Source organism: Phalacrocorax aristotelis, chromosome 13, assembly GCF_949628215.1.
Source record: "Phalacrocorax aristotelis chromosome 13, bGulAri2.1, whole genome shotgun sequence".
Lineage (NCBI taxonomy): Eukaryota > Metazoa > Chordata > Aves > Suliformes > Phalacrocoracidae > Phalacrocorax > Phalacrocorax aristotelis.
Genome location: NC_134288.1, coordinates 11217969 through 11362147, shown reverse-complemented (window position 1 = coordinate 11362147; position 144179 = coordinate 11217969). Strand labels below are relative to the sequence as shown.

At 45.7% G+C, this 144179-nt stretch overlaps 2 protein-coding genes across 5 annotated transcripts in view; both read right to left on the bottom strand.

Annotated features, from left to right (window-relative positions):
• CHRNA4 (cholinergic receptor nicotinic alpha 4 subunit) overlaps positions 1 to 12684 on the bottom strand; it is a 22855-nt gene extending 10171 nt beyond the window's left edge. Inside the window, exons 1-4 of one of the 4 annotated variants that reach the window (XM_075109188.1) lie at positions 11976 to 12672; positions 10566 to 10717; positions 7116 to 7160; positions 6913 to 7022 (exon numbers count right to left, since the gene is read on the bottom strand). In XM_075109188.1, the coding sequence (XP_074965289.1) occupies positions 6913 to 7022; positions 7116 to 7160; positions 10566 to 10717; positions 11976 to 12036 (368 nt within the window). In that variant the 5' untranslated portion in view covers positions 12037 to 12672. Of the gene's footprint in view, positions 1 to 6912; positions 7161 to 10565; positions 10718 to 11975 lie in introns of all 4 variants that reach the window. The other 3 variants (XM_075109187.1, XM_075109189.1, XM_075109186.1) reach the window with 3 other exon arrangements.
• Positions 12685 to 58789: 46105 nt separating this feature from the next.
• KCNQ2 (potassium voltage-gated channel subfamily Q member 2) lies at positions 58790 to 136296 on the bottom strand. Its single transcript, XM_075108701.1, has 18 exons — positions 136001 to 136296; positions 111776 to 111866; positions 110371 to 110497; positions 109021 to 109196; positions 107738 to 107863; positions 105306 to 105416; positions 104518 to 104613; positions 103722 to 103816; positions 100340 to 100369; positions 95775 to 95843; positions 93781 to 93810; positions 88070 to 88123; positions 80559 to 80782; positions 80031 to 80139; positions 79364 to 79495; positions 76318 to 76425; positions 70441 to 70564; positions 58790 to 69692 (listed from the first exon to the last, which is right to left on the bottom strand). Exons 1-18 carry the CDS (start codon positions 136294 to 136296, stop codon positions 68973 to 68975), a joined length of 2718 nt encoding a protein of 905 aa, XP_074964802.1. The 3' UTR covers positions 58790 to 68972.
• Between the last annotated feature and the right edge of the window lie 7883 nt (positions 136297 to 144179).

The following is a 144179-nucleotide window of genomic DNA, read 5'->3' as shown; positions in this document are numbered from 1 at the left end:
CATTGTACCATCCACCCAACTCCTTTCTTATCTCTTCTTTCTTCGATCTAATTTACACCCCAGGACCACTTTTCTTGGATGAAAACCATCTTTCTTTTTTTTTTCCTCCTGGATTTTGCCTGCACTGTAAAGCCAGACTAAGACATGAAATATGCACAGCAAGTAACAGTCCAGTGTTTGCTGTTCTCAGTGGTTTCCTTTCTAAATCTCAATAGGAATTTGGAATCCAATTCTGCATTTAATGAGATCTCTGAGGCATGGTTAAATTGTTCATTAATGGAACAATATGTTTATAATTGGACTCATATTACAGAAAAGGGTAATGAGCGTCCATTAGTGTTTCCCTTCCTATGTAGAATAATGTGTAAGTGGCTGGGTAAACAACACAGGTGTGTGCTTTTCCTTTTGAAAACTATTGGAAAAGGGCATGAAATTCTTGCTAAAAATTAATCTAGGAACAATAATAATTCACAAAATTGTGCTTCATCCCCAGAAATGTCTTCTCTGGCGATTTTGCAGTCACCACACGCCTCTGTCCTGCAAGCGTAGCTGTAACCAGTGTGATCCTGCAGATCTTGTGTGTCAATTATTTCCATAAATGATCTGCTTCTTTGATGAGAAAGATATTTTTTAATTGCTTGCCTAACAAACCCAGCCTCATCCTGGGTCCTTTTCAGCTCACGTATTATTACAAATAACACTGGTACTGCCTTCCAAGCTGGATTTTGCCTGCAGTGTCATGGCAGGAGTGAAACCAGCAGCAGAATAGCTTCTTGCATTTGAGAGTCAGTTAATGACTCTGAGGAGCCATAAAACACCCTGGGATCCTCCTGCTTCTCCCTCACCAACCTAATAGGGCTGTGGAGTAATTCCTGACTTTACTGGGCATGTTCGAACTTCTCATTGCAGTTCTATGTAGAGATATCAGAGCAATTTGTACGCAGGGTAAATTAGCTGTGCTGTTGTACATAGACTGTATCCAAGCCAGATATGTTGTGCAAAATATTCACAGTTTTCTTGACCCTTCATGTATACATATATTTTTACCTCCTTCCCCGAGATTACCACCCACACTGGACCTTATTATGATTATGATTATGATTATGGTAAGCATAATCATATGCTTACCAGATTGGAAGCTATGCTTGCTGGCATCCTGCCGGTGTGGGGTGAACCTAGAGAAATGCCTTACTTCCATTCTGATCCTCTTGACATGAGGGAGGGAGCAAACAAGCTCACCGGGTGTCGATGGCCTTCCAAAGCCTTTCCCCAATCTCCTCCAAGGGATGAAGTTGAGACAACCAACTGCAATTGAAGTCTGCAGTTATGAGATTGGGGAAACCCTGCTTTCTTGTGGAAACCTTTGTTGTGGGAAAACCCATTCTTGGCCCAGTTGTGCTGGGAGCCCTGACTGCATAACATGAATATTTCCTTAGGCAGGAAGGTGGGAGATCCGATATAGTGGGATGGAGAAAATCTGCAGTCATGCCTTTGTAGTGATAGCACATTTTCATCTCATTCAGTCTAGACCACTGTGTTGTGACAGTTGTCATGAAACACCATGTGGAAGAAGGAGCAAGCACAAGGTAAACAACACAACAAGGACTTGAGAATTGAGACAGTCAGGCTCTCCTGGTTACTCTGACCTGACAGCTCTAAAAACCTGTCAGTAATAAAGTACTGGAGCTCTTATATTCTCACATCAAATACAACAGTGCACACCAGTAAAGAGAGAAGACAGTCACTTATTCCTTTGCCAACGGAAATAGTACTGCTGTGTTCTGCAGCCTTTGATTCCTCATTTTGAGAATAAAGGCAGCTCTCCTAAAATCTTCTAAGCTTATAAGGGTTCAAGAATGGCATTGTTTTACTGGCAGCCATCCACCATATTTCATTAAAAGCTCTGCTGATGGAGATTTTTTTTTCTGCCAGTTTCTATTTTCCCTGCAGTTGGGAGATTCAGCATTTCGCAAAATTAAATGTTTTCAGAATGCATGTAAATGAGGCACACATTTATTTTAATTTCTGATGATACAACTTAAATCCAAACAGTGTTTTAAAAGCCTGAAAATTAGCTATATACATATATGGAAATAGCAAGAATGTCCTCATTTAACGCATTTTTCATGGAACCGCAGCAACCAAGACAAACTGGTGTTTCAAGACCCCTTTAGAGAATGAACCCTGCACCCTTTCTGTAGACATTAAAGAGATGCTTCTGTAACGTTTGGATTAAAATATTCTCCAAAGGGAAATCAGATAATATTTTGTTTAACTATTGTTTTGTGGTACTAAAACAACTACAACTTCATGAGCTGGAAGGGTCCTCTGGAGACTGTTAAGTCCAAACTCCATGCTCAAAGCAGAGTGAGCAACGAGAGGACCAGGAACTTGTCCAGCTGGGTTTGAAAAATCTCCAAGATCTTGGCAACTTGGGTACAAAACATATATGCACATCTTGGGTACATAGTTGGAGATGTCAGTGTGCTGACGTGTGCTTCTGTAGATCCCATCCCAGCGTTTGCTTGCTTCAGATGTTTAGAAATCATTGGTAACCAAAATTTTGATCATTAGTAAAATAAGCATCTGCCTCAGAAATGGTTGTGCTACACTGATGAAATAAGCACAAGTTCCCCAAAAGGCTCTAACAGCACTAAATTTGCACATTTTCCTTCGACTTTTCCCTTTGCCAAGCATCCTCATCAACATTTTGTAGGCAAAACTCTAGCTCTGTCCTTAGCAGAGCAGTAGAAGTCGTCCTTGGATACTAACCCAACAACAGCCCATGATAGAGATCCCTCTTATAAATTTATTTCTATCAATTCCTGTATTACTGGATAGAGCTTGGCAGCAAACCTCAAAGGCATCTAGAGATATAATTCCTCTCCAGAAACAAAGTCATTTAAACTCCCAGGAGAATCAGGAAAGCTTAAGTGTGAAGTAGCAATTAAGGGCCTATAATAAGTACGATCTGGTGCAAAATGACACGGTGTGTGCAAGCACACACTCAAACACAAAGAAAAATGTTGAGAATGTTTCCAGTACTTTAAAGGTTAGACTAGGGCATCTTTTGGTATTTCCCTTTCAAACAGCTCTGGGATGAGTCAGGAAACCAGTATTACTCCGTAAGTCTCCCTGGATGCCAACATCGCAGCATAGTACAAAAGAACTCTTTGCTTTCCCCTGATTTTCAAAAGCCGCCTGCCAGATGATCTTCTAACCCAGTCCAGTAATCCTTTGTGTCCGTATTGCCACTGGCTGAATTCCTCAATGTATTTCCTGCTCCTAATTACAGAAATTTGTATTTGAATTCCCTTCATGTATGACATTGTCTTTTATTTTTTTGTTTTGTGACTATGGAGGCTAAGGCAGAGATTTCTTTTTGGAACAGCTAACACCAGAAAATATTGACAAAGAAGAAAATTTTGAAGTCTGAATATTCCCAGTAATTTCTTCCCAGGTTTTACAATCATCAGGATAGAGAAAAAAAAAATGCTATCATGAATATATTGTTGAAAACTAGCCCAGAAAGCTCACATTTCAAGTTCCCTGTCCATCCATTAGGTGCAAGGACATGGTCTGGCATGCCTCTGGGCAGCCTTTAGCAGCTGGAGCATCTGGCTGCAAACCTGCAGTTTCAGGGTTTCTCCTCTGGAGTTTCGATGTTGCACAGGGTCCAAATGGCTCAACACAGTGGTGGAGAAGAAAAATTTAAAAAGAATAAAATTGAAACACAGCCCCAAGGACTTATTCCCTGATTAGACAAAAAAAATATTAGATTTTAAATATACAAAGGAAAATTAAAAATGCTTAAAGTCCATTCATGAATGGGAAAATAACTCAATGCAGAGGATCAGATAATTCATTTATAAATGATTTGGTGGTGTCTGAAGAGCCTTTACAGCCTCAGATAAGGAACAGCTGGTCTTGTTGGCAGAGAAGAGGCTTTGTCGCTTCATTATTAACTCATATTCCTCTGTTATACATATGTTTTCTCACATCTAGTAGAAACTATTTACAGAGTCTTGGAACTTATCTCATCAAGCCTGAAAATTCAACAGCATATTAATTTCCTTGTAGGATATTAATTTGGTTTTAGATTCCTTATGAATATTGACAACTACATATACTCTGTAGACCAAACCAGCTGAGTTTACTGATTTAATTTGGGCCATTAGAGTGGATAAATGGAAGTTTTTGACAATAATGAGCTTAGATATGAGAATAACCTGACAACAAGGGGTTACATTTCCTTAAAGATGTAAACCTCAAATAAATTTAAATTTCAGCATTTCTGGAAATACCCCAAGATGAAAACAATTGAGGCATTTGTATAATCTCCTGTCCAGAAAGTCTTTTTTCCAAAGGATTCCACCCCAAACAGAAATACCATACTTCTGCCAGACCATGTGGTAAGCAATAAATAACTCACATTAAAAAGCCTGAATAGTGCAAAAGGCCAGTGTGGCCACTCTCTCTCCTCCACCAAGGTCTCTGCACGCAATTCCGTTGCTCTTAGGAACCCAGAATTCTGTGCGTGTACTTTAAATTCCGTCTAGACTATATATATATATATCATATATATGTAAAATATGAGATGGAGTCCTTGTTGCAACTGTGACTAGTTACTATCTTTACGTCTGTCTTTCTGAAATTTTTCTAGCTGAGATGCCCACAAGGAGAAACACTGCCTGGATATGCAGCTGATGAGCTGCTACGCAGAAAAGCCTCATCCTAGTGTCCCATCATGCTACAGGTTTTGCCTTGCATGTGTTGCATTTGGCCTGCCTTGCCCTGCAACCCCTAAAAAATATGAAACCTGACTGTTAGAGCAGTGCAGCTGAGATATTGACTGTGGCTTCAGACGTGTTTGATAGGAAGCTAGGTAGAAGAGAGAAGTATATCCCAGGGCAGAAAAAAGTTTACGTAAGACTGTATGAAAGAGCATGGGCAAATATAGATGTGAAGAGCTATAGAATTAATGGAAAACCATTACTGACCGGCTAATGGTTGGCGCCTACATCCATGTTTAATTCATGGATAAAGTAACCAATTAAAAATGCATTATAGACTCATGACAACCAACAGAGGAATGCATGATTATTAAGAGTAAGTATGGATAAAGGGAGAAAAGTAGCTTGGACTTAGGTGGCTGGTGCACCAGATCTCGCTGCATCAGAGCAGGTCACCAGTACAGTTAGGCTTGCTGTCTGGCATACCTCCCTGCAAGTCAGACTGAGTCAGGTAATAAGGTGGGCAAGGCTGAAAGACTTGCACCTCAGAAGAGGATAAAGAGGACATTCTGGAATAGCTTCTGTGGCCAGCAGATAGGCAGCTGCTCCCTGGAGTCCCTGTCGCTGCTCAGGTGATAGCGGCAGTGAACTAGGACAGCAGGGCAGAGGGGCAGAGCATGCAAGGGGCAGAAGCCAAAGGCTACCCAGCTCAGAGGTCTGGGCGCCCACTGACCTCTGGGGGCTGCGTTCAACGTGAAGTCCCAAAATGTCTAGAGCACAAAAGGATACCGAGGCCTCCTTCTTGAGTGCTAGGGCCCCCCTTGCATGGACCATGCTCATCAACGGTAGTGAGTATGGTGAGCCAAGGAGCAGATGCAGAGATGACACGTCAGGCTCTATGTACCAGTAGCTCCAGCAAATGGTTTGAACCGTAAAGGTCCCATAGACAGTGGAGATTTGTGTAATGCTATTTCCTTTGGCACAGTGGTCCACCAGAACAACAACCAGAACCTCCAAAAATAATATTGTCGTTAATTTAGCAATGAGAAGGACAAGGACAATAATTTTTTTCCAGTGGAAGCTGTGAACACCTTTCTTGGCTGCAATGTGAGGCACTTGTAATATAATATTAATGCTCAGAGTGTGTCTCTGTAGGATAGGAAGGTCCAAGTGCCTATGAATTAGTGATTTCTATTGGCCTAATCTCTAAAAGGTGCTATGTGAGGATGCAGTGATTTCCAAGAGGTTTGCAATCACTCCACACCACTGAGGATCAGAGACAAGCTAACGGCAAAGATAACAATTTCCGTAGTCTCCAAAGCTCACAATCCCCTGGCCAGATTCCTCCTTCAGCCTTTTTTTTTTTTAAAACAAAAACAAAATCATATCAAACTAGAACCAGGCAACTGTTCATTAAAAATGAGCCTGGCTTCTGCTGTGAGTGTTTTCTCTAAGTGTTAGCCACATACAAAGATAGTTTTGTTTGATGCTTGCAGCAAGTGTTTTCTCTGGAGCCTGTGCTGGGGAGGGAGACGGGGATATCCTACACACTGGGAGACTGGAGAGCTCTGGTATGATAAGCTGAGGCAAAAACAGTCTTGGTGCTTGGACAGTCTTTCTAAGAATATCAACTGGCTCCAAAGGAAAGAAAGAAAACAACCACCTGCTCCATAGAAAGTGTCCATACAAGAGACAGATTTCAAGCATTTGGGATCAGGAACAAATGCTTCTTTAAGAATAATTCTAGAATGGTATTAGGCTGACCAGAAACCTGACATGTTTCAGCATGTTTCCTTATTTAAGGCCATCCTCAGTAATTGGCTTTTCCAGTTGATGGTGATGAAATTAGGGGAGAGCTCCTTCGTGAAAATAAATTGAAGAGGACTGAAAGCTCAAATCCAGCTTAATTGTGTACCTGACGTGAAGAGAAAACAATACCTGGCGTCACCCAACAAAACTCACTGTCCAGAGAAAGGATTACTAGGAGAACAAAGCCCTTGTGATGAATGTTAATCATGTCATTTAAGGCACGTCTGGAACAGATGTTATGAGTATCTGCTCGGAACTCATCCACAGAGAACAGAATAAGGAGGAATAATTGCAAGAAGCACCTTAATACCATGGGCAGAGAAAATTTGCAAGGATGTGTTTGCCCTTTGACCACGGTGTTCACACTCACTTGTTGTAGAGGACAATATCTGGCCTCCATATGAGCTCAGAGGGGATTCGGATGGATGTGACATTTTCGTATTCTTGGGGGTCCCAGCGTAGCTTGTAGTCATGCCACTCCTGCCAAAAAAATGAGGCGGTTACAAAGCTGGAAGAGTTCAGACGGAAAAACTGAAAAGAAACATGGAAAAGCACATATTTTGGTGCACCCACCTGCTTCACCCACACGTTTGTGGTCATCATTTGATTTTTCTCGTCCTGAAATGCAAGATCAAATATTGGTTACAGAAGCAGATGAAACGGCCCAAGGAACTCATGAAGTTTCTCTTAATTGTACTTCATTTCTGTAATTATAAATCACCTCTGCAATAAATGTAAGTTCCATCCTGGAAATAAAAAACCAGATGTTTATGTCATTTAACATGGGACAGGGCACAGCTGCCTGATACCGCTGAACAGCTGAGCCTGCACCTAAGCAATCTTGTGAGCAGACGGACTTGAATTTGTTGGGATTTTCCTCAGTGCTGATGGATTCAGCCTAAGACGATGGGGCCAGGCAGAGGAAAAAGTCCACAGCTTGGCTTTGACCTGAGCACTGAAGGAAGGGGGGTGACAGGTATATATCTCTGTACTCACACGTTGTGTGTGGATTACAATGCTCAACTTCATCTGCAAGTAGAGTTTAGTATTTTGTGAAGCATTATCCATGAGCACAGTTCTGGAAACATGAAGCTCAGCAGTCTTTCTCCGTTTACCAAATACATGAACTTAGAGCACTATGGACTGGATTTTCTGAATAAACCCAAGGTATTTTGCTGACATGTAACCCTTGGCCAGCCTGGTGTGTACCATGCTGTCTGTTGGTAGACTTTTCCCCATATCTAAGTACAAATAGTATGGAAAGGTAGAACTATATATATATACACACACTTTTAAATAATGTAAGGCAGATATAAACGCTGGCAGTACCGTAGTAGAATTAATAACTGCTTGCTGCTTGCCTTGCATGCTTGTTACAACCTTTATGTAAATAACTAAGATGAATTATGTGGGGCAAAGCCTAGTGCTGGTTTGATTTAAGTGTCACACCAGAGCTCAGAGCTTATGTGTGTGTTTGTTTCTTTTCTCTCTCTCTTTGGCTGGCATCAAAACAAGCTCAATTGACAAGGCTCATTTGGAAGCAAACTGCTCGTCATTAACCTTGTTCTTTTGGCAGTTCAGGATTAATTCTGATCATTAAAAGCCAGGACATTCTGAGGGGGGGCTGCGCCTCCCCCTTGCTGAGCCTCCTCACTGCTGTTTTGGCACCAAGTATAAAACCTGATCGGAGATATGCTCGTTGGGGGTCAGGGACCAGAAGCACATGGAGGAAGGAAGAATACAAAAAACTTTCAAATGAGCAACAAAGAAAGGGAAAATACCCAGCTACTTCCTTGGGTGCCAATGGGAGATGAGGAATGCCACTGGAGTAGGCTGGCATGCCCTGGACTGGACCAATCCTTGAGCATCTGCTTCTCTTACCACTTTGCAATCCAGCCATCTGAGGGTCTCCACCGCAGTCCCTGCACTGGGGATCCCAGTCTTGCAGGCGCTACCCTTTACTGGAATTTTCCTCCCTGGCTGGGTACAGACCCTTGGTGGAAACTCCTGCCCATCACTGCACCTGAGGGCTCTGTCATCCTCCTCACCCAAGCCAAGCATGACTCTAGCCCCGTGGGTTTATCTCATAGCATGTTTGCAATGTGCTAATGACTGACTGCCTCCTCCGCCTGCATGGCTGACTTCTGCAAGGAGCCAGCCCAGAGGACAGCGGGTGATTCTGCAGCCGATGGTGATGTTGCACTGCCTGGCCTCTTTTCTCAGGGTGAAGGCAGCACACAAGGTCCTGCAGAGACACAGGCTTAGGAGTCCAAATGTGTTTCTCAGTGGCTGTTCCTAGACACGTGCTTGATCCCTCACCACTCTTTTATGGGCTCAGAAAACCCTCAGCACACCAGGGTGAGGTAAGGACATGCAGGGATGTCAAGTTCCACATTGATTTTTGTTCCCCCACCCCCAGCTTTTGTCAGCAGAGGCTGGGGTTTGAATATGGCTCTGATTTCTCTTTCAGACTTCTTGTCATTGGGAGCTAAACATTGGGCCTAACACCTGCAGCAGGGTCTACACTAAAACAGAGTCACTGTCAGGAAAGAGAAGAGATAGGTGAAGTGCTGCAGTGGTGGCAGGGGGTATCAGTCCCCCACCACACAGACTGGGGCAGGAGGCGATGAGAGCTCTCCTCCAGCTGTACCCACCAGCCCCGGCACAGAACTGCCTGCTAGCTGCACTTCTAACCACTGACATGATTTTAAGAAGATTAATTCTCCTTAAGTAAACTGGGAAAAGCACTATGAAGCAGGTGTATTGATCCTCCCTCTTCCACAATTCAGCAGCTGCATAATGGAAAGTCTCTCTCATGCCTCCAGTCACTAATGTCTCATCTTTAGTCTTATCAATTATTCAGATGAGAACCGTACAACTTCAACATTAGCAACTGCAAACAGCCCTGGATCCCTCAGGCTGAATTAAGAGAGAGGAGGGGAATGGAAGACCATTTATGTGCTGCAAAGCTGGAAGCTGATGGCTTGTGCACAAGGAGATGCAACTAGTGTCTTTGCCAACCTCCCGCACCACCTCGGCTCTGTTTCCTCCACATCTCAAAACTTGTATCTCAAAATATAAAATGTGGGGTGTCATCCGTTACGACTGGCCCACATCAGTAATGTCTTTAAGTTGCATTACGCTCTCCATTATCACCCCTTTTACTCTGCCACACAAACACAGTAAAAAGTGACAGGGAGCCTCCAAAAGCAAGGCTGATCCTTGTTCAAGAGATGCGCAGCTACACAAACACCGCTGTCCTGGGAAGTGTTGCGTGCAAACAGGGACTGGAGAAAGAAGCATGTGGGACCAGGATCTGCACAAGCTAGAAAGCCTCTGTGTGTGCTTAACATCTGCAGCCCTGCAGGGATCTCCTTTGGATTTAACACTTGACCCCAACACACTGTAATAAAGTAATCCTTTAAATACCATTTCAGTGTGCATCATTCTGGAGTGCAAACCACTCCATTTTGTACATAGCGTATGCAGTTTGCACACGTGTAACTTCTATTTGAGCAAACATTCAGAAACAGTTTTCTCTTTAATATCTGCCAGATTAACTAAAAAACCTCAAAACTTTCATTTGCAGAAAGCTGTTCAGGCAAGCTATCTTCCGGAGGTGCGTAAGCCACTGTTCCTACTAGCCTGTGTAAATTAGTGCTAATAATTATGGCTCAAATTCCAAATCAGCTATTTGGTTTTTTCCTTAGCCAGGACTCTCTGGCATTTATACCAGTTGCTCCATTGCTCTGCTGTGATCAGTCCCATGGGTTTTGATAAGGAATTTGGGATTTTGCCTACAGTAAATGGAGAATAAAGGATCCACTTTGATGACCAGCTACTCACATGAGTCATCCCTCGTTCCAGCAATGCTGTCTGCGTGGTAAGTCTTCCCTGATGAGAGCAAAGTCTTCCCAACCCAACCCTGGATCAGCCAGTAAAACCCACATGCACCAGGAGCCTCCCCCTGAGCCCCGATCTGGTTAATCTTGGCCACTTGTTGCACAAACGGGTTGCACTTACAACGTCGATGAGCTGGGCAATGGACAAGCCGAAGCGGACGAGGACCACATCGGAAATGTTGGCGACGGGGCGGGACCACTTGTTATAACCAGAGAAGAGTTTCTTCAGGAGACGCTCCTCTGCATGAGCTCGGGTTTCCACATGACCGAAGGCTGTGGGGAAGGCATGGGCACATCAGCATGAAACACGTGCAGCTCCAAGTGCCAGCACAGCTGGAGCCTTCTCTGGCAGGGATCCCCAGGCTAAACCCAGCAACAGGCAAGTAGGGACATATGGGAGGGTGATGCCACCCTAGTGACTTGCCTCCCCGCTCCCCCAGGTATTGCCATGTATTTCTCCATCTATTCACCCACCGCGGCCAGTTCCCAGTGTAGGGTTTCTATTGCAGAGCAGGATTGGTCTGCAGAAAGTGGGGGCATCAGCAGAACCATTTGAAAAACACTGCATGGGCCATTCTCCCCTTAATCTGGTTTAATTTTTATGGCCACTTCACAGCAAGTTTCTAGCACTGAAGTCTGCGAGCAGGAAAGAGGGATGCTAGAAGGGAAAAAACAAAAAGGAAAAAGCAGCCTTTTGCTGGGAGATAGGGATTTTGGATCAGATTTACACATAAAAACTGGCATCAAATGCATCAGAAAAAAAAGGCAGACTGAAATTCAGCTCTTCAAGCTAAACTTTATAGCTGGTCTTTCACAAAAATGATGGGGGAAGGAAGAGGATATGGGAGTCCACGAATTAGATAAAAGAGTGCAGCTTCCCTCAAAAATGACTTCAAAAGTTGGTGGCTGCAAGGAGCAGCCCTGACCCTGCATGTACACTACAGGAACCATTGGAGGTGCCTGTTGGTTATCAAAAATTAAAGCCACCTTTCTTCCAGGGGGCTTCCGGGGGAGCTGCGCTCCTGTGCGAGCTGCACGCAGATGCATCCTCCGCCACGGGCGGCGGGGAGAGGGAGCCGGGGGCTCTCCCCACATCTCTTGTGGAATATGGCTCCTACTTAGTCTTTAGCTGCCCTGGATTATACAAAGGGAAGCATTAGCTGAGCGCTGGCTGCACTCTCCCCAGCCGGAGCTGTAGCCCGGAGACACATTAACACACTTTACCCAGAGAAGAAAAACCAGGCAAGAAGCAGGATGCTGAGCCCCTGCCTGTATTCTCCCTCCTGTCCCCTTCCCCACCGCGGCTTTAACCCTTTCCCCATCAAATCAGGCAAGGAGCAGAAAATAAAAGCAAAGCATTGCTTAGCAGAGGCTGGTTTTTAGGGGACCTGCAGTGATGGGGCAGGAGGATGCAGGAGTGGGTGAAATTCCCTGTTAACAGGGTCCGGTCTTTACAGCATGCCTTTGAGAGGGATAAGGGAGAAAAGAGCAAAAGAGTGGAGCAGGGGTAGTAAAGGTTTCTCAAACTTACCAGGGAAGACGCTGGCACACAGCAGGAGGAGGAGGTTTCCTTTAGACACGAGAAATCCCATTGTGGAGCAGAGCTCAGGCTCTAGTACACAGAGTCTCCCATCAGGGCAACTTTTCCCCTCTGAGTCTCTGGATCCTCCAGCTTCATTCCCCTAAACTCCTTTCTCTCTCTCCCTTTCACCTGCTTCTGGGAAGGGATAATAGCTGAGTGGTTGGTTGTTTTTACTTTTCTCTTCTGACTGATTTCCAGCTCTTCCTCCTAGAAGGATGCTCTTCCCTGGGACACCAATGCACATACACTTGCAAGAGATCCGTAAGGGCTGCAGAAAGCTCCTGTAAAGAGACATGAAATGCACAGCCTCCCTGAGCTCTCCCGCTTGCTCCTCTCCCCTTCCTACGGGGCGGTTTGGCTGCTCTGTTTATTTGCTGCTGCTGCTGCTGCTGTTTTCACCCTTCCCCCAGCCCTTTGGGCAGCCTTTGCTCAGATTTTGCTGCTGATGGGCCACTGATTCCCACGCCAGCCCTTGGTGGAGCAGAGAGGGAGCACAGTATGTTTGTATATTTAATGTAGTTAGACCTGCCCACCTCCTGCTTAGGAGGAGGAGAGAATCTGTGCGCTCCAGCAAACAGGCTGCAGGGAGGAAAACTTTTAGCATGGGAAATAAAGGGGGGAGATCCAGACCCCAACTGCAGCCAGAGGTGGTGGATATGGGGCCATCTGTGATCTTTATAGCACCTGAAGCCCAAACAGTTCTTAATTAACCAAAGCTGTCTGTTTAATCTTGTCCAAGTGCCTTTCAAAATCACTCCTGTAGACTAGCAGGGTAATTAGCCTGGGAGGTATTTCTGGCCTGTGCATGTATGTTTGTTGTCAACAGTTATTGGGCTGATGAACCCACCCATGAGAACAGGGCTCTGCTGTGCTTGGTGCTGCAAACACATAGTACAAATACAACTATTAGTCTCTTCCCATAGGCAATATGCAAATCAAAGGTGAGATTGAGACAAGAGGTTACTTGAATGTATCTATATACTTGAACGTACCTTAAATATACCACAAATAACCCTGTTGAAGTTTTTGTGGAGGAAAGAATAATTCCTTGTGTTAGCAAGGAATTATCCCTCTAGCCCTTCATCTCGCATCCCTGATTCCTCACATGGGAGACATGGAGTAGAGCCCTCTCTGTTTCATTTTAAAACTAGCTTTGATATTAACAGAATTACTTCCACACGGATATCAAATGGATTTCATTTTCAGGCAAGGGTAATTTTGCCAGCTGCAAAATTAATCAAAGTCTGTTCTAATAATACTAGCTACATATTTTATGTATAATAATTTCCCTACTCCCAAAGCATCTCAAACATCTTCCCATAAAATAGATTGCTGGCTGAAAATGGAGACAATTAAAGCCACAAGAGAAATTAGGTCTGTAGTGAGAGTATAAATAACATCAGTGTAGTACAAACTCGCCTTGTCTTGTCTTTCTTGTCTCATCTCTTCCTCAACAGTTGTCAGGCTTTTGAATGACAAACCTCGCCATATTTTCCACTGGGTGTCTGGACTCCTGTATGGTTTCCCTGCCTTGCTTTCAGTGTGCTGACCCTCATTGCAGCACCTGAGCACCTGTGACATGCTATAAAAATCTGTAATGCTCGTTCCGAGGAACCATCCAGCATTAATTTAAGAAACAGCAGATGTGAGATCAAATTAACTTAAAGCTGAAGTGCAGGTTACATCCTGAGAGTCAGGTCCTGTGCAGCGCTGAGCACCTCCCCTCCCCACAGCCAGCAATAGGGTAGCAGAGGGGCAATCATTCCTCATCAGGGTAAAACCAGCACCCCTCAGGTTGCATACTGCAACCACATATTCCCAAACATCCATGCAGGAACCAGAAAAAAAGCTCTTTAAACCCCTTTCCTCTATGAAATCTGGAGGGAAGGGGGCTGCACCGCAGTTTGCACGCTCCTCTGCTCCTCACTGGGTCTAGCGCTGCTCCATTCGTACTCAGCAGCGATAAACAGGGAATCCTGGGTTTTAGCCCACCTAGTTCCAGCAACAAGCACCAGATAAAACAAATCTTACAAATTCCCAAAGGCTTAGGGTGGGAATTAGAATTTCTAAAGGCCATTTTTCAAGGAGGCTGGTACACTGCACAGGTCACACACTGGGCGACCAAACCCAAGGGATCCAAGATCAGCTATTCCTGTTTGAAAACCTTGGCCATAAATAATACAGGTATCCTTGACTACAGACCCTCCTGCACAGAGCTGATTCAAATCCCACGGACAAACCCCATCCATCTTCACCTTGCCTCAGTTTCTGTGCTGGCGAGCAAGGGAGCTGGCAAGCAAATACTGCCTTTGGATTAACCCTATAAATAATTTTGATTAAAAAAGGATTTCCTTCTTTTGGAAATTAATCATAAATCATCATCTCCTATAAGTGAAAGGTTTATCCCTCACCTCCCTGGCCCTGTTTTTATATGATGTGGGGAATGAGCATATTTTACACAGGTTTCTGTGCCTTGAAGTGACCTTGTTAAATCTCACTGCCAGTTTCTTTCTGCATCATTGGGCCATAACAAAATTTCCATCAGCTCCTGTGTGTATTTGGAAGGCAATGTCTTCCACTGGTACATGTGCAAGGCACTCAGTCTGAATGGGACAAAAGATGTCATTTAAAGGTTGTAATGAATTTTTATGGTGGGATAAAGCTGCGACTCTGGCCTGATTCTCAGGCATCCAGCTCTGAGTCTTCTCATTATTATCTTCCTTTGGCTGAAAAATACATAGATAGTTTGGATAATCCAGATGTTCACAAAAACTGAATGCAAACATCCCAGCTATTGAAGATTGTGGACCAAACGAAACAGAACTAAGGCAGTGTTTCCCCCAAGGTTTTCAATGAAATCTCAGACTTGTCCTTGATGTAAGGACAAGCCAGTAACAAGCTCGGGCTCAAGTGTTTTGGGGCAGTTAGTAGAATTCCATGATTTTGCAAGGACATGGTAACTCTTGAATCCACTGCCTTGCATTCTGCACTTTGGCATATATTTTCCCCATTTTAGCCCTTTCTAGTTCAATATGGAAAAAATTCAACTGCTCAAGGAGACAGAGGCACTAACAGGGAATCCTAGGACTGAATGTTTTCTCTCAGTTTGCCCTCTTTCTCCATGGTCTTGTCTTGGATGTTACTGCCAGCTCTCTAGGGCAAGCCCTTGGCCTCTGTTTATTTTGTAAAATGTCATTTGCATGTTTGAATCTACAGGAGTCAGACATAATAATGACAATATCTCCTGACTAGTGCCCTGTTTGGGCTTGACATGGGGGAAAAAGCCAGTTAATGGAATGCTTGAGAAACACCATCTTTGCATTCAGAGGTGATCTGATTTTTTTTTTTCTTGTCTCCGTTCCTGTGATAAAGATTTCTCTCTCCTGTTCCTAATGGCTTTGTCATCAACAGAGACTTCAGGTGGATCAAAAGCAGTAGGAAGAAAACCAACATTGAAGGAGGACATATCTCCTTTCAGTGAAATGTGCACTGAAATGAGCAGAGCAGAGCAGAGCACAGGGATGTGCAAGGCTGTTTCTCAGAAAAGCAGGCTCATTCTGCCTCTGGGGAAATCTGCAAGGTACTGCTGGCCTCACAAGAGTGATTCTGATTTATTCATATTTATTTCAGATTGTCTGTGAAGTGACAGAAGACTTTGAAAGACATTTTTAACTAAATCAAATGTTTTTACTGTGTAAGAGACTTTTGGCCATGCAAGAAAGCTGAGACACCTGCATGGAGTAAAAACAACAGAGAAAGAGCAAGTGTAGTAATGATTATTTCCAAAGCAGTAGATATGGTTATGATGGCCACGCTCCTCCCAGGCTTCTTTCTTTCTTGGAAGTTGGCTGTGGATTGGATGGGTTTCCCACCATAAAATACTACTGTAGCCTCTTATTATTTCTTGGAGCATCCTCATGGCAATGATCAGGCTCTGGGGGCAAAGGCAATGTCATGGCTTTACAACAACTACAGCATCCGCAGCAGGAAACCAGCTTTCCACTGGTGATGAGCAATGCATCTGACATGAGATGCTCCAAAGCTGCATCACCCACGTGATTCCTTTCTAGACTAGTTTCCATCACAAAGTGTACACAGTGAGCAGACAAAACCAGCAGCCCCTTGCCTGGCAGCCCAGTCCCAGGTACTTGGGGCCACAGCAGGCACATGTCCTCCAGCCAGGGCACCACAATCCAGAACCAGGGCAGCCCCCATGGTTCCCGCCCTGCAGAGATGCTCAATGGGGCATGGAGCAGATAATATATACGTTTCACAGCAGGGTGATATTGCTAACGCAACATCTCTCCTTCCTCTCTGTGAGTTGATTAAGATTTGAATCAAAGCACAAGAGCCCTACTGCATTAACCTATTGTGTTGCCTTGAAATCTTCATGCATTACTCAGCTAGGAGTTAAGGCAGCCCAGCACCCTGCAGGATTAGCTCCATAATGAAGCTCTGTGGAGCATCCAGTTATATTTACTTCTGGACAGGCTGTGCTGATGGAGAGCAGGGGGAATTCTTTCACCACCCCTGTCTCCTGCCTGCTTCCCACCTCTCTCTTCTCCAAAGCTGTGTAACATGGTGACGATCTTTTTCTCCAACCGTTGACTCACGGTGTCAACAAAATGTACTGATCCAGACATTTCTTCTTCTCTGCACTTCTCCTCTTCCTGTTCCTCACTGAGACATATCTTGGGAATTTCTGAATAAGTTTCATTATTAATAAAGCAACAAGAGGATTTGTGATTCTAGCTGTGCTAAAACAAAGCAACAAACCAAGTGACCCAATCATTGAAAACAGAATGGAAGCAAAGCAGCAAGTCATGGCTTCATTAAGGCTTTCAGCTCTATGACTGTTGAAGACCTCACGTTACAAATCAGATGAACCTCTACATCTTATTTGTAAATGTCAGGCTTCGTTGTAAAGAGCCTGTAAAGAGCAAGGCAGCTTTAGCTTCTCTTGAGATCCAAGAAGACAGATTTTTAAATTTGAGAACAGAAGCCTGCCTCTCCAGACAAGATCGTTCTCCAAGGATAGCTTTGGTTTCACTGCTCAGCTTTGTAGATCTAAATTAGGCTCTTGTCCTTCCTCACCAGAGGGCAAATGCTGCCCAATTTATTTGCTAAAGAAATCTGGAGTTGACTGATTGAGAAATCATTTTCCTTTTCTCTCCATAATCAGAACCTGCTACAGGTCACATCTTCCCAACCAGTACAAACCTGTCTGAGGACACTCCATGCTACAAGCAAAGCAGGGCTTGATCAGACCCACAGTGTAATTAGCCAGATGAGGTGGCTGAATAAGTTACAACCTCCCCCAAGCTTCTGGCCTGATGTATTAATGCAAAGTGAAATAAATCTGCTGAACACATGACTATGAATGTCAGGGGCTCAGTGGTGCACATACCGTCTGTCCAGCTGGACAACAGGAGCTGAGAGCTTCTCTGCCCACCTCCGGTTGAATTGGTGGAGCTCAGAGGTCCCACCCTTATTTGAAGCCCTTGGTCTCAGTGCATGTACAAAATCTAGAACAACACCCGTGCCAGGCATCAGCACCATGAGCAGAGGAGCATAGATAGCAGAGCAGAGCAATCCAGGTCTACTGATGTCTACTTCAAGTGCTCTCACCAAGGCTGCTCTGAGGGCAAGGATGAGAATTGCCAGAGGTAGACCCTGCTCCAGGCTTTGTCTTTGTGACTTCAGGCTTCAGTTTCATGCCCACATCAGTGTGAATGTGATCTGCGTCCTCTGTGCAAAAATCAGCATTTAAAAATGCAGTCAGTGCTAAAAACTTGGTCATAAATATTGTGCTTGGCAACAAGCTTTGGCCATAAATATTTCCTTGGTTAACCAATAGGAAATGATAGCTCTTAAATCTCAATTATAGTTGAGTAGTAACTGGCTCACGCTCCTTGGCACTGGGGTCCTGCCTTGCTTGTGTGGGAAATAAGGGCAGCTTTCCCACAGCTTCTGAAGAAACCCCAAAATGCTGATTTCTGGTGATTCCCAGATTTCAACACCATTTTGTCCTTCTTGAGTTTGGTAGAGCTAGGATGAAAAAAAAAATATATATATACATACACACATACATATACTTCCGTAAGCTCTGTCCAAAATCTTGCTGCAGTAGATGTTGTAATGACGGTTCTGTTCCAGCTTCTTATTTTTCCATCAGTCTCCTCATTAGTGGCTGGATTCATTCATACATAGCTGACAGACAGTCTTAGGATGTGAATTTTCAGAAGTACTGTCCAACAGGGGAGGAAAGATCTTTTTAGGAAATCTATGGAATCGGGAGTTGTTGAGTTGCTACCGTCCTGTCTGATAGACTGGGTATAATCAAGCCAGTTGAGATGACCTTTGGTACCTACTACAAAGTCTGTGTTCAAGGTTAAAAAAAATTTTAAAAAAGAGGGTTCAGAGCATCATCTTTTTATGGCTGCCAGACAAGCTGAGGCCACACTCACTATACTGGCTTTTGATCTGGGTGCTGCCTCTCTCCAATGTGCACCTGGGGAGGTGGACAGCGGGCCATCTAAAAGCTCCAGAAAAAAGATGCCATAATAGACTGAATTAGCGTCAAAGTTCCTTTCTCCCTTCACAAGCCCCAGCAAATCTCTTTTGAGCGACAGATAAGAAAGTCTTTTGATAACTGGGAAGGTAGCACCTGGTTTGTCTGTGTCCATCTCCCACGTTACTGGTACCTTCAGGCTCACATTTCTTTCTGCTCATTAAGACACATGCTTCTATTATTTTCCTGCTGACTGGCCTAACATGAAAAGAAACATCAGCCATCTGTTACTCCCACAGTTTTCTGGATCACAAAGGTTTTCTTGATTAAGGAGGAAGTTTTTCAAAAAGGCACCCATTTCTCACTGATTTCCAAAAACTATACTATCTTCCTCTAAAATTACAGCTTCTTTGCCTGCTTTCAAAGCAGAAGTCCTGCATAGTAATAACCCACCGGCCTTTACTTGGGTCCAGATTCATGTACAGCATGTCTATTTGCACAGTAACTACGTACTGCTCAATCTGAGGAGGGGAACACAAACACTTGATTTCAAGTGCCTGAATATCTTTGGAGGTCTGGACCATGCCCATCAAAGTATTGTCTCCAAACCACAGCAGTCTCTTGCTACTGAAGAACACTGTTATTTTTTGCAAAAATATTTTACTGCCACTTTACTATAATGTCCTGCCACTCTAAATATCCAAAAGAGTAGGGATATTTATACCTGTGATGTTTCTTATTTTGCCAGTGAAGATGATTGGGCTGGCATGACTACAATAAGTCCTCTCCCATCATGATGACTGTAGAGCTTGGAATTAGCTTGAAGATACTTTGATGTATTTTATTCCGGATTCAATTCTTCTTCATTTGGCATAGACTAACATCCCATATGGCCTATTGTTGGACCCTGTACCAGCTGAAGGGAAAGCATCTTTGATTGACACTTGAAAATACCAAGTTGTGCCTTTGGGCTGGCTCAGGCTGAAAATGCTTTTGGCAAATGGAAACAGTCATGTCATTTTTATTTCACCGTTCTACAGGAAGAAGACATTTTCTACACTGAGCAATATACATAGAAGTCTATTCTCTAAGGAGAAAAAATATTCTTCTTCTGATCTCCTGTAGCATATTTCCAACTGGAAACAGGTTTCAGATCAGACGTTTAGCTCTGAATGGAACTTGGGGGAGATAGAAATCCATTCCCAGCTCTGGCCTCCAGGTTCAAAAATCAAATGGCCTCCTTCCTTTACAGAACAAAACCCTTAGCCTGAATAATCCCCTGCTCCATGAGCTTGAAACCCTCACGTGGGACACCCACACCTAAGGTACCTCCTCTCATCTGTGATGATGGAAATTAAACCAAACTTTTGACAATGAGCTGGTGGTAGAAATTTGGAGAAATGGGCAGTGGCATATTTCTTCTTGTATACCATCTCCAGAAACAGTGGCATGTTTCTACTTACTTTCTTTTAAGTCCTCAGGACTATCCAGACCATCAGGAGTAAAAGTTCATCCATTCTTTCAGATTTTGGCTTTATGGTCAAGGGTGAAAATGGAAAAGGACCCTCCAGACTATTTCACACAAAAATAGGTATAGATAAATGAGCAGCAAATTAAAAAAACCCACCTTTGTTAGTGGCAAGGCTTGTGCTAACATTTTTCTAATAATCGTGATGAAAGCATTTTAGTGCAGTCAGAGAGGAGTTGGCTAATCTGTGGGCTGCAGCAAGAAGTAAAATTTGTGTAAAAGAAGAAAAGGCATAGGCAAATTAACACTGCTGCCTGTCCAGAAAGTGCTCACAATAAAGTGACTTCTCAAACATTCTCAGTCATGATCTTGTTACTGGCAGGGGAACCAAATCAGGCCCTTGGAAGAGAATAACACTGAAATCACAGATTATGTCCATTTTGTGCCATGAAAATTTTGGTGGATGCAGAGCTGCTCCCGTGTGGGAGCAGCTGAGTTTGATCCTATGGCCTAGGAATATATAGCATATAACAAACACATAAACTTCTTGAGCAGCACAGTTTTTAAATGGAAATCAGACAGACAGCTCCACACAGAACAGTAAAAATCAATCAAAAATAATCTTTTACAAAAATGCAATGCTGCCAGGACCTAAGGGCCATTTTGCTCTCTGTATTCAGACTTCTCCAGCAGAAGAGGTTCCTGTGGTGCGTCCTCTCTGCTGAAAAGAGATTTCTCATTTTGTCCTTAATGAAGACTCAAATCATTGAGCTGAGCTTTGCTTTGTGCAAGGAAAAAAGTGCTGACCACTTAACACAGAAACAAAAGAGCCCACATCCATGAGTCATACTCCAACAAGTAAGAGGTTTTCATAAAAATCACAGGATTAAAACATGAATATGAGGTTCTTTTCAATCCTCTTTTGTCCCATTTTGCAGAGAGCATACACTTCCCTTCTTGACCAAGAGTTTTTACAGCTATAAGAAAGAATTAAAACCCAGAGCTTCTTAGATGTTTATTTAACTTCAGTAGCTGATGCTGTTGAGGAGACGTTGCAAGACCTGCAATATAACCCTGAGACCTGGCAGTCCCAGCTCTCAACCCTTTACCCAGCATCAGTGTTCAGCCCTCTGCCAGTGCCATTGCTGCATCATTTCAGGGGAGAAGCAAGCTTAGAAAGCCAAATCTCTAGCCACATTTCATCATGGCTTGTTCTACTCTGGAAAATGGGTTTGCTGGAACTGTGGAAAACTAGATTTGAAAACCCGTGTGCATTTTATGTTGCTGGGGTTTGCTATTTTTTATTTTCTTCTCCCACGAGTGAAGGAGCTTTGGAAATCATGAAAGTGCTTCACTGAGGGATATTTGCTTCAAAGGACCGTGCCTGTGATCAGACCCAGCCATTGTTTGCTCCTCGATTCAAAGGAGGCAAAACAAATGTATAAATTATGCAGGCAAAAATCAATGAGGCTTCTGAGCAGGGATTCACTGAAACTGGTTTTGAAGGCAGAGAGCCGCTCAGCTCTGGTACAGCCAGTGACTCATAAATACTGATAACAACAGCCCTGCAGTTTATTAAAAATCAAGTCAGGTCCCATGCAGAAGTGATGTTATTCTAATACCACAATCGTTTCACTAAGGTGTAAATTGCTAGGTTGCAAGGAATGATGTTGCCTGAGGCAAGCTATCAGTTTTGTGGAGGGGGCAGGAGATCATTTGTGAAAGAGACAGCACAAGAGCAGGCAAGGAGCTGACAGTCTGAATATATCCATCAGGATCCCAACTGTAGCAACTAAAGCTTCAGTCAAAGACAATCATTGCTAGGATACAAGCAAATCTGTCCAGAGCCATAGCAACAACTTATTACAAGCAATTCCCCAAACATTCGAGGGGATGGTTCACCTTGTTCAGCACCTCAACTTCTTGGTGTTTATCCAAGATATAAACAACTTTACCCAAATAATCTAGCTGGCATCCATGAAAAATCGATTAAAGGGGAAAGCAGACATCTGCAGAAATGGTCCCTGCAAAGACTTCTGTGAGATCCAAGGGCATTATCAGTGCTGGTCCCAAGGCAGGAGCTCAGAGCCACACACATCCTCTCCTTTATGCACATCAAGTTGTGCAGCCCTGGCAAGGCTCTCCTTGCCCCTCAGATGCCATAGCTGTCTTTGGTGGAGACTTTAGCCCCATATAGGGAAACACTGCACCAAAAATGTAAATTTATACCCCATTTCTAGATAAACCGTTGGGTGTTTAATGCAGCCAAGGCTTAGAGATGGCCCTTGTCTGGCTCTGGGCCCTTGGCCAGCTAGGGACATCCTTCACAGGGTAGGTGACAGTAGGGCCTGTCCCACCACATCCTCCTGCATGGCAGTGCTGGACACAGTAAAGATACCCATGCAGCTGGCAGGATAAGAGTTCATAAATGCCAAGGCCCTAGTACAGTAAAAGCACATCAGAGGCAGAGCCAGAAGAAATCAATCAAAGAAAAAGATGTTTTCATAGAAACCCTCCCATTTTGCCACCTTGAAAGAGCCAGAGAAGGCTTCTAATGCCATTTTGACCTGCCTTTTTGAGTGCTGCTGTTCACTGCCTCCTGTCTTCGTTTGCTGCTGTTAAAGTTCCCATCAGACCAGCACTGAGCTGCACCTGATAAGGGAGCACAGAGCAGTGTGTCCACCATGGGACAATACCTGTGTGTCAAGGGGTTCAGCTGCCACTGAAAAGGTGTTTGCGCTTAACAAGGATGATCCTTATGCCAAGGGCTAACCACGCCAGAGCAACGTTGTGCTTTGGGCATCAGCTGTCAGCAGGGATGGATGTCAGGATTTGTGGGAATCCCAAGCTCTGTTGCCCCTGTGTTGTGGTCCAGGGTGCAGCCACGTGTTGTGCTTAGACTGACTTGGCAAGATACTGACTCCTGCCAGGGTGGCTTAGATATCTTCATACCAAGCCAGAACAGGACAATATGTGCCCAGACATTTACCCGCCTCCATACCTGTACAGTGAGCCCTGACCAAAGGTGAACCTGGGAGGAAATCAGGCACATGGTGTTTCATGCCAAGGTAAGGGAACAGCACACTTCTGAAGACCTTCATCCAAAGGCTTTGGGGCAGGAACCACAGCAGTAAACAAGGTCAGGAACAGAGGCTGTGGGAATAGGAACAGGGTTACAAACACTTGCCTAGGTTTATTTGCCCAGGAAGGCTTCACATAGGTGGTGTGTTATCCACAGGACTCTCTCTAGCTCCTTTGTAAGCTCCCAGGCTGAGTTCTTTTAAAAACAGCTTTTAAAATATAATTCAATGATGTAAACAGTAGGGGAGTTCAGGGAGAAAGATGACTACTGGAGAAATCAGCTTTAACTCAGAGAGGCTGTGAAGGCTCTGAGACGCAGAGATCCATCCCAGCTGTGTGCAGCAGCAACACTGGCCCATCAGAGCAAGACACATGACCTGGCCTTGGGATAGTGGGAGCTTTGCTGGGCGCCTCCCACCTAGCTCCAGGCACTGATTCCATTATCAGACCATTCAATGGTGTTTTTAGTTGATTTTTTCCCCCAAGACTCTCAGGTACTCATTAATCATATAGTGACAGGTAACATTGTCATTGCTGTGCTGGGGCTTGACTAATTGCGGCACATTGAAGCTATGGAAAGGCTAATTTCCATGTGTGAAAGCCAAATGAAGGATCAGGGAAATGCCCCATGTTTGGTGGTGGTGGAGGATGTGAGAAAACATTGCCAGGGACTGGTGCCCAGAAAAGCTGAGATGCTGGTTGGGCCATAGCGTTTGGGGAATAGTGCTCCATAGGGAACGTTTCCAATGTCAATCTGCAAACGAAAGGGGCATTTCTGGGTCAGGTGCTGCCTGGAGGTGTCTTGGAGTTTGGAGCAAGGGAATAACCCCCTACCCATGGGATCTGTGCTCAGGGTGGCACAGCCACCCATGGACTTTCTTAATAAGGCTCAACGCAGTGCTTGACTCTGACTTTATCCCCTCCTTGGATAGGGAGGAACCAGTTACAGGGGAACTGCTCACATCTAAAAAGGCCAAGTTGCCGTACAGAGCAATGCTTTCCAGGGCAAAGACCTCCAAGTGCTGTATAAATCAGAAAAAAGAATCATGGGCTGAGCACAGACAGTCCCTGAGACACATCCTCCAAGGCATGGGGGCTTACTGAGAGCCTACACTTGGGAAAGCCAGGCCTGACAGCATCTCTTGGGGAAGCTGGGATGCTGCTGCTATCAAATCACCATCCAAAAATCAGAAATGGGCCAGCTTCAGTCCTAGGGCACTTAATTCCTGGCAAAATAAGACCCAGCACCAAGCAGGTCAATGATTTCCATGAAGATCCATGTTTTTAGGCTGTGGTCTGCACCCAGATGGTTCTGGCCATGCTCTCCTCACAGCTCACACTGCTCGAAGCAGCTTGATTTTCCTGCATTCCCCAGGCTTGGCACTTGCCCCCCACCTCTGACAGGACAGTCCCTTTCTATTGGGCCCCTGTTTTAATTTACCACCTCCCTTTCCTGGATCTGCTCTCCCAGTGAAGGACGCTGCATGTGAGGATGCTGCCTGTGAAGGATGCCATTTGTGAATGCAGCTGAGAGCTGGCCTTTAGGGGAGGAAAAAAATGACAATGAGAAAAGTCTGAATTAGTGAAGTGTGCACAAGGGAGGCGTTGTAAGCCTAATTAGAGGTAATTAGAAGACCTCCAAAGCAATCCACCAAAGACCTGCTGAATATTTATTGCCCTGTTATGCAGCTATTCTCCAAAAGACTGGCAGTTTTGGGGGGAAGGCAGTGATATATGTACTTTTAAAGAAATTATTTTCCAGAATTGCAGTGTGCTGCGGCACTTATGATTATTTTTTTTTTTTATTTTACAGGGAAGGAGAATGACTTTTCTTGGGATATATATGAAAGTTGAGCTAACCTTAATAAAAAGAAGTGGTTCACCTGCTATTTCTACAGTACTTTGGAAATACATTGAGGAATCAAGGTGTTATTTGTACCCTGGGCTGCATGTGGTATTCTGGGCTGGTTCAGGGAAGCCACTGGTTGTATCAGTCTCTCAGGAGAAGGGAAAAGTTTCTGGAGCCAGAATGTGCAAGTCAAACAGTGATACACATCACACAGTCACAGCAGCTGCAGATTTAATGATGCTCACATGTTTGGGATATGGGCCCTGAAACCATTAGAAGAGACAAGGCAAGGCTGAGTTGCTGGGTTTTAGTCTGGGCTTCCAAGGTAGGGTTTTGAAGGACTTTAGTGATACCTGTCTGAGCAAATGCTACGCATGAATAAAACTTTCTGAGCCCAACGTTCATGAGACTTGCTTGTGAATTGCCTTTCCTTTAAAACTACACATTGTGGAGCCAAAAAACCCATCCTATTTTTATGTCAATTTTAATGTAAATTTGTAAATCTGATATTTGTAGCTAAATTCAAAAAGAGGTTAAGAAATTGCAAGCAAATCAAACATGAAAACAAATCTAACCATCATCTTTAAAGTCTCACAATTTTAATCTTTTATCAGGATTTTGGAGGAATTGACACATGGGTTTGGAGAAAAGGCACTACACACAAGTCATCTCCCTCTCACCCAGCATCACACGTTGTCCCCAGTAAAGGCAGTACCGGCCTCATCTGCACTGGAAACCAGCACCCACGTTCCCGCATGAGAGACTGAACAACCAACACAGTCTCCATGTAAAGAAACAGCCATTGACCCTTACACAAGCACCTGTCCTTCCAGGGACATGAGGGGAAAAGCTTATGCACACTCGTGGTTACATAACCTGCAAATCAAGCCTCCTTTCAACATGCGTCTCTGGAAGACACACGAGATAAATATAGAGAAGGCAGTATCTCAGCTAATTAAGCTCTCACAAAGGTGAACTGCTGAAAGTTTAATTAGCTGAAGCACAGCTCGCCAATGTTTCTACTGCAAGGGTGTTTAAATCAAAGTCAGCTTCAGCTGGATCTAATTTGTAATGTACAGGAATCCAGAGGGGTGACTAGCCTTTCACCTTCTGCTGGAAACAGCACATAATCAGAAGCATAGGGAACATAGGGACATCATCAGGGCTCCTCTAGGTAATGCGTTACTTTTATTTTTTTTTTTGTTAAAATTATTCATCTGTTATTTAAGTGAACATTGCACATGTCTTTACTGAAGAAGCTAAGCTCAAAAATCCTATTGCTCATTTCATTTTGAGTTTCAGTTCTCGTTTAGTAGGAAAATGCTTACAGGGGCAGCAGAGGGTCATGGGGTATTGGGCGACTCTTTAAGAGTGAATCTCATGAGAGGGCACCCAGCTGAAGGTCACCTGAGCTACTGGTTTGCTTCCTCACAGCCTGAGCTTCTCTTAATGGCATTTTAAACAGAAGATTAATTGGAGTTTTCCAAGAAAGGTAGAAATTTGAGGCAGGGGAGAAGGGCTGTAAGTAATCCCTCCTGACTGTACCTTTCACCTTGTAACCACAGTCAGAGCTGCTGATCCAAGCCAAGGCTCTTCCCAAAGCTGGAGCAGCACTGTTTGCTCTACATTAGCAGTGTGGTGCAGGTACTTCCGCATGCAATAGGGAAACTTCATAAATCAATATGAGTGTTATTTTTAATTAAATCTTGAAACCATCACCTTTTCTAAGCTAAGGTGAAAGTACTAGACATCAGTTGAAGAGTCTCCAGAGCTTGAGAGCAGAAGTGTTCAAATGCACATGGAAAAGAAATAAATACATAGCAACTATTAAAATTTCCAAATTAGGTTCTTTATTTGCTGTGTCAAAAAACATAAATCTTCCTTTGAGAGTGAAGTATAGACTGTGACCAAAATTTCTGGAAGCTCACGAACTTTTTTCCCTCCCCTTAAAGAGGGAAAGTTCTCTGCTGGCTGCCACCAGCTCTGCTTTCCCCCTCTATGGTCAAGTCACGTACCCTTGCTGCAAAAGCATTGCCTCCATCTGAGACCCACACATTTACAGGGAAATAAGAGCTTGGAGAGTTTCAAACAGGTTTATAACCATTTCTCCAAATTTGGCCTCTTTTTGCCTCTCCAGTACAACCCACTGTGATGCTTCCGTTCTGGCACCGTGGTGCCTCTTTCTCTGTCGCCGCTTGTCCCACAAGGCTCTGAGCCAGACGATGGGAAGCTCAGCAGGAGCAGCCAAGGAGAAGGGAAGGGCAGAGACCATCATCAGGCTTCTTGAGCCAAAACCTGCTAAACAGGACGTCCATGGTTCAACATCAATTATCATTTTCTATGGATGGAAAACCAGTATTTTGCTAGTTATTCTTCTATGAACAAACAGACTCCTTAGCTGGGCAGACAGTGGCTATATAAATGGATCAATTTAAATATACAGCAGTAAAAACATCTCTTCCCTCCCTTCTTTCTTAGATTTAAAATCAAAAGGGTATCTGAGCTGTTCTGGTCTACCCATATGCAAGCTCTTACCCCACAGTAAGTGAGAGTTAATTGGAAATGGTTTGCCATGGATGATTTAAAAATATTTTTTCTAAAAGCAAACCTTGTGAGTCTGGGGCTGTCCTAGACTCAGGTAATTATAATAATGTTTCTCTCCTCTAATTTAATCTTATCCACAGCCCTTTGATTCCACAGTAGCATCTTCCCACCAGTATCAACAAACAATCAGTGTTTCTGGTGAAACTTCTTTATGCTTCTTTTACTTTAAAATGAACAGAAGGTATGGCCTCCTAAAAAAAAAAAAAAAATCAAAAAAAGGAGACAAACAGAATATGCTGGTAGGAAGGAATTACAGAGTGCCTGGAAAAGAACAATTAATATCCTCTGTGAAGCTGAGTTAGAGCCACAAAATTCATTTGTATCCTAACAGGATTTTCCTTTGTAAAGGAAAACATGAAATATAAATCAGCGATTGACATTTCTCCTTGGGGAATAAGAGAGAAAGAGTGACACATGACAGATGGCAGGAAAGTGACAGTACATTTTGCAGAGATGCTCAAATCATTTGTTGACAAGGAGAGTTTAAAAGCTTGAACAAAATGAGATATTTCTGCTCATGCATTTAGTCAGCTAGTGCTTAACTGGTTTTGTGATGAAGGCAGAAAAATGCTATTTAAAGTTTATGAAGACCTGAAAAAAATAGCTCATGGAGGATCATTTTCTTTAAAGTCCAAGTTGTGAAAAAACGATAATGCATTGGCATAACATTTTCTCCAGGATAAGACTTGAAAGCCAGCACAGGAAATAGGTTAAATAAACATAATTTTACTGTCATAAGAAATTATAGATTTGCATTTTCCCTAAAGATCTTTTATTTTTAAGCAGGCAGTAGAAACTCTTTAAAGCCTGACTTTAAAAACCCCATATATTTATGTATGGGATGTATGTGTATGTATATTTATTTATATATATAAAAACCATATCTATTTGTTTATATTTAAATATATTTTCTTTATTTTCACTCACCGAGAAGGACACTAGAGCCTGAGCAATGAGGAACAGTGAGAGGAAACTTCGAAAGGTACCAAGTGGGATATGGGCAAATGAAGTGGAACCAAGCTTCAGAGTCCAGTCCACCTCTTCTAGAGAGGTTTCTCAGGAGTCCAAGAAGACAATACAACTCCTGCATTTGTATGTGCGAACCAGCTTTGAAGATACTTGCAAAGCCCAGTCTGACTAGAACTAGTCTGAATCATCCCAGGCTGGTTTCCTGTTAGAAGAGAAGAACGCATGTCATTGACTTCAAAAGCTGCGTGAAATTGTTCCTTGCACGCTAATGGACAATTCCTATTTAGTGCTGGTTACATGTTCCTACCACAGCCATGGTAAAGCTGAGCTGACCAGTACCAAGAGAACATTTTATGTCCAGAAACTGTCTTAGGAGATAACAAATATGATCAGGCAATTACAAGTGGTGGTTTGTAACAGTCTGTGATGTCAGCAGTCAAGTGAAACCCAACAAATCGTTATGTGTGCCTCCAGCCCATGGGGACATATGTTATCCCATATGATTAGCTTCTCTGTGGACTCAGAGCATGCATCCGGTCAGATAAGAAAACCTCCCAGTTTAATCCAGTGCCACCATTTGCAGTCACTTTATGGATGATCTACGTATCTTAGGGATAAGTCGTCTTCTGCATGCAACAGTTGCCTCCAAGGACCGCTCAAACTAGCAAGCCAGCCCTCCTACAGCATTTGCTGGCAACAACCTGCTATGACCATGTGTAAGAGCACCATCTGGTGACTCTTCCCACAACAAGAGTATCTCTCTTCTTGCAACCAGTAAGCAATAAGTGGAAATGGAGCCTCCAAAACCAAACGCTGCTTGCAGTTATGCACCATCCATCTGGCCAGGCAGGAACAGGGGATTCCCTGACAGATTCCTACTGGTGCAGCTGAGAACAGAGCCTGCTCCTCTTGGTTTTAAAAAGCGGAAAGTCCTGTACATATAAAAATAACCAAAACCACTGCTACTACCTGCCTCAAGTTGTATCAAGAGTCTTGTCACATCCACCACCCCACTTAGGTTCATCTCCTAGCTGCCGTGTCTTTTCCAGGGCCGTTAGAATCTAGGGCAAAGTTCCCTCTCTTTAACTGTGCCAGCAACAGATGTTCCTTGCCGCATGAACTCTAGCTAATTTTTGCCCCCCTTTCTCCTTTCAGGAGTTTGTTGCATTATTTACTGGATGCCATGGGGAACACTGGACTTTGTCATTTCCCTTCTGCTCCATTCTCCAGAAGCTTGAAAATGCATTTTACTGATTTTGCCTATTCTGAAAACATGGGGTTCTTTTGGTTCTGCCAGTAAAGACCCTTGCAGGCTCCACTATTGCATGAAGAGAAAAAATGAAGTGAGTTTGTTTTGAGCAGGACTCTGGGGTATTTTTGTGTGTTTATTCAGGAGCTTTGATTCCTGCAAGCTCTGCATGAACCGGACCATAAGCAGATGGTTTCAGCAGAGCTGATCTTGCCTTAGGGTAGGTGAATGGACTAAGAAGTCTTCCAAGGTCTGGAAGTTCGTATCTCCCTCTCTGTTCCAGGGACACAGCCACACAGCAGGTGCTTCCCAGGAGTTTCCTTTCAAATGTAGACATCATAAGCCCCTTCTTCCCTGAGCATCTTCCCAGCCAACAACTCCGACTGCCTTCACAACATCCTCCCCCCAGCAGGGAGGCTCTTCCACCCCTTTCAGTCATCTTATATCCCATTGGATGGATACAAGGCAGCAATATTTCAGCCTGATGACAGGGAAAAGGGCTTCTAACAAAACCTGTCAGCTATCGAGGATAACCCCTGCTATCATGCCTAGCCTTTCCCTATCCTGAATACACATCATTGCACACTAACTGGACCTCAGATAAAAATCAAGCTTAGCAACCAATAAGAAAGCATAAACTCTTGCTAGCAAATCATGGCATAATGGTGGAGCAATTGCTTACTCCTCTTGATGACAAAGTCAGCTACAAGCCACTGATCCAAGTGAAACCTTTGCCCCAAAACTGTGCAGACAAAAAGGTGGGGAAGCCAGGATAAGAGCTCAGCAATTCTTGACTTCTGGCTGTATTCAGACACACTTTGGAAAGCACCCCAGTGTAACACATATTTGGGGGGAATGAATTATAAGAAAGACAAGTGAAAAATGACCTGTGCTGTATTATGCTAATGTTTCAGTTCTTTCCAGAAGCCTGGGATGCTGTGATGGCTGTAAGGAGGCTTCATTTCTTGATAATTCTTAAATCTGTCTGAGATCTGTCAGGGTCGATTTTTGGCACTGGAAGCCCATTTTACCCACCCAGCTTATTTGGTAGGGGTACAAAACAGAAATAAACTCATTGCTTTGTTCTTTTCTTCCCTAACAGAAGTCTCAGCAATTTATTTAGATAAAGTTGGATGAGGTAACCCATGCCAGCCCTCACTTAGGGAAAGGTATTGAACAAACCAATAGGAGTAAAAGGTGTTATTCATCACCCTCACACTTGCTATGAGGCATTACATTTTATTTTTGCTGGAGTCTTGGCTTTAAATCATGCTTCCATTATCTGTTTGCTGTGACTTAGCAAGGAAAAAAATTTTTAAGCCCAGCCCAAATATTCAATAGGACTTGGGCAGCAATAGCTAAAACTAGGTGCTAAAACCAGCTAACCACACTTGTGGCTAATCTCCTTCTACATTTCAGCACACACAGTACTTGCAAAACATCTAACAGCTTAACCCACAGTTTGTCACAGCCCAGGCCTTAAATTTCAGTCAGTCACCAGCAATAGATTAAGGCTTTGATGGATTGGTTGATCTGTTCCACAAGTTCAGCACTAAAACCAGCAGGTGATGGATGGAAACTGGTTCATCTGCTCCTTTCCTCATGAAATTTAAAATTGCAAATGACCAAGAACAGACTCCAAAAAGAATATTTTTCAGCTTTCAGCAGAGGTCATGTGCTCTCTCCACGTAGAAGAGAAAAATCATACATCTAGGTACTTTGAAATACAATGTGCTGTGAGCTAAAAGTACTCAGACAGGACAGGGACAGTGGGACGTGCACATGGAGACCAGCAATGGGTGCTTTCTCACTTGACAGCTGTATGACCAACCTACTCGACTTGTGCAGCATGACGCAAATTTCAAACCTAACACTTAAACAATAATGACAATAATTAACAGGAATAGTTGACAGCCTCTGCCTGAATACACTCATATCCACACTTAGTCCGGAGTGGATTTGAAGTCTTGAGAAATGTGGGACCTTCCTCATAAGAGGATCATCTCTGCGCAGGATCTGCTGCAGAGCACAGCTGAAGGTTAATGCTCCACCTCTTTAGAGAGAAAACAGGAGACTGGAAAGACTTTAGTTGTTGAACTTATGCAAACTCTGAGGTCTGGCTTAATAGGGTTAACCAAGCTTCATATGTTTATGGTGATGTGCATGGAGAGAATGCATTTTTTAGGGTTCTTAACCATAATACCTGCTTGGTTGGGATTATCAAGCAGCAGAGAACTGTGATTTCTGTATGTTGCGAGTATTCAGAAATCCTGGAGCATTTCAGAGGAAGGGCCACACTCAGATGTGAGCTGCTCGTTCAGGCTGAGCTGAAGAAGATTCCTAATTCTTCCCCTGTTGTATCCCAGTTAAGTGGTATGTTGGCTCAGTCTTTAGCAGAGGAACTTGCTGAGGCCAGAGGGTCAGTGCAGCAGGGACATAACCTTGCCTTGCAGGAATGGGCCATTTTAAACAGTTCATCAGCCATTCCCTCACATGCAACAACAGCATAGCAATGAGTTGCTTCCACCATTTCCTCTCCTTTAAAATACTGTATTTTTATTCCAGGGACTGCCTTACTTCCAACCTCATAAAAGAAATTTCAGCTCAGGCTGTGAGATGAAGCATCTTCCCAGAAAGTATTGGGATCACCCCAGGAAGGGACCACGTATCCTTTAAATTGTCTTTTGGGCTGGCACACCTACTACTTACCCTCCACATGACAACGATGTTAGCTGAAATCTCCTAGGATGGCTCTCAGTACTAAGACATGGCTTTCTAAGTAAGCACTGAAGTCTGGACAGGTCTTCTCGTGTGTGCGTTTGACAGAATGCATGAAATTTAACTGGAATTTCAGTTTGCTTGATGTAAGCCTTCTGTACATACAAAGTACATTGCTCTGACTACACCTAGTCACAGACACAGAGAAGTCAGGGGTAGCCATGGTGAGATCCTGAGGGGGCTCCTCCAGCCCTGCCCCAGGAGCTGCTAGGGGGCTGCAGTGGGGTTTTACTAGTGCTCTGTTCAGCAGTGCTAAGGACAGGGCACAAAAGATGAGCAGAGGCAGAAAAATTGCAATAACACACAGCCTACAGGTTAGGAGAAAGCCATGCCTACAGCAGGGAGAGGTTTCCCCAGCATCCATACGGTTTCAGAGAACATCCATGAAATATCCAGACTGCTAATTCCTCAGTGGCAGAGGTAAGAAAGAAACAATCAACTTATTCTATTCATTTTGCTAATCCAGAAGAAAAATTACAATTTTACAATTGAAGTGCTGCTCACAGGAAAACACCAGCTACCTCTCCAGGACCAGGTGAACTTGTCCTGCATAATGCAAAAGGGCAGATACATACTGAGCTCCTATAGGAAGGCACCTAACGAGCATGGTTTAATATAAACCAGGTAACTGTGGAAGGGAATGGTTGCTGCTAGGGAAGAGCTGTCTTTATAAGCAAGGGAGAATGTTGGCTGAAAGCTTAAATATCTTAGCATAGATTCATTTCCTTTTACTCAGTATATTAGGAGTCAGGCAGAAGATCAAGCTAAGCTTCCTATTAGACCTTGCTCTATTCTCCTTCTCTTAACTTTTCAGTTAAGAAAAGAAAAAAGAGAAAGGATAAGACTGGAGAATGGTAATTTCATGGGGAACAGCAGCTTAGAGGGCATGAAGTGAAGACAGGAAAAAGCTGAAAATATGAAGAGTAACATTGCAGATCTTACGCTTTCTGAGTGCCTAGTTGATATCACCTAGTCAGAGGAGTCTGCCTTTTCTTTTCCGCAAGCTTTTCTCCCTAAAACCTGTCTTCCCAAAATTTTTCTGTTTTTTACAAATGAAATGAGGAGAAAGCTGATTCACAGAGCTGCAGCGGTGTCTTTTCTGGAGGGGTCAGTACAACCTGAAGCCCTGTAGGAGGGACAGACACCAAGGAGAAAGCACTTGAGTTTCTAGGGATGGACTGCATGAAAGAAAATAGGTCATACCTCAAAGAAATGCTTGAATTTACAGCAGGAAAGAACAAACTGTGAACCCCTGTGCTTGTGGCTCAGCATGAAGTTGAAATTGGGGGGGTTGCTAACAGAAATGGAAAATTACCATTGCTTTTGCTGCATCTCATCAAGGTGACAAGCATCAGCCTGCTTTTCAGCAGCACCATCAAAGGAATAAAGTCGGGAGCATCTCTCAGCATGGACAGCCTGCTGCTCGCTCTGCATGTGTTTACTGCAGGGATAATGACTCCTTGTCAGGACTAATTCTGTAACGGGAGTGACAACCATTTAGGGACTGAGTGGTGTCATTAGATGTGGCTTGCACACTCTCCCAGCTACTTTTGCTTGCAAACTATGCCATGTTGTCTTTCAAGATGTGTGGGAGTGGATGGGGGAAGGAGGGAGTGCAGTGGGTTATCTGTTCCCAAACCTTTCTAACAGTGTTTGGGCAGCGGCAAGTTACTGCAGGCTTAAAGATTCACTCGGGGAGGCATGGAGAAGAGAAGCATGTGCATGGAGAATGAGGAAGCCACCCCAAATCTACTCTTCATTACAATGCACGGGTCCCTGATCTCCCCCATGTTGCCCTGAGCATCTGCACATGTCAATGAACAGGCAACTGCTCTTGGTAGGAAATTAGCTCTTTTTCTGCACAGCAACACTTACGATTTCTCACACACACAGAGGACTACTGGATCCCTGTTTCCATATCACTCTCGTGTTACTTTTTTAGATTTAACAGTACAAATTTGTCCAGGGTTTCCCTCCTGGAATGGCAGAGGAGGGCACTGTTAAACCCATTGCAAATATACTTTTTGATGATAGCTAAAAAAGAATTGGTATTCTGAAGTAAGTTGTCCCCTGGTCAAATATTCATCACTTATCATTATTCACCTTGGAAAATAAAGGCTGTGGCAGCTCTCAGATACTCACGCCTTAGCGGTTGGCAAGATTTTTTTCTTAACAAGGGCTTGACTTTGATCAAGGGCAAAAAAAAAAAAAATGGAAGCAGAGCAAGCTGCTGTTCCAGCTGGAAATGCAGTTGTGCTTTTCATTTTTTTGGGTCTGGTCTCTGGCTCTTACCCTGAAGCAGCATACCCGTGTGGGATTTGCTGGAACAACAGTCTTTCCATGTCATCTGGACTGGCTGAACTTTGCACACGTCATCTTGTCAGTGGGATACAAGGCTTGCTCTTCCTTCAGACAGAGAGAAACCAGTATAATGGAAGAAGCAGAAAGGGTAAAACCCAGCCAAATCCTGAAGCAGCCTGAGCAGGACCCCCTTGGCTTTGTCTGAAGCAACGCTCACCACAGGTCAGCATCTCCTTCTCTAATGCTGCTGCGTGACCAGCAAAAATCCACTTGGTCACAGCAGTTGGAGAGCTGGCTGTGTCCTGACCACAGGTTTCAGACAGCATCAATGCCCAATTGAGTCTTTGCCGTCTATTGGGCGGCTAATTTGTTCTGATGACAAACGAAGATGTTTCTCCCTCTCCCCCCGTAGTTAGCCGTTCCTTAAAATAACCTTTTTTTTTTTCCCACAGTCATGCTCAAAAATGGCTAAAATGAGTTGAAATGACTGAATTGATTTGGGGAAGAAGGTTAATCACATTTAATTGTATGACACGTTTGAGTCTTGCTGCAGTGATATGGTCTTATGAATCATATTCTCACAGGATATGAAAGAGTTGCACCAGCTTTATATAACAACAGGCATTTGGACAATAAATCTCCCATATATTTTACCTGGATGGCTCTACAGATTCCTGCAAACACTGTGCCTGCTGATTTTTTTACATTTTGGGGGGACATTTGGATTCACTTGCACATAAAATTAGTGTGGCTGATGTCAACAGGAGCTATTCTTAGCAGAGAGCAGGCAGGCTAGGATTTTAAATACCTACACATATGTTAGATGGAATTCATGTCAATAAAATATTTCAACCTAGTCTTGGCAAAAAAACCAAAAAGCAGCAACAAATTATTGTTTTTTTAGTTGTTAGATGAAAGTTAGAGTTATACAGTGCTGAAGGTAAAGGGTGGAAGAGAGAGTTGCTGGGCTATCTCAGCAGACCCAAGTTCTCACTCTGCAATAACAACTTATGGTGCTGACATGCTGTGGACAGAAACCTGAGGGCAAGTCAGCCCTGTGAGGAGAAGGATGCATCCGAGGGATGTGAAGTGTGAGGTCCACGTTACTGCGAGTGCTGACATGTGTGATGGATGGGCAAGAAGTTCAAGTAAGTGTAATGATGGATTATGAAATCTGTCTTGACTGTGGGAAGAAGAATTGCCCAGGTGCTGAAAGGAGAAACATCCAGGGTGCTGCAGGGAATGAAACCTTTTATTTTTGTCACTGGAGCCACGCCAAAAGACTGTGTTTAGGATCTGCATGTCAGAGAGACTCTTCTTTGTCCAATTTCTTTTCTGTCTCCTGGGTGGTGATTGATTTACTGACCTTGAGCCTATTGCCTTGCCTTGTGAACAGTGCACAGACTTCCCTGTTCCCCACTCTTTGCACAGGCTCTTACCTTTAAGATATCTTTTCATACATAATCCAGGAATCTCATTTTAATTCAGTACAAAATAACAAGTGAGGGAGAAACACCTCCATTTATTTATGTCTCAAGAGATGAAAGGCAGGGTTTTGCTGTCCTAGGCAATGTGAAAACAGGTAGGGAAAAAGTCTTCTTTATAAAATAAATGTGTCACTTCTGAGGGCAAAGGGGGCTCAGTTGCCCTAAAGGGTTTTCTTCCAGCTGTGCTGTGAATCCCAGGGAAGGATGGCATCTTGCTGTACCCCTGCTTTGGGCAGAGATGGTGTTTTGGAAGATGAAGGGGCTGTGGATTTCCCTAGGGAAAAGGGAAGAAGGTGGGAATTAAACTTTGGCCTCTGCATCCCAATGCATAGCCCTGAAACAGCAGGTCATTAAAAATAGCTGTTACCCTGGTTGTACCTACAGACCAGGTTGGGCTTGGCATCAAAGGGAGATCAGCCCCATCCAGATGTACCTGTTGGGCTCTTTCTGCTGAAACTCTGGGTCCTCTCACCCCCCACAACACAGCCTTTTACTTGTTTGGTCTTAATCATTTTGCAATCTCACTTTCTGTCTCCCCTCCCCCCTCCTCCATTCCCTTTCTTTTCTTTCCATCTTTCCCAGCATTTGACCCCCTCTCTCATCTCCCTTTCCCTCTCCCCATCTCAAATTGTCCTTCCTTTCATTTCCCGATCACTCTAAATCCTTTCTGACGTCTGAGCTTTTGTTCTGCTTTCTCCTCGCCCCTGCTGGGACCTACACTGCCTTTTCTCTATACGTGCATGTCTATACAAATTCAGTGTCTGACAAAGCATAGAAAAATGCCCCTCTGAGACCCGTTTTCCTTCTGCAGAACAGACTGTCCTTTATGGCAAAATAATGACTCAGCACTGCCAGGGGAGAAGGGCCATATTTACTTCTCAAGCGAAAAAGGGATGCAGATGAGCTGCCCTAGCTTTGGACTGAATCTGTGCCTAGAAGATGATCTGATGCTAGCAGATGAAAACAGCAGTGAGGCAGGGAGATGAGAAGGAGGAGAAACGATCCAATAACATAAAATGAACATTCAGCTTTGTTTCCCTCTGCCCGCATGGACCACAGGCTGGACGACAAGCAGCCCCTCTATTCCTCTTCCCACTACACGCATGCAAAGAAATTCCATGGGGCTGGCCCATTCCATTTGTGTAACTGTAATCACATTACAGGGAAAAAAAAATTGGGGCATTTGAGCTTTCAGCCAAGCGGTTCTTGAATGGTCACTTGTCACCTTGATGCCAGCATCCTTTATCAGTCACTCTATGCCATGGAATTCTACCTTGAAGACCACCATCTACATCTTTCAACATTGCCCACTTGAACTGGCTGGCAGTTTCTCTCTGACACACAGCATTTTATTTTAAGCAAGAAGAGTCATGAAATAGTTATCCTTTCTTGGGGAAACTAGAAATTGAAGTATGCAACATTTTTGCATTTCTCTTCCTCCCCCAAGTGTCTGAACTGCCCCCTTCACTCTCTTTGGGATCAGAGATCTGGTCAGGAGTGACGAGCAGTGGTAGGTGCATCCTCACTTTACAGATACTGGGTTTTCTTCGTGGTACAAAGGCATGGGAGTCTCTGCTGGTGATTCTCCTGGTGACACAAAAACCCTCTCAGCTCCTGCCCGTCCCCACAAATTCACCCTGCCCATCTCTGTGTCCCCATATGCCTTGCTGGCCCTGTTGGGTTTCCCCAGCATCAGTTCTGGAGACAAAGATGAGCTGATAATTGCACACTTTCTCCATGGTTTTCTTCTCTTATGCTATAAGAAGTAGAAAAACACCCCGTTGTCATGAATTTGACAATCACTGAACCATCTACTCATTATCTGTTGTGCAACTTCTGTGCCCTTGGCATCCTTTAAAGACAGATTGCCCTTATCTGTCACCAGTGGCAAAAGTGGAAAAGCCCTACCAGAGTTTCCTGGTAGCCATGTATGGGGATGTACTGGGAACAAGCTGATTTCACCCACACAAGATAATAATAAGGCTATGGGAGGAGGTGATTAGTGGAACAGATTCAAAAGGCGCCCTGCTGAGTCTAATCTGTCTGTTGTCATTCTGATGATGCTGTTAGGTCTAAACAGCCAGAGAGTGAGCTAGCCATGAATTTCCATGGGGTTTATGTCAATCTTCTGACTTTTCATTTTAATAGTGGGGTTTTTTATTTATTTAACGTATAGCATTGGGCCTGGCTTGGGTTGTGGATAATCTCCGCTTAGAGCTTTTTGATCCATTTTCCAAAAAGATTATTTTAATCTCTTGCTCCCTTCCCCCAGCCCTTTTCACCACACTAGAGGATAATTATTTATCCTCTTGGCTCACCTCACTTTTACGAGGCCACCATTTAATACTTGCCAGATGCTAGAAGCAGAGGAATCGGGGGTCAGCTTTTGTGCAAGAGATGCAGTATGGCACAGTAGCAATGATTTGAGACATCAGGAGAAAAGAACTAAACCACAATTTAAGTAAAATACTGCAAAACACAGTTTTCTTGGTTGTTTGTATCCTGAGCCAGGCAGAGGCCAGGCTGACCCTGGCACAGTTTTGAGCAGTCCCTGGGATGCTCTGGTGTGCTGTGACAAGTTGTTCTGCCAAGCAAGCAGAGCACAAGCAAAGAGGCAAACCCCTCAGCAGAGCCAGGCAGGTCCACAGCACCCAACACTGCCGCCACTCCCTAAATTTTGCCTGCAAAGAAAGGCAGCATCTTAGATCTTCTGCCTCTTCAGCTGCTCAGTTTTAACAGCACTGAGTTTGTCCTGGAAGAAATTACCATATTCATATGCAAAAGCCCTAAACTGTCCCAGAATGACAGTCTGTTTTTTCCTTTAAAGGCTGCTTTAAAGCCACACACTGGAAATGGCTCGGTTTGGTGTTCAAGCTGAGGATGAGGGTGAACGGCACAATCTCAATCCACATAGAGCTGGAAAGTTTGTATAGGGTGATAAAGGGAATTGGAAACTTCTCATCAAAAATATGATTCAGAATATTTTATTTTCCCTTTCTCCTCCTGCTGCTTTTGTCTTTAGCAATCCTCCTCTTCCTACTCGCCCAGTCTTGGAGGGTAATTTGTCTCTTCATGGCTTGTGGAGGCTACTTGAAAAGCTTCAATTAGTGAAGAAAGGTTCTGGCCCTGTATTTGCAGCACTTCCATTTCTTGGTTTTTCTGAACCTCTGTCTTCACGGGGATAACATACTAATCTTAATTAGGAAGTGGAAGAGGAAAAGAGGGGCTTTTTAGTCTGCATTATTCAACTTTGATCTGACTCATTCCCTTTCATTCTGGAAGAAAATAATTTCAAAGTCTTCCAGGAGCCTTAGTCTAATGGCATTGACCAAAGCCACTGTCAGTCTTGCTGGAGAAGAGAAAAATGCACCAATATTGGCAATTTCTCAGACAGTGTAATAATGCCTTTCTTAGCAGCTAGCTCTGATTAGACATATTTTTAAATTTAAGGGCATACGATTTTCCCTGGTGGTTCTCATTTAAGATACTACAATGCATTTCATCTTATATTTTGATTAGCTTTTACCAGTGAAAGAGAAAGATTCATGGTCTCTTACTTTAGGTTTCAGATGTGGTTATTAAACACATTTAAATATGCTGAATATTTTTAAGAAAAGTCAGGCATGTTATCCTCAAAAAGGAGTAGACACTCTACATTCAAACTTCCTTCCTTCTGGCCTAGCGTTGATACGTTGAGTGGATTTACTTACAAGGTGGAGTGAGCTAGGCGGTCCCATCCTGCCCACTAATATTTGCTTAACAAGTATCACAAACACAACCAGCTTGTGAGGGTTTTTTTGGAGAAGGGTTTTCTGCCATCTTTTCTGGAAGGTGTTGTTTGCTTTAGACTCATAATGTAGTTATGGGGGATAGCGGTGCATTGGTTGGTACCCCTGGAGATGTCACTTCTGTAAAGGAAATGCACGTAATAGAACCAGTGATCACATCTGCACTGAGTTAAGCTATACTACATATCCTCACAGTCTCTCTCATTATTTTGTTTTTAAGTGTAAAAGGTACGATGGAAAGGTACTGGCAGATGTGTCGGGTTTTGGTGCTCACACTCGTGCCTCACTGCTTCAGCTGTCGTATCGATGCCCTCCTCTCCAGGCTGTGTAGAGCCTTCAGCAATAGTACATTATCACCATCCTCTTTCTGGGCATCAGCAATCAAACAGTAATAGACTCATACAAAGTGTTTCCGCTCAGATTACTGCTTTCTTCCTCCTTTTTTGATAACGGGAGTTGTCAATACAAAGTGCACGCTGACCTGGGAATTGGGCTCAGCGCGGAATTTCGCCACAAAGTTACTGTCAGAGAAGGGGGAGGTTTGGTGAAGTTTTGGTTTACTTACTCGAAATTAAATACCTGTTTACTGCAAGATGGAAAATGCAGGTTTTGGTAATATGTGAAATATGGACCTTCATCTGAGGTTTAATAGTTAAAACAAACAAAGAAATACCCTGCACAGAGAATACACTCTCCCTTGTCATGTTCTTCTTGTTGAGCAGCCCAGACAGTTTCTCAGTGGGATCTCCCACCACCTTTATTTAAAACAATAATTACAAAGATAAAAAAGTGTATAGGATTTTCAAAAGCAGGCAATCCTCCCCAGGAAAAGCTCCCATTCAGTGCTAACAATTCCTCTCGATTTCAGTAGAGGAAGACCTGGGGCAACTCTAAGCATGTATGAAGGTCTTCACCCTGCCTCCAGGAAAGAAAAAGGTTTCACAGCTGGCTAAAATTCCTCAGCCCCTCAGCTGTCTTCTTCCTTTCACAGACTCACTAACGTCTCCTCCCTTCACATGCCAGAGAGCTGGTTTTTGGTAAATAACCCAAGCCACGGTGTCAATGATCTCTGTCTGGCAACTTGTTGGATCGTCCTTTCACAGGATCATGGGAAATAGGGCAGGGGAAGGGAGGTCACTTTGCCACCTCACTGCCCTTCTTCTTGATTACAAGTAATTCAGCATTATAAATATAAACACATGTAATAAGCAGATTAGAGTGAGGAAACCAGCTTCCCAGGCTGCCCAAAATGTGGAATATCTCATAGCTTCAACCCTAAACTTTCCATCCTGGCATAAACAGCCAAACAACATCCTTCAGGGACAGGCCAGTACTAATTTCTGACCTAGGGATGCTTGGGCAGTTACAGAGGCTGGGAAGGAGGCCAGGATCAGCCATCTGAAGGGTTAGCCAAAGATCCTATTTACAGGACTGTTCTGATAGCAAATGAAACATGAACCCTGCCTGGTTGGGGCCTAAGGCAGAGCCTGCCCAGAAGGGGCTGTGCAAAAGTCTGACCCCCCTGGACATTGTCAGAGAGACCTAAGATGTGCGGTGTCATCTCCTGCGCCTTCAGTGCCTGCTGAGCGATGCTGTACTATCAGTGCCGTGTCCGTGCAGCCATGTATGAATAAAAAACCTCATGAATACATTCATTCTACCTGTAGAGCTTGATCTGATTTGTCTGACATCCTGAGAAACTAGTCAGCTATGTATAATACAAAGCTTCTATTGGTGCTGCAAAGGACCTAGGTTACACAAATCCATTATCTCTTTCAAAAGTAGTCTGAGATTTACTTTCTTTTTTTATTATAACAAGATCCAACAAGAGGAGAGATAGGAATAATCCTCAGATTGTGGTGAATTTTAGATTAGTTCCTGTAATACAGGAAAATTAAATACATTTCTAACTATAGCAGGAGTGATTTTATATTTAGGAAAGGGCAGCAGGGAGTGATTCTAAATGTAGCCCGGCTGAAGATAGACAATTTGGCAATAAATAGATTTCCAAGTTGTAATGAGGAGGAAATAATTGGTAAAGGGAAGTGTTTGTCCTTGCGGAGTTGCCTCCAGAAAGGAGAACCTGTGTGTTAGCACACACAGTGCTGTCACACTGGAGCACATGAACAGAGCAGCAGCGCCTGGGAAAAGCTCGCAGCACATTCAAGAACTTGAACTGCCCCAAATTTATGTTGGGGTGGAGAAGAGGCAAACCTGTGATGCAAAAAAGAAGAATATTTTCTCCATTTCACTTCACAACCTAAATATAGCTCAAGGCAGGTTGCTCCTGGTTCTGGAAGGACTCTAGAGCTCACTCCGGTATTTAACTTCAGTGCAACTTTTGGGGTAAGGAGCCCTGCTCACTGTGGCGGCGACAGATGCCGTTGCTCAGTGTTACTCCTTGCTCCAAGCATTGAGCAAATGTCTATTTTTTTTTTTAATGGGATGAGTCTTTCTCATACTGAATGAGGCACATCCAAACCAGGTTTATATCTGTATTTCAGCACTCTAATCCAGCCCTTTCCTTCGTATCCCTTCAGGATAGGATGTTCTCCCTCTACTCTGCCTCCCTAAATGCCTCATTACCTTCTCATTGTATTCTGCTGTCTTAGCTGGCTTCCAATTTTCTTGAAGTATCATTCTGATCACCTCAACTTCTCCAACCCCTTTCTGCATCATGCCTGGTACAGGTAGGGCCAGATCATCAAAGGGATACAAATCAGTGTCATTCCAGTGAGTACAGTGACATTCAGCTGCTTTTTGACAATCCGTGGATGTGACTGAAAGATCTTGCTGGAACCAAACGAGGTTTTGATACACCTCAGACTGTGCATGGTAGGGTAACTCAGAGCCTGTGAAGTGGGAATAGCAGTTGGACACAAATAAAAATTTTTTTTTACTTTGTTTTGTTTGCTTAAGATGAAAGAATGAACCCAAATCCTTTTCAATATTTTTTTCCCTCACGTTATAACTCCCCTTCCCACAATGATTTTTCCTCCAAGGTGACCTTCACTACAAAATACCAATTAAGAGGATTCCAGTTAATTGTTTCATGCAAACCCTTATCAGCTAAATGAGCCAATCCACTGAATGGCTTTTTCTTCCCTTTTGCTTTTCCTTACTATGGGTTGGTCAGTACTTAGGGATGGTGTTGATAAGCTAATAGCTGATTAGGACTCTAATCACGTGCCATCTGGAATGAAAAGAAAATGCCAGGGAGAAGTGAAATGCAGATATAATATTTCTGAAGGAGAAAGCTGCTGCAGTGCTTGCAGTGTGCCTTGTGGAGGTGGCTGAGTGTGCGATGGCAGGGACTGCCAGGTGAAGCCGTCCCAGCGATAGGGACGGGGGCAGTCCCTTTGATGCTTTTGGCTGGGGCAGATCTCGCTTCCCCTCTCAATGGGCTCCGGCTGCACGCACAGGGAAGGCAGAGCTGATTTTGCTGCACGAAACTGTTGCCACTTCTCTTTGAAGTGTTCAGTGAACATAATCTTGTTTTTCCAGACTCTTATCTACCCCTTATAAACTAAGGATTGGCAAATATTTCAACCCTGCTTGGGAAGGTGTGAGAAGAAGATTAATACATCTGTCTTTCAGCACTAACATGGCTCCTGTCTCACTCTTCCAAGACGGGGTTTGGGTCTTTGTGCTATAAAACTCTTCCCAGCTCAGTGAGTCCTGTAAGCTGTGAACATCTGAAAGTCTGACCTCCACCAGCTCGTCACAGGCTTCCTTTGGGCTAACTTGAATGATTAGGATCCAAGTGCTGTGCCCTGAACGCAACAAGCACACCCCATCACCCCATCCTCTTTCCTGTTGCTTGCGATGGTGTGATGGAATCAGGCATCTCAGATGTGCAGCCCAAATCCACAAAGTAATTTCTCCCCAGCAAGGCTCTGCTGTCTGTGACCTGGGGTTCAACAGGAAAACCCTACAGTTACAGTGTGGAACCCCAGGTTACAAAGGTGGCATGCCAAAAAAAAAGACATAGTCTGGACAAAGTCCTGTGAGCTCCTTTTCTCAGAGCACAGAGCAAACCACAGCTCAGCAATTTGGCCCCCCCGGGGAGAAAAGCTGCAGCCTCCCCCTCTCCCACAGCGGTGTGCCCAGCTAAAACACCGGGAGCAGGTGCTCCTTACTTCTAAGAGGAGAGAAGGCTGCTCTGGGGTCTGGACAGAGTGCTACAAGGCAGGTACCTTGCCCTTGGACCTGGTTACAAGGTGGACATGATTTTTACTTTTTCATGGTCTATGACACTGTAAAAACAGCTGTGCATTAAAAAACTCAGCCTTTTTGTTTTTTTAGCATATGTTTAAGGGAAGACCTACGAGATGGTGGCAGCATCCAGGTGTCTGAGGTGGGGCACTGTAGGTGGGAGGGATGGAGAGACACCAGCTGCAGCTGGAGCCCAGTGACAGCAGAGCCCCATTTGGGGAGCTGCTGCTGATGGGCGCTGTCAGTGATGAGAGGCTTGATCAGGGTGATCAGCATCGCTGCTCCAAACAGAGGGAGAAACAGGCACAAAGACCTGGGAGCTGTTGTGAGCTGCCTGCCTGCAACAGATAACTGTTCTGCTAGATTGGTCTGCATGACCAGACAAGGATTAAAGGATAAGCATAGAGGTTTTGTATGCAGGTGACTTAATGCACGTTCAGAAACAGAGAAAGCCGTGATCTCAGCCAGTGGGTTTTTTGTTTGGTTGTTGGTTTTTTTTGTGGGGCTTTTTCATATTTTCCACTCAAATAACTATTTGGACAGCTTACCCAAGCAACTCTGCTTCATACTTCCTCTGCCCTCTCCCACCCACCCAGATGATCTCAGTTTCTCACAGCCTGAAGGGTGGATGAAGAAAACCTGCCATTTTCATTTTACAGGGAACCAAGGGACAAAGAAGCAAAGCGATTGATCAAGATTCATCTGTGGCAAAGCAGAGTCCCCAGCCCTGAATCCTACCTTGCGGGTTATTCTTGCTCTGTATGCCTTTAATAAGAACAGTTTTAGACCTAGAAATCAGGCTACATTCATGCTCAATGCAGCATGAAATCCTCCAGCCTATACTACATCTCTGGAGAACTGAGTTGCTTGTATGCAAGATCTGGCTTTCAGTTCTGGCTCCTGATTTTAATTTCCTATCATATACAGGTGCTTGGCTCGGGAGCCTGCATTGCTGCTGCTCCTGAATGCTAATTCTAAGCAAGCTGTATGGAAGAGCTATTGTAAATGTGATAAGGAAGCACTGGGAGCTAGTATCAGAGTCTCAGCTGATTCTAAACTGATACTGCTCACTTGTTTAAGTGGAAAATTAGCTGGAAAAAAATCATTATAATATGGTAGACATTTTCTTCAGGCTTTTCTGAAGGCTGCTGTTTCCTGATGCATTCAAATAAGGTCTGTATTCCCTATGCCCTTGTAATACAGAATGACTGTCTGTCAAAAAGTACATGACTATCTGCTATCTATTCTCTGGTCTATTGTAATTAAGGACCAGGAATGTTTATGGGATTTGGGCCCTTGCATTTAATGAGTGTTGGACTTATGCCTCCATTTTAATGAATGTGGGACCAGTTATTATTAATGTAAGACTTTGGTTGCACATGACTGCTTACAGAGTTAACAAAGATGGATTCCTTACCCAGAATAGATTACAAGCCCAGGTCCTTCAGCCACTGATTCTGAGGTGTTCTTGGTGAGTAATCATTGCAGAAAATCATGAGCTGCTGCAGGGTGACAGAAATCTGAAGAACAGCACGAGCTGCCCTTGCTGAGGATGCTCTTGTGGTGGGAAATGAGTAAGAGACCAATGACATTTTCTTACTTTGGATTAAAGTTGGGCTGGAGTTTAGAATACAAAAAACAGCAGATGGTTCTTGGGCAGCACCAATCATTTTGAACTCTGATGAGCCAATTTGTTCCAGGTATCAGGATACCAAGGTCTTGTCACTTTGCTGTGTGCACTCCCCATCCATCCCACTCACCAGTGTGTCTGTGTCTGTATTCAGAGACACAAGCTCAGTCCCTTGTTTGTCACAGCCTTCCTTCTTCTTGTGTCCCTTCTGCCCTTCATCTGCCCTAAGGTATATAATGTATAGATCTGTACCTTCATGCACCTCCAACTGCAAAATAGATAGTGCTATTTCTTGCTTACTTAGACAGTTTTCAGGCAAATCACATCTATTATGTATCTGTGCATCTTTTTGCACAGTGGTGCATGATGTCAGTTAAGGGTTCTTGGATGCGGAATAATACAAATACTAACCAAGTGAGAAAAATACGAGAAAATAGGACAGTGTGAAGGGCAGGGATAAAACCTGTGAGGTCAGAGATTTCAGGCAATGGCTGGCCTGATCAAGGGTTGGCAATAGTCCTGCTTCAAGCTGAAGGTTGGATTAGAGACATCCAGAAGCCCTTTCCAGCCAACACTGCTATAATTTGGTGATTATTAATAAAGTAAGCACACACTTATTTTTTCTAGATTTAAAACGTAGCAATATGGTGAATAAACCCATGTCTCCTGAGATTCATGTCTGAAGTGCATTGGAAGAAATAACCTTGGTGTTAAATCTGTTTTAAGGTGGCAGCTCTGCAGCCTGACACCTGAAGGTACTGTTTAAATGGTCTGAAGAGAGGCGATGGAGGAATGGATGGATGCGTGCGCCAGAAAGCTCACAAGGGACAAGCTTATAGATGGAGTCTAGACAGTCTCGTCTTTTAATTTAAAAATTAAGTCTAGGATTCTGAGTTAACAGAAGGGGTTGCAACATTGCATTTTAGGCTGAGAAATGAGGATTTAAGACACCTGAGACATTTTCAGTGTCTTTTGGTCAGCTGTAATGCTGTGGATGCTGCGTCAATCCCAGCAGCCAGTGGCTGAAGAGTTGAAATGTCAGTGCCTTGGTAATTTTGGACATTTTAGGGTTAGATATTATCAAGGTAGGGTTGTGGGTTTTTTTGGTCAAAAGCTTTTTTCTTTTTCTACCCACAGGGCATGAATTTTGGCTTTTCACTCAGTTCCTTGGGATTCCTGCTAAGACCAGATCCGTCAGCTGTGATGCTGCGAAAGGACTTGAATGCAATCACTTGTGGTGTGACAAAATAATAGTATGGTCATTATCATAGTCTGAAATCACACCATATTGTGGTTCTCAGGACATTAAAAGTATCTCCTTACCCTGGCTATCTAGCTGAATTATACTAGTTGTGTCCAGATGCCATCATACTGTATCAATTGTGCTGTTGCAAAAAGTACTAAATTAAACCTCCCAAACCACTGCTTACTGCCCACTGACTCTCTCCTACCTCCGTATTCAGTGCTTATCACCCTGTAAAAGGGAACAGCACTGACTTTTCCCATAATCCTGACACCTGACAAAACTTCTGCTTTTGCATTATTTGCCTTATCTTGTTTTGTAGAGCAGAAAAGGGAAGGACTGAGGGAAGACCCCTGGTTTGTTTCCATAATCCTAGCCTCCACATTGGCATGGACTGGTCCAGGGTCCCAGCTCATATGATCACGTTAGATTGACTTAATGGGAGAGGCTTAAGCAAACATGTCTCACCATCTGAAGGGGTAAAAGCCTCTATTCTACTCCGCTCATTTGGTGAGCTTCAACTTGTCATGCCATAACTTGATTTCATTTGACTTTGTGCTTACGTGATTTGGCAGAAAAACTGAAAAGGGAGAGTACAGCACTTGCGTATGGGTCTATGCCATTTAGATAACTGAGTGCTGCCTCTGTTTTGATAATAACAGACACCACCACATCATCAGCAGAGAGTCAACGTTTTGTCTACTCTTCTGCTGTTCAGCTGCAGGTTTCCCCTGCAGAGCCCTCAGGCTGCCCAGGAAGGCTGTGAAGTCCCATCCTTGGAGTCATCCAGAAATTGATTGCAAAAGGACCTGAGCAACCTGGTCTGACTTCAAAGCTAGGTCTAATATCATAGTCCTCCCTGCCTGGGGAGGGGGTGTTGGAGCAGGAGGCACCCAGAGGTTTCCTCCAGCTTCAGCAACTCTGCATGGTGCTGCATGGGGGAAATGAGCTGTGTTTTCCTCAGAGGGAAAAAAAAGACTTGTTTCATCACTTCAGTGGTTACAAAGACAGGGCCCATATAAATTACAATGTCAGGAAAAGTTACCAAAGCATTAAATTCCTTCTTCACCCTGAATATATTGGAACTGATTCATTTTCATGAGAAATGTGATCATGTTTGGCATTAAGCCCTTTCAGTGCGAATTGAAAAAGATGTGAACATCCAGGTGCAAAAGTTGGGGGGTTTCCCCAATTATTTTTTTAATATGTGAGTTTCTGTGCAGGTTTGTAGTAACAGGGGTACCTGGTAGCTACGACGGGTTATTGCAGTAAACATCCTTGCAAAAGAGTGATGAAATATGATTTAACTTTCCATCTTGCAAATCTGTCATCATACTATGAGCAAACACGGTAGGCTCTGTGCAATCAAATCCTTATTTTCACATATAACCTGGATTCTGCTTCCAAGCAAATGGTGGTGTATATAAACCTGGAGATAGGCTGTCCCTTTGGAATCTTCATACTCCAGGATTTTCCCACACTGAACTGTGTGTGACTCCATATTTTTCTGGCTTTAACCTAAACTTCCAAAACTAATGAGAGTTTTCTGCATAAATATATTTATGTAAGCTGGTAGTAACACCCACCCTCCCTAACACATCACTAATTTGATTAGAATTCCAACTTAAAAAAAAATGTTGGAAGAACCTGATATGAAGAAGACCCAATACATCATCTTTCATTTCCACTTCACTCTCACAGTGCTCTGTTTTCAAGCAAAGCGGACTATGTCTTTCTGATCATCTTCACTATATCTTATTCTTACCGCAGGATATAATGCTTTGTAGAAGTTAATTCATGCTGAATAACCAGCTGTTCTTACACACCTTTGAGAAAACAAAATGGTTTGATTACACCTCCCCAGCCACAAAACTGGAAAGAAAAAAAGATATTAGGAATATGAAGCGTGCCAGAAATGGTCCCTTTCCCCAGCCACTGGTTTATGAGGACTGGGCTTTTCCTGTTGGGATGGAACTTGGCAGTGCCAAGGAGGGCAGCAGTGTTCTTCTACTGAGGTATTTCAAGAACTGCATGTCTTGGGGACACAGGCAAAGCTGCCAGAGACAACCTGGTGTCTCAAATGATTCTGTAAAATTATAGAGTCAATATAGCTGCAGAGGGGGTGGCAAAAGAGTTTAGGAAATGAAAACTCATTTCAAATGCAAATACCAAGGCAACAGTTTGCATTAAAAATTAGCAGCTCTGAATGTCAGGGAAAGAGTTTTACAGGCTTCATCTGCCTCATTTCAGGCAAGGTGTCCAAATGTGGGCAGGCTGCTATTTCCAGAAATCTGGGGAAAAGTTGTCTGGAAAGGGTCTCTAATGATTTCTGAGTGACCTGGGTAGCTCTGACCTCCCATGGGAGACCTTTGCGGGGAGGACAGGGGGTCCCAAAGAAGGACTGCAGCTGCAAAAGTAGACAGAGGATGGCCCAAGCTTATGCAGACAGTAATGACTGAGACAGTATGATTTGAGAACTGGCTACAGACTTGCTGAAAAGCAGGAGCAGAAAAGTAGATGTCTGGCAATGCCAAAAGACTGCAGTTTGAAAAACAGCAGGACAAGCACCAGGGATGGGCCAGGATTCATGTTGCTTTTGAAGAGGAAGGGCCAAGGATCTTGTCTCAGCCTGTGACCTGACACTCCTCCCTCACGTGCTGTAAAATCTCTTCTGCTCTCATTTCTTTTTTTTTTCTTTTTTTTGCAACAGAATTTCAGGTTAAAAAGAAAAATAAACACAGCTTCCAAATGAAACAGAAGCTGATGTTATCTCAACAGTTTCAGCTGTCACTTGCCAAGTTCTGCTCTGGCACAAACGGGTCTCTTCCATCTGGTGTGTATTTCCAGCTCTCTAAATTGAAGTTCTGTCCATGTGATCCATTTTCTGTAAGAGAAAACTTCATGGGCCATTTCTAGCAGCTCCCTCTGTCACTCTGTCCCTCTGTTTCTTGGCTGTGCAGGAGATAATGGGTTTTCTTCTGCCAGCATGGGCCAGCAGCATAGGCTGCTGCATAGCAGCTGTGCCGAGCACATGGGCTGGGACCCCACAGATGGTCCCCGGGTGCCACTTTAAAAAACTATAACCCCAAGTGGAACAGCATCTCCAGCACACAGAGAAACTATGAGATGCAAGATGCTTGGTTCCTCCAAGACACTGTGCTCAGATGTGGAGAATGGGCTTTAAACCTTTCAACAATGCTACCCAATTTCTGTTTCTTTTAGTTTTGTACCTTGGCCACCATTACAGTTAATAATAGCTGTAAGTGCTCTTATTGCATACATATTTACCCACACACATTCCTTTACAGAAAGGCAAACTTTTAGAGAACTCTTCTTTAAAAAAGAAATCTTCTATTGAAGAAAGACTGGAGGCATTGATAACATTTTTTTTAAATTGTCCAATTAAAAACAAACTGTCCAAGAGCTAACAATCAAAGCAGATGTTAGCTCAAAATCTAAACCAATTATTTTTAAAATCTGCTCTTGATTGACTTATGCTAATGCACTATTTTATTATAATGAGAAATTGTAGCCTGTGCTCTGGTTTAACAGTCTAATTACAGAGATAACACTTGTTTTGTGTGCTCATGATAAGCACAGACTTTTAATTCGCTCAGCAAGTAGTAGCGTGACAGAGATCGGCCAAGTCTCTGCATCTGCAGATCAACAGAGGGCACAAAACTGGAGCTCTCAACATCTGAAGAAGCTATCAGTTTCTCTATGTCTTGTCTACATGGGGCATTAATGAGAGTGTCTCCAGCAAAGTATTTCTTTCAGTGGTTGTCCCTGTGTCGACCCCAAGGAACGCTTGCTCGACTGTGCATACAGCTGGTGGCTGGGATTACTAGGAATAACAGATATTTAGGCTATTCATTTATTTTCTATGCCCCCCTTTACTGCTCCAGAGAGGGAGATACACTGGAGATGGTACCCTTCGGAGGTGAAGAGCAGGCTGTGATGGTGTTCTATTGGCTTTTGATTTTTGAACAGGGAACTCATTAAATGCTTTTAAAAATCCTTGCAAAGAAAGCAGCTTCTTTTAACAACTCCCAGCCAACAGGAAAATTTCTGTGCCTAGGAGGGAGAGGTCTCGAATCAGTTTCGAGGTTTCTTTGCAAGCCTTCTGGCTGTCTGCCCACCTGTCCGTGAAAAACAAAGCTTGTTTTTTTTCTTCTACTTTGCCAGCATTGCTAAAGATACTTTAGCCAAAGGCAAGAGAACAGAACCTCTTTTTTCCTCTGTAGAAATTGCTCTTTTTTTGGTTGGTTTTTTTGCTTAGCACAAATAATGCCTTGCACAAAAATGAAAACTAGAGTGCAAGGACTCACAAAAACAAGAATTATCAGAAATTGTATACCAATCTCATCAGCCACCACATGTATGAGATGCCTGGAGTTTCTCTGACTACACATTAATACAATGTCCATAGCCAGAAAGGTTTTAAGATTTTTTCCAGAACCACGTGAGCAAAAGTCTGTGCATTGCCTTCCGTAGACTGTGGCTGTATCTGATGCCTTCACTGTAGGAGCCCACAAACTGTGTTTATTCTCAGTCATGGTCACTAGTCACCAGTGCGTGCACATGTCTTGCGATGCTCTCCATGTACCACTAACTACGAATGTTAACTCAGCGGGATGTGAACGGTGCTTCGGAGCATCTTTGTCTCTGTCCCAAGGGCACATATGGCATTGAATATAGTGTCTCGGGGCAAAGCCCAGCTGTGTGGCTCTTGAGAAGGATGCTGGGCATCCCGCATGATTCAGATGAGGAATGCATCTGGGCAGGGGTAACGGGGGACCCCATCAGCTCTTACAAATGCGAGCAGCTCCAATAGAGGTGCACCCATTGGCCAGCAGGCAACGGAGAACCATCTTCAGACAAAACTAGCGATCTGAACTCTTTGCCCAAAGGGCTGAACAGGACAAAGAAAGCAGTGCATGCCCTCTGGAATAAGTCTTTCTTCAGATTACAGAGGCAAGTTCTGCTGCTTGTGTTGCCCTCCTCCTAATCAGCTGCCCTGCCTTTCTGCTCTGGAGCAGCTGGAGAAAATTGCCAGGCTATAATCAAGATATTTTTCAAGTGACTCTGACTGTTAAATAAATGTGAAGGTCATGGGCCTGTTTTTTCCCCTCCTTTTTCTAAAATCCATTTTTATACAGATCGATATCTGTGAAGATTGAAGGAGAAAACAGACTTTGGGAAGCAATCTTACCTTCTTGGAAGCAGGGCAAGAACATGATGCTCCCCAGCTCCTTTATTAAGGAACAGGATTTATCATTGCAGGCCAAGTTTGGCTTCTCTTTTATTCTTCAGCTGGCTCCTTCCTTTCAGTGTCTCTCATTTCTTCCCAGTGCAGCAAGAGGGTGAGTGGCAGATAAAGCTCAGCACCTGGCACATCCGTTCCCCTACATTTCAAAGGAATTCTCTCCTTGCATGGTACGGGACTGAGCTTTCATCCCACCAGCTGTAACAGGTGGTTTCTGGTTACTGGAATCTTGGGAATGAAAGGAATGGGAAAGGTTCTTACTTTGTTTATTTCCCTCCCTGCCTCATTTACCTGATATGATTGAGGTGGAGTTCTGACATTCAGCCGGTTTGATCGAAGTTCCCATTCACAGGCAACGTGGTGAAGAGCCTATTTAAGATTTACTCTTAAAAAAACCTCCATAATGAGGCAGATAAAATTCCCAAATGCTGCTGAACTTTATGTTAGTGATCCAGTGCTTGGCTCTTTTCCCCGCTTCCCCAAGAAAAGCCTCAGCTGCTGGGCAGCAGTAGGAGCCTTCCCCATGTCCTTGTGCTGTTCCTGTGCCTCAGTGCAAGTGCACAGGGTGCTCTGCTGTCAGTCTGAGAGGTGGGGAAAAGGGATGGCTGAAGAGCTCATATTTCTGCAGAACCAATGGTATTTACTCCCACCTTTGCAGAACTCCAACCCGTTAAAACAGCTTCTCTTGCATTGTGGATAAAACCACCTTGCCCACTTTGCACCCTAGAAACCTGCAGAAATTTGATTCGCAAAAAACCTACTTCTATTCCTCTCTCAGCCATCCCATTTCTGTATCAAACACCCTATCAATATCTATCACATAGCATCTCCTTCAAGGACCAGCTTCAGCCTCCCAACCCTCTCTCCATTAGGAAGAGACGAAGTAAATCAGCTCTCCGGCTGGTCCCGAAGGCTTCCACACAGTAGTGGAAGATGAATTGCACCGTTGCCTTTTATGACTAATGCAGAGTAATCATACTAAGGCTTTACAATGTGCCATATATCTTCAAAGAGCTGTATGGTATGTCCATTAGCTAAATAGCACTGCTCAACACAGGAAAGCAAGCAATAATGCAAGATGGGGAAAAACAGTAGATATTTTCCTCCCTCTGAAATACAACTGAATCTATGTGGGGGCTTAATTATTTTTTCATAGGACAGCACCACAAGTCTTTGGATACAGATGCGATGAGCACAAACCCCATAATCTGCAGGACACAATGCAAGCGAGAGAAGGCAGGACCAGATTACCACAACTGTGCTAATAAATAGCCCAGATTAATCAAATAACGCACTGTTGACTCTGGAAACGAATCTCCTGCACCCTCTGCTGGGGAAAGGGTCACAGATGCACAGCCTCGCACGCCAACACTGTCCTGGTCAGACACTGCCCTTTCACAGAAGATTAATCTCAAAGTGCTTATTTTACCAGGGAAATAACAGCAGGGCTGTGGCTGGGCTGCCCTTGCAGGGTCAGAGGGGTCCGTGTGCTCTGGAGCCACCATTGGTCAGTGGGTCAGCACGGGGACCATCCTGCTTCACCTCTCCTTTACTTGTCCTCGATTTTGAGGGCAAGGAACACAGGTTTTTTTCCTTACTTGCTTTTCTCAGACCTCCCCACTCAAGCCCAAATGAGGACCGGTGCAAATGGGACATCTGACACGTCAGTGTAGCGATGGGCAGAGTAGACACGGTGGCAGTGATAGACACGGGTGTGCCCAGGTCTGCTGCTCCCGAGGGATTCACACACAGGCTCAGACCTCTGCAGACACTAGGCTTTGCCGTGTGCCACCAGCAGATGAACAGGTTGGAGCAGAGGAAGACCTGATGTGCAGGTAGCCCTCACACCACCCCGACTCATGCCAGGAACCCTTCATCCCTCAATTTAGAAAGAGTCAACTTTATTAAAGACCTAATCTTTTAATCTCTGACACTAGAAAACTTTGTTATTACATAAAAGTGAAAATCAGGACAGACCTGAGCATAGCCCAGACCTGAGTCCCTGCTCTGGTACGCCCTCCCTGGACTGATGCACCCCCAATTCACTGATGGACGTGCAGCTGTACCTATAGGAGCTGCAGCATGATCAGGGGCATCAAGGCACTCACAGCAAAACCAGGTGTGAAACTCAGCTGGGGGAGACGAGACAGGATCTGCCCCCACCCCAGCCTTTTCTGCCATGCTGAACTAGAAAGCCTGTAGACCCCAGATGAGAAGGAAGCTTTGCATAATATATTTAATGCTATCAATAAATCATGGAATAAAACTACAATGTTTTTCTTCTCCTACTACCCTTCAGCTTGAAGGGCAAGAGGCTAGGAGACATTAATACTCCAGTCTTTGGTAGTTGCCCACCCGGCAGCTTTGCACAATTCACAGAATACCCCATTCCTTACAAGAATACATGTTTTGCCCCATTTAGGAAACCACTCTCACTGAGTCCCTTTATTTTTGCCAACAATGCTGTTTCCACTCTACAAACAGCAAGGGTGAGACATCCTAAGGGAGACCTCCTAAAACCAGGGAAGACATCAAACTTTGCCTGTGTTCTTCCGTTATTTAGGAGAGATGAAATCCAGCTGCTTTGCACTGTGAGCTGGGGTTGTGGGCACAGCCTCTGTGCGTGCTCAATTCTGGGAGCGATCTCCTGTTTCTTGCCAGAAGAAAACAGCTCTGAGGCAGCTGGTTGTAAGGGATGCTTCCCTGGGGGTCACCAGAAACTCCACTGTGTTTGTCCAATTGGTGCTACCAAGCAGGTAGGTGGCTTTCTGGACTCTGAAGGACCCAGAAGTTCAGCTGGAAAAGGGAGCAAGTTAATCTGCTCCCATTTAGGTGATGCTCTGCAGCAGCAGGCGGGTTTCCAGCAGGGTGCTCGGCAGCGTGTTCGCTCTGCCATCTAGGGTCCAGGCTCCTCGGTGGGCTGCATGCCTCCAGCAAGCCTGCCTTCCTCGCTAAGAGGAGCTCTGACTTTTCTGCAGGGTGGACTGGAAAGGAAATTTCCGCTTGGAGCCCCTCTGGAGGGAGTTCATGCAATACATATGGGCACCAATGTGCTGCTCGGGGATGAGTTAATGCAGGTGTTTTTGAAGCGGAGCCACTTCCTGGATGTCTGGGAGAGGGACACCCGGAGGTTTCACCACCTCCTTTGGTCATGTCACTACTGAGTAGGAGCTGTTTTGGCTGAGATAATTTTTTTATTTACTATTTCAAACCCTTTCCACCCAAGGAAAATGTGCCTTCATGTGTTTGCTCCAGCAACGCCCTGTGCATAGAGCCGGGATTACGTGGTGCAGCAGCTCTCCTGGTTAATCTCTCATGCCTCGGTGTGTGCTGCCATTTGGTTTAACCACTTAATTAAAACTATCTTAATTGATTTAAATTCACTGGCTCCTTCAAGCTCTGATTTCAGTAAAAGCTTCAGCTGAGTCAGGAGAAGGCAAAGAATAAAATTACATTTTAGCATTTTCCTTCTAAAGAAGAAATCAGGACCTGAAAAGGCATGGAGACCATGCTTGATTCTTAGTGTGGAGAACCACCCCCAAAGCTACGGACTGCTTTTGTGATGAAAATGGAATTGAGCAGACAGCTACAAAAATTAAAGAAATGCCAGATCAACAAAACCCACACACCAGTGCTGACCAGTGGCAGAGGGAGAAAAAGAAACAGCAATGATTTCTACTCATTTTTGGTGCTAGGAAGTTGGAGTGATAAAGTGTGTCAGTGCATCTAAAACATTTGTTCAATAAATCATCAGGAAATGTGTAATTGATATGTCTGGTCATGGGGAGTGTCTGGAACGGACTCAACTGAAGCTGAGAAATCTCTGAAAGCCACGGGGGAAAGAGGAGCTCAGGGGCATTTCTTTGTTTTATTTAGCATCTATGGCTTAAAGAGTAATCTTATTGGCCTTTCAGTTGTATCCAAAAATCTCCTCTCTCCATCTCTGACTTGTCTCCTTTTAACAGCCCTTCAAGGGCAAGGAGATAAAAAATTTGCTCATGGGTTTTGTGTGAAAACCTCATGTTCCATTATTCACTGAATACCTTATCTGTGCCAAATTACATAATATTTTAAAGTGTGTCCCATGCCCTCTTCCTTCCACTTCATTTTATGTCTTTCTGTTTAGCTACGTATTATTAACTTCTTTCATAAAAAGAGAGTGACCACCTTGATGAAAAAGGTTTCTCTTTCCAGAAAGTTACTTTATGCCCAAAACCACCATTAGGTTACTATTGATGGGAAGAGGAGGGAGCTGCCAAGAACGTAATAAGGGTAAACGAGACCCCAGAGCAGCGCTGGAGCAGCGTTAAATGGATCAGAGAGATTTCATTCACAGCCCTGCCACAGATTTGTTGCACAGTTTTGGAAAGCAAAAAGGTTTCTGCCCGCCCAGGGCTGGAAACTCAAATGCTGGAGTCAGGTGTTACTGGGATCAAAAGCTGGAGTCAGCTTTTTTTCACCTTGGACAGAGAATCTCCAGGTATCTTAATTTGGGTGCCCAAAAGTAGGACTGAGATTTTACAATATGAGTCTTCCTCTTGTAACACCTGCTTACCCCTCCAGTGAATAAGGAAGAAATGTTTCTTTAATTTTCAAGGATAGTATATGGTTTAATTAGTCAGTGAACAAGTCACAGAAATACCCAGGCTGGGATTCTGCTTAGGAACAGAGCTTGGCAGAGTTTTTGGCAATCAGTTCACCCTGCAGAAGTTCATGCACCATCATCAGTGTAGTTCACGCACTGTCACTGTGTATACATCCCAAATAACCGTGCTCATTCAGGAAAAAAACTTTTACTTAACTTTGTAAAACAGCTGCTTTTGCCCGGTTGGAGTCAGTGGGCTGTAAACTGGCGTGGGAGTGGCCCCGAGTTACTGCAATGTTGTTTTGCTATCGCAGCTCCTCAGGACCCAGTTCCTGGCATCCTGGGGTCATGCAGTAAAAAGCAGAGAGGGAAAGATATTCCTTCCCAAAGAATTTGAATAAAAATAATTTTCCCTTAAGGAGCTTTAGCTGTGAGAAGACCAGGTAGATATGTTCCTATGATAGCCATCCTAAGGAATTTGGATGGTTTGTATTCATATGAATTTCTTCTAAGGCTCCAGCATTTACTTCTGCTCCACAAAAAGGGTCATTTGGCAATGCAGGGAAAAGGGTCCTCCTGATTTTTCCTCTGGACCAGACTATCAGGGCAGTTGAGGCCCTTGCCAAGAAAAAGCAATGCCTCCTCCTGCACCGTCTCCCCTGTAGGCTTGGTGAATGTGCGAGCAAGGGCTCCAGGACTGCTGGGCAGCTCAGCTCTGCTCTGGCATAGCAGGTACCACGTCTGGCTCCACCAGCATCTGTCTTTGGGTGGTGGGATCATCTGCAGGACAGCGGTTGGATGCAGCCCACACCAATGCACGAGCCTGTTCAGATGACAGGGGAATGTGATTTAGCAAGCTGAGCATTTTCCTGCTTATCTCACTGGTATGAAACATAATGAGATAAAATATAATGATGTTATTTAAGTACACCGTAACGTGCTGTAGCCATTGGCAAACACTCACACCTGGCCTGCTTTAATAGCTTTGGGGAGGACAGGAGCTGCTGAAGGCTTCAAGCCAAGTCATCTGGTACAACTGGGGGCTGCTCTGCCTGAAGTGAACTGTTTATTCTGCCAAGCCTCTCTTACTGCCTTGTCCAAATGACTGGCACTTTTTAAAATCCAGACACTGGTTCATCTAGATTCTCTTACTTCACCTTTCTGGAAAAAATATCAATGTGGAGGGAAGGATTTTACTTTCTCCTTTTCTCTTGCAAAATGGGACTGCTGTTTCATCAGCCAACCTTGCTATGGAAAAGACTGTCAGTCCGTCCATTTCACTCCTAGAGAGCTCTCCAAAACCTGGTAAGATAACTTGTGGGACAGGTAGAGGTCCCTTTCCAGTGCCATTCCTTGGCTTTGAACCCCCTTCAATGACACCAGCCTCAATTTTTAGTGCAGTGATAATGAGCTGCCATAGGCAGGTGAAGAGCTTTGGTAACCATCCTTTATCTATCAGGATGCGGCTGATGTCTAACCTTAAGAAAATCAATATTATTAAAGGGCTCTGAAGGGACAGTGTACTTGTAACTGAGGTTACTTGAGATTTCTGAGCCTAATTTTATACATCAAAAAGAAAAAATGTTGTCTAATGTTAGAAACAAGAAAGGGAGGTGTGAAGGGTTAATCCCAGGAAGGGTCAGGCCCTCAGTCACCATTTCGCTCCTCTTCATCAGCCATTGAATGTGTCCCCAAAGCACCAAGAAATCATCAGAAATAAACAAAGTGAACAGAAGAAGTGCAAAGAAAAATAAATGTGTATTTCATCTCATGAAGGTTAAATCTCTGGTATTTTTACTGAATGCAAACTTTCCATTCTGATGCTTTGAGGCTTAAATTAATGATTGTGATTATTTAATTTTCCTCCACTTCCCTTCCGATTGCAACCGTCGCTGTTTTTTTAATATCACACATATACAGTTTTGCAGCTGCCACAGTCACTCATGTGAAGGTACACGCTGCATCATGCTCAACGCTTCGGTGTAGAAGTCTGGGCTACATTGATCTTCCGCGGTGTTAATGTAAAACCATCTGTGACTATGTTGTTCGGCTTCTAGCTATTTCCTTACAAAATTACAGGTCATTCTCTTGGCATCTGTCCCTATAAAATGTACATTGCACAAAGTCATGGTTGAAATGTACAGAGGAAATTACACATTCACAAAAAAAAAAAAGAAAAAGTCCGATTGCTATTTTACAAGAGAAAGTGTGTGCCATTCAATACATACAAAATGTTTTAAAATTGTACTTAAGTACCAAAGGCATTATGAGAGATTCTTTGGAGATGAAACGAAAGTGCAAAAAAGCCAAGGCAACAGAGCAAATTAAAGGAAGCAAAGCAGCAGCTGTCTTTGCTTTCTAAAGGACAACCAAACCTTCATGCTCAACTGAGCCTCAGATGTTTACAAGCGGGAGGCGAGGTGTGCAGCACCCTCACTCGCGCCAAGCAAGAACGGCCTGTCCCAGTGTGAAATTCACCTCTTAGCTCACCAGCAGGACAAATGCATGAACCATTTTTAGCCTAGTTCAGGCCAAATGAGCCAGACCCTGTGACAATCTGTGATAGCTTCAAGATATCTCAGGGAAATGGCAACACACTCCAGCCACGGATGTAGCCTTTGCTTAGAAGCACATTTGGGACTGAAGTGGCTCTTACAACTGCTAACTTTGACGTAGAGATGAATTTCAGGCCAGTGCAAAATCCCAATTACTATATTTTCAATGGCATCCAGCAGTATTTAACTGGAAAAGTTAGTTCTTCGTGCCTTTGTCTGGTTTAGATTAAACACCGAAGGATAAGTTCTACCCGATACAGATCTTATATCTGTAAAAAATAGGGGCAAAATTAAATCCTAGAGGATGATTAATTCGATGAGGTTGGTGAAATCTCTGTATAGGGGGAATTGGAGTCTGGGGGCTGACCTGCTTGGAAAAGCAGATTTATTGATTATAACTTTGTCATTTCTTTCATAACTCTAAGGTCAAAAATGGGCTTGTGATAACTCTTTTCTCAAACGTCTCTTAACTAGGGGATCTTTTAAATATGTAGGCAAAGGTAAGAGCGGGACCCACAGGGCGGCTGGATCTCTGCCAGGGCAGCAGCCCGTACTGAAGGGGGACGCAATGCTGGGTTTGCGGGGCACCATGGCACTGCCCATCAGCCAGCACCGCTGCCGTCAGCATCACCCTGTCACAGCACACGAATCTTTGCCCTTGGCTCTCTGATGGTGTAGGACAACTGTTTGGCCACGTATCTAAGGAACGGTCTTTTTGGTTCGGACTTGGAACTGGCACTGGCCACTATATTCTTTTTTTTATTTCTTTGAAAGGAAGCCAACAAAATTATCATTTAAAGCAACTGCATCACACTGCTGTGTGGCCTGTGCTGCCTTGAGAAGTGGGATTTCTCCTTGGGATAGCAGTTACACATCAATCCCCTTTGCAAATCTTCCTTTTCGATAGAAATACATAATTGCAGTAGCCTTTTGTTCTGGTTTTACCCACTCTCCCACATCCAAAAAACCTACTTTTTTTCCCCTTGTGCATCTCAGATGCAGCTTTATCTGTTTTAAAGCGCGTGTGTGCATCTTTGTATATACATGCATATACAGCAATATGTATAGGCATGTATGCAAACAACATGCACACACTTTTGCAGCCAAAGTTGTGTTGTCCTTTTATCCTGCAGGTTATGACAGAGATAAACTGTGAACTTCATTCAATCTGTACAGAATTTACAGCTCAGATGAATAGCAATGAAGAATATATAGAAATACAGTAGTTGTTAAGTATTTTTGGGCTGTGTGTGTTTGTTTTGTTCAGGTATTTTTAAAGTAACATTGCAGAAGCAATCTCATTTGTTTTAGCTTCCTGGTAGAATCTCTTTAAAGACCATTCAAATGCAGTGTATTTCTTAACAAAACAAGATCTTCATTCTTCTCTCTTCCCCGTTATGTTGAGTCACATCACAAAATAGGCAGGTAACACTTCGTTTGGTGTCTGTTCAACACACATACTCTTATAACATGGAGTGATACCTATGAGCATTTGGCATGTAATGTGCAATCTGTGCGCAGTATATACGTGGATTGTGTGCCGAAGTGACACTAAGTAAGATAAATTTCATAAATACAATGTCTATACTGGAGAAACAGGAATATAGTTTTAGTGTGTGGAGCACTGCTGTATAAGAACAGTGGCATCCACCTATACGAATTACTGATAAAAGAATAAAACATTTATAAGAATAATTTATTGACTCTCCTAAAGCATTTGATATACCGTGCAACAACTGCAACTATGTTTAAAATCTGCTCTTGATTTAAAATAACAAAATCTGTCATTTATCAGCTATATCTTGTTTTGCCTCGGTGCTCCTGAAAGTCTCAGGTTCTCTACCCCATGCATTAATTTATTCGTGAAAAAGTGAAGAAACTTCAAATTTTAGGGTTTGGGTGTTGGGGAAGAATAACCAACACAAAAGGATCCCCACCCTGAGCACGGGAGATCTTCAGCTCCAGGGAAGATGCTGGACCAGTGTAACCAGGCAGGACAGAAAAGACCTGTCACCAGCTTTGATGACTTCTCCTGAGGCCATCAGCAAGGCTGAACATGCTGTCTACAGAGATGCTAAAGGCCTGAGCCCTCTATATCCATACCTGTAATAAATGCCTTTCATGAGCACCACTACATTTGTGAAACACTGGGTCATGGCCACTGTGTTGGTCAGGTTTAAGGGATTACCATGAAATGCTGCTTCTACTTTTAACAGGTGCCCATGGCATGGTAAGATAAGGAGGCATTTTCTCCATTGTGGCTTGCAAGGCTTGTGCCAACCTTTTCTTGTGTGGAGTGGGATGGAGAGAGCAGCTCCCCACGTCCACAGTCATCAGTGTCAAATGGAGCCAAAATTCCAGGGGAGGCTTCACCAGCAGCATGACGTTCAGCCTTGGTTTTGGGCCAGAGCCACCCAAAGTAGAGATTTTGGTACGGCTTCTACCATTAACTCTGCCTTAAAATTATAGGCGTAGCTGCAGGTGAAATCTAGCCTGAGCTTGGCACTGAGTTTTGGAAAGCTTTTCAGTTGCAGTTAGCTCAAGTTTCTCAGGACTAGGCAAACAGATGCTGCTTGAACAAGTCATCTGTGGCTATATTTACAGGAATTAGAAGAGGGCAAGACGCTTCCACATTCACTGGCAGCTTTGGAAATAGCACAGCTTGGACCAGCTGCTTTGTTTCTCTCCATTATCAAGCTGGAGCCTGGCATGCAAAGCCACATGCATGGACCGCTGAAGGGAACAGGGGTCTCGAAAGCAGCTCTTGCTTCAGGGAGCAAAAGCATCAACACTGTTAGAGACTGTAAGCTCTTCTCTGAGATGCTCAGCTTGACAAGAAAACCTGAATCAAACCCTCATTGCTGTTTCACTGCAATCAGCTAAAGCCAAGGGGCCAAACCCTTACAGGGCATTGTACAGTGGGGCAAAATAGACTCCATCCCTGTGCTGAAAGGCTCCAGCAGAACAAACCAGGGATGTGTTGAGGCCACAGTGGCTCAATGAGAAAGCAAATAAATTGCCAATAAAAAGCAAAAGTGTCATGCTAACAAAACACAAAGGCTCTCTGGTGCATCTAGTGATGCCAGGCCAAAAGCAAGTCTCAGTGCAGAGTTCTTGCATTACATCTTCACTTGTATATAGTATGGACAGGAAGGTGAGAATGTGGGACCAGTGCCAAACTAGATTATGGCAGCAGCATGAAGAGATACAAGAGACTGCAAACACCAGTAAGGTGGGCAAACCTTGAAGGCCTCACAACAGTCTGGTGTTTCCGCAGGGAGAACTGTGGCAAAAAATTTATGGAGTATATATAAAGGTAGCTCAGCACCTCTCCATAAGGAGAGCAAGAGATGCTTCCACAAGGAATGGATATGGCACAGCTGCAGGGTCCCTGAAACCCCCAAGGGCTGTAGACAAGGGTGGATGAAATTTCCAAAGAGGGGTTTCCAAAGTTTAGGAGTTACATCCCCCCGCCCCTCGGGCTGGGGTGCAGGCACGAACACGTGCACACCAGAGCCAGATGCAGGCAAGAGAACCCTGTGGGAATTCAAACAGACGTATGGCAAGTCCCACACATGTGGGTTCAAATGGCACCTCCTAAATGAAGACCAGGCCTCCATCCTTGGCACTGCCTGCCTTGTTCTGCCTGCTCCTCCAAACCCTCAGACAGGGGTAACCGGGATGCTCTCCGTCAGAGGCACCTGGATGGAAAGGAGGTTGTTATACACAGCCAACACAGTTTGTATTTCTTCATCCCCATGTACACGTTTCAAGGAACCACGGGTACAAACGTGGGGGGTTTTTTAACCCCTTAGTTACAAGCAGTAGATGTGGAGGTTGTGCATGCTTTATCAGAGGGATGAGGCAATGATCAGTCGCAGCGTGAAAGACACTTGGTATATCTGTGTTACCTACAGAAGCACCGCAGCACCCTATGTGATGGGCCACTGGGAGGATAGCCTCTCCCAAAAATGATGCATTTGGCAATGTTACCTCATCAAATACTACAGCAATCTGGGAGTGCAGATACAGCTGGAGCATATTGCTGTCTACTCATCTCAGGCTGCATGCAGTAGCAGGCAAAATTGAGTACAGTCAGTGAGATAGTCTCGAAAGCACATTCATATGTTAAAAAGGACCTGGCTGCTCATCCTGCAGCAGCCGCTCCTTGCTGCTACCTAAATTATAAGCGTGATTATTACTGTATCAAAAGGTGTGTAAGCCCTCTCCCTCTAGACAGTAATATAAGGCAAGCAGTATTGTCTCACTGGGGCATCAAACACTAAGATATACTAAAGAAGATTCCTATGCATTATTATCCTTATTATTTTTTTAAAAAAACCTATTGTTCTTGTTAAAAAACCAACCAACCCAGACCCTTGCTCTAAGCAGATTTTGCTCTGTGACGCAGAAAAGTCAGGGCGTTTGTGTGCTAAAAGCAAGGGTTTGCTTTTACACCGCTGAGCAGCAGTGACCCACGCAGGGCTCGGAGGGGGCTGCCGCCCTCACCCCCATGGCATGGCCCTCCGCATCGCAGCCTCAATGTTACTTGCAGGTGAAGGAGCTTTTGTATCTGATTTCCTTGTTTCTGGTTCACGAAAAGGAAGATGATGAAAACCGAAGACGCTGGCCTATGATGGAGCGCGGGTGACAGAGGATGCAGGTGTGTGGGTTGGAGGACCACAAGCATGCTGGGAAAAAAGGGATGGAGGCTTAGGGCTCACTCACCCTGAGGGTGCACACAAGTGTGGATGGAGAAACAGAAATCCTTAGCCTGCTCCTGGGCTTTTTAACATTCCCAGTAAAATACTCACTGCTAAGGGTCTTTATATGGGATGCCTTAGGAATTTCAGTTTCTCTTTTAATACTTATATTTTGTTTTTAGCAATAATGTTGCTGTGACCATAGTGGTCTGAGGATATAAGGGAAATGAGGTTTGCAGTAGCTCCCTCTTGAGAAAAATATAAGTAAACATGTTTTTCTTTTGGGTAACTGTTAGGAAGGGGAGCATCTGTATCTGAGGTGATGCTCTGTCTTCTCAGGTAGATTATACAAACTTGTTCTAAAAAGTCACGTAATTTAAAATCTTAAAAATCAATTAAAAATTTAAAAATATACCTATTTATCTGTAAATAGCAATGACCCTGCAGAATTTATTGGATCTATTAAGCAGCATTTGAAACAAAATACATTTTTAGAAAACCTAATCTATCACATAGTCTGTGTAAAGAAATATAATGGCTTTCTGAGTTGGACAAGAGGTTTGTTTTCAGTGAGCTCCTTGACATTTCTGTTTTAAAAATTATTAATAAGAAAATGAGTCAACAAGGAAATTCACATACAAAATCTGCACTTGAGTAACATTAAAGTCCCTTCCCAAATGTTGGGAAATTTTACTTATGGCTAGTGCTCTGTTCCTATGTCTCCGGGTCACATTATGAAAGGCCACCTGCACAGAGATTGCAACATCTCTGTTTAGAGACATGAACTCATGAGACAACTTGAACTCACGCTTGGACTTGAAACACCCCAAAACTGCCTGCGGCTTCAGGTCCCAGTCTCAGGGGTTGCTCCATCCCACAGGCAGGGCCATTTGCAGTACTCCTCTCCAGCCCTAGACCCAGATTCTGAAAAAAAGAGTCCAAAAGTTTCTTGGAGACCAGATCCCAGGTTCTGGTCCAAGGCCACGGCGTCACATTCAGCACAGATGCACCTCAAAACCAGGGTCTGGGCACACACCCACGTGTGGGCACGGGCACCCCCGGAGCAGCTCAAGGTGGCCTGCTGGAAATTTGGCTTTCACATCTTCTTCATCTCCCTTTGGCTTCCTCTGTTCACACTTGGCATTGTCTAAAACCTGTTTCTGTCCTCCAAAAAATGCAGAACCAGACTTGGGAGGAAGAGGGGAGCAAAGATCAGCCCAAGAGAGGATCAGCAGAGGGACAAAATTTGCCTGTCCATCCTTTTAAAAGTCTTTATCATTGGGACTGCCTTATTAGCAAAACAAAACCAAGTTATTTTCTTTTAATCTAAGACTTCTTGTGGGAGATTACCACCAGGAGCGTGTGATACAGGCATGTGAGAATTGAGGAGTTGAAAGTTAGGACTTTGCAGGAAGTAATGGACTATGATTTAGGACAGGAATGAAATAATTTATGTCAGTAAGCAGGCTCTGTTCTCATTTATGCAGGCAGAAATCATTTCATGGAAATAAAGAGCATTATTTGGAGGCAACTCTGGTGTAATTTAACCCAAAATTCCAGATCAGCCTATTTGCCTGAATGAATGAGAAGTGAGAATTCATGGCATGGTTGTGGATGGAGGTGTGTGTCAGAATTTCTTAGAAATGATGCCGTGAATAAAGGCAGAATATTTCTTAAACCTTTCAAAAATACGATAATGTGAAATTTGTAGCAGCAAGATACAATCTGCGCTGGTTTCTATCAGTGACTGTGGGACAAATCCAACACCTTCTAAAGCTACAAATCTGAAATTCTTTATAAACTCTGGTGTAGTAACTTACTTGAAGAGGGAATACACAGTTCTTCCTACGCAGTCCCTAAAGGAGGTACAAGACTGCCAGATTTCAGTCTGTGGAAAACTCAGAGGACACAGCGGAACTAAGTCTCCTCAGAACACACTGGCTTTCTAGTATCTGCTTTCAAGTCTGTAACGTCATCTGGACAGGAGAAAGGGATTTTGCAATAAGAACTAGGAAAAGGACACTCAAAATAGAGGCAATAGGGCTGAAAAATTAGGAAACACTGAAAATTACATCCCACAAAAATTGTGCATTGACGTCCTGTTGACTTTCCCTCCTATATCAAAGACCAGACACGTACCTGTGCTGCAGTAGGACCATATGCCATCATCCTCATCCTCACCTGGAGCCCCTGCCTTTATATCATGCCCTTCCATGCCAAATTTCCAGCAGGCCTCAAAAAGTAATTCCAAATGAATAAGATAATAAAACTTGGTTATCTCTGACTTCGACAAAATGTTCCGTGAGCAGCTGGCAGGAGCAATGTTGCCTTTTGCCTCACCCAGTGCAATTTCCATTCTTGTGGTTACTAGAAAACACATGCCACCAAGACTGATGTGGGACTTGCTGGCATTTCTTGCTCTGTCAGAAGGCATCTCATTTTGCAGCCCAACCAGGGGCAAATCTGCACAGTTTGCAGCTATTTCTCTGTATGGAGGTTTGCAGGTTTCTCTGTATGGAAGTCAAGGGGTTCACTTTGCACAAAGAAATCTGGAGCCAAAAGGAGTTTGGGAGCACAAGCAGAGAGGGAAAAATTGCAGGAGGTAACAAAAAAATGGATCAAATGGGAAAGAAAGGAACTAGCATGGCTGGAAGCCCATGTTGCCTCCTAGAAAAAGGTTTTCCACTCCAGAATGGTGAAAAATAGCAAGAGAAATTGTTCAGAGCCTTTCTCCACTCCTCAATCCCATGTGAAGGCCTGTGTGTTGGTCCGGAGCACTAGAAAAAGGATGATTTTATTTCCTGTCTGCAAGCTGTCAGACTACACCCACATCTTCCCTAAGGCCAAAATAGTCCCGGGTCTCCCAGGGTTTGCTGCCTCTGGTCAAGCAAACAGGAGGAGAGAAAAAGGCTGCCATTCTCTCTTCACCCCAAGCAAGTCAATGTTCAACCTCTCAAAGGCCACACAGAAAGGAAGTTGTCACCCATATATTCTTAACAGGCTCTTGGTATGACAGAGAAAACATGGAGAGAAGGGATTTGAAATCACAGACACAGTCCCAGCAGAAAACGCGCATGGGATTTGGGCTGTAGATGTTTAGAGGGTTTAGAGGCACAATGCCAGCCATGGTGTCCCAGCCCTGGAGATGCATCCCAAACACGTTTTCCTGATCCACCCCCTTGAAAAAAACCCCAACCAACCTATCCATGTAAATGACCACTTTGTGACTTTGTTTTGGTCCCAAAAGAAACTTCTCCCCTCTCCTTCCCCCAACTGAATGCACTGCTGAGGTTCCCAGCAGCAACACAATGCTCTTTCCAAAAGAAAGTACTTTTAACAACCATGAAATGGGGTGGACTTGGATTGGCACAATATGTGGGCAAGCACAGGCAAGAGGCTTCTGAAAGACCATGAAGAAATGAAGAAGCACGTCTTAACTCAGCTTGAGGGATCCAAACAAAACCAAAGGATGTCCTGAGAACATGGGTGTGAGATCCTTGTCAGGGCAAAAGAAGAAAGGGAAGATTTTCACGGGGCATAGTGTGTGCAAAAGTGTTCAGGCACAATGCAAACTGTAAGAAAAGTACCCGCTCTGACCAACAGGGCTTCAAACGGATGGAGCTCAGCACTTAACTCGCAGCAACATGGGGACTACAGATTCTCGCATATTCACCTTTTCCCTTTGGCCTAGTGGCCGTGACTCCACAACAGCACTGCTGGCCACGAGAATGGCTTCACCCCATGTCAGCCCTCCAGAGGGGTTGCCTTTGTTTTGCCTTTGCTTCCAAAGCACCTCCAGGTCTGTTGTCAATGGGAGGAGAGATAATTAAATATAATACATGGTTTAAAACATAAAATTCCAGCCCTGTAGTCTCTTGTCTCTGTCTCTGTCTCATTTCTCTGCCCTCAGGGCTGTCTCCTCTCTTGCACTCAAGCTCATATTTCTGAGTTTTTCAGTTTCCTAAGAAGGGATAATTTCCAAACTCTTCTGCTTCAGAGTAGTATCCTAACCTGTCCCACTTTGAGGCCATGTCTTCTGTTCACACAAGTGTTCCAGCCACCATCCCTCTCCTCCAGGGACCTACGCAACTTTTCCATGTATTATATTGGAATTATGCCACCTTCCTGATGGTTAATGACAAACCACAGAGTAACAACGCCCTCATAGTTACACGTGACCTGAAATCTAAGCCAGAAACAGATGCATGTTCATTCCGCAACTCCAGAACACCTAAAGGTGTAATCACCAGTGCCATGGCATGGCAATTCCGCCATAACACTTGTCAGCCACCAGTTACTGTGACCTCCAAAAGCCCTGGCCGGGTGATTTACTCCTGCCCTGCACTTCTGAAGATTGCCAAGAAATGCAAATTGCCTACCCTGCACCATGAAATAATTTCACCTAATGATCTTAGAAAGAGAATATGAAAGAAATCTGGACTTCATGGCTCCAGTTCGCTCACCACCGTGACCTCTTCTGAAAATGCAGGCTCAGACCTGCTCATTCCCCCCCCGAGTAAGCTGCAAGAAAGTATCCTCCAGCTAAGGATGTCCTAGAAGGAGGAAAACCTTAGCTGTCAATCTCCTTGAGAAGTTCGGCGCGTGGACAGCTGGAGCGGACAGCTACCAGCGCTCGGACGTGGCTTGGCGGCTGCGAGAAGGCTTCACTGCCTGGGGGCTGACCAGCCCATGTCACTGAAGGGTCCCTCACCCGTGGCTGACCTGGGAGGAGGACCACAGGGCGTGCAGAGGTCAGAATCGGTGTCTGATTCCCCTTCTGCAATGTAGGGTCTGATTTTGGCCACGGCTGCATAGCAACCGTTGTTAAGGATGTCCAAATTCTCTTTGGACTGGGAGATGCTAAAGCCGCTGAAAGAGCGCTCCAGTTCCTCATGGTCTACCGAGGGGATGGAGATGGACGTGTCGCTGTCTCTCATGGCACTCTCATGGTGTTTGGTTGTAATGTCTTCGTTCCTCAGGTACTCTGCGCTTGCCCTGTGCCCACTGCTGTACGCTGACAAGGAGCGCTCATGGGAGGGTGGAGGTGGGATGCGGACCAGTGAGCCGGGGTCTCCGACGGGTGAGGAGCCGTGGCTTTGCCGCTGGTAGACCTGCTGCTGGCATGACGTCGAGGGTGGGCATGTGTTGGTCGGGGCTGGTGGGGCAGAGAAGTTCTTCTGACCCATGGAGCTGGTGGACCTGATGATCTTGATGATGCAGCCGTTCTTGTCAATGTGCTCCCTGCTGTCTTCGGGGCTGTGGTAGGGAGGTGCTGGGTCTGGTTCTTTGGACCCAAAATAAGCCTCTGTCTCCGTTGGTGGGATGCCCATCCGCTGCATGTAGATGTTCACCAGGAAGTCCAGCTTCTTCTCCATTGATTGAACCTGCAAAACACCAGAGTTACAGTGCTACACACTGCCTGCAGGTTGAAGCAAATTAACATCCTGAGTACAAGCACCTTCTAACCCACCTAGGCATCAGTGTGAGCCTGGGCTTCATAGATGACCTCTGCCTGCATTGTCCTACACCAAACTGGAACTTTTAGTAAATATTTAATTTTCCTATTCTGAAAAAAAGCCTTAATTTTCCACATTTTTATGGGGTAGTCCTTAAGCTCCTATAATCTTTTTGACGTACACCAAATTCCAGGAAAGCTGGAGCACGCTTGCATCCTTCCAGTGGCTTTCAGCTCCTTACTGCATTTGGCACTTGCCTGGGCTCAGATGGCCATGGGGATTTCTGAGCTTTGTACTCTAGGAATATTTTCATCTTCGGTGAAGCCAGCATCTACAGCAGCCAGGCTCATGGACTCATTTGAAACATGTCTAGTATGGTGGCAAAGAAACCAATGTGCCATTTTCAAGCATAATGTAGACTTTTGGTAGACTCAACAAAAAAGAAAGTCTGTATGTCACAGACTCCAAAGTTCCTCTTTTCAAAGGAGTACTTAAGCTTCTAAGACATTTAGTCCCCTTTCATAACATCTATCTTGTTTCTTTTTCAGAATATTCTTAGCTCTTACTTTTTTTTCTAAATGGTAATGTCCCACTGGGGAAAAACAGGACAAGAAGAAACCAACACAATGCAGGCAACACCCTCTGATAAGAACTCCCCCCTCCTGACTCAATATACCTGTTTTTCAACTTTTCCAAGCCTGCCCATCATGCTGGGGTCTTCAGGCAGCTCCCCCTCTGCTGGCCCTTTGGTCCGATCCTTGTCGGTCATGGAGGATCCTCTCCCAACGATCTGGTCAACTCTACCAGGATCAGAAAATTGCCCCCCACCCCCGGAAAAGGACCTGGAGTCAGTTGGAGGCAGTAGGTGAGGAGGGCTCCGCTTCTCGCGCCTCCACGGGACAAAGCAACAGCCTCTCTCCCAACTAACACTCCAAATTACTCACAGACACGCAGTGGCACTGAAGTGTTAATTCAGATGCAAAATTCAGAGCGGTATTAGCAGAGTTTGAAATTATCCATTTCTGTTTATACAGATAAAACCAGGCACATTATGCACAGTAAATTTACCCACTTTAAAGAATTTCTTTAACTGGCTTTTCCAAATCAATTAACTCCTTATTTGTACTGAGAAATTATTATTTTGGGGGAAGATCAAGCTTTCTGTCTAGCATATGTCAACGGGATTTTTTTTCAGTCTTTGCAGAAGTTTCCTCTCCTTGACGCAAATGTAAGTGTGTAATTCTCAGGGCTGTGAAAATGAGCCGCTTGCCCTAAAATCCAGCCAAACAGGTGTAGTGCTAACTGTTTTAGTGGAATTACACCAAGGCTGAATTTGGCCATAACTCACCAAACATTACCAAATTGTCGCAACGCTACTGCTGTTCACACCTGTATCATTAGACGCTTTCTATTAGCAGGGCTCCAAGCCAGTAACAGCGGAGGACACTCCTGCCAAATCAGCAGCTAAAGCTACTGGGCATGTTGTTTGGCACTAACTTCTTTACATGTTACATTTGCAACTCCTCGCTCCCATTCTAGAAATACCTGGGTTGACATACAGCTCTGTATGCAGAGGAAGAAGGAGGGCAGAGCCAGTCTGGAACCTGGAAGACAATTTTATTTGAGGCATCAAATTATAAATTTTTCTAGAGAGTAAACACTGGAACTTCTTCATGCCTCAAAAGTCAGGGGAGCAACTCAGTTTTGGAAGAGCTTCTTAGTGGCAGCCCAGTTCATAACCTAATTCTACACCAGGCAAACTTTACTCTTGCATAATGCACCAAACATAAGGGTGGCAGGGGAAAAGAAGGGTTAATTAATCTGACTGAAACCAAGTTGAGGTATCTTGAGTGGAAAACTCAAAATGCTTCTTACGCAGTTCTGCCGTGTGGGCCATGGGTCCATGCACCAAGGAGGAGGAAAAGGAAGGAGCTGAACACAGACAGACAGGGGAAAATGAACAAACAAACAAAAACCGAGGAAAGGAATGAAACGTGAGGCTATTTACAACACAAGAGCCATCTGATTTCTTTACATTTGACAGAGACTTAATACCTATGTTGGCTGTGGACATTAAGGGACAGGTATCAGTGGGCATGGACCAGTGTGGCTCCCTTGGCTTATATTAGAGCAACAGCAGTTTACAGTACCGAAAGATCTGTCTCAAAGAGATGAAGTGGACAAGCGCATCACACCAAAGACAGAAAATATAAGCCAACAATTATTTTAGAGCTTATCTTTGATCCCAGATGATACTTCATTTGGGCAGGGATGCGACAGAATCTGTTTTAAAAGTTCTGTTTAAAAAGTCATGTTTGATCCTTTGCTTAGCAATATAAGCACAGGAGTACAAGGAGCACCAAGTGCTACAATCACAAGTGTGAGGAATATGCATGCCTTATTTCTCTCTTGTAATGGGAGAAGGAAATTACTGACATGTACAGGAACTCCCCACAAGGGATGCAATTACTGACATGACATACAGCACAAGAAATCCTATGACAAAGTTGTTAGCATGTAAGCAAAGAGGTATTAAATTGGATACCTCGGGCTACCTTGGTTTGGAATCACAAGTCAAGGCGTAGTACAGTCACTGTATGAACTCCTTTCCTGTATGCACAAGCAAGTAGACTAGTAAAACAATGAACATGCATTTAAAGAGGCCCAAAGTCTAAATGCTACTCAACATTGTGGAAGGCCAAGAACAATCAGGGTGCTCTGTCCTCGTCCCACCTAGCACAGCACTAACACTGAAATGTGTCCACTAATGGAAATGAGATGTCCTTCAACGGTTGCTGAATAGAGCAGGGAGGCAGGACAGACTGTAACAGAGGAAAACTGAACATTGCCATGCTACGGAGTATCGTAATAGCAGATACGGTTTTGTGTAACCCTATTTCTAATCTTGCAGAATTTGAGGAAGGACTTCTCTCTTTCATGTCCTTAAGAGAAGAGCTATCCATTAAATGAACCTCACATGACCCATGTGAAGCACAGGAGGCCAGCTGGCACTTCTTAAGTGGAAGAGCATTGACTTCTTCCATTACCTTCAGGCTGGACACAACTTGCCTCTAGACCTGCTGTGATTTAAAAGCAGAACTGAAGACCTTCACAGAGCTCACCCATAAAGCATTCAGAAGCCTTTGCCCATTTACCATTGATACCAGAACCCAGGAGAATTCCTGCTTGATTCAATCCCTTCATGTCTATACTTTAACATAGTCCTGACTGCTGAGGTGGTCATCTTCCACAGCTCTGAGAAACCACTCAGCCAGATCTTGCATTGGAGGCAGAGTCTGCACCGAGCACAGTGCGGTGGGCAGCTGTGGGCCACTGACTTCAGTGCTGAGAGGGGAGAAGGTGGTGAACCAAGTGCTTCTCTCCTGATGGGAGAAACCAGGCTTGAGGTCTCCCACCCCTTTGCTTCCCATGGCAGAAGTTAGACCAGGGGAGAGTACTCCTGCCCTCAGCAAAGTGCAGAGATTTCATTCGTGCCTTATCTGATACAAGAGAAGAGAGGAATTTCCTCATGAGCTCCCAACCCACCCGTGCCTAGCTGAGCACTGCAATGAACAGAAGATCCTTTTAGCCATTTTAGAAGAGTTTGAGGTTTTGTACATATTGGGCAGCAAAGCTCAAAAGATGAAGAAGAGACAACATATTCCACCTTTGCAAGCAGAGGGGGATAGTGTATGTTCCTACTGCGTGACAAGGGACCATGAATCTTCTGAGATGCCAAATGCCACTTCTGCCCTACATCCTCCCATGGGGAGCCTTGTGCCTTCCCAAAGGTTATCTTGGCTGTGTTGAATACATGCGTGGAGGGAAGAATTCAGCTGAGGCTTTGGAAGAATCAGCCCCGTATTTTTCCCTTCATGACAGAAGGGGATTCAGAGATTTCTAACGACGCGTGACAAACTGTGCCATCTGCTGTCCTTGATAGGCTCTGCTGGGTCTTAATTTAGGAGGGAGAGAGAAAAGGGGTTGCTCTTTAAAGTGAATTCTGATATCTTTCCTTCTTTCTAATGATATAAAAAAAATGTAAAGTCTTGCATCAGCCACAGTGCAGGTTTTCTCATGCTTCATTATGCTTCATGCTAACAGTGCATGCAAAGAGGTGTAATATGTCACCCTCGGGCCAGAAGCAGACATCAAAAGGTCAAACGGCTCAAATGAGATAAAAATGAAGTGTTTGGGAATATATATTCAATTCTTTTCTTTTTTTTCTTTATCTCTTAATTTTTTGTACACAATCCAGGCATTGAAGCCAAACCCCCTTCATCCATGTCACAGGACTGGCTACTTACCTCCCCATTTAGCAATAAAGTTTGTTCTAGACATAATTTAACCAATATCTGTTGTCTAGAACTTAGAGCAGACGTTGCGCCTAGTCTATGTTAAATTAGCTGATCAAGGGAATTTAATCCAAATTGTCTGTGTGTACAGCATGGAGCAAACACCTTTGGCCAAACCACAGCCGTGGGCATCCACTAGTCTCCAGCCACCTCTGCTGGGAGCTACTTGCAGAAAACTTTTGGCTGAACTGGGCCCTTGTCACTGGAGCACCACAATGCAATCTGCAGGGCTCAGAGAGCTCATGCAACATCACTCAGGTTTGTTTCTCTTCCTTCACTGGGTGTTTTCTTATGATCTAAGCAGCAGCATTTGGCTAAAACAGGGGTGTGCAGGCTAAAAAGGAGAGGCTGGTGCAGCCCATGGGGACCCCATGGCATGTGTCCCCAAGTGGTGCTGAGATGATGAGGGCCATGGCAGCAGCAGAGCCTGACCCAGAGTTTTTGGATTTGGGCTTGGGACTGCTCAAAGCTCTGATTCCTATCCATCAGGCACCTTGAGTACTTCACAAGTCCCACTGGTGTCTGTGGGAGGATGCAGCTGCCGAAAATTAAGCACAGCATAAGCCTGTCAATGGGTGGGAGCAGAGATTTCAGCAGCCTTCTGTACTATGCTACTTTCTGGAGCCTCTCAGCCACAGCTGAATAAAGAAGAAATGAGAAAATTCAATTCATTAAAAAAGGGAGCAATTATTTTAAAAAGTATTAAAAAAACAAGTGGGCACGTGCAGATTTTAATCTGGCCCTCAGTATTAGAAACTATAAAAGGAGGGGGGGGGAGAGAGAATAAAATAAATATCCCAGTTTGAGGCCTCCTCCCCTAGTATCCATTGATCACCTTTTCTCTGTACAGGACACAAGCTTTCACATGAAAATCTTGCCTCTAGTGAAGGCTTGTTGCACACCTAATCTTATAGGTTAAATACAACAAAATCCATCTGAATATGTATATTTATTTTAAAATCAAAATGTTTCTGCAGATAAGAAAGTTATTTTATTTTAAAGACAAGTTTTGGGCCTCATCATTTGACAAGGAGGAGAAATGGGAAAAAAGCTTTCCTGAGAGCATCTTTTTCCAAGCATAATGCTTGGAGCTTCTGGAAAATTCTCTTTATTTTTTTAAATCTTTGAGCTAGCTGAGTGGGAAAAGGTAAGCTTTCAATATTCCTTTTACTCACATTCCCCTAGTGAAGATTACTCAGAGCAGTTTAAATAAAAACCAAGAGATTTGTCACGTATTAGCTCTTAGGCAGGGCAAGTACATTCAGAAAAAAAATATTTGAAGCTAAGCTTGCTGCATTTAAAAATCACCTACTATTTGTGCACAGAAAATGACTTTCTGGCAAATATTTATACCCGCCTTGGGCTCCAGTGGTCTCAATACAAAGTGAAAATAGAGCTCAGCTTACGGCCCTGCTGACCAGACCTCAGAATACCCTCAAACAGGAACTTCAGTGAGAATATGTTCCTCATGGCATCAGCTTCAACTACCATTTTACCTAAGAAGATAACTTAATAAAGGCAATGAGAAAAATCTTGCCGCATGACTGAGGGCTGGGTTTGACTCCTGCTCTTCTTTTTGCTTGCAAAATCAGGGTATTTTTTTTTAATATATGGGTCCTGTGGTTGCAATATTTTAACACAGTTTTTTCCTCCGCAGTTGGTAGAGCTGCATCAGCAAGAAAAAGAGACCACTGTGTTCATCGGGTATGAAACACTTCATTCTTACTTTGCCCACTCTAGTAAACTCATTTCATAGTGCAAAGAGCTGCAGAGGCTCCTTTGCTTGTGTGCAGAGTGTTTCATTTTTAGAAAGTAGATAATTTATATTGGCTTTGTGGGTAAATATTCCACCTTTTACATCTGAAGATAGCCTGATAAAATATGCGATTTTAAAAAGATATAATTTTGCTTTCTAACACCTAGAAGAAGACTGAAAATAGAAAATACGCTAGCTGAAGAAACTGATGGTTACTGATGACTGTATGAATGTCCCTGTTTTTTTTCCTTTGGCTTGCCTAGTGTGAAAGCTCATTACTCAAAGTAAATCAGAGCATACCCAGAGTAGCAAGCCCTTCTGAGTCATGATTTAGCAAGCTGCACTGCTAAGTGATAAATGCCGTCATATAACTGGCATGAAAGGGGTTTGACATTAAGCAAATGAAATATCCAGAGAAAGCGGCATTTTGGTGAATCCTAACCTAGGCGAGTATTGGGGAGATTCTTTGGAAGAATACATGGGTCCTTTGGTTGGATACTTCTTATGCCGGGGAGTTGAAGGGGGCGGGGGACCCACAATCATATCTATCCTGGCAAAGTAAATAAGAAAAAAAGACACCAGCAAAATGCATAATGAAGCAACATGTAGAGAAAAGTTGGTCAGAAAAGTTGCAGAAAGAAACAACTGAAAAACAGAACAACAGAGAGAGAAGGAGAGAGAATTTGAAAATATATTCCGCTGGAAACAAAAGGCTCTCTCCTACTGCCCAGTTGTTGGCGAAAGCCAGAGTCTTACTCACCCCGGGGTAAGATTTGGAGATTTAGGCACCACTGAAACATCATTAGGAGATCCCCCCACCCCAAACATAACAGGCAACATGCTTTACCCTCTGGAATATATTTGCATATGTGTAGCAATATCCCATTGAGGTGGTTGGATATGAAAAAACATATTCATTCTCTTTTCAGTTCCAGTGCTAGATAATACATCCTCAGCTAGTTCAGAAAACATGAGCTGTTGCAGTCGGTGAGATACGCTGCGGGATTGTATAACTCAATGAATGGGAGACATCCATGGTTGGCAAGGTGTCAGGATGAGACACGAGACAGTGTGAACACAACACTGAAAAGAGCACATTACAGACACAGTCACAGAGACATTAATGATTAAAGAGGAAAGTGCATGTAAACACCCCAGAAATTTGCTTGGATGCAGCTTTAATCCACCAAAGCTCTGGCTACAGGAGGTCATAGTCAGCCCTGCCGAGCTCAGCTGGCATGGAGAAAGTGCTTTGATCTCTAAAGGAAAGGGAAATAAAAATATCTGTTCTCCTCTGAGCTGTCCCATGACAACCTCCCTGGGCTCTGATGTATGGGTGCACTGTACTTCTCGTGCCAGTTGGTCATGCCCCAACGTTGGCCATGGCCACCCCAGGCACACACCTCGTCTACAGGGTGCCCCTTCTAGTTGTACTGGACAGGTGACAAGCCATGGGACCTCTTGGTGCCCATCTGGCTATGACGATGAGTGCTTTGAAGGATGACCCCAAGGCGGTCTGCTCCTGTCACCATCACTGATCTCCTGCTCGGTGGGGACAGGGAAACCAGTGAAGCTGCCTGGTAGCCCTGGATTCCAAATCCAGGTGCTTCACACTTTTAAAGCAGTTCCCTGTCCTCCTGACTTCCCTGAAATGGGATGGATGGCAGCCCAAGCCTAGGTCAGCCTCGCAGTCCCACGGGAGAGGAGAATTCAGTTTGGCCTTTGAAAGCTGCAATTCCTTACCCCAACTACCCCAAAAAACAGCCAACCAAACCACGCTGTCTTTGCAGCACATCACCTTGAAGGACTGGCAATGGGAGACTGGCATGGACAATGAGGCAATCTGCCGCACCAGCGCAGGGTGCTGAAAACTCAGGTGTCTCACTAGGAGCCAGGGGAGATGACAACCCAATGGTTTACTACCCACTGTGGTGGCAGCCTGGAGGCTTCATGTTTCAGGTTATTAAAGTTAGGAAATACAAATTCCCTCCTCCTCCTTTTCCCCCTCTAGATTCAGCTACACATCTTGCATCTATAATCATTAAATTTGTACTGAACGGGGGTGAGAGGCTCAAAGAGAGGAAATTCTCAAGGATATTTTAGTCTCCATCACAAGGGAGAATTTACCTTCTGGCTGCATATCTGGAAATGGGAAAGGCACAGCGTGCAGCAACACTGAGAACGTTACCTCTGCTGCTTGAACATCAAAAATAGCAGGGTTAAAATGGTCTCTGAGAGATTGACAGGAGAAGAGAGGCGCCTCTTTTACCTAAGACAATTTTCCAGTTCCATTCCTGGAGTTCATATTAGTTGTTTGCATACCCAGACGTATTTTTTTGCATATTGGCTGACTCTGCCAGGGACCTAGATGGGTTTGAAATTGAAGGAAAACTTCCCCAATGGCTTCCAGAGGAAGGTGCGCTACCACAGCTATGGAGGGAAATACTTTAATTCTCCAAGTGTAAAAGTAAATGAGCTATTATTTTGATTGGAGATAGGCTATGACCAAGCCCTCGTTGTGTTCTGGGTCTCCTCTGAGCTCAGCGGAACTGGGGCTACTTCTGCTGAGCTGACACAGCTGGGGGGGTGTTGGTGTTTGGAGTCTGGCTTTCAACATGGGACATCAGGGATAAGGAAGCAATGGTCAGTTAACAAGATTCAGCTCAGATCCTCTGTTCAGGGGACCAAATTCATCTGCCTTCTTTTGCAGGAAAAATAATTGGGTGATCGTAGTGGTAAATGAAATTTTAAATGCCCTTCTTGGTTCCATTTGTCCCTTTTTCACATTTCTTCCCCTATTAAAACTAACTCATCTTCCCCTCAGTTGAGCACAGAGGCTTAAATGCAGCTCAGCCAAACCACACCTATGTTGGTACGCTTGGATGAGAAATCCCCACCTGCACTTATTTTTGGCAGACTGTGCCATCTGAGGAGGGCTTCCTCCTAAAACAGCTTAGTGGCCCCAGCAGCTGGAGAAGCTGCTGCTTCCTTGCTGCCCCCTCTGCCTGTAGCAGCAGGGTTACAACCAGCACGCTAGATTTTATTTTGTGTCACTTCCAGAAAGGTACCAAATTAGCCACAGCTAACATTAGCCTTAAGACTAATTAGCCTAAGACTAAGGGGCACCAAACCTTTGCTATCCTGCCAGAAGGACCAGAGGGATACGTACCTGCCTCACCTATGGGATACACTATAATGACAGAAACTCCCAAAGTAAAGTAGGAGGACGAGCCATGATTTTTTGTGCGCATGTCCTGCAGTGGGCACTAAGACTAAGGTAGTCTTAGTGGCATAACAGCACCATTTGCAGTCCCTGCCCTGCTCATCCCTGTGGGTACCAGCCACAAGCATTGATGTTTTCCTTAAGGCTTTCTCTTTGGAAGAAAAAGAGTAAGTTGTAGCTGCAAAGAAAAGTGTCTCTCTCCTGCAATAACTCCACAATAAACAAAAAACAGTGAGAAAACAAAGTAAAGAGAGGGGTCTCTTGCCTGGCCTGGAGGTTTTTAATCCGGGAGAGCATGTCCAGGTGACCAGCTGAATACTGCTCGATGACATCCATCACGTCGTAGGGCCGAAGGCTCTCCTTAAACTTGCGCTTGGAGACGAGAAATCTCATAATGCTGCAGGAGATGGAGAGGAAAGGCAAAATATAGTCCCTGGGCTGCAGCCTGATCTGCTTAGTGGCAGATAAAAAACACCACAGGCAGCTGCTTTGGAAGGAAAATGGAATAAATCCCAACTCTGCCGGTTTGGGAGAGAATGTGGCAATAGGAGAGGGGAAGAGGATTGCGGGGGCTCGTGGCTGAAGCCCTGTCTGCGACACGGGGTCCCCGATGCCCCTTGGACTATCAGCTGTGCAAGTGTCCTCTCCGCACCACTTCTATAAATGTCAGCATTAAATCTCAAAGCTGGTGAGAACAATCATTTGGATGCATCCCTGCAGGGGATTTTCCTGTTTCTCTATTTATTCCTTCCCTCAGCAAAAATTGCTCTTTCTGGCAGAATTTTCTGTAAAGGAGGGCAGGCCACCCAGGGGAAAAACAGCCTGCAGCACAGACATTTCAGCATTCGCCACCTCTGCTTGGACTTTATATTTCTTTTTTTTTTTCACTATTATTTATTTTTGCAGACTGTTTCCCCCTCTCCCTCTCTTACCACACTGCCCTGATGCTGACTTTCAGTCCTGGTGTCAAATCTTCCGTTACAAACTCACAGTTGCAGCTTTTGTTCTCGTCAGGAATGTCCTCTCCGGGAAGGCTTGCTTCTGGGTTTGGGAGAGGGAGGAATAAAGACAACGCGTTACCACTTCCCATGGTGGTGCTGCACGAGAAAAGGCAAGTCGGACCAGGGACAGCAGAGAAATCTTTGCTGAGCATGCCCATGGGAGCATTTCCCAAGATGTCCTATGGTGACACCCAGCAATGCCAACTGCAGCTCTCATCCATCTCTAGATGCCTGACTCTTCCTCCTTCCCCATCCCTGTACACATAAATACATACATTATCACGGGTGTCAGCAGAGGTTATCTTATCTTTTATTATAGTCCAAGCTAAAGGACTGGAAGGGGAAGGAGGCCTGTGTAAGCACCCTGGCTGGCAGCTCTGCCCTTCTTAGGTGGGGAGGGAGAGTACGTTGGGGCCAGCTGGGGATCTGGGGGTCTGGCATGGTACCCCAAGCCCTCACCTTCCGAGTTTTGCCGTGACGCTGCTCCCTTGATGCGGAAAGCTTGCCGGGCTCGGCTGCGGTCTCCGAAGCTCCAGCTCTTGGGCACCTTGCTTGGGCTGTCCTCGATGCTCTGGTCAGCGCTGGGGGACCTCCGGATGCCCTGAGCCTGTGGAGAGCCTTTCCCTTTGGTGCCAGCACCGCGGGGACTGGAGAAGACACGATCTTTCAAACTGACCTTCTGACTGTTCAGAGAAACACGTTGAAACAAAGACAAAAAGGAGACAGCAGGAGGAGTCATTCTGGAAACCACGCAGTCCTTCCCCACCAGCCATTAGAAACCAAGAGCACTTCCAAGCAGCAGTGAGATGTAGTTTTGCTGTTGGCTTTGTTTTTTTTTTTAATATATATATTTGTTTTATTTGGTTTGTTTTTTTTTAAAGAAAAGAAAGCATTGTAGAAATGTGTCCGCCATAATGAGTGAAATGGAAATGATTATTAAGAGAGAGAAAATAATGAGGACTTAAACAGAAGCCCCTTGTGGGATGCCAGGGCTGGTGGGACAGAATGACATTAAACAATGAGGCTATGATTCCTTAAATCACTGATCGGCTCCGATCACGAAAGCTTTTCTTTCACAACTGCCTTCCAAAACCCTATAGCTAACAAGAAAATGCCAATAATAAAAAAAACCCTGTGTCTTGAAGTTTTAACTTTCTTGGAAACACTTAACTTCTGGTGCTCAGGCCTGTCCTTTCCCTTTCTTCAGCTCCTGTATTTCCTCCCTCTCAAAACATGATCTGCCCCTTTCATATATTCCAAAGAATTCATCTTTTTCCAGTCATATATTTAAATACTTAAATACATTAACACTTAAATGTGCAACTCCTTTGTATCCTATAAAGATTCAGTCTAAAAGCTGGCCAACATCTATCTGCAGGTCTGCCACAGGTGTCATAAACATGCAAAGCAAAATTTTACAACTTCAGAATATGGCATTTTATTGATGCTTTTCTATTAGAATCTTTAAAACCTTGTAATAATACTTTGAAAAGACCTCTCCAGAAACAGAGATGATGTCACTGAGAAGTAGTCTGCTGACCACTCAGCTCTAATTATTTTCAAAATTTTGAAATTCATAATTAAAAACTTTCACCCAAGTGAAGATGATGAATTTTCACATTAAAATTGCAAAACAAAAAGACTTTGTGAATCCTTACGCAAGGGCACACTTTATAAAGACAGCATTGGGGAAACCAAACTGCAAATAGTTTTGGATAATTTGATATTTTCTGAATAGCAATTGATTATTAAAATACACTAATAGAGGTTAGACAACCAGTGCGAGGCACGTGCACTTATAGCCAATATTTTATATATAGGTAAATCAAAACTGAGTAAAACCACAGATTTAATTCCCAATGCTCCATACCATTGCAGTAGCCACGTATTTTTTTGCTGCAAATGCTCTGACTCAATTTGTGGGAAGAACATCAGGAATTTTGATTTCCACATCAGATTTCCAGGTCACCAACCAAAGACCTGGTTTTTTTCTGTCTCTCAGCAATGCCACCTTAAAACTCAGAGCCAAATAGTCCTCCTTTGCCTTCAAAATTGGCACAAGGTTCTTCAATCAGAACTTAGCTGCTGGCATTTGAAGCAAAGCAAAATGCAACTCCCTTTTCCCCAGCCCTATCAGCTGTACTGTGCTGACGGGAACAGACATTCATTTTTGCCAGAAAAGGAAGAAGACGTGACTTGAAGACACACAGGGAGCAGATTTGTTGAGTAAGAAGGTGCTATTTTTACAAAGTCACTTTACATTGCGAGACATGAAACATTTACAGGGAGAGAAAGGTGCTTAGGCAGCATTTTCCAGAGTTGCACCGCGTGATCCCGAGGAGACACCGCTGCCCTGATGCAACGGCCGGGGAACGGGGAGAGCCGCTCCTGGGCTGCAGAGCAGGGTTATCTGCGGCCATTGGCTGGGCAACAATTTCGAGTTGTAGGATACATTTGAGAGAAAATAAAATTTGTTCATGACCAAGCTAGAAAGGCAGAATTAATCCAATGAATGATGCGTTTTTAATTCAGTGAAACTGCGTAGGTAAGTACTGGAGATTTCACTTCCAGCATGCTGCCCACCTGCAGAGCCTGTCTGAAAGGCACGGGACCAACAGATGCTTTAGCGTAGCTGAAAATCAGACCAGAGGTACAAATCCACACAGGAATCTAGGAACAAGCATGTGCCTGAATACCTTTCTGGGTGTAAGCCTTAGTCACTAATGCTACCAAAATCATCATATATAACAAGCCAAATGTTTAAAAGCAATTCTCATTCTGTGTTTGTTGGATTAGAAACCAGATTGATATTTTCTTTGTAATTTGATCCTTAATAGGCCAATTGGATATTTTTTTTCTTTATTTTAGTATTTTACAGAATAATATTCCTGGAATCTACTGCATTCCAGTAGTACTGCCTGGTCTTTTTGAAAAAAATAAGTTTTATATAAATAAATCAGCAACACACCAATATTCAGAATTCAAAGCAATCTCTTTGTGCCTCTTCCTCTGCAGAGTTGCTCCCATCACCGATCTCAGTGTGAAACCAGTTGCCTATCGCTGAGTAAAGCAGGGCCTTTTCTTTGGGGCCCTTTTTCCATTCCCACAATGAATGTGCTGCAAACGTTTGCAAGAATCACAAAAGGCAAAAAAGAAAGCGTTGAATTCAGTGAGGAATATGAGTGAAGAGTTTTAAGCCTGATAGCATGAGGTGCAACGCTTTTACACAAAAAAATCTCGTAGTAATTTGATGAATAAGATCTGGGTGGGTTTTGCTCCTGAGTACTCACTACTCAGAAAAACACCCAACACCTGATGTAACTTCTTTGTTTTAACACAAATGACATGAAAGAACGTGGGACAATTGATTGTTTCCTTCTGCCATGCAATTCTTTCATTGGGAATTACACCTGGAATCACACGCAAGTACAATCCCTGCAGAGGAGAATGCTGTTGGGGTCTGCAGGAGCTGGTAGGAAGGAGTCCAAAAGAAATATAAACATATAGAGGGAAATATGCTGTCAGCTAATCCAAGATCATGTTCTCGTTCAACCAGAAAGTCATGCAGAGTGATGCAGAGTGTCTCGGAGAAGTGGTATTTAGATGTCGCTCAAGCATACGGTAAATGAGCCTCGGTTTGGTGGAAAGTGAATGTGTTGGTGACATGAACGTGAGGAAAGCAGTAATCCAGCCACACATGACAACATGAACTGAAGCTTGCAATCGTGACAGCTAAGAGCGGCGCGAGCACGGGGCAGACGCCCTGCTCATTCCAGAGGGAAGGGAAGGGAAAGAAAACTGTGGCTTTGTAACCAGAGACAAAGATTATGGGAAGCCATAACAGCATAATAGGGCATGCTTTAGTTCCCAGATCTTCAATTGGCACCTATTAAAAACATATTTGATAACAAAAAAATTGTAATGTTTCCAGGCTGACTTTGGGGAAGGTTTACAAAAGTTTCAGCTTTTAACTTGAATTTATTGAAGGATAGAAACTGAGCTGACTTCTCTGTTGCCAGTCAGAAAACAAGAGCCCACGCTGGATGAACACGTAAGGACCAATCCATGGTCCCACGGCTGACAGAAAGATGCTCACTGCTTTAGTGGGCTGTGCAGTTAGGCTCACTTGGGTCCAACAGCCCAGCACTCAGCAGCAAAATGCATGAGAACTAACCTTCAAATGAGCTGCCACCAGGCTCCTCAGGATGCTGGGGGTTTGAGCTCCCATTTGAAACCCTCTGGTTTGAGGTTCATTTCATAGCTCTCTATAGTATTAAATCAGCACTTTTAAAAAATGTGGACTCATTATGTTAGCAGTAATTTTGGATCAATAAGAAGTATTACCTGTAACTTCTTGTCATTGATTTTAAACTACGCTTGAGCAATTGTTTCATTTTCTCCTCTCATTTTGTAGGCAGCCAACATTAGCCAAACTGAGTTAGACTAACATGGACTCAGATCCATCTCTGCACATGAACTCAAACAGTAACAGTGTTAGTTCTTCTGAAAAGCTATGGCCAGGAGAAAGAGGCTATCTCCTGCTGGGAAATGAGGCTATTTTTGAATCCAGAGTTTGTGCTGAGCTCATGGCATATGAGGACACCTTGTTAAAACCATGCAGGAATGCCAGGAGTGAATGGTAGCCTTTCTGGCTATCACTGGGCTCCAGTCTGGTCGCAGGTGTGGATACAAGGCAGAAACCAATTACTGGAGACGTGAAGGAAAGGAAAATACATCTGTGTGTGCAACACTTGCCATGACTAGAGCAGAAACCAAGAGAGGCTCAAGTCTGGTTTGCCTCCAGTGATTTCAGAAAAGCCATTGCAAAGGTGAATTCAGCCCAGAGAATGGAGTTTCTAGAAGCAAAGCAACCTGGGCAAAAGGAAAACAAAAGGTCAGCCAATGATCAGCGTCTTGATGAGTAATCCCTCTTCTCTTCCTTTGTGGACTTGACTTAAAGGGAGTCACTAAAATCATAACGGGAAAGACCAGAGTTGCACCATCCCCGCAGCCACCACGGAAGCCTGGCTCAGCACTGGGCCTCGGGTGAGTGAAGGGACACTGGAACCAGACACATCTTTAACCTTGGCCTTTGGTATTTTGCAGCATTGCTGTTATACAGTCACCCCTCTCTCCCTAACACAGCCTTTTTTTCCCAGACTGATGCTGAGCACTGTCAAACACCACATCACACATATCCTGCATCTTCTAGCAACCTTTTGCTATTCGCCAGCTCAGCTGCTTTGCATTTCAGGAGCAAAGCAAAACAGCTAGATTGCAGCTTTGAGCTGGCCAATTATTCCTAAACAAGGCTTTAAGAAACACGCTACACCCGGGCCCGCAGGCCAGTCAAGGGCTCTGCAAACACCTTTCCTTCACTGGTCTGTGTGCCGTTTCTTCCCACTGTCACATCTCTGTGGTGCCTTCATCTCTCTGAGTAGATGCCATCAAAGTCTCTTACAAAGCAGAATATGATAGATTTACTAATCTGGCTTAGTAAAGTTATGTTACTGCCTAAAAATGCATGCATTATTGCATTTATTGACTAGATATCATTGGTTTAGTACATTAAGAAACCACAGCTTCTAAAGTTTTCCATTAATTTACTTACATTGAGTTTTCCATAATTGCCTCATCTTTTGCTGTTATTTCGTTATATGCATCCTAGATGAAGGCTTTTAGCACTCAGCCTTAGATGCATCAAAGTGCTGGCATCTGCCCCTAACAGTTTGTGCTGTGGGGGATTGCAGGCAGGCGGCCCAAGGGTCCAGGAAAACAAGGTATCTGAATTACTTTTATGTCCCTTCACAGTTAATCTATAGTTTTACTAAAGCACAGCGTGTATAACACCACAGTCAGGATAGATGCTGGTAACAAAGATGTCCTTGCAGCTACTCCAAAGTTCAAGACTCCTTTTTGACTGGAAGAACCACGGTCCGAAATCCTCCTTCTCAGGGTCTCCAATGGATTAAGAAGATCTTGAGATAACAATTTGCTTCATCCTCCCTTTCCCTTGCAGAACTCAAGATGGGGGAGATGAAATGAGGACCACAGTGGGAAGGAATTCAGTAGAAAACAGAAAAATTTATACTGGCTTTACCAATTAAAAAATCATGCCTAGGAAGCCATGCAAGGAAGACACTAAGATCAGAGTGGCTGATTTTCCAGAAAACAGAACTGGACATGGACAGATGAGAGGACAGCACTACGAATGTCACTGCTTGTCTTAATCTCTGACAAAAACAACCTCAATGTTAAGCAATTGAAAGGAGCCTTTCTCTAGGGAGCAGTTCCTGCCTGTACTATGCCTCCAAGGATAAAACAACCTCACCGGGCAAATGGAAACACTACAAAAGTAACTCTATTTTTTTCAGCTAGAATATTGACCAAATCTTTGCCATTTGGAAATGCATTGAAATGCTGCCTGTGCAACTGACGATCACCCAATATTTAAACTAGTTCTTTCAAAGATAAACTTCAAGGAAGGCCACAGTACCATCAAAATACATAGCAGGAGGCTAACTCAAAGATTCAGGCTATTTATCCAGGTACAGGGGATTTCCTACCATAGAGGACTGCTTATTATGAAATCCACATCACGTCCCCTTCCTCTTTGTTACCCATTCAGAGATGGGATTTACCACACTACTTCTGAGCTTCTGGTACACACAAGTCTCAGGCGTGAGTCTTAGCCTCTAGTCTGACAGATAATAAAAATAGCCAGCAGGGAAAAAATAGCAAGAAAAGAAAAGATACAAGTTGGAACAATTAATGGAGAAAATCAGAGATACATATACTTTTAAAACTGTAGTTTTATACTTTTAAGACTGTAGTTTGTTGGCTTTCTGAGGGAGACAGAGACTGGTGATTTTGAGAATTAAAACGGACTCCAAAAAAGAGCATGCAAAAATCGGATTTCACAAACATGCGGCATCACTCAGTGCCCTGCCACTCCTGGGCTTTCCACCTGCCGGGCTGCGGGAGGAAGAGCTGATGGGGTTCACCTGCCAGCATTCACAGCATGCAAACTCTGGGCATTGGTAATTCAAGAAGGTGCATGTTTGCTGCTGAGAAGCAGTGTCTGGGGCTGGGGAAGAGACTTTTCCAGTGCAGGTGTGGAACTAGATGTATTTATGCATAAGTAAAACAAGATAGACGTATCTGTGTACCCTTACGGCCATTAGATGGGTGCACTAAGGGATGCTCATTGGGAATTCTCTGAAGCCGCCTAACAATCATCAGCTTGATGAAAAAGATGAAAACACTGCTCATACGAAACCCTCTGCTCTAGCTATCTGTTCCCCATGGGATCTAGAAACAGAACCATTCACGATGCCAATGCCAACACTAAGGGGAACCCATATCCCCTGGTGGGACAGGCTGAGATTAGTCCTTCTCTAGCTGCGTAGTAGAGGTGCTAGATAGGCAAGCCATGGCTTCCAAAGGCCACAAGACTAGGAAAGGTCAATTTGTAGTGTTCAGAGAGCCAAAGGAACGGTGATTGAGCAGAGGTAGGAAGCTGGTATTTCTCATGCTACTAACTTGATACTGCTGTGCAGTGCAATTCAATTTGCAAGGATACCCTGGACCTTGAGGAGGGATGGAGCAATAGGGAGGAAAGGCTCTTTTTATAAATATTTTTTGTAAAAAATAATTAATTTTTTTTTTTTTACTTTTCCATCATTTGTTAAAATTCAGTTCCTGGCCTCCTTCATTGCTGAGCAGACACTGGCTTGCTAGCCCAGACCAAATTCCCAATCCTCGTCTCTTTGAATCACATATTCTGCATGATTAGCAGACAAGGAAGCCTCTAATTTCTGAGCAGGCAATGGGGAGGCTCTTTCACCTTTTTTTACTCATCTAGTACCTCTATTAAGCAGAGAAGTGATCGGAACGGGTGGTAGCAGGGTAGAGGGAGAATGAGCCGTGCAGCTTTTGATTAGTTCCGTGCGACGCATTTCCCGTGGTACCTAGAGTTTCCTGAGCAGCATCCGCATAGTGACTCTCTGCACGGTTTGCTTTTACTGGAAATGAGGGGAGAGTAAAAATTAGACCTGGAAGCAAATGCCAGACAGGAAACTTTTGATTACTGACTCTAGGTTTAAAAAACAGGTGTTTTGAGGGCCGGGTTCATGACAGGATTTTTCTGTTTGAGCATTAACTGGGGGGGGGCAGAAAAATCAGGAGGGTTTCTGAAATTCGTCTCACTGTGGTCAATAAGTGTCATTACTAGAAATGATGCATTCTGCATTGAAATGGTGGCATCAGTTCATCTACAATTGACTGAGTCCTTCAGGAAGATTTTTTCATCTGCATTGGAAACGAAAATTACTCTCTTCTTCCTCTAAACAGATAAAAAAAGACAATTTTTAAATTGTCTAAGCCATGGAGAGCCAAAACTTTAACTTGTTTTGTACAAAAACATCCAAAAGTTTCAAATTTCTTCCTTTAAAAAAAAAAACAACAAACAAAACTCACAAAGAGATCTAGTTAATTTGTGAATTATTTGCATTTCTCATACAGGAAATAGCATTATATTAAGCCTGGCATTTAAAAAATAAAAATAGATAAAAACAGGGTGTGGTGCAATCCCTTAAGGGAAGGGATTTGAACGTCTGTGTTCACGCATCTGTTTTTTGTAACACTTTTTAGACGGGCCCTACCACTTCTGCGGAGTCACTGGCTTTGCTGAGGCACCACCACAGCTCCCGTGAGCCCATCCCAAAGCGCTGCTCAGGCACTGCCCTGCCAGATCGCCACCGTGACCAGGGTCCTCCACGCCATGGAGCAGCCCTCTACCTGTGGAAGGGTAATGATGTGGCCCCCATCTCCCCACGTGGCCACCAGCGGGCATCACTTGCTGAGTTCACGGATAGACTGAAAAGGCTGAAGGGCATAAAAACTCAATCTCATTTTACACTTGAACTCGGCAATCGGAGGAGCTCGTGGGCACACGCAGAAGGAATTTGCAGGAATTCCTTCTGCTTCGCAGCATCCCATGCAAACTCAGCCAACACCACCCTCTGCATCCTGGGGACTCTTTAGGCACCTGCGATGGGACCCCGAATCCCCAGGGAGCCCCGGGGACCGGTGGAACTACCGGGGCTGTTCTGGAGCTGGGGCCTGAGCATCGCAGCATGGGAGTGGGATACTCAGCATGCAGAGCCTCAGGGAGACACGTGGGTTATCTCCTCTTAGTCTCCCCTGCAGTCCCTGTGCAAAGATGCAGTCCCCTCTGTGCAAATAATCCGCTCCCCTAAAGGTAACTGATTATTTCCAGATTACTGTCAGTCCCAGCATGAGTCTCTGACACCAGTTTAATCGGTTAGAAAGTCAACCGCCAACCCAAGCTAGCATGGCCAGTCAGGCTCCTGCGATTGACACCGGTTTCCACGGGTAGTAGCGGCTAGTGACACCTCGGACACCCTAGGCTGGATGAGCAGGGGCCCACTGAGTCAACCAAAGGCATCCTCCAGTGCGTACAAAAGCCTTAATCACACCCCTGAACAGAGATATTAACGTTGTGTGTATCTCAGACAGACATATACATACATTGATATATAGATAGATTTACGCACAGATATACGTACACGTTACAAGGTGGCCCAGTCCAGCGTTCATTCAATATAATGGCCAAGGTCTTGCTGAGTTCATTAGGGTCAAGGATGGACAAACCACAGCTGAGGACAACCTTCTAAAGAGGTTCCTCTCATTACCTACAGGACTGAACTCATGCTGGACAAAGTAATCTGAGTTTTAGCTTCCCAGTTCCCTGGAATCCTTCTGGATTTTTTTCTCTGATATTAAAGCATTATTATGATCACTTGGTTCATTAATTTTTAGCTTTTCACCCAATCATATTTTGGAAAATACAAGAGGAAGAAATATGGTTATGGATGCCTTCAGATGTTTATCAAACCATCTGTTAAAGAGCATCTGAAGCACAGATTTCATATAGGAGCCTCTGTAGTCCTGGCTAACCATATGTTTGTCTTTTTGACATTACAATCAGAAGACAAAATAAACAGCGACGAGATGCCACAGCAAATTTCAAGCCTGATTAACACAGCAGTAATCAACCCCCGTTACCACTCTGATTTGCTGGCTTTCTGCAGCAGGAGGGGTGAGAAAAGTCCCACCACAGAGCAGCCCTCCTTCCCTGGTGTTATGAGGCAGGGAGGGCTCATATCTGGAGCCTGCACAAGAGCAGCATGGTCTCAGAGGCATGATCGGCGCTAACTGCTCCTGCAGCAGCAGCCAGCCCAGGGAAGGGCAGATGGCCACTTCTCCTGGCCAAGGCAGATGGTAGGGTGGACACAGGGCCCAAAGCGATGGGCAACAGAAGAGGCTTTGTGAGCAGATTTTAAATAGGGAAGAAAATAAAAAGGGGGAAGAGGTATGTAGCATGTAGAAAAAGGCCAGCATCTTTTCTGCTCATCACAGCCTGGGCTCCATGTCATGGGGAGGCGAGCTCCTGTCCCCCGCACAGGTCAGCACACAGCTTCCCAGCACTCAGTCATAGATGAATGCAGACAAGCTCACAGTGAAAAACAAAACAGAAGTGGTAGAGAAAGGACGTAACCTGTCTCTCAGATTGGCTGTCCCATTTTACGCCAAGACCAAATCAAAAGTCACCTGAGTAATTCCAGGCGACCCCGAGCCTCCACCACGCTAACCCCATCACCTCCCCATGTCCTCCCATGCCGGGCAGCAGCTCTCCGAGTGCCATCTCAGCAGAAATCAGCACAGCTCAGCAGCACTGGAGTCAGAGGGCAGCATCGCCGCTGGTGCACGGGCAAGACTCCGACAGCTGCCCCGCGCACTGGCGGGTCGCTTGGGATGCTCCCTGACCTTGCAAGGCCATGTTTGTCTTGCACAGCGCATTGCCACGAGCCGTGCCAGCATCCCTTCTCTAACTTAAAATATATTAAGATGCAAAATAGTAAAAAAGCTGTTTCTGTTCTGTTTGCTGTAATGACTTTGTGGTGTATCCATAATGGAAAGAGGGACATAGGAAATCAGCCACTCCCTACACATAACTAGAATGGGAGGAAGATCCAGCTATCTCCAGACGAGAGACTGTACATTTCCTCACATTGATGGAAATGGAAAGGGGCAAATCCTTCACCATCTGAAGCAGTAAAAGTGCGGTGCTGGGGTCTGCTCTGAGACATGATTCATACTGAGGAGTTTCCTAAGCGGAACAGTCATCAGTGACAGACCACGTCTGGATGATTAACTGTCGAGTGGGCTGAGAAACAGGACAAGTTTTCTTTTCTAAGGGCAGGATGGCACACTGAGCATCACTAGGAGGCTGTTGGGAATTAAAGTGGGTGGGAGATTTGTCATGTCAATATAAAAGATATATAAACTTTTATTTGGGAAAATAGGTGATTTGGGCCCCCCCGAATATAGGGACTACTGTGCAAAATTCCTTCCCGAGGTCTGAGACATTATCAGATGGAAAAGGGCAGTGGGAGAAGGTAGAATTGACAAATTCTAACGAAACATAGAAGGAAAGAGCTTTGGTTCTGCTACGGCAGCTGAACTAAATGATATGGAAAACGCTCTAATGCTATATATATGGCAGCTGCAGACCCTCAGCTTAAGCACTCCTGGGTTCAGGTTTAGCATCTTATAACAGAGGGCAACAAAACCCATCAGTATCATAAGAGTCAGATACACTACAGGAGTAGGAAAGCAGCATTTGGAGAGAACCCTGATGAAGGAGCCGTATATAGTAAAAAAATGCTCTGAAAAAGGGCAGTGAAAGGCTATTTTTATTTCTTTCTGTGACATAAGATTAAGAAAGCAATGTAGAAAATGAACAGGGAAAACCTTGCAACTTCTATGAAGAAATCTTATATCCAACGTAGTGTTTTAACTGGTGAAAATGAACACTGTAAGACAGGACGGAGATTAAAAAATAAGAAATAAGACTAGTGCCTCAGAAATAAGACTAGTGCCTGCGACTGCAGGGATGCTGGCTGGTGTGACCCTACAAGGGACCATCAGTCCTCAGATTTCCTTGGCTACAGAGCTGATAGAGTTGAACAGAAATTTCGCCTCATTGCACAGTCCTATGCCTGTGAGAAATGTGGATTTACCCTCTGATGCATCCAAAGAATGTCACTGGCTGCGACAGGGCAGCAGAGCAGCCAGGCCCCTGGGATGAAATGCTGACCCTCCTGATGCCATGGGTGGGTGGCCAAGATTGCAGCCTTGGTCTGCTCCCAGAGAGCACTTCCCATGTAATGCTCCCTGCTTTAATAGAGCTGGATGGAGGCTGCATTCGCTCCAGCTACACAAGCTGAGACCCCACGTAGGAAAAAGAAAAGTATCTGGATAGTTGAAACATGATCTTGGAGATTTGATTTATTTGGCAGGAAAGTGGATGGAGTGCTACGGAGGTTCTGCTTATAAAGAAAAGCTCAAATGAAAGACAGAAAAAGGAGAGGGGAGGGGAAGGAAGGAAAGATGACATTTTCCTCCCTTTTGTCAGCACCATATCTACCCAGATATCTTTGGTTGGATTTTATGCCAGGGAAAACTTAGTTTCTGGCCTCTTATTAGCTAAAAGGCACAGCAGAAAGTTACATCTGCAAAATGCCAGGCTCTAGTTATACCTCTGAAAAAACATATTTATTGTTTACAATATTTAGCCTGTAAGCTGTTTTTTGAAATATGAGATGGAAGATTTGAAGGCCAAGCAGGTGATCTCCACAGATCATCAGTTTTGCATCTTGCCTCCCAAGAAAGAAAATGAGATCCAGCCCCAGCATTACTTCTTAAAAGATCTGGGAAAATATAGGAAAAAAAACCAAAAAAACCAAACCAGAATTAAAAGGGGATGAAAAGTATCCTGAAAGTATCCCAAATACCAGCCCTGTTGCTTTCCCTGGGACACGTGAATAGCGAAAAGCTCTCCCATAGGTGAGATTTATGGCTGGCCTTGGAAGGTGCTCGCCACGTCTCAGAGGGCGCCCGGCTGAGCACACTCTGCACGGTGGACTCGAGGCGTGGAGGGAAGACGGAGCAGGGACTGTGCTTCATCCAGAGGTTGTGAGGCCAAAGGGAATGGGGTAGAGGAAGGGTGTCTCTGCCATGCAACGTCGTGCCGTGTCAGAGAGCCCTCCTGTGTCCCGCGGAGCAGCAGGTCCACGCAGCCCTGTGCAGTACCCTGCAGCGAGAGGAACTCAGGAGAAGTTGCTAACTCGGTGACATGGTGATGGCTTTGTGTTCCCATGTCACCTCCGCCTGGCATGGCGTTGGGTGATGGAGACATAGGCAAAGCATCACCTACCCATCGGCACTCATTAAGCCTGTGTTATACTGTTTCGGCTACAACTCCAGAAACAAAAGGAAAAAAAAGCAGCATAAACCAAAGCCCTGCTGTTATCCCGGATAAGTGTCTGCCAGCTCCGCCCGTGCTGCCCACCACTCTCTCTAGCCCCCACAGCCTTGCTATCCTTGCAGCTACAGCCCAAGGCAGACTGGAAGGAAGACATGATTTAAGGTCCAGCATACACGTAGATACATTGGACTGCCACAGCACAGAAAAAGCACGTTAATACCTAGAATGCTTCCCTCGATGGCGCCACAACATGGTACACACACGCACACACGTACATAGAAATCTACAGGTAATGCATGGGGATGGTGTGTTGGCAGTGATACAGACCTTGGCGATGGTTCGGGCTGCTGCTCTTTCCTTTAAACAGAAGCAATAGTACATTAGCATGGTGTCAGGTGGCAAAAGATGTTGCTGCTTCACTGTTAAAACATAACGAAAGGACAATACCAAACAATACAACTAAGTGGAAGTTGTGGACAGAAGAAAGGGAAAGGAGCACTTAATTCCTGGAGTTTCTGGCCTGGGCAGAATATCACTGGAGACTCACACAACCTCAGAGAAGACACATACAACGCACAGGGTTGAAGAGCTGATCCCAACCCATCCTTGTGCCTATGCATGACTGAGACACCTGACGGTCGTGTGATTTGTGTGAGCACAGGAGGACTTCTGTGGGCTCAGAGAGCGGCCCCCTTCGTTTGGAAATGCACCACCCTAAGTTGTTTCTGCACACAGGGAAGGATTTGAACGGCTCCCATGACTCTGGTGCATTTGCTTTTCCTTCCTGGTCATTCGGTCAGAGCTAATGTCCAATCTCTCATGCACGGCTTCACGCTGCAGCACTAATGTGTGGCGCTGGGAGGGGGGACACTGGTGGGAAGGAGTATGGACCCCTGCCCTGACATCCTGACACCCCATGTGGGGTTTCTGCCCCCAAAGCCTTTGGCAGCTACTTTGCCAAAGTGGTTGGCAAAGGCTACATGGAGGGAGTGGGACACCACAATTTTGTATGCGGTTTCCTACTGACATCCCAAACCACCTGATTGCCCTGAAAAGCCATTGACACTGAGGACAAAGTGAGCTGAATACCTGCAAAAGGTAGGCATAACACTGCAAGCCAAGCTCAGGCCACACTGAAAAAACCATCTCACCTTCACTGACCAGGCATCTTGGTGGCATTTCCCTGCAGCAATGAGGAAAACCTGCTCTGCCTTCACCTGCTCTGAATCACAGCTTCTTCACACTGGGAAATTGCAAGTAATGTGGGGCCCCGAGCAGCCTTGCCCCTTCAGCCCCGCAAGACAGGGAGCAGACTGTGTTTCTCAGCAGATAAGGGTCCGCCTCCACTAAAACCAGACAGTCTAAGGGACAAACCGGACTGCGAGAAGACCTGGGCAGGAGGAGCTTGATGCCCTGCAAGCACAATGCTGTACCAGCCCTGGCCGTGCCTCCACCCAGCAGTGACCACTGAGATGCTGAGATCTGCACAGACCCGACCCCTCTCCCTTAGGCTGAAGGCAGCAGCCTGGAGAGACTAAAAAAAAAGTCCTTCCACCCTCTGCTCCTTGCTCAGACAAACTTGGAAGCTCAGCCTCAGTCGCTAGCTCAAAACCTCACATTTTAAAATTTGCTGTCTGACCCATGGGTCTACAGATCTCTACTCTCTGGAGAGGCACACAGCCGAGGGCAGGTCCCATCCCACCCCTCCCCGGCTGGCCCCACTGCCCACAGGCACAGCCGTCTCCTCTCCACCCCTCCCAGGGTCTGCATGCTCCCCATTCACCGAATGGGGCAATCTCACCTGCTTAAAAACAAGAATTACCCCTCCCAAGCACACGCTTAGACTGCAGAACTCCTGGCCTTCTGGGGCAATCACTTACACCTTGCCACAGGAAATTTAGCAAAAATTTCTCACTGCTACAACTTTGCCTGCTCTCAGGGCAGGCGAGGGAAGGCTGGAGGAAACAGGGAATGAAATAACATATCGTGGGCCTGAGTGTCCTCTGAGGGCAGACTCTCTGAAAACACGACTTTGCATTTCAGCCAAGCACTGTAATATTACTCCAGAGCCAAGTTAGGCTGAAGAAATTCATGTACAGCGTGGGAGAGGGATGGGGAGGAGGAGGCTGAGCAACCCATGGGGGACCAGCTGCCAGAACCTCTCACATCTTCAAGGCTGCCCATATGCAAAAGGCAGGAAGAAAAAAAGAAAAAAATAAAACACACCAAAATAAAAAAATTTTTTAAAAAAAGGAAAAGAAAAAGGAAGAAAAAGGTTGTGAAGTGTGTGCTTTCCCAGCTGTCTTAACTCTGCTGCTAACCTGAATGTCAGTCCCGATTTGCTCTTCAGGTTCCTCAGGAGCTCCAACTGGTTCAGAGGAGGGATGAGTCTGGAGGAAGAAAATAAAGACCATTAATATTCAGGCAGAGCTGATATCAGAGCCTCCTGTCTCGGAAACTTCCCCCTCTGCCCCATCCTTTCAACTAGAACCAGCTTTGTGACACCAACTGCAACTGGGGGACAGCTCGGGAAGGATGGAGGGGGGCTTGGCTGCTACTTCCAACAGTGTCCTAAGGCAGAGCAGTGGGGGAAGATAGAGTGACAGCAAGAGAGAGAGAAACTTGTCTGCCCCACCAAATTTTGATTCTCCCAGAAACCAAGCGGCTGCCGGGGTTTCTGCGCAGCGCGGCAGTGTTTTAGCAGGAGAGCTCTTTCAACACCTGTAGTCTAGCGGTTGGCGTTGCTCTGTTTGGAGGTCAGCACTTCAGCTGTGTACTGGGTGGAGAGAAGCTCCAGTTTCGGAGGCAAATGGGAAAACTCAACTCTGCTGCTCTTGGGAATGTGGGGAGGCATGGGAAGGAGCATCTTATGGGGGGGAGGAAATAGGGACACAAGGCTAGGAGCATCCCAGGAGAAACAGCAGTGTGCTTGGGGGTCAAGTGTAACCAATTCCCTAGAGTCCACGTCAGGTTTTGCCCCAAAATGAGGTAAAAACATGTATCATTGCCTCCTAGAAACCATGGGTTTCCTTCCTTTCTCAGGGAGAAAAAGAACCTGACAGTGGGAATCCTGGATAATAATTAAAAAAAAAGAAAAACCCTGAACAATCACCCTGTTGCCTATCCTGCATTTGTGCTAAGTCATTGAATTAGCTGCCACATCCACTTTTCATTTCTTCCCTCAGACCCTGCGAGACCAGGGCTTGCTCCATAAATATTTAACATTGATATTCACAGTCAGGCTTTCAATCAAGAATGCTGTGAGCTGGAGGTGTCGGGGGAGGACGGAGATTGCTGCACGTGGTTGGGAAGAACAGCATCTACTTTAGAGGGTGCTTGGGGACTCTGCATTTGGGGTCAAGGCCAATGGGGCTCATCCCATGGCTTGCTGCAAACTCCTTTCTGGGCCACCAACGTGCCCTTGTCAAACCGTCGAAGCACCACATGCCATCACTGTGCCCAGAGGGTGCAAAGTCATCCCAGCAGCTGCCCCTGGTCACGCTTGTGACAAGCGAGTGGGAGGCAGCATCACTGCAGGAACGAAGGGGAGGATGGGGGCTGCTGGCGGGCTGAGAACAGGCTGTCTGCAGCTGCCCGGGTCTGTGCAGCCCAAAGAGCCACCACCCCAATGCAGCATATACTTATGGCTTTGCTGGAAAATTAGCCACATAAGTTTTAATGAAAGCAAGAAGGACCTACACAAATGGTCCCCAAATCGCAACTCAGGACGGGAAGGAAACAGGTGCAAGTGCTTGCACGCCCCTAACAGACTGATCTCAGCTGAGGTGCTGTAAGAAATGGGGCTGTTGCTTACTGCAAAATAAAGGCAGACATGTTTATGCCCACATTTTTTCAGCCATTAGACCAATAATTTCACAGTTTTCCTCTAACTGGGGAAAAAAAAAAAAGCCCAGCCAGAAAAGCATCTCCTCTGCATGCACAAAACTCATCCTCGAAAACACAGTTGTTCGGCAGAGCAGATTTGGTCTTCACAAGATTGAGGTAATCAGAAAATTTTCCAATCCTAAGTATGGAGAGAAGAATAAAAATAGGCCTGAAAATTTTGGCTCAGCTCCCCAGGCTAGCTCTGTTCACTTCCATCCAGAGAAGAGCACATCCTGATCTGATGAATTAATGATCCTCTTCACTCAAGACTTCAGGAAGAAGCTGACCTTGGAACAGTGGAGCAGCGCATGAGTGCTGGGCTGTCACCCCTGTTCAAACCCAACGCGGGGTTTGCAGATTTGTTCCAAGATGGGAAAAGGTGGTGCATAAAGTCAAGCACAAAGTGTCCTTAGCAGTTAATGAGGGGTGCAGAATTGTTCTTTGTTGAGTTAGTTTCTCAGGGAGGTTGATACCTAGCAGAGGACAGGACAACGGCCCCACTTCCTCCAGCTGGGATCACAGATTCAGGGCTCCCACCGATGCAAGCTTCAGAGCTGAAGAGCTCATAGCTCACTAGATTGAAGATTCAGGATCCCAAAAGGAGCTCCTTCCTTTGGATTAGTCCATAACACAAGGTTTGCACTGTGCTGAAGGTGGCAATCTCTTGGGCCACCACAGATGCTTCCATGCAAAGGTAAAGGCATGCAGGCAAACACAGAAATTCACCATTTCTGTGGTAGGGTGATGAGCCTGGTACATGTGTGCGTGGTGGAAAAAATCATGTTTTACTGAAACTTTAATTATTGCAAATGGGTGCAAACTCAGCCATGTATTTGACTTGAAATTTAATCGGAGTTGAATGCTCAGCCTAGCCTGTCATTACAAGAGCAGCTCGGGGAACAGCTACCGCATTGCACTGTTTCACCAGAACCTCAGAGAAAAGACAGGGCTCTGCTTAGCGTGTTAACTGAGCTTTGCTATAAAATGCTGGATGGAGGACAGCCTGTGCTGGCATGTGTGCCCAGGGGACAGGTGATGCAGGTGCCACTGCATCCTCCAGAGACGTGGAGAAAGGACCTCCGGCTGGGACGTCCCATGTTTTCTCTCTCTCCTCCTGGTCTGTGTGTCACTTGTTAGCAAGGGAAGCATGTTTCGGTTAAAGGGGAGCTAGGTGAGAAGTTTTGCACGACACGGCAACACACAGAGCTCATGCCACCCACCACAGCAACAATTCCAAGTCGCCGGCTGCTGCAGGGGATCCAGCGGTACTTACAGCTGCTTCCCATCACCCCTCCCAGTACAGCACAGAGAAACACCACACTAACTTCAGGTGCCGGCTCCCCCCATCCAAAGGGAAGGCAAATTTGCTATTCCTGGTAGCACAGATAACGTTCAAGCATCTGGGGACAGTAGGGATATCATGCCTCCGGCCAGGACATCATCAAAAACCCACAACACAAGGAGGGCAGCAGCACACACAAAAACACACACAGACCACGACACACACGCACACAGAGATGAGGATTATGATGAATTTTTTGAACAGCCCCAGTATGAACAATTAGGAAGGGGGTAACAAGGAGATGGATGCTGGAATGGGACAGGGACTTAAATGAGTCTCCATGCTGTCTTGGAGCTCCTATGAGGAGCCAATTTTTACTCTAACCATGACTTCATGTGTCCAGCCTAACCTATTTTTCATAACTTATATTTTATTGTAAGAAATGGAACGGAAGTGGCACATTTTAATTTCACTCCCAGCATTAGAAAAATGCCTGATTCCTAAAACAGGCTGTTGTTCAACACAACAGGGAAATGCATTAATAACTTTATGTGTGTAATTCATTGATGCAATTTGCTGTAAATTAACCACACGAAGTGGTAAGCATGATTTACTAAAGCTGTAAAACTTGCATCTGTGAAAACTGGAACCAGGTTTGGAAAGCAGGCATTAAATCACATCAGCTTTAACAGCATTAATGCATCTAGTGAGGATTTAAACTGCTCTAAGAACAGAGCTTGGCCCACAGTCTTGAAATGCAAGCCATTTATTCCCCATCTTAAAATACTGACTTGACTACACCTTCAGATACCCACCTCACAAAATATGCCTGCGATTTGAAAATCTACTCTTTTATGCAGAACCTGAGATAATATTATTTATCATGAATCTTATATAGCCATATACAGGTCTTTGCATTTGGATCGGACCCAGAAGGTTAAGTCCCAGGCTGGAAAACGGGCTAATAACTGCTTGGCTCTAGGTCGGTCTTGGAAGAAAAAACCTGAAATAGAAAAGTCCTGCTGAGATGGGACATCCTTTTCCCAAAAATCAGACTGGATTGCTAGAAGAAATGAATGATCATTTCAGTTTAGCATTCCAGATCTCTCTCTCCCCTCCAGACTTGTCCTCAAAAGCAGGCACAGCTGCTACTGTGATTGTATTCTGTGCTACCAGTGGTGTGTCCCATGGTGCCACCACACCAGCAAACTAGCATTCCCTGGTGGGCACAGCTCCTACAGCATGAAGTGAGATAAATGGCACAATGAAGGATGGGGAAAAAGGGCTGGAGAAAGGGGAACACACTGGAGTGACGGCAGAGGGACAATGGAAGTATGAACGGGGAAGTTTTCTTATGAAGCACTGTATGAATTGGAAGAGGTTGGTAAGACCATCTAGAAATCATCCCTAAAAAAGCAGCTTATCAAGAGCTCTCCCATTCTCCTTCCTTAAATCAACATTTTGGCAGACAGCTTCCCAACAGTTGTGTGAACCAATAGCTAAAATGTACATGGAGGTGCATGGAGTTAGTCTGTAGGCAGCAGGATGGGGAGTCTGGTTTGGGCTTTCACTCACTCCTTCGAAAAAACTGATCTTCAGATGTTTCTTTTTTTCTTTTTCTTTTTTTTTTTTTTAATTAGAGGCTTTGCATGTTACAGTCCCAAACGAAGAACAAGGAGTGACATGACACACAGTTTCAGAGTCACATGCACTTCATACCTGGAGGCACCATACGTTTGCGTTTGCGTGCTTTTCAAGTGTTTTCACCAAAGAAAACCAAAGGGATAAGAAAAACAGGGGGGGAAGGTGGGGCAGAGGAAAGGGGGAAAAAAAAACAGAATAAAGAAAATTAGCATATGAACGAAGTGCATCCCTGGGAGCAAATGCGCTGTGACCAGGCTTACAAGTGAGCATGGAGCGTGGGCTGAGCTTGCTCCCACTGCAGCCAGCCCCGAAATCACTGCGCACCCATGTCACCCTCGGGGACAGGCAGCTGGCACCTTGCTCCGAAAGCAAATGGGCACCACAGAGCAGGGGAAATGCGGGGGCCTCTGAGAGACCTTTTGTGAGACAACCACAGCCCTCGGTCCCACCAGCCAGGGACTCCTTGGGCTGGGCTGCCGACTTGGGCATCATGTGCCGGTGGGGTTTTTTTAGTGAAGACCAAATATACGAATGTAGTTGAGATCAAGGCCCTGTTCTCACAAGTGACAATGAAGAGCAGATTATTTTTTTTTCAGCAAAGCCAGTGGCTGATACATAATAGGTTACGATGTCTGGGCACAGCAAGCTATGCATGCCTTACAAGCCCAAACCGTATCTGCACATACAGGAGCCTTGGGCATATTTCAGATTTGGTTCTACCACATTTTGAAATGAAAGATTAAATCTAAACTACTCTCAGAGGCCACCATATTTTCCCCAAACAAGTGAGACTAGCTCTACTGCAGTGATTTGAGTGATGTTCTGGAGACACCTGAACTCCTCCAAGGCAATTTTCTCATATCAAGCAGCCAGCCTTTTAGGAGATGCCTTGGGAAGAGAGGTAGGCTCAACTCACAGGGCTCCTGCTATGAGGAATAAGCAGCCCAGTGCTGAGCCGAAAGGGTGCCAACATAGCAGTGCCTGCAGATCACCCCCCAGGCACCCGGGAGGGAGACGGGGATATTGTGTTCCTCCAACCCACTTCCTAACCACGTTGTGTGTTTCAGCCGCATGTCAGCAGCCATCGCCTTAACGCGGCGCTGGGCTTGACATGCCGCGGAGGCTGCACCAACGCAGGGCTGCCAGTGCCCGCCAGCTAGCTTAGTGAAGTGGGTAGACAAGGATAGACGGACAGTGTGAGTGATGGAAGCTGCGGCCAGAACATACAGTTACCCCCTTTTATAATTTGTTATTATTTGTTATTAATTTATTATTAATTACCCCAATTAATTTATCTGACGGCATCCAAAAGAGGTTTCTTGGTAAAAAATTCAATTTGACTAACAGCTGAATCCATCAATGCACCCACACAGCTCACTCTCCCAGGTGAGGCTCACCTGCGCACAGACAGGAGCTGGGATTTAAGGGTGAAGCTGGCAGAGCAGAAACCTGTGCCCAGGGAAGGCCAGGGCGACGCCGCTGCTTGGGGTCAGCATTGGGAGCAGCACCTGCAGCGTCAGCCAGCAAAACTGCTACAACTTTTTCTTGCCTTTTTATTCAAGATAGCTGGGCTCTTCACTAAACTGCATTTTTTGCTCTTTCTCCTCCCCGGAGTTTTTATTTAGCCTCTTCAAGAGCTGTTTAGCTCAGTTTTCTTCCATATATTAACTCTATGGGAAATACAGGTTTTCACAAGCGGATTATGTAGCAAGTATTTACCCCAGCATGTCCTCATGCAAAAGGATGTCACTGTATGTCTGGCTGTGTGGTAAGTTCAGTCTTTCAAACAGCAGTAAAACCTGACAAAGTCCACCAAAATCAGCCCCTGGCTTTCTGTGTTTTGCAGTGGACTTTGGACCAGGCTCCAGTCCTCATCCTCTCCAGTAGCTGATCTCAGCCAGTGCTGCAAATGTACAACGAGACGGTCAAATACTGGGAGGGAGAGTTTTGATGTGGGGTGGGTTTAATGCTATTGGAAAACAGCTTTGTTCTGCTTTGTTGGGTTGTTGGTTTGGGATTTTTTTAAGCAAAATCTTGAAGTTGGTTCATAATTCTCTAGGGAAAAAGCAACCGATCAGACACACACTGGGAATGAATCCAACGAAAACTTACTGACCACAACAATGTGACTTCCAACGGGTTTATAAGATGGTTTAGCAGGCTGGCTGCTGTGTTTCAAATACAGACTAATGCTTACCCTAGGAAATATATCCAGGTTGTCCACCTGAAGGCTAAAAGGCACATGGGAAAAAAACAAAGGGATTCACACCTGCAGTGGCACAAGCCAGTGCTGGACCACAGCCCTGTTTGGGAGCCAGGAGATGGGGCACAGGGAGCCTCATCATGCCCAACAAAACCCCGTGAAGCTACAGGAATATCTAACCAACATGTTCAACTCCTGTACAAACCCAGAAAGACCTGGCTAGCCCCTAAAAACACGCCAGAAAGGGATGCACGGCCCTGTGTGCAATGCAGTGCAGTGTGGAGTATAAAATGAATGGCAATGCTTTGCAATCTAGCTTCTGGGGAAGCCTCCTCCTCGATGCCACCAACCCTGAGAGTGACGTGGGGGATGCAGTGCTCCCCCATGTCCTGGAGGGCAGCAAGGCATGGCAGGGGACTCTGTCCCCATCTCCATGAAGTTCCAAATCCCAAGAGGCTGTGAAATCTCCCAGCACTGCTATAACATGTATCATTTCAGCTGAAAAAGCTGCCTGGGTATGACGACGAGTTACATCTCCTTAAAGCAAGCCAGATGGATGCTGCTAAAACACAGCAGTGCTTTATCAGCATCATCCATCACGGCTCCGCTGTCCTTCCCTACTCGTGTCAACAGATCGTGATGCATAAATGAAATGCAAGAAATGGGAAAATGCTCATTGAATCCTGATTTGGTTTTCCTCCTCTTAGAGAAAAAAAAAAAAGGAAAGGAAAGGGTGACCCAGGGCAAATGCACCTGGGGAGAGAGCTGGGCTGGTCAAGGGAGGGACAGAAGTTTGCTGAAAGGCAGAAGGATCATTAGAGACCAGCTGGAGCAGCAAGGAGAGCCCAAGCAAGGGCACGAGGAGGGTGGCGTTTACCTACGATCCAGGGCAGCTCGGGGAGGGAGGTCTTCACACCTAGGCACGGCAACTGTCACAACACAATGCAACTACCAGTGGACGTGGAGGAATGAAGGTGAAAAGAAGAGCACATACACATACAGACATGAAAAGGAAAAAAAAAAACACAAGAAAGTTAAAATCAAGTCAAAAGAAACACACTCAAAAAAAAAGGCAAAAAAACTCCAGAAGAAAAAAAAAACATATACCAGCCCTTAAGAGCTCTTGAAATCAACTTTTCAACCTAAAAAAAAGTAAATAAATAACAGAACTATATATCCAGATAACAAAAATAAATATGGAGACAGTGGCATCACGAGGAAGGCAGTGGAAGAGAGAGGTTGAGGAGGAGGTACCTGTACATGGGGACGGTGACGGTGCGTTCGTAGTACTGCCAGGTGGAATGCAGGTCTGTCCGGGACAGGTTGGTGGCATAAAATCTCCAAGCCGCCTGCAGAGGAGACACAGCAGGATGGTGGACCCAGGCATGGCCAGCACTACCCTTGGTATTATAAACCTCAGCCAACACCAAGTCCTCCCTCTGTTTTCTGCAGGATGGGTCCGACATTTTGCTTTTTCCTCAATTTGATACAATTTGGGGTGATATCGCCATACTCCTGACCATGTAAGCCCAGCTAAAAGCGTTGTGGGTACAAGGCACTTGCTGTCAGGGTGGGGCCAGGTATCAAACAGGTGTCGTTGCACATTACAGTGTTAAAAAATTTGGAGAGAGAGGGGCAGGGGAATGTCAAATAATTCTAATTTCAAATCACCAAGGCCAGCCTTCTGTGCAGACATCTGTTATCGTGAAGAAAACGCTCCCAACTGTAACTTTATATCAGTATAAATATTCTCTTGGGGCGGGGGGGGGAAGTTTGGTGAAAACAGACTGTCCTAATGCATTTGTCTTGCTGCACTGGGCTGGATTTCGTTCCTTTTCTCCCCCAGATTGCCTACCACATATGCTATTTTCCCATGGCTGATTTCCTGGCGTTTATTCCCAGACAAGACCAGTCACCAGCTGCTGTCTCACACCTCACACACATGGCCTTGTTTTTCACCTGACTGTCTCCTCCCCAACTTCCAAAAGGCTATTAAGCCCCCCAAAATCAGGACAATGTAACCCCAAAGCTCCTTGGATGTGATCCTCACCTGAATCAGGCCCGCTGCTGGGTTTCGCCTCTTCTCAAAATGTTTCTGTCGATGCTGCTCTTGAACCTTCAGAGCAAACCCCGAACCCAAGATGCCCTGGCAAAGAGAGCAAAAATTTGCAGTTAGCAAGGTGTTAGCTAAGTCTTCACTAAAAAGTTGCAGCCAATTTTCCCTCCAAAGATTTGTTCTGGCTCATTTTTTGCTTGAAACATACAGGGGAAGGAAGGAAAAGCCTCTCTCCAAGGCAGCACTGGCAGACACAATCCCCACGAAGGGGCAGCAGTGGGGAGTGGGCTTTGCTGGCACTCACTGGAATTGCTGCTTTTACCAAACTACCTCCAGCCAGCTGATAAAATACAAAATAACCACACCGTGCTGGCATTCAGCAAATTATCCCCATGGGGAAAATCAGATCCATGCAACACACTGAAATGCACTGTGAAAGGGACAGGGGTAATTTTCTCAAATGGCATAACCACCCCTAGGGACAGCTGTTTGCAGGACAAAAAATGGTTTCACTTCAATAAATATTTGCGCGGTGCCAAATTTGAGTTTCCATCCCATTTGCTCATATACATAGTGCCCGAGCTGTGGATATTCTGACATGGTTTCCCCTCTCTTCCCCTTTTTTTTGACTCAAAGGTCACAGAGCAGTCGCAGTCGGGAGGTTTCTGGGTGTCTTGCACTGCTGGAGATAGCTGTTGCATGGCCACTGGGTCCAGCAGCCGGGGACGAAGCATGGCAGAGCTCAGCCCACCTCCCAGAGAGATGCTGCAGCCTCTGCTTACGGCAGGAAGGGCGAAGAAGGAGACGCCAATGAGTGTGAACGTAGCTGCCAGCAGCCGTCCGTTCCAGGTCTGTGGGTACTTGTCTCCGTAGCCGATGGTGGTGAGAGTAATCTGCAGGGAGGAGATCACCACACGGCCCTCGGTCAGCCAGCCTTAAAAACTAAAACAACACGGGCAGAACTCCCACGCCACCAGAGCGGGACATGGAAGAGCCAGGGTCACCACATGCCCTGAGCCAACCAAGTCGTGGTGCAGCTTGAGCACCCGGGAGGACCTCTGGTCTCTTGGGATGGGCACCTCTGTGGGAAGCAGCGATGTCCTGACAGCCAGGACAGCACTGCCACGCTCCCCACTCGACACACCGAGTTCTCACACCAGTCGAGAGCATTTTCTTGCCTTCGGCTGACACAGAGAGAGCTGCCATCTGGTGCAGAGGCTTGCGGCAGCTCGCAGCCTCCCCCAGGAGATGGGGTTGCGCCTTCGGCAGGGGAACCGAACCAGCACGGTTCCCCCAAACTCCTTCTCACCATCTCATGAAAGAAGGCAGGGCTATTTGCATACATAAAGACCTGACACTGTTTATTCCTAATCTTCCCAACACTATCTTCCAAGCACTGCCTATTACACAGTCTCCCTTCTTATTTAAAAACAGCATATTAGCCCAATAGGACACATTATGGCTTCTTCACACCTAATTTAGGGATGTTTTTTCCCCTCTTCAGTATTATTGCAATGCACTAAGAGAGTGATGGCAAGCTGCTGTGTGTGTTCTGGGGAAGAAGCTGAGAGATTTGTTGGAGACAAAGAATCTTCTGAACTCTAAACAGCATGAAAGGATGCATTTTCCCACTTCAGGCCATGGACATCACTAGTGGGAAACGTTGGGCATCCCCTGAGGCTTCCAAGAGGATTTGGAGAGCCTGGGACTGGCAGGGCAAGGCACAGGGGATGATCTGATTAAGAACATCTTTGAGACTTCTGCCCAATGGACCCCAACAGTCCCTGTGCCAAGTGGAAACTTGTCCCCATCCCATAGGTGGGACACGGACAGAGCTGGCCCCAGGAATGGCAGCTGACACCATGCTGATGTGGCTTTGGAAACCTCATGCATACAACTTAGCATAAAATCACTTTTACACAAATGGAAGTACGATCCCAAAGCGCCGTTTAATTGGACCCACTAAAAGCTCTATCAATTAGATACCATTTTGACAAAGCGGTTAGAAAATGCATCTACGGCTATTCCTTATTGAAACACAAAGTCAAAGCAATGCTCTCTCCATAATCACGGCAAAGTCGGTTTACAAGTTTTTATAATTTAAATAGATAACTACGTGGATTGGATCTGCTAAGACCAGACCAAGGGATGAGTTTCTGAACCTGAAATTTGATTTATTTTGCCCATCTCTTAACATCTGTCTGTACTGGACACGTGAGCTGGACAAGGACAGAACCTGTTTATTTTAATGAAGCTCAAATTTCACTCTGAGCTTCTCAGTGGCAAAACAGTCTGGTGTACCTCCATGTCCTTAAATGAGGCAGGTGATCCTCTGCCAAAGGCTCTCCTAGCCTGGGAAGCAGGAGGGATAAATCTGCATGTGGTTCTCCCGAGACTGAGCTCTAATCTGGGCTGTCATTTTTTCCTCATTGTTTATGTTCTAGTTACGTCAAATTGGGCTATGTTTTTATTTTTCTGTCATAACCAAGTGGCTTGAAAAGCAATTTACTGCTTCTTTCCCTTTGTTGTAGCAGAGGAGCTGCTTGATCAGCCGATTCCTCCCCAAGCCTGTTATTGGGATTTGATCGGATCTGGGATTTTCATTACATGCTTTGTAATCAAGGTCAAACTAGCACCACGGTGTCAGAGCAGAAGAACAATAACACAAGAAGATTAGAACGTCATTAATTCTCTCTTTGTTAATCGGGTAATCCAATAATTCACATGCACACACGCACACAGCGCAAACTAGAAGTATTGCCCTTTCCTCTTTGTCAGCAAAGATGTGAAAGGGGAGTGCTTTCAGCGCTGAAGTCTTTCTGGTACTTAGATCCTATTAATTTTATAAAATTTATTCCAGCCCGTTTAAGAGCATGCTGCCCAAATAATTAAAAGGCAGCAATACTTTAAAATGATGACCAAAGCACCCCATGGTGACCCGCATCTACTGTCACGACAGAGCTAAATCCCACGATTGAGAGCACACGAGTTCCCAGTTTCCTTGCAGCTCCAGCTAATTCAAGAAATGTGATCTTCTAACATTTTCTACTAGGTTTATTTAAGAAAAAGAGCTAAATGGAGTAGCCTGAAGCCACTTAATAAAAATGTTAACTAAGCACCCCATAAGTTGATTCCTCCTGTAAGTGATAGAAGATGGAGGGTTAATGGCCATTTTATTTTAATAACGAGCAGCTGTTCTAGGAAAATTACTTACCAGACCCCACCAGAGTGCATCTGCGTATGTATCAAAGTGCTCATTTTCTCCTTTCTCGGCCAAGTATACCAGGAAAGAGGCCAGAATGAGGCACAGGAAGCCAATATACCAGGCAGTGATCAGCTCCTACAAGATCATTAAGGGATAGAAGAGAATGATTGCAATCCTGGTGCTCATCTCCAAAAGCTGAATTAGTTGCTTGCGGCCGGATCTGAACTTTCCCTGCATTTGTTTAGGCTTTGGTTGGAGATCAGTAGTGCCACATTTTGAGATGGGACCATGCACTGGTGGTGGCCCTGCCATGCACATAGGACGATCCCTGTCCTGAAGACCCCATCATCTAAACACATACAGCAAATGGAGAAAGAAAGGGCGTGTTAATAGCTCCATTATTTCAAGATGTGGAACTGAGATTAAAAACAAACCAAAAAATATTTTTCCAGTTCACAGAAGGAAGTGGGGTTAAAACTGAACTGGGAACCCCAGAACCCTGGGGACTCTGCTTACAGCAGGTCCCTTCCACTATCTGGGAAGGAGCTACAAAGCTGGGGTCTGGACAAAATATCTCCCAATTTCAGGTAAGTTTTAATTCAAAATTCACAGGCGTTATTGTTTTTGGATGAATTTAATAGAAGGGCGAACAAGAGAACCCCACAAACTCCCTACGATTTTTACACACTTCTGAATAAGCTGGCTAAGCTTTTCAGGGGAAAGATTGCAGGAAAGAGGAGAAATGTTAAATTAATAAATTCAGCAGCAGGAAAGAGAAAAATGGTCAACAAACTCTTCCCAAAAAAGAGAAAGGCCAAAGTGCCTCACAGCAGGGATCGGTTCTGCAACTGGTACGTGATCTCACGTTGGGAAGAGGAACCCAGCACAGTAACCGTGTCTGCAAGAGGCTGCTGCTTGCAGGGTGCGTTTCAGAAATGCATCCGCTTCGAAGCTTGCGTCCTAGAAAAAGAGCTCGCAACAACACCTGTGCTTAACAAGGCTGCTAATTGCTAATTCTTTGAAATGAGCTGCATCAGTGTGCAGGTGGTCACTATGTTTAAGACATTCCCTGCAAACTTCTAAACATCCCTCTTTTCTCTCCTCTACTGGTTGGAGGGCTCCACTGGACCTTGTGTCTCTGCCTTTGCTTTGCTCCCCACGTTACTGTACGGTGTCTTTCCAATGTCCCCAGGCCTGGGATATGTTTCGGGTGGAGAACTGAACCGAAGTGGTGTCTCTGGCAGGGGGAAACACGAAGAGCGACTCAATGTCCTTGCTTAGGGCTTGCTCACCTTACTGTGTGCGTAGACAACAGAGCCCAGGAGCTTCCAAGTGCCGCCCCGCCGGTCCATGCGGATCATGCGCAGGATCTGCAGGAACCTCAAACTCCTGAGCGCCGAGGTGGCAAAGACGTTCCCTTGGGACCCCGCCGCCAGCACGGCGATGGATGCGATCAGCACCATGATGTCTGCACAAACAGAGGGCACTGAAAGCTAAAGAAGCGCTGCTGAACCACTACCAAATGGGATGGCACTCCTTCTGCCACTGGCAGCAGAAGGCTGTGCATGAAAGGGATCTTGCATCAGTTGTATCTTGTGCTGGAAGGACACAGCAAAAATCTTAACCTGGATGAAAAGGATCCACTACACACCTTATGGGATCATCTTAGTTTCATTCTCCATGCTCATCCTTCCCACAGAAAAATGTGTCAAATACTGCAAAGCCTGAATTTTGATACGATTCAGTGTTAACACTGCTAAACTGGATTAAATCCTTGCAAAATGCATGCCCTTTTTTAATCCACCACAGCTGCCTGTTAAACAGAACTGTCTAGAGGTGTGAATACCCTGTCTAAATTCGGAATGGAAACCTAGAGGTCCACCACAGCAATCCTAGGGTGCTCACAGACGAAGAAAGTCCAAGAAAAGAGCTGAGAAAAAAAGCCTTTGTATATCTCAGATTCAAAAATCCTGTAAACTTACCTATTCCCTAGTATTCCATGCAAATTTTATAGGAGTGTTTTCCTGTGGAATAAACTAAAATCCTGCATATGACCATTGCCAGCTCCCAGACATCTGAAAGCCGGCTCCATAGCGAATGGCATGGCCTCTCTGCCCACTCCTTACCCCATTAAAAATAACTGCTGTGCACAGATGGCCCCTTTCACAAGAGGATCGCCAAGTACTTTGCAAACAAGAATTAATTAAGTCTCATAACTCCCTTGTGAGGCAGCTCATCAGCACTGTGGAAGGCAAAGTGAGACACAGAGAGTTTCAGTGACTTGTGAGTGATTTGGTGTTGAGGTTGGACAAAGGATCGCAGGATCCCAGCTCCTACACTCAGCTTTTCCCAGCTAAACACCCTTTCAGTGGCTGTGGGTGGCTGTCAGCAATGCCTGGAGTACGCAGGGCAACGGGACGGCTCCCAGGTCTGCAGAAAACAGGGTGGGCCTCGCACAGAATAAGGAAAATGGTGGCTGTGGATTAGGACTTTTGCCTTTGCTCTTTCCCTTCTCAAGGTGATCACGAAGCAGCTGAGGATCAACCCCCAAAATGCACGTCAGAAACCAGAGCACTGTGCAAGCAAGTGCTTGAAACACCCATTTCGGTTTGGAAAATCCCATGCAGGGAGGCAGGTCTTACCGATGACGCAGAAAGGCTTGCGGGCAAATTTTAACCTTCCCCTCCAGCCCCGGTATCGGCAGCAGCAGCCGGCCGCCCAAATCCTCACAAAGTATTCGACCCCGAAAACCACAATGGTGACAATTTCCTGCGAGAGAGACAATGAATGCTGTTAGTCAAGAAAGAAGCGTGATGGAAAGCATGCTCCAGAATCAAATACAAACTCATAACCTAACCTCTGTACACCTCAGAAAATACACCGCAGAGCTGTCTGCACCAGGACTGTTAAATGGAGAGCCCAGGCTGGAAAGATTGTCAGATCTTCGCTGTTGGGTCTTCCCTCGCTGCGCCCTGGGGCGCTCAGACATACTGCCCATTGTAGCCTGTGAACTAGAGTTTTACGTCTTGCATATTGTGTTTGCGTCCCCCATCACAAGACTGATGAGAACCTGCTTATCTCCCCACCATTAGTCTCCAGGACTTGACTAGGTTAGTGCTGAGCAGCTCAGGGAAGACCAGAGATGGGAATCGCTGGCTATTCCATCCTAGGACTCTTCACAGGGGATTTGCGTTTTTTCCGTGGAAAACTGGACAGGTTGTCTCTGCGTGCTGGGCTATCTGGTGCAGGGGCAATGGAGCTCCTCTAGCCCTTGATGCCAAGTGAGCACGCCGATGCTGCGCATCGCAGCTCTTTCCACCGCCACCCGAATACCCTGCGCACGCTCCCTTCTGACTTCTTTGTGGCACTTGCCTCAGCTTCCTCATGTGTCAAACCTGACAAAGCCCTAATTAGCCTGCAGCGCCGTTTGATGTCAACGTAGGGCAGAGACTGGGGAATAGGAAGACAGACAAAAGGAAAGGAGACACGTGAAGCCAGCAGCCCCACAACGTGGCAGTGCATGCAGGATCTCTGCTGGCTCTTGATGGCAGAAGCCACATTGTCAGTGAGAGGGATGCCGGGCTATTTAAGGAACAAAACTCTGCAGCTTGATATCAGATCAAATAGTTGCAGGGATGTTATAGTGTGGGAGAGAAGGCAGCTATGTGGGCTGCTTCCTACACAGTGCATCCGCAGCTTTAACTTCTGGGAGCTGTTGGACACCATAGTTTAGGTTGGAAGGGACCATCATCAAACTGCTTTTCAGTTGGGATCAGTCTTGCTACTGTTTTGCAGTTGGAGGTAAATGCAGAAAAAAAGTTCAGGAAGGATCCTTAAAAATACTGTGTTCACAGTATTCCTGATACAGAGTTCTCCTTTTTTTATGTTTTCCCTATTTCTTACCTGCAGGTCCTGGTGGCTGTCTTCTCACAAGCAACAGTTTAAATTCTTGCCCCAGTGAAACACTCCCAACCTCAGTTTTTTATTGTGTTTTTGACTTTGTTTTAATGCCTCACCAATGGCTTCATTTGCAACCCCCCAACTTACCAGGATGTAAAGGGCCCCTTCTGAGCTGTTCTGGTACTCATCAATGGTCGAAAAGACAGACAGCACCAGGCAGGAGAAAACTAGTAGAAAACTATATAACACAAAAATAGAAAATAAAAAAGGGAACGTCAGCCTTCAGAGCAGGGGTTTTTCACATTTGCTCAAACTAGTCCAGAGAGCATTTTTGGACATGTTTACTGTGCCGCTGCTACAACACTGTGCAAAAAGAGAAAGTAAATTCCTGGATTTAAATAACTGAAAGGTTGTGCATGGAAGGACCCACTGGACTGTTCCCAGTTTGGCCAGCGCCAATCCAATTCCCCTCCCAGGAGCTCTGATAACCCCTGACATTATTTCCCCGAGGAACAATCAGCTCTTACTACAACATGCTTTCAACAAGCATGGAAACAAGCAGGGAAATGCTCATTTATTAACGTGATAGCAGGTGACCAGACTGGCCAGTGAGCAGGAGTGCAGGCTGAACATCAACCCAGAGAAAGCTCCGCTGATGCTCTGTTTATATATTTTCTTCCACAAAAGCTTACACAGGAGTGGGGCTGCATTTCCCACCCTTGCCAGGGTAGGAGATCTTGGGTGGATTTAATGTCTCTTTTTTTGGGCCGGTACTCCAGAATAACTCTTTACTACCTGGAAAGGCTGGCAACTTCCCAGATTTGTTGTAGTATCACTGGGAGGTAGATGCTCTTCTACGGCCAGACACAGGACACAGCAGGGGTTTGATCCAGTCCAAGGGAAGTGATCTTGGTGCTGTCAGTACCTTAGCATGAAGCCAGAGACACCGTGCCATCAGGGAGGGAGCTGGGCTGGCCTCTCTGTCTCAGCCCTGCAAGGACACGAAGGAACCCCATCCTGCTGGGAGCCTGGGGGACCCAGCTTTGATATCAGCTCGCTCAGCCTCTTTTATTTGCCACAAAAATGACAGGGGATCCTCAAAACCATCTTACAGTATGCATCCAGGTCTCATTGACATCTACTTCTACAGGCTGTCCCAGAAGCAGCCTCAGAAATGCCACACCACCCTGTCATTCACAGGCTGTCCCCATCAAAACTGCCCGCTCTGTGCTTTTCATTAATGCACTAATGCATATCAAAAGGCACAAAATGAATGACAGGAGCTCAACTCTCTTCTGACACTCGGCGCCTGAGTCCGCAGCTAGAGAGGTGTCTGCTCACGAATGGAGAAGGTTTCCATCAGCCCACGATGCCCACTGCTTACTCAAAGGAGGGAAATTAATTTACTAAAGATCGATTTACTGATACAATAAAATAGGCCAGCGCAGGGAGAAACTAAAAGCTGCATTCTTTAAAAGCATTGAATAATTAATCTGTCTGGCTTTGTCTCACATTCCTACAAACTGCATATTGAATATTTATAAGGTACGGTTCAGCTGGTGGGTGCTGTTCCTTTTTGTTGTATAAAGAAAAGGAGTTTCACACCACTGGGTCGTGCTTGTGGCTTTGCAATGACCATTAATGTCACAGTAACAAGTAAAAATAGGGGGATTTGCAGCATTTATTCGAACCACAGGCTGAAACATCCCTGCCTGCTGGAGGTAAGGGACCTTTAGAGTCATCTCAGCGAAGGCTGAGCTTTGCCAGCAACAAGATTAATTCAGTGCAGACCAGATAAAGACAATTGCCTGATTTCTCACTGCAAATTTCCTCTTCTCACACCAGGTCTGGTACCTGGAGACTTGAAACAATCTCAAAAGAGTAAGAAAACATCCTTTGCAATCCCAGTCACGATGTTCCTTAATGCCTTCTCTGGGTCTTACTTAAAATTTTTTCTCCCCAAGCTGGTCTTTTAAAACCCTTGCTATAAAAAAGCCAACCACAACCTGCCCTGCAGCCAAATGGACTCCATCCATCCGTTTGAGTTGCCTGGGCCAGGCCCTGGGGGCTGGAGACAGGACCCCACTGCTGCTAACACTGTGGCAGGGGAGACAGAGCCCCGCACCGCTGGAAGGAAGGAGCTGCAACCGGGTCAGGCAGCCCTGCTCCTGGTGTGGGCCAGATTTTGCTGCAAAATCCTATGTTGGAGTGAGAAACAAATGAATAATCAAAGAAAGAGAAGAGGAAAACAAAAAAAACCATAATGGAAAATCCTATATTTTCTGATTAAAGAAGTAGAATGTGGGTTGTATTTTTATGACCAAACATCACAATAAAATGCCTGAGGAGGTGCTGAGAGCAAAAGGCCAAATCAACGCAGACTTGCACACTGTGCTGGGGAAGGTGACCACTTCAGACAGATCCAGAATAAAGTCACTCTCAGATGATGAGTCCTGGCAGGGACAAATGTCATGAGAAAGAAGATTCCTGTATGTTAGATTTGTCACGAGATATATATTGATGGGACAGAAAAAAGAAAGGAAATCACTTTATCGCTTCGAATCCCGAGGGTGGATTGTTCAAGCCATGGTTAAGCAGGGAGAGACGGGGCAGCTCCGGGTGCTGCTGGGGCAGTGGGACATCTGGGTGCTGCTTCTTCCCTTCCCCAGCACATCGTTGCAGCCTCATCCCCAGCCTCTCCATTCCCCTCATCACCCTGGGGCCAGCTCAGTGCTGCTGTAATTTCAGCTCTCCACTCCCCAGAGCTCTCATTGCCAGGGAGACCTGATGCAGATCATGCTTGCAGGGCCAGCATTAATTACAGTGCTGCCAAGCATGGGAGGCAACAGCAAAGGCGCCAGCTTCTTCAATGAAGCACAGGAGCTCCATGGCCAAATCCCACGTGGACCAAAATCTCACCCTGTCTCGGTCCCAACGAGGACGTTCAGCCACTGGGTAAGGAACAGTCCTGCCCATGAGGGATGCAGGCGCTAGCTCATCATGGAGTGAGCTGCACAAGCAACCCAAAATAGTTCCACAGTGATGCACAGCTGCTCTGCTTGCCCCTGTGGTCCACAAGCCTCTGGGAGGCTGTAAAAGGAGACTAGGAGAATGAAACCTTTCTGCAAGGGAAACGAATTCAAGGTGTTGGGGTCTGTATGGCTCCTGGCAGGCTTTGAAGGAGCTGCAGACCCTCTATGGATGGCAGGGTGGAAGAAGAAAGCTGAGAGGTATGCCCATACCAGAGATGGCGTGTATCCTCTGAGCTCCCATTAAGGGAGGGCAGCGGGGAACCGGAAGCCTGACTCTGCTTTAATTTCACCTAATCTACCCAGACAGTGCAGGAAAGGGCTCCAGATAATAATGGATAGCTAGGGAAAGGGAAACAAGCCAATAAATAGTGTAGAGGTTGGGATGAATCTAATTTTTAAAGCTACATATCTAATCAAAGCAAATTATGTCTGCAGCCTGACTCTGGGTAATGTTAATGTGCAATAAGGAACGTTAATTACGTCCCATCTAATGATTTTTACATAAAAGATGCCAATTCTGCTTAGGGCTTTGGAGAAGACAATATCCTTCTCCTGAGCAGACAGGAGCTGGGTCCTACATGACGCATGGCTGGAGCCAGCAGCAACCTCTCCCAAACCCAGGCCAGGATGCAAAGGGCAGCGTGTGATTTTGGACCGCTGTCTCCTCCACAGAGTGATGGCTTGAAGGAAGCTGGCTCCAGACTCCTAAAGCCACTGGAGGAGGACACCTCATGTCACTGCATCTTCTCACTCACCACCCATTCCTACGGGCACCCAGCACCTTCTGCAGCTCTGGGATCCCCCACACCTGTTGCTTAGACCTTTAAGCTCAGCAAAGACTCAGCTGTGCAAATCTGCCTGCTGCTAATACTAATAAATCCAAAGTTCTTCAAAGTCTGGCTTTTCATCCAAAGGTTACAATGACTTAAAACACCCATGCAAGCTTCTTGCTACAATTTATAAATCCCAGCACAAAATCTGCCTATCCAGATTTCATATCCACCCTGCTTCATGTTAGCATTGCAAAAAGAAATGACTGAACTCCCTCTTGAAAAAAAAAAACAAAAACAAAACACCAAAACCTTAAAATGACTTGAAATAGGAAAGATAGTCCTTTTTTTCTCAGTAAAATCACAATCGTCATAAAGCTTTTCAGGTTAATCATCTAATTTGCCTTCCAAAGGGAATCTACACACCCATTTACATAAGAATTTTGAAAGAACTTAATTTATTCCTGAAATACTTGTATTCAAATAACATTCGCTGACATGCAAAAACATTGGGCTTTCTCTGTTGGGGCACCAATAATTAACAACTGGATTCGGGGATGCAGTGGAGATGGATGTGATACAAGGAGGTGGCACAAACTCATAATGAGCCACTGTGCTTGTTACACACTTTGCTGGCTTTCCCTGGAACAAGGAAAGAAAATTAATTATTTGTTTAATTAGAAAGAGCAAAGCTGGAAAGGAAGGAGTATTTTACTATGGGCATTTAAGAGCTGCACAATGGAAAACAACTTAAAATATTTAAAACACTTACAAATTACCTTCTGCATGTAAACAAGGCATTGATAATTGTGCTAAAACAAAACCAGAATGCTTATGGGCAGTCCATCTGTAATCCCAGAAATCCATTTGCTGCGGTCTCTGTAAAATGCTGTCTTTCAACTACCTAAAAATTCAGTGTAAATTAAAAGCTATGAAAAATGCAGCAATGACAACTAACCAAGGTGAAAGAACATCCATACCGAAGAGAAACGGAGATTGTCAAATGCCTTCTAGTACTCAGAGAGACTTAAATCTCCAGTGAATCAGAAGCAAAACTGATAATGCCATCACTTTTCCACAGGTAAAAATGACGCCATATTGCACCTACCCTTAGCCAAGAGCATCCGTCATCTTTACTCATGTAAGCAATCCTGCTGTGACTTGCAACCAAGCTATTCATTTACAAGGCTAAACACAAGCCTAAATGCCTCATTCCGGGCTTTCACATCCCTCAGTCTCAGCCAAAATCATCTCCCAAGGCGACTTCTGTCACTAGCAGAACCAAAAATAGAAGCAGGGAGTTCTGCTTTTTGGTCCTGTGCCTTAATAAATGCTCTCCTTTCCAAAAACAGTTCCTGATGGAGTCTCATCCCCCGCAGGTTTGGTGGTGCCCAGCCCAGGTCTTGTTCCTTGGAAGAGCCTGGAGGCTCCCCGGGCACCCATGCAGGTAGAAAACATTGTTTATGGGCATCACGCAGGCTGGCTCCAAGGCAGGGATTCTCACTGTTTATAAACTTTTTAATAAATCTTTAGCAAAGGCCTCTCTGGGACAACGTTAGTAGCTCCTGTGCTTTCTCAGTGCACTGAGATATGGCTAAGCAGCACCCTGTTTGTACAAAGCCATAAAGTGTACTAAGGATGGTGGTGCGAAATGTGCAATGGAGCCTCTCCAGAGGACTGGAGTGTCCCAGAGGAGGCTGTGGTGTGGACAGCAAGGCTGCGGTGTGGACAGCAAGGCTGCATTAAATGGCACTCCAGGAGTCAGGTACTAATACAGAGAATTAATCAGGCTACAGGAGAAGCAGGTCTTAGAGACCCCAAACCATGTTATAGCAGTGGCACTGGAACAGGAAGGAAAATGAGAGGGTTTGTGTTCCCAGTCAGCCCTATTGCACCACCACCACCTGCAAGCCCCTAGGACACGTCCCCCAGCCCCTCTGCATGGACGCAGCAAACCTGGTCTTCCTGCTGTGTGACAGAAACGTGGCAAAAACAGGAGGTGGTTTTTCAGCAGATCAGGTTTTCTGGGGTCTTCCCCAGACACGTGGCTGGGAGCAGGAGCACCGCTGGCTGAGCACAACACCCTGCTTCTGTGCTTCAGCTCCCCTCGCGGCTACTGAAACACACCTGCACGCTTAGATCCCAGGGAAGTAGGGGGGATGGGATTTCCTTTGCATCAGCTTTTTGGGGAAGGTTGCTTTCTGCTTTGTGGGCAGATAAGGAGCATTTACAAATCCATCACAGCAAACTAAGGAAAAAGGAATAGGTGTCCACAGCTGTACTGTATAGGCACAAGTCATGAAAGTTCTCTTCCTGTCTTCCCTCTATTTAGGCAGCGCACTTCTCAGAAAAAGGGCAGGATATGGGTTCATATATTTTTTCTCCTTCAGCGTCCACCACTTCTGAAATCAGTTCCCACTCCAAGAGCTCCTCCAGCCTTTCCCTCTTGCTTATAATGGTGTCAGGGAGCAGAAACAGCATCATCTGCCCTGAGTGCCCAGAGCCAGATCCCCAACCTGAACCTATGAACTGCAGGAGTTTGAGCAGAAATGAGTTTTGCATGACATATCTTGTCGCTAGTCCAGCAAAGGATTATGCATCTCCACACTTACAAGCAAGAGTCAGTTTAAGAGCTTTCCTGGACCGAAGCCTCAAAGAACAAAAGCTGCCTGGAAATGACGGGGGGTGGAGATCAAGATCTGAATGTTTATAGCAGAAAAGGAGTTAAATTTAAGGAACTGGTTGTTTGTTTTACAGGCTGGCTCTAATAATTTAACTTACTCAACGCGGAGTAAAAGCCTTATTAATAATAATCACCGCATGCAAAGTTCTAGCTCAAATGTTCCTCTTTGTCCTCATCTAACATGAATCACTGGGAAATGCTTGTCTGCGTATTCTCCTTGCCCTGCGCACGCAGGCTCAGAGGAGCCAGATGTCTGGAGGAAAATACAAAGTATTAATCAAGCCCGTGCACCTGCCAGAAGAGTCTGTCTCTGCTGCAATCCAGTGCTGCCAGGCTGAGGTTTTCTTTTAAAAACTTGGTGGGGAGAAATATATTCATACAGCTGCAGAAACGGTTCACAGGAGAGAATCCTAAAGATCACGGTGCAATTATGATGCCTTGAGAGGTAAATTAAGAGTAAAAAATATCAGACATTTAAGTAATTCTTAAAATGTCTGTGCAGGCATTTACTCAAAGCACGTTCATTGATTTTAATGTGAGGGAAAGTTGCTGTCTCATGCAATACCCTTATTATTCAGATTGAAATCTGAGTGCTGTCGCTGTTTCATCCCACAGGGTATTCCCCCAAAAGAGCCTCTGCTTCCTCCCTACCTCTGAGAAATCAGTATTTGTGAGTACAGGAACACAAATGTTCCTAATCTAACCTTTATCTGTATATGAAGATCAAGTTATTTCTGTTTCTTAAGGGGAAAGTCCTGCTTTTCTGCAACACCAAGAAAAAGAAAGAAATTTAAGAAGCCAAGGGCTATGCTGCATGGTTGGAGTGCACAGGAATAAAAAAATCCTCTGGCAGAGGTCAAGCTTCTTTGACTGACCTGGGCAAGTCACTTGACCTGACTTAACTGAGCTCTAAAACTGGGTTAAAAGCAAGATGTCCCTGTAAAATGTAATGCTGCATCTCATCTAAACATTCCTCGAGGGAATGGGATATACAAAAATAGGCTCTGGTCTAATTGCAGATAGGAAGATTGTCTCAAAATGTGCAGGGCTAGTTCCCGCTGCAGACAGGAATAGTAGCTGGTTTTTCAGAGGTCTGTCCCAGAATCTGCTATTCAGCTGGAGCCCGAGGTTTCCTGCCCACAAAGGACAAGCTCCAACTTGCTGAGCTCCTTTAGCTTCGATTCCCTGTCTCTGACTTTGCACTAGTTTTACAGCACCAAGAATTACAGCACCTCTAAAACAAGCATCCTTGCAAAGAGTATCCATAGGGAGCTGCAGGCACAGAGGCAGCTGCATGAACCATCTCAGAGCCACGGCTGGCAACTAAACAGCTCAAAATCCTCATGTTGACTTTAGAAATCTCACTTTCCCCATGTCTCAGCCCATGGTTTATGCTTCTGTAAAGGCAGGACCCCAGAGCTGCGCTCTCGGGCTCCCTCCCAACTAACAGCGAAGAAGGATGGCTGAGATTGTGGGTCCATCCCCAGCTTTGTGCCTCAATAATGAGAAGAATGTGACTTCTCCAAGCCAGAGGCTAATGGATAATGCCGAAGTGTAAAACGCAAGCATTACCAAAGCACTTCTAATTTCATTTGCTCATCAGTTTATTTAATTAACAGAGTCTTGGGGGGGGGGGGTGAAAAAAAATAAGTATTTGCAAACTGCCTGTATAATATGTCTTAGAGTTGGCAATTTTGCCATCTGTTTAATTTTACTTCTCTTGTCCCAGCTAGTGACTAGGAAGGAGCTCAGAGCCAAGAAGGAAGAGAGCTGGTTCACAGCCTTTTAATTTTAGTCCCCAGAAGACGATGGTCCCCAAGCTGGGTAAAAAATACACGCAGAGGAATAAAGGGAGTGCTACAATCAGCAGGACCATGCTCCCTCACTGCAACTCTCCCCCACTCACACTGGTGCACATCAGGAATAAACCCCCGAAAGCCAAGGGAGCTGCACTGCCACGAGAGAGGGTCTGGCTCAGTCAGGTCCAAACCCTGTGATGCCCAAGAGACACCTGAGTTTGGCACACAGAATAATGCAGGATTAGGTCTAACAACAAGAAATAAAAGGCCAGTGGCCAGTTTTGGAGCTCTGCATCCCTCCCCCACATCAGTAGGATGGCATGCTCCTCCGCAGCAAAGGTGGCAGAATATGGCCCCAGTGCTTTTCATGTCTGTGAAGCTGTTCCTGTTGGGATGGGGATGTTTCTGCTGGGAACAGTGCTTTGGCCACGGAGACAGGCAGGCCTGGAGGAGCTGCTCGGGGTGAAGGGATGGAAAGCAAACGCAGATCTCCAGAGAGCTCAGGCTTAAAAAGACAGCGCTCTTTAGCCCTAAAAAATTGCTGAAACAGCCAGTTATACTGCAGAGAGGGGAGAGCATCACAACAGCTGCCAGTCAAGCTCCCTTTAACTTCACCACTAACATAACTATTTTGGGTCTTCCAGGAGGTGAAACTCTTCAAAGTCCTTTTCAATGACTCTCTCTTCTACAGCAGTAAAGTTCCCTGAGCTGTAGCCAGATTTACCCTGGTCATGCTGCTCCCCAGGAGCAATGGAGAGATCCTCCTGCCACCACCCATGTCAGTGTCTCCTTTGTTCGTGGCAGAGAACAGCCAGCTCGTGACACCGGCCCCAATGAGAGCAGGGCAGCCTCACCTGCCAGGGCACAGCCTCTCCTTGCACCTGCTTAATCGCCCCTTGGCACTGGGAATTAATTTATCACTTCTATTATCTCTTGCGTCTTCTCTGGTGTAACTCGAACGCGGTAAGTGGGTGGCCAGGCGTGGATGGGAGAATGGGCAAGTGCGGCTCAGCCCCGAGACACCGGCGGGAGCAGGGGGCAGCTCCCCATCATCCAGAGCCCTTCTCAGGGGGAGAGGCTGCCTGGAAAGCTAAACACCCCAGAGAGGAGTGGAAAGCCGTGGTCCTGCCAGAAGAAATAAAGGCAACCTCAGTTACAAGGGAGCCTCCTTTTTAAAGTCTTTCAGGTCGGGCAGCTTTGGGCAGCTTGTTGCAATCAGGGCTGAGGGGTGCGTGCCAGCATGTGCAGACCAGGGCTCAGCCGGATACCTGCAAAAAAGGACAATGCATTGCCTCATCCATAGCTCCCCAAAAACCTCTATGAGCGAAAGAGGGGAGGAACGGCACATTTCCCCCCAGTCCCTGCAGCACAGACATTCACAGGCCAGCACCACACTTTAATCTCATTTAAGACCACCCTACCCAGCCGTTTCCCAAGCCTGGTCCTCGCTTGCTGCTCACAGCTACAAACCATCTGGGTACAGGCAGCTGGGAACCAGCCTCAACACCACTCAGGTACGTGAGTGAACTTCTCCGGCTATCCTGGTTCCTAAGGTAATGAGGCTCATGCGATCACCCTATCTGGCTGCCTTGCTGTCCCCATCTAATATCTGGACCTGTTTCATCTAATTTGCCAAAGACTGGAGAGCCAGTGACAGGCAGCAGTGAGGAGGACGACACTCTGGTTTTGCCCCTCAGAGGAGGCTGCCGCGCAAGCTCGGTGGGGCCAGCACACACCAGCCACGAGCATGCAGAAACCAGCTCCTCCAAGTTCCCCCGCTCAGCAAATGACAGGTTTGTTCCCTCTCCTTGTTTGCCTGCGCCTGTAAACACAACAATAAATAGCAAGTTGCAGCAGGCAGATGATTGTGTGCTGAAAGGTGGAAAACATCTAAAAATGATTTAAAGCAGGGAAGAGAATAGGAAGACAAGGCTGCAGATTATATTCTCCGTGGAGGAGGAGCTGTTTGGCTGGTGAAAGGCAGCAGAGGCAGGGAAGGTTTTCCTGCCCACCCTGCAGCTCCTTGCTCAGGGTGATGCTCTGGTCCTCTGTGCGGGTCCTTACGAAGGTCCCCCGACCCAGCCCCAACATGGGGCCAGGCCAGCTCCAGCCCTGGGACAGGCTGGGAGCAAGACCAGAACTGCTGGGGCCAGACCCACGGTCTTTTAAAGCTCACAAGCAACAGGGACACAGGGCATGGACACACTAAAGCTGAAGAGAGATTATCTAGCTGCCATTTCAACACGCCAGTAAATCAAAGCCGATGGAAGCCATATGCTCTGCTGGGAAGCATCCATCTCGTTGCCAGGGAAACATCCTTCCCATTTAAAATGGCAGGCAAAGGCTTGCAAAAACCTGCTTTTAACCCCCTTTTCTCAGGCACAATCCAAGTCCCCAGCAGCTCCCGGTGGCATCGTGCCATACCGCTGTCTGGCTGCTCCCTGGGAGAGTTGTCACAGCCTGAATCAGGAGTGTGAGAAGGGGACGGTGTCTCTCCCACGGGGTCCAGAAGAAATCAGACCCAGCCTGACAGCTCCGTGACACAGCTTCCAATTTCCAGCTCAATCTCAAGCCAGTTTCCATGCTTTATTCCCCAGGAAAAACAGGGAATCACCTGCCTGGGTCACATCAAACAGCTCCACTTAGGGATGCTGCAGGTGCATGGTACAGGCAGTGCCTGCCTGGCACAGGCATGCCCAGCTTTGGGCAAGACACTTCTAGAGCAAGAGAATAACCAACAGCAAGACTATGGCCTGGCTTACTGCTGCTCAAATCGAGCCTATTATAAAGCAGCAGGTACCACCCAATTTCTTAGAAGTAGCAAAAATCTGACCTTGGAAATCACGGCAAACTGCAGCCAGGGCTTCAGGCTCTCAGAAATAATGATAAACCCATCACTGAGCTCAGCAGCTGGCTGCAGTCTGCAGCTGGTCCCAGGTCTCATTCTCTGCATCTGCACCTCCTTGTTGCTCTCCCTCTAAGCTCAATGTATAGTCATTGCTCAGAAACACGGCCAGGTTGGTTTGCTGGGGTCGCTGCCAGCTGATGGAGGAGAAGGCAATGGGGGTGTGAGAAGAGGCACCCCAGAGCACTATCTGTAATCCAGCATCATGGAAGTCTCAGCAGCAAACACCCTCCAGCCTATTAATACTGATGAATTTGCATGTGATTTTGTTCTAGACAGAAGATACAGACCAGCAACCACATGGGTACTGGGACACAAAACTGGACATCCTCTTGTAAAGATGTTATTTCACGGTGTTTACTTCCAACCTCAGCCTCTCATGATTTCTTTTTTGCCTTTTTTTTAACTCTTCACAATTATTGTAAATCCCACAAGCAGATAAAGCCAACTGTTAAAGTACGGAAATGGAATATTTTCTATTCTGATAAGTAGCTGTGCTCTAACAACCTTTATAATGGAGATGAGAGACAATATTTAATAATTCAAAGCCTAGGAAGGCCTGACAAGACGAGTATACATGCTGAAGCCTCCTTGTCTGTATGCGAAATGGTTATTGCTGCTGGAGGAGGGAGAGGCTAGGGTTACAGCATGGGGAACAGGGATGCTAGATTATGCCACAGGAATCCAGTGTCGCTGAATTCCTCAGCTTCCAAACTGGACAACAGGAGTAATGATTCCCCACAGCACACAGGGGCACAGCGAGGTTAAGCCCACGCATAGCTCAAGACATGCCCATGGCCCTCAGCAACCAATAAATCCTTCTGGAGTAGAATAAAGCCTGGCACAAAAACACTGCAAAGCACACCAGTAACCAAGGCTCGCATGGACCACGGCCAACAATAGCATCTTAAATGATAGCACAAAGCCACCCAGGAGCACGCAAGAGCAACATCCTCCGGCACATGACACCAGGGCATGCCCAGCACCACAGCCAAGGTGTTAGTCCCGCCCTATCTAAAATTTCAGGGCACTTGCTACAGTCCTAAATCCCTTTCCCAGCCGCTAACTTGGCTCTTAACCCAGGTGGCAGCAGCTGGTGCAGAGCCCACAAGCAGATGCCACAGCATGACTTCTCCATCAGGGCATCCTGCTCCTGCCAGAGCTGGGAAGGAGTCACCTTCACTTGGTGGCATTGTAGCGAGATCTCTTTGGCAACTCGTCAGCCAGCTCTGAGATAGTCTCAGGCTGTCTGGGAGTTATGTCACCAGGCACCGTAAATATCAAATGGCCCTTTTATGATCCTGCACACTTCTTGCTACCTCCTTCTTGGCTCAGAGCCCCGCGAGTGGCCTGTGCTGTGTGTTGAGGACACCGACAGTGATAAAAAGCAATGAATGGATAATAGCCAGGTAGTATTTTGAGTTACAGCATCATCAGCCTGCTGCTAAACTGAAGCAGGAGCAGCTCTCCTTCCTGGCTGTGTAACCCAGCCTCATAGGACGTTCCCCATAATTACAGGGCCTTTCCCTGCAGTCCCATGGGGGCCATATTCTGCATTCATGAAAGGATGCTAGAGTTCAGCTTCCTCTCTAGCACATTTTTTCAGTCTCCTCTAGAAAGAGCAAGAGGAAGCAGGGAAAAAATAAAAAGTTTAATTAATCTTCATTCAATTTCTGCTGCGCTTTAGCAAATGAAAAAGTAGTAAGCTGCCCTATCAGGTCTGTGCTACCTCCCTGGGCTGCTCTACCAGCCCCTATGTTTCACACATCAGGTGCACAACCCACCAGCTCACTGCAGCCAGCAGGTAATGCCACCGCAGGGTCAGGCTTGGCTCCAGCCACTCTTCCCAATTCATACCCCATGGGGACACAGCTGCAGGGTAGACAGGCCTCCCTGGCCACAGATGGGGACTGGCAACCCATTAGCTTAATTAATTTCTCTGGGTTTTTAATAGCCATCTGCTCCCATGTGGAGAAGGGCCAAAAGAGCAAGACTAGATAGGACCGGAATTTGCTTTGGAGGTTCAGCCCATTTCTCTGCATGGAGCTAGGGCTTGGGCAGGTGCTCTACACCAACAGCACACCCATGGCAGGCTTATTTGCTCTGCAGAGTGTTTGCAAAGAAATGGCAAATTCAATGGAGGTGCTTCCCATGGGTCCAAGTTCTTGCATATTGATGGGTCAAGCCCAAGCAACATCAAGCCCTGTCCTACTCCCAGATTTGGCTATTCCGAAGCACAGGGTGGAGACCTGAGGTTGGGATATGTCTCGCCTACTTTTAGATGTCTACATCCCCACCTCCCAGTAGAAACAGTGGGACAGACACATCTTTAAGGGCCCATTCGCTTGCCTTATTCAGGCATTTTCATTACCTTCCCCCATACTCACAACTTCAAATCATTCCCCCCATACTGAGGCAGATTAATCCATCACCAGCTTAAACCCATGTTCAGACCTACATTGTGTTATTTATCCCAGGCTCAGATATGAAATCTACTGATTCACAGACTAAGCCTCAGCAGCTCACTTTGTGCCATTTAGCATGACTCGAGATGCTCCCACCACCCACAAACATGCATCAGAGGGGGTGCAGGCTCACGGCCTGGAGGGGCAGCTCAGAGAAGGTTTCAAATTATATCTGATTTCTGTTGTGGAAAAGAAAGACATCAGCATCAACAAAAGGTCAATGCAGAAACTCTTCCTACCCCTCATTAGCTGGTGTGGTAAGAGGGAAGCTGCTAAATAAGAATAGCATTAAAAACATCTAGATGTTAAAGGGAAAAATGTGGAAAAGAATAGAAATTTGGTGCAAAATTCCATGACTGCATGTTATGCCTGACAAATTACAGATGAAGAGCTCAGGAAATTCTCCTTTTCTCTAAGTCTTTTTCCTTCCTTACAGGAATAGCCGTAACTAAGAAAAAGACAACCACAGACACGTACATCCAGTAGCCACAAGGACCAAACCACAATGTCACATTAACAAAGTTTCTTTATTGCTGATACAGATTAAATGCATCAGTTCCTCAGGCTATGGAGACAGAGCCCTCATGAAGTGCCAGAAATTGAGTTCAAGACATAATGACATGAGGACTTGTCCCTCTGGCTTAGGGTGATGCTTAATTGGGTGTGAAGACAGCTTTTGAATGAACACTGCCATTAGCACACTGGCTTCTTTGCAGCTCCCCAGAGAGCTGTTATGTATGGGGCTCTCCTTGCACCCCAAACTGAGAGGCAAAGCAGCTTTCTGCAAGGCTACCAAGCAAGCATGGGATGTGTCTGAAAAGGGCCATCCCAGGAGAAATGACACAGTGAAGTTCCTCCAAATCTGGCAGCGTCTCAGAGGAGCCCATCTGCGTTTGCCCCCATTGGGCACCTCCAGTCCCTGCTCTAATACCAACGGAGAATTAAAGCCACTCGGAAATATCTCATCTCTCCTAAATAAGAAAAATCTCACCGACCAAAAACCCAACAGCATCAGCAAATCAACCTCAGAGGAGAAAAGGAGGTATAAATCACGCTTCACCTTTGGTCATGAGCCACTGTAGAGCAAGAACTGCTCCTGGACATGGACACACAGTACGCTGCATCCCTATGAGCTGTCCTAGCAGCTATGCAACCCCAGGGTGGACAAACGTCCCATGCAAACTCCTACCCATGCTCCAAATGGCCATGTTTCTTCAGCCAGGAGAGATGGGATCAGCAGCACAAAGATTCCAAATGATGGATCCGGTTCGGGGTTGGTTTTGCTGCTCATTCAAGCCGGGAGTCTTTATATAGAGTCAGGGCAGGATCCAAAAGCGGAAGAGAGACACCCACTCCCAGGGAGTGTATGTAACACATACACACTGAAATAAATAGCTCCCTGCCGAAGGAGATGACTCAGGGATCTCACTAGTCCTTAAAGCACAAATCATTGCTAATAAACCCCAGGGAACTTGAAGGAAGGCCCAGCAAGAGGTTAACTGTACACGACATTCAATTTCCAGCCTTGCCAGACAGAGGAAGGATGAATAACCACAGAATTAAACCAATGACCAACACTGAACCAAAGGCCACACCAGCCTGAGCCCTTCGTGCAGCCTACCTGCTTCAAGAGCAATGAATAGTCCTTGTCACTGGGGGGAGGTTTTGTTTTCCACTGCCCCTCCTAGAAGCATTCAGGCTTAACCACCATATGGCTTGAAGTGGCAGGAGGCAACACAGCCTTGCTCCCTGTTTGTCCAGCTATAATATACAGATATTTATATTTAACTCCTTTGCTCTCCTCGAGTGAAAGATGGAGTGCTCTTACACCCCTTATTACGTTCTTCAGATCAGGTAACGAACCTCCGAGCAAGCATAAACTCAATTAATGGCCACTTCGACACTCTGAGTTGTGGGAAAGCCCATAAATATGCAGGAGAACAAGTCTCCCAGTGCTGTCATTTCGCTGCCACATGTAACACTCAGTGAGAAAACCGGTAAGCCCAATTCACAGCCTTCTACACACTGCACTTGTAATGAACAGCAAGATCACAGCAAACTGCCCCAGAATGGGTGATCCATGCCCCAGGGAAGACGTGCCTTCATCCTCCCAGCCCAAAGTTAACCCTGCTGAGGTTCTCAATCTACAGGATTTACTGCTAAGATAGGCTGGTTCATCTGCTCTAGCCAAAGCCAACCCTGCTTTCTTTTGCAAACCCAAGGAGCACGAATAGAAATCAACCTACCAACTCAAAAGCAAATAAGAAGCTGGGTAAATACTATTAAAAAGAAAAGTGGAGCAAAGATAACATTTACCAGCGGTCCCCCAACAACTACTTTATGCCTTTCCTCTGTCTTACTGGTTCAATACAATAAGTCCTTAGAGCAGGGACTGGTTCTTTTGGCTCAATATACAGAACAAGATTGTGGACTTCTATTTCCATTAGGGATGCTTGCACACCTTGTAACTATATTACTAGAGTATTGTTTTCCCCTTGGTATTCATTTTAACTGTTATTTGACTGAAGTTTTTCTTTTCCTTTTGCACCACATATTAGTTTTTCCTACCATATCATATCAAAGTTGCAACAAACACACACCGGAGGTAGTCAGACACAAGCTACTGTGTTCACACAAGAGATTTAGAAGAGGTGTATGTGAGTCACCTTTGAGTCAGGATCTCTTCTAGATTTTTTTTTTCCTGGGCATTGTAACAACTTTACAGAGAGTGACAGCATATCTGTGGAAGCTGCATTAGGATTGCCTGTCCTGCTGCGCTCATCCATTGCAGCGTGCGACAGCAGCTCAGCTATCGCCCCAGCCGTATTTCGCTTTGACACTGTCACCTCCCTGGGCTAGCAGAGCTCTAAACAAGAAAGCAGGACTTCCAGGCATACTGGGGTTTGTTTACAAATGAGGCATTTGTGAATCCCTGGGAAAGACCCTCTGGAAGGCAAAATCTCTGCTTCTAACAATCTTGTTCTGAAGAGACCAAGTGCCAGCCACCATGGACTGCTGGGATCCTCAGAAGAGCGGTTGCCTCTTAACCCAAGCAGCGTTCCCTCTGACCTTGCCTGGCCTCATGTTTCCTTGCCCTGTCCCTCCCTCCCAGGGGAGGCATTAAAAAAAGGAGGATGTCTGAATGAATGCTGACCACCCGCCACTCCCCTCCTAGAGCCTAAACACAACTGCAGCTGCTGAAGAACCATAATCAGTATTAAAGGCTTGATTACCACCTGATTTCCTCTGGGTCTTGGGTTGCAGGTCCAAGAGTTGATCAGGGTTTGCTGTAAAGATTCCTTTTCAAAACTGTTTCTCACAGCTGGGTAAATGTAGATGCCAGCTCCTGGTCATCCCATTTCATTGTGGTTCAGCCCCATCTCTCATCTTGCCCTTACCTGGCAGAATGTCCACAGGGTAGTTCTGCCTCTGAACATCACAGTTCCTACAGGCTGTGGCAGGTGGTGGGAGTTATGCCTCAACTGACTCCAGTTTTCAATTTGCAAACTGTGCCAAGCCCTGTCTCCTCCCCTCATTGTCTGGACTAATCCCACCCAGCTTTCACCTCAGGTGTGCAAGGGAACTTAGGCTCCCTGTCATCAACAGATTGAAATGGCAGAGCTGCCCCCTGATGATCTGCACTGAGGGTCCTGTGGGATTTCTGCGAGGAACCCAGCAGGTATCTGAGCATCACCAGTTCGAGCTGAAAGCCCACTCCACCTGCGACGCCTGGATATTGTACATCCTGAAACAAATCAAGTGACTGCTCAGTCACAGGGCTTGCAAAGCCAAGGCTGCTCCTGCACCCAGCAGTCCCAGTGGCCCTGATGTAGCCTTAAATCATCTCCCTACAGAAGCAACAGTGAGAGGTGAGAAGATCTCACAGGTTTTCTGCTCCCCATGCCTTGGAAAAGGCTGCCCTTTGACATCCAATCCACTCAGAAAAAGTCACCGGATGGACGCTTACCAACAACAAAGCTTTCCACACATCTAAGAAGCCCGTTAAGAGGCTGAAGTGATACCAAATGCAGATTGGACAGAGATCTGGAGGAATGCTCCAGTTTCCCTCATTTATTGGCAGTTAGACAGTCAAGAAGCCCTGAGGCTGTAATAAAGCAGCCCTTGCCATCCCAGCCCGTGACTTGTGTGAGATACTCCGTACCAAACAACACTATATGTAATTAATTCAGTGCTTTAGAATAAATGCACATGACCCCCCCTAAACACCTTCAGTCTAAGTGTCATAGGAGGCTGCATTCACAGTTTATCCAGGATAAGGCCAGGAGAACTGTGTGGGGAGCTGAGGTCACCCACAGCTTCAGTGAGCTGAGCAAGTAAGATCAAGTATCACAAAACTTGTTCTTACTGGAGAAAAATTACATTTTTCTTTTAAACTGGGTGGATGGGCACATCCACCAAGGGACCACATTTAAATACCTACTCCTGCAGCCCCGGTGGGGCCATCTTTTGCCATAAGTGAGTGTCAGAGTAGCCTAAGTGTTTTTGGTTTGCAACCTGATTAGGAGCCATTTAAACATGCGGTGAAGAACTCAGCTGCACCAGCCAAACCACTGTGCCCCATGTCATTCTGCACTACCTGGTTTTGCCATCCTGTGCTCACCAGTCAAATCACCTCGCTACGCAGCTCATCTAAATAAATTCATAAAACCCAGTTTAGACCACCACAATAAACTGGTTTTGAAATGTGGTTCTTTTTTTGACTGTAGCAATGTCTATCTCAGTGCTGGAGGCCTCCTCTGTCTTTGATGCACTGGGAACTGGGGACAACGCACCAACAGGGACAGGCTCACGTTTGCCCGAGAAGCACACCATAGACAAAGTTTAATCCTTTGTAGGAAGCACTCTTATCTTTCTCAGCTCTCCTGTATCTTCTCTACAGGAGATTACATAGCAGAAAGAGGGACTAGCACGTCTCCCTGCCCCCACAATTTAAAGAGGAATCTGTCCCTCAAGAACAAACTAAGAAACCAGCTACGCGTTTGGGCTACCTTAAAAGGCATTATGCAGGGCGAAGTGTTTGCTGCTTAAATCCTGGAAATCAAATACCAAGCTTATGTGCTTTTTATCCTGGTAAGCCCCCCACTGATGCCTCACTGACAGGTAAACAAACACTCTGCCCTGCACACCCTGCCCCCAAAAATGAATCACAGTGCCTCCCCCTCCTAAGGTGTTCCCCCCCTGCTGCAATGTAAAAAAAGAAAATAAAACTCAAGAAATCTCATTTTTGCTATCTGCATCTCTTTAAGCAACACCCGTCTTCCCTTTAGGATTTGCTTTTTGGGTTATTCCCTCTTATGACAAATAGGAAGACTCATCTGGTTGAGGTGCGTTGCAGCACAAAAAGGAGGTCATCTGGAGGATCGGCTTGTTTTTCGTTTCCTTAATGTCAGTGTGGGGTGAATGTGACGACTGGAACGTGACACATTAAAGCGATTGAAATCAGGTTGCTCCCACCAAGCTCTGACTAAGCAGCTGGAGAGGAGCTCATGAGGCATCACACCATGGAGGTCTCCCTGGTCCCCAGGACAGACACAACCATGCAGCTGAGGGCATCACTGCTGGAGGTCAAAGCCCAAGCAGTTCCATTAAACTCAGCACTTATGGGAGATTTGTATTGGCCCCTTCATCCCACATACTCACTAGGACACGGGGAGGAGAACCCAGGAGTCCCCTGCATGTCATTTCTGGATGGGATGAGTTTGGTGGCATCATACCTGCCGGCAATATCCCTGACCGCAGGTGAGGGCTTGCCATGAACCACGACCCCTCAGTGCCTGCGGATGGATAAATGAGACTGTCAAACTAATTTACCCTTAATTAGCAAATGCCATAAAACAAGTATTAAAAAAATGTAAGTGAAAAACAAAACAAAACATGAGAGCTGCCTAAAAACCCAACCCAGGCAGCAGAAAAATGGGTGAGGGTTCCGAGTCATTCAATCTGATGTAAAAGATTATGTAGAAATGGATTTGTATTAAATAACCATGTTTTTGTCAGTCCCTGAGGAGTGGAAGGAGTCACAAGAGAGGCCACCTCTGCAGTGAGAAACCCTGGACCTTCAGGGAAGTAATTGCATCGACTCGCCACCCTCTCACCGCACCAGACGTGGCCGTGCCAGGATGCAGGGAGCACAGAGAGGAGACCTTCTGGAGAGAGAGGTGGCTTCTGGCTGGGTTAAAATGGAAGAACAAACAGGGCAGGGATGCTACAAGGAAATTTTAATAGAATTAGACAGGGAGGAAATGTTCTTCCTTATAATTTAAGTCCATGCACTTGCTTAATTAACTGAATGTATGGTGCACAGTATGCAGACAAAAAATGCATCCAAACTATTTTTAACACAGTTAAAAAGACGAATTAAGGTTATAAATTCAAAGTAGGAAATGCAAGAATTACATCAGCCCTGGGCACACAGCTTTATAAGTGTCTGAATACAGGCTGTTTTCTTGCTACTGCCCCAAATCCAGCCCCGTCGTCTTCAGCTCAGGGACCAAACATGAGCAGCTCACCCAGGAAATGAGCAAGTGTGTCTCCAGATCTATTGAGCTATGGGGGTGCCCAGTGCAAGTACCTTGCTTTGGCACAGAACACAGCAATCCCTCCTGAAATAAGATGGCAGGTAGGGACAAAAAGCACTTTCAAGTATTACAGTCCTTCAAACTCAGCACCACTGAGCACAGGACAGGCTACAATAACCCAGGTAAAAGGACTAGAAGGAATAAAAGATATTTGAATTATTGAAATAAATAAAATTGAAGCATTTTGGAAGCAAAATGCCTCCCTGTGCAGAGAACTGTCTCAAAGCCTAAGTGCAGCTGCATCCCTCAAAAAGCCTGGCCTGCTATTTAGGCACAGCTCAACTTTTCAAGTTTCAGCTCAACCTTGAACGGAATGAGGCCACGTGCTGCACTGCTAAGGCTCTGCCAAAAAAATAAAAGAAGAGGGGGTGGGGGAATAGAAAAGAAAGATGCTTAGAGAAATACTGGGAGAGGATGAGAGATAGGAGAGGCTCAGACCTCCAGGAGCCAGAATCCACCTCCAGCCACGCTCAAAAATGGGACCCATTGGGCTCAGCTGCCCATGGGGCTGTGCAAACTATATATTATATATAATATGTATACACACACAGCTAACATGAGCAGGTCGTCCAGTTTTGTCAGTGTAGGAAACATAATTAAGTATAAAAATGAATCACAGCACAGAAATATAAAATAGTGCTTTTGCTCACGGAGGCAACAGTGCTTTTACAGAGGCAACACCTGTGATGAGACCATGTTAATGAGTCTGGGGCTGGGGGGGTGGGAGCTGCTCTGAATTTCCCTGGTTTCTTAGGCATGAAAAGATGCAAAGGGGAACAAGTGACGATAGGAAGAAGAGGTGGGGAAAGAAGTCAGATGGATTGGATCTAGGATACAGAATTAGAAATAAATGCAACTTGCACAGGCTTCTCAAGGCAGCGCATCAATTGCCCGGTTGCAATACCGGACTGGGAGATGGGCCTCTGCAGGCAGGCATTTATCAGAGGTACTTACACAGAGGCACCTCTCATATTTATTAAAACATGTCCATGCTGGAAGAGCCTCTACAGTTTGTGACTTGGCATTTGGGTACAGGGAGGCTGCCTGAGCAGCACAGCAGCCCCAGAGCAGCTCCACACCTAGAAATGCAGTGGGGTCTATAAGCATCTCTACAAGCTAAATCCAAGCTTGCAGGGTCATGAACTCATTCACACTGGAAATAGTTCCTAATTTTTCATGAAAGAAAGTCCCTGTGAGTACAGGACCAGAGAAACAGGGGCGCTGGCAGATGGGGTCAGTGGTAAAGGGGCTGAGCAGTGCACAGCCCGAGAGAGCGGTAGGGTGGGCTCCCCCATTCACAGCCTCCCTCGGGACTCCCACTCCTGCGGTATGAAGGCTAAAGGTGCTTTTGTTCTCAAGGCTTTGGCACAAAATGGGGTTTTGGGCAGGAGGAGACAGTGCGACCCCAATAGCACAGGTAGGGCACTGAGCCGGCCATCGGGACATCCGGAGTGGCTCCAGCTCTCCCGTACAAACTTTATGACCTTGAGCTAGTCTCTTCATCCTCCCATATCTTTGGATGAGCAGCCACTAAGCTTTTTATCTGTGCTGTCTGTCTGGGTTACAGACTTCTAGGTTCAGAAACCCAGGAAACCCACACCCTGCCCCGTTCAAACATATACAGATTCGGCACAGGCCATGCATGCCAGGCTCACCCAGGCAGCCAAGGGCCGTAACTGGTGCATGGGCTTATCCCCGTGACCTCGTATGATGTTTACTATATCTTTCAGCTCATTAAATAATACATTAGCAGACTGCCAAGGCTAAACCTACCATATGTATAGTTCAGAAGACTGCAGTCCATATAACTTCCTGATACACTGTGAAAAATTAATCATATCACTGATGCTTCACAGACATTGGTGCAGTTACTCCCTCAGCCCTGATTTCAGCCTCCACTTCCTGATGGGTGCTTGAGTGGGGTCAGAGGATGGTTTTGCAGTAGTTATATCTCCCAGCTGCTCAGGCGTCTGCCCCAAGGTGAGCCAGGGAGGCCGCCCAGCTCCCAGCACGTCCCAGGCCAGCGGTTTCTAATCAGAAGGCACAGCTCCACGTGGTGTCACAGCAGGTACAAGTGGAATCACGAGCCCAAGAGAAATGCAGCTGCTTGGGGTGGGGAGAGAGGCGCCTGGGAGATGCGGATACATGGCGAGAGGCAAGGGGCACCCCAGCCTGACACTGGGGTCAGGGTGTTCACGGGAAAGCAGACCCTGGCAGGAGGTCAGTTTAGGATGCCCCTGCTCCTACCCCACACAGATTACTGGCTGCCCAAGCAAATGCCATCCCAGAGTGCCAAACAGGTCAAAAGTTAAGACAGAACAGCTGTCTTAAGCCAAAGATGCTTATAAAGCCCTCACAGTCAGGGCTAGCCTTGCCGCTTGCCATTTGGCTTTCAGCCCCTTCCACCTCTGTCATTGTCACCCCAATGTCCCCAAGCTGGGGTCTCACCTGCATTTAATAGCATGCAGTGCATGTTGCAGACAACATCCCCCCATCCTCGGCACGCGCACAGGCAAGCACCCAGCTCACCGTGTGAACGCTCAGCCCCTCCGCGCAATTCTGGAGCATTTGTGACACAAACCTACAACTCCAGAGGATGGCCCTGAGCCTGGAGGATGCTCAGGACTCCCAGTGCAGGACTGGAGTTTCAGCTCATTGTAGCTGCAACTGAGCTCCACAGATGCTGCTTCTCTCTCATTTCCCTAGGGAAAAGAGGTCCCCGCAAGGACCCCAACTCACTGCAGCGCACAGCAAAGCTCCCCCTTCCACCCAGCCAGCATTTCACCGACTCTCTGACTGGACTCGCCAACACCTCCCTGGAAGGCCCCAATGTACAAAATGGCTGAGGACCAGAAAGCATATCCCAACACCTTATCTGAGAATAGCGTAACAGCAAAAGGATGTGAAAAAAATACACAAAAGGCCGAAAAAATCCTCCTGCTGGCGCTGACAGAGGCCCTAGCCATGATGTAAAAACACGCCAAAAAAAAAAAAAACCCACCAACACACCCCAAACACATCAGCAGCAAGGGAATGAGCACCCAAGGCAGAGCCCAGGCCTACAGAAGAGCCTGGTGGGACTGTGGAAAGTCCCAGAGGGAAGGGAGTTGCAGTAACACAGCAATTTATCTTGACCCTCCCTTTGCAATCCTCTGAACAACGGGAAGTCATCTGCTCTCCCTATGCAGCAATGCCTTCAGACACGGGTATCTTTCTGCCAAAAGATGGGTCAGATGTGGCCATTTCTAGCTAAAAAAGGGGTAGCAGAGGGGAGATGTGCACCCTGGATTGCTCTTTTGTTTACCGCTCCATGGCTGTGCAGTCAGGAAGCCTCAGACACTGATTAGCATTTTTTTCTAGACACATCTCCAATTCAGCCGCTTCCCACAGGGGGACAAGAAATACCTCCAGAACCCAGTGCAGAGCCATAAAACCAAACCCGGCCCCGAGCCCTTTTGCAGCCACACAGCAGCAAAAGATGGGGCTGGGGGAGAAGGAGCGCGGGGGGGAGGAGGGATGGAGAGACAGTGCCTGAGCAGAGCTGTTTTGTTCCTCTGCTCACGGCATTGCTATGGTGATTTCAAGCAAGACGGAGGAGCAATCCCTACCCCTCACCCGCTTTGCTCCAGCCCCTTCCCCCGCAAGCAGGAGCGGGCAGGGGGGGACAGGGGGCCGGTGCATTGCACCTCCCGGGGGAGCCACCCCCCCAGCTCTGCAGGGACAGCCTCTCCCTTCCCTCCCTGCACCCCGGATTGCCTTCACCACCGCCCCCCGCCCGGCACCGCCCCCCACGCCCCCCGTCCCCGGTGTGCCTGGGCACCGTGCCGCCCTGCACCGGGCACCGACTGGGCCAGGGCGAGGGATGCGGCGGCGGCCCGGCTCTTCCCGGGGTGGCGGCTCCGCTTCCCCCACCCCGCAGCATCCCCCCCGGGGCTCCCCAAGCAGTCCTGGCACCCGTCATCCCCTCCCTGCACCCGCTCGGCAGCTGGAGCATCCTTCCTTTTCGGCATGCATCTGGGGGGCTGGGGTGGAGGGAGAGAGCTGGCAAGGGCAGATCCGGACCGGAGTGGGGGGGCGGGGGTCTCTCCCGTTGGGTTTGCCCCCTACCCTTGTACTCACACGTATGCGTGGTAAATGAAAGCCCAGCCCCGCGGTCTCTCCAGCACATTGTAGAGGAAATTCTGTAGCTTGCGGTAAAAAGCATTCCGTTTGGGGGGCTTCCCGCTGCCCGAGACCCCAGAGCGGGGCTTGCTGAGGATGCTGCCCCGCTTGGTGCTCTCGGAGCCGGCGATGAGGAGCGCCCCGTCCCGGCTGGAGTCCGGGGCGCCCGGGTCCAGCCCCACGAAGCCCACCTTGAGCTTCTTCTCAGCGGCGGGCCCCGGGTAGACGCCTCCGTTGCGGGATTTCTGCACCATGGTGGCGGCCGGGGGGTGGGGGGCGGCGGGGGGGGCTCCGCCCGCGCTCCCCGCCGCTGCTCCGCGCCCGGCGCAGGCGAAGCCGCAGGAGCCGGCTGCAATCTGCTCCGCCAGCGCCGCCCCGCCCGCCGCCCGCCCCCTTAACCCTTGGCCTCCCTCGGTTCTCCCCCTGCAACAGCAGGCTCTCGCTCTCCAACCGCCCAGCCCGAAAAATCCGGGTTTGCCACCCTCCACCCAAAAGGAAAAAAAAAAAAAAAAAAAAGGCAGGCTCAGGCCTTTCCCCCAAAATGTTAGGATCTGGCAGCATCCCCCCAAAGGAGGCTCTGGCATCCTCCTCTACAATCAAGGTCTGACATCTTTCTCCCAGGGTCCAGTGTCACCTCCCAAAACCAGGCTCTGGCATCCACCCACAAAATCACCACGGGTGGGCTCCTTCTGCAAAGGCCCCGTGAGAAGGGCTGGGTAACAGCCTGCGATGGGTGCCCATCCCTGCCGCTTCCTCAGGGCCCCATGGGCAGCAGGCGCAGACGGTGCCGCAGGTTCACAGGAAGGACCCAAGTCCATGCCCCATCTCCACATGCCCACTCAGCCACCAGACCTACTTAACCTCACCACAAATCCCCTTGTGCAAAGCCATTCCCTTTGTCCACGCCTCCCCAAGGTCCAACCTCCCCTCTTAAGCCTTGGAAGCCCAAATTCAGCTTACTTCATGCACTGAAACTCCACCGTGATATGGCCACCAAGCTGCAGAGAGACCCAGCTCGCAGCAGAGGAAGTCCATCTCCAGATGTGCTGACCCAAATCAGCTCTTTAACACACCCTATTGGTTATGGTCCAGCATTGCCATCCTCCCCCATACACCATGGCTTGCTTCAGCCCCAAGAAATATTTCCTCCGGACACACCTTCACAAGACTCAAGAGAAGACAGGTAGGCTGCAGAAGCCTGAGATAAGACAGAGGTACCTGCCCCACACAATTATCCTCCATGGAAAAGGGTCATTGTAGTGCAATGGGAAGAACTTGCAACCAAACAAAATCAAGCCCAGGACCATCAACTTCTACTGCAGTGAATTTTCTACCCCTTACAACCCAACAAGTCGTGGACGATCTGTGAACTGCAGGCTTCTGCATGTTCACGGTGAGTAAACAACACTTTAGGACAAGGTTTTTTGTATGTCAATAAAATTGTAAGCTCGCTAGGCTGCTTCTTTCAACACAGTACTTTACTGCAATGTGGTCATTAGGGACACAGCAAAAAGGTTGCCCAAAGCTTCATTGCATGCAGGAACCATTCAGGGCTGTGTTTCAGTCCCCTCTCTTGCAAGGGTCGGCTGCTGGAAAACCAGTCCTGCCACTCTGTACTGTTGACATGCTTTTCCTGAAATTCATATTTAAATGAAAAAATCAACATAACTTTCCAGAGCCCTTTCCCAAGTCCTGGCTTTTTGGTCCTCTCCTTATGCTTCAGAAGAATCCCAACAACAACTAATGGACACAAGGAGCACTGAGACTAAAACTGCTGCCGCTTACTCTACAAATCCTACCATGTATGTTAAAACAAAAGCCAGCGTGAAGCAGCCTTACATTTTTATGAACGGTATGTTTCCTGTGACCCATATTCTCTCCAACGCATGGCTAAAAGAGAAGTCATCTCTGCAAGGCAGGCAGAAAACTAAAGCTGGGTTAAATAATGGAAAAACAGATCTGCAAGTATGTCTGAATAAATTACTCAATTCAGAGAGGGGCCATTCTATTCATTATTTGTGAACACTTGTAAGATCATTAGTGTTCTTTAATAGGGTAGCCAATTACAAATGCGCCTGGCACTAATGTACAAAGTGCATTATTACAGATCCAGTGACGCAGTCCAAAAGCAGGAAATATCCCCCTCCACAAAAAGGCCAACAACAAACAGAGGAAGCAATTTTCAATTAACAAATTCAAGATTACTAAGTCTGTGAGCCCTAAAGAAGAATCTAAATTCATCGCACTCCTCTTTCCCTAATTAGTTGGTCATTTGTGGTGTCACACTGCAGCACAGCTTTGGGTATCGTGTATCTCCCAGACCATCAAAAAACAGGAGTGGGCTGAGGGAGGGGGTGGGATTTCATCCTTCCCAAGCCATGGATGCACTGAGGAAAGACGCAGTGTGGTCGTAGCAGCTCTCAGGGCTTGTTGCTTCAGTCTTGGGAGGGAGGTAAAACCTCAAAGACAAGCAAGTCCTTGTGAGCAAGTGGCACCAAGAATTGTCTCCTTATATAAACAGTGCAGCCCCTGGGAGGTGGAAAAGGCCTGAAATTGTGGATGAAGACCCAGTCTAGCCTTGCCACTTCTCTCTCCACCTTGGGCTCTTAGGGCATCTCTAATTCCTTTGCTACAGATAATATCTCATGGGTTGGCACTGCAAGTTGTGGTTGAGTGTTCAGAAGCATCATGGCTGCTTGGAGAGGGCTTTGCCTCTGGTGGCAGGACAGCGGCTTTGGGGTCCCTCCACAAAAATGCACTAAGCCCCTGAGCACACAGCTTCCCGCTTTCCTCCCCACCTCCCCAGCGCACCAGCTCCCAGGAGCTCTCCTTTGATCGGGTTTGCACAGTGCCTGGCAAGTTGCAACCCTGAGAGGATCAGCGGTCTCTTGGGAACAACTGGAATCTAAACACTAATCAAGCTCCGATGTCCTGCCATGGAGTCTGCAGCACATAATTTCGAAGATGAAGTTGGTTGTGTTGCTACTTCTGCTGGGGGTAGAAGAACAGACACAGCCACTAATACTGTGCAAACTAATGACGTATATAAAAGCAGTACTGGGAAGGTGCTTTTATCTGATCCAAGGACATCATGTCTCCACAAACAGAATTACTGGGTCAGTTCTTCGCTTTCAACACTACTGATGGCTTTAAAACACGAATACCATGGCAGATAGCTTAGACCCTGAAGGGAAGATGAAATCTATCAAGCTATGTTAAGATACAGAAAGTCCATGCTCTGACCCTTGGCAATCTTTGAGACATAGTAAGAAATGACTGGTGGTGTGAAATATGTAGAATGACTCCAGGGATACATTTGTTTGAAAGACTGAACCAGAGCCCTTTCTCCATGCCTGCCCAGCTGGTGGTTTGTGTGAACCATGCTACCCGTAGCCTGGGTTTTATCATTCACAGCTTTCTTCAAGAGCTATTTTCAAAACCTAAAGCAGATGGCTTTATCTCCCCTTGTACAGGAGGCTGCATCATCCAAGCAAAACTAACCTGTCAAGAGCAAAGGCATGAACAGCTCAGTCTTTCTGCACCCAGTGTCACCCGTCTCCCGCCTCTGCTTCAGCTGCCCCACGCCTCTCACCACCTCATCCTCTTCTCTGAGCAGCAAACAGCCCTTGGGAACCCATGTTTATTGATTAAACATGTCTTCACTGCTTGGCTAACAGCGAGTCTTTCCAACAGGTCCCATAACACTTTTGGTTTTGAAACCAGGAGCCCTGGCCCATGAGAGAGGTTGGTTCATACAAGGAACTCAGCCTGGCAGGTGATGCTTCTCCAATTTTAAGGTTTGAACCCACAGGGGAAAATGCTGTAAGAAAGAAATTCTTGTCCATAAATGGAGAAATCTACAGATTTCCAAAGGAGAAAGATGAGAGTGACAAGGGGATTTGTACTTCTGGCTACAACATAAGGCAATACTCTGCAAAGGCTTCATCATTTGGGATGGCGGGATTTAGGGGCAGCTGCAGAGAACTTGTAGGGTGGTAAAGGCAGCATTTAGATGACTTCATGTTAAAGCAAAGTGAAGGGAGTCCGCTTATCATTGCTGTCTTTTGAACCATAAGAAAATGCAGATTTGGTGAGACAGAAGTTGGCTGAATAAACTTAAATTAGATTGAAGACCCATGCCCTGTTTATGGGATTGAGGAAGGGTCTAAAAGCACATTATAAATCTGGAGTTGCTAAGGACAGAGCACCGAAGGCAGGTGTAGCAGCACTGTCTCACCGATTTGCAAATCCCTTTCCTAGAGCTACCCAAGACTTGGCCTGAGCCTTCTGCTGTGGGCAATGAGGGGTCTGCAGCCTCCTGCTGCCACCAGAGGGGACGGTCGCTCCAGCCCTTGAGGAGAGCAAAGATGAAGACACAGGTGCGAAAGGACTGCCCTGAGAGCAAGAGGGTTTCAAATTTGGCACTGGGCAAAGAGCAAAGTCCTTTCTTGGCAGTCACATTCAAACACAGCATCACCACTGGGTTTTTTTTATTTTTTTACCAGCCTGAAATGAAGATGCACCAGATGGTTGTCCAGCTCCAATCAAATCTGACAGTCATCAGTCTCAATGCTAATTAAGTTTGTGTCAATTTTTGTGAAAGCTAGAAGCCTAGAAAGAGGCAGAGGCTCCCTAATGCCTCCCCCTTCCCACTCCAAAGGGAAGTGTAATCTCATCTTTATTAGACACCAGAGGAGGTATCCATGAGGAAACCACTCCTCCCAGCCACTAAAATGCTTCAGTCAGCATTTGCAGCCAACACACTGATAAGAAGCCAGTCTTCCTCCATCCTCATGCTGACAGAGCTACTTATTTTGTACTACATATTTACTGGATGCAAAAATTTCTGTGCCACCATCCATCTTTCTGCCCTGTTCTTAGACTCCATTGGAGGCTGCTCCAGCAAAACCTGGGACAAAACATGCCACATGAGATCAGCCTGAACTCCAGCTGGAAGCGTCTGCATGAACAGAAGTCTCCCCAAGTTACAATGAATTAACCCAGGAGGGAGACACACACACTCTCTTCTCAACTAGAAAGTTTGTGTTTCTCCTTTCTAAGGGTGGTTAAAATTGTTGAGATCTAAATATTCATTTGTGCTGGTGGAAGCCCAACTAAAGAAAATCAGTCACTGGAAGGAACAGCTACTTGACTGGGCAGATGGAAGGAAAAGCAATGGGGAAAAGCAAAGTTAGGGTGAGTTCTGTTGAATTAAACTGGGTTACACCCAGAGTATCCACAAATCTGAAAATAAGCCCATTGGTCACAGGGGGACTGGCGCCCAACCCATTTCCCCTGGCTCCTTGCGACCACACTGCTGCTGTCCTGCTCAGCCCCCCACAGACCCTTCCCCAGGCAAATTCCCCACCGATGAGGTCTCCCTCCCCATCTCTACTCTGCACTTCCTTCGTTAGCCTCCAGCTCTTGCCCTAGCCTCCTTTGAGGCCACACACTATTCCCTTTCTTCATTTATATTGTTACCTTGAAGGTATTTTTAGCCTGTGACCACGTTGCCCCTGAGCCTTCCTTTTCCCAGACTCTGTAAATTTAGCTCTCTTAGTCATTCCTCATGCCTCCCAGCACTCATGTTCTTCCTCCTGACCTCCTTGGTTTGCTGCCTCCTCCTGTACCCACAAAGCCCAAAGCCACACAACTCAAACTGGTGTCACCTCTGTACTTTTAGGCCTCATTCCCCAAGACAAGGCTGCTCCGGGATCTCCTCCCACCACAAGCTCCTTGGGGGTCAGCCCTCAGAGATATGAATTAACTTAGAAGACTTCCCATCAGCAGCCCCCTACCAGTTTCTCCAAACTAGTGCTTTACTCTTTACAACATACAGCTTTAAACAATAAAACTAACCTAGTTTTGTGTGGGAAATCTTCCAGCCTTGCCAGTTCTCAGGAGCTCAGGGTCCAGCTCAGGACTGGCTGCTCTAAATAAAACACCTCCCAGGCCCATAACCCCATCCTGGCTCAGACCCAGCCCCACAAAGCCTATTAGGGGTTTTGTTTCTATTCAAGCACCTGCCTCCCACCAACTTCAAAGCTGAATTGAAACCTGCATGAATATTTAGGGATTGGAGGTTGTCAACAGAAAGAAAAAAGCCCATACTGAAATAGCTAACAACTCTGACACATCCATCTTATCTGAGAGATGAACAGTGCAGGAACACAGGAGACTACCATGCTTTATTCTGCTGTAGAGAGGAGTGGAGGGCCTGAAGCCAGCTGAAATAAATAGGCTCCAAATAGTCCCAGGTGTCCTGGGTTAGGAGGGGAGGGCCCTTGTCTCCACCCCACATCGGTAGGCTGCTGTGGGGATAAAAAGGGGTTTGGGGAATAGTGTAAGAGGTGTTGGGGAGGGAGAAATTAATTAAGTCATTAGTTAGTTTATTCTTGCTCTGCTAGTCTGTTACAGCACTTGGGGAGCTGTGCTGCATTACAGGGGGTCTTCAGAGGAGACAAGCCCACCCTGTGCTGCTGGTGAGGGCAGCTAGGGGTGGGTCAGCCTGTGGTGAAGAACAGGGGACTGGGGTGCAATGCATTGACTGGGAGGGTCCCTGGAAGCAGGAGTGGGGCAGTATGGGGAGCAATGGCCCCTGTGGCTTTAAAGGTATAACAGCTCCAAACCTGCACAGGGGAAGAGTTTCTTTTCTTTCCTGCTGCAAACTCTTTCTTTTACTTTCCCCCTCGCTGAAATGTCAAAATCTCTAGGTTTGGTAAGCAAGACAACTAAATTTAGTTGCTAAAATTCTGAAAAGATTTAAATCTTATTATTTTCATTACCAGAAAAGATTAACAAACCTTCCAAATGTAAAAATCCTGCCTTCCAAGTTTTTCATGTAACTTTTTTCTTTTCAAAACTGTTAGAGGGAAGACTAGGTTTTGGTTTTAATTAAGAGGGTTGCTTTTGATCTATTTCAGGTTAAAAACTGCAAGTATTCTGTTGGGAACCTGCCAGGCAGACCTGGGTGTCTCCATGCTCCTCCCTCTATCACGGCATATGATGCATTTTATGCAAAGAAAAACTCTTGAAGTAACTAAATTCATAGCTTCTCTGCACCATGAGCTTTTGCTGCAGGCCTGCTTCAATCTTTCAGCCTGGACACCTGGGAAACCAACAGAACATGAAAGGACAAGTGTTTATGATTTATTTATCTTTAACCTGAGTTCTTAAGAAAAGCTGGTGTATGTGCATCTGCCTCTCTTTCCTCCTTTAACTGCAGAGTTTATGGGCAACTTTTACCCTAGTTCATTGGGGGGGGCATGTCAGATTGCTACAAGTGAAAATATGTGAACAGAAAGAGGACAGAAACACTGAAATCTCCCCACTGAGGGAGATGGTGATGCATGCACACAATAGTACTGGACATCAGAGAACCTACCTATGACTTTTCAAAAAACAAATCCACAGGAACTGGACCCCCAGGTTCTGCTGCTCATGAAACTGCTTCTTTGTGGGCTCCTTTTGGACCCCACGAGGGGAGCACTGGAGGGGCAGCAAGCCTCTGCCAAACATCTAAGTGCCAGGTATTTGACAAGGCAGGCAGGAGTGAGCCCAGGGGGCAGGTTCCTCTGAGCAAAGCTGATGCTGTATCTGCAGGATAACGTTTCCTCACTTCCAGCCCTATTTTCATGCAGCCCCTGTTTTGTTCTTGCAACTTTGTCCTGCGCACACTGTTCCAAAGTATGTTCCCATCGTCTGGGAATCTGGATGCTCTGGCTGTGCCCAAGAAATGTCTCATTCAGCATCTCCATGTACTCACCTGTGTGTGCAGACAGCTGACAGAGCAGGGGAGGGTGGTTTTAAAAATTAGCTGTGTTTGTAGCCTGACAGGAAGCTGTCAAAGGCTCAGCTGCCCAGGCCACCGGACAAGAGGGGCTCCACCTCCACCAGAAGATGTGGTCAGCCTCAGCCACCACTCCCTGTCCCCTCTCTCCTGCACATTTCCCACAGTCCCTGTGGAGATCTATGGCTGGAGATGTCCTGAGGCACCAAAGCATATTGACCTGCTGTTGCACGCTTCCCTCCCAGCTATTGCTCTAATGGGAACCGCTTAGAGCATCTGAGACGCCAGTGCAGCTCCATTAATCACAGTCGCCTCCCGCCTGGCACAGGCTCCCATCACCACAGTTTT

Bases quoted from the DNA above. Each gene is read 5' to 3' on its own strand.
- KCNQ2 (XM_075108701.1), bottom strand. From the start codon at position 136,296: ATGGTGCAGAAATCCCGCAACGGAGGCGTCTACCCGGGGCCCGCCGCT. The intron at 111,867-136,000 runs GTGAGTACAAGG...TGTGTTATATAG, and splicing joins TTCATTTACCACGCATACGT to TTTTCTACTAGTTTTCTCCT. The intron at 103,817-104,517 runs GTGAGGATCACA...TCTCCTCTGCAG, and splicing joins CAGCAGCGGGCCTGATTCAG to GCGGCTTGGAGATTTTATGC.